This window comes from Bufo bufo, chromosome 1 (genome assembly GCF_905171765.1).
Source record: "Bufo bufo chromosome 1, aBufBuf1.1, whole genome shotgun sequence".
In the NCBI taxonomy this organism is placed as follows: domain Eukaryota; kingdom Metazoa; phylum Chordata; class Amphibia; order Anura; family Bufonidae; genus Bufo; species Bufo bufo.
Genome location: NC_053389.1, coordinates 2,620,002 through 2,764,180, shown reverse-complemented (window position 1 = coordinate 2,764,180; position 144,179 = coordinate 2,620,002). Strand labels below are relative to the sequence as shown.

General features: G+C 45.2%; 1 protein-coding gene across 1 annotated transcript; it reads right to left on the bottom strand.

Annotated features, from left to right (window-relative positions):
• Nucleotides 1-23,443: 23,443 nt before the first annotated feature.
• On the bottom strand, nucleotides 23,444-107,631 carry LOC120986771 (carcinoembryonic antigen-related cell adhesion molecule 1-like). Its single transcript, XM_040415478.1, has 6 exons — nucleotides 107,147-107,631; nucleotides 29,313-29,609; nucleotides 28,629-28,868; nucleotides 27,086-27,388; nucleotides 25,223-25,333; nucleotides 23,444-23,556 (listed from the first exon to the last, which is right to left on the bottom strand). Exons 1-6 carry the CDS (start codon nucleotides 107,448-107,450, stop codon nucleotides 23,444-23,446), a joined length of 1,368 nt encoding a protein of 455 aa, XP_040271412.1. The 5' UTR covers nucleotides 107,451-107,631.
• Between the last annotated feature and the right edge of the window lie 36,548 nt (nucleotides 107,632-144,179).

Genomic DNA, 144,179 nt, shown 5'->3' with positions numbered 1-144,179 from the left:
CTTGTACTCAAGTCAAGTGCAATGATTCTTTGTTTTCTTTTTTTTTATTTGTCCCAATATTATGGGGGCTACCTACCCCAATAAAAAAAACACATTGTTGGCTGCCTCCTCCTCCTCCATTGCTGCCTCCACCTACAACACCTCCTTTTCTGAGTTGCAGGTTAATAATTTGTAATTTTTAGTTATTTTATTTCATTTTAAGTTATTTCCCTATCCACATTTGTTTGCAGAGCAGTTGCCAGGCTCTTAAGCACATTTTACTGCCTTTTACATCCCTCTAGCCTTTTCAAGGACTATTTTAGAGCCTTTTTAATTAAAAAAAAGTGCCAATTTTAGTGCCCTAAATTGAAAAAATTCTTATTTTCAATTGTCGGGTGACATTTTACCATTTTGGGCATGGAGGCAGGGCAGAGTGCTGGATGTAGTGTGCGATCACATTTGCATTTTCCGTTTGTATATGTATTTCGCCATAGTGATGTGCACCTGTATACGGGTTGTGCGGACTCAACCCCCCACATTTTACAATTTTTGGCATATACAAACCCCTGCTGTGCCTGGGTGACAGGGGCCTACATCTCTCAAAATCCTCTGTTGTATTGCTGGGTGACATGAACCCCCTTTTGCCGTGAATGAACCCCTGCTCTGCATGACGCCAGCCAGAACCGCAGGGGCCACACGTGAGGTGCACGGTGGGCCGATGAGGGGCTCAGTAATAACACACAGTTCATCAGTTTACTCACGGTTAGCAGAGAGCCTCCCTGGGCCGGCAGCACAGTGTTGGGGTGGACAGCACGAAATCCTCCGGGGCACGCTCTGTGGTAGGAAGCATCAGCCAAGATGGAGGTTGAGGTGCCCTTGATGTTAGGGGTGCTTAGGGTGCTTGTTGCGGCTGAGTCCCTTGATGGTTTTTGTCTTGACTCCAGTACCGTTAATGGTGGTACAACCAATAGCGGTAATAATGAGGTAGACAGTGGTAAGATGCAACTCACAACTTTTACTTTAGATGTCTTTGGTTGCAGCAGTACAACAATGCAGTTTCTTGATGATACAGAGTTGATTCTGCAAATCCATTGTTTCTAGGCTTTTCAGGTTTTTAGTTTTGGGAGCAGTGGTTTTTTTTCAGCATTAGTGCAATTTCGGTGAGGTTGCCGGAGGCTATGGTATCCTTCACCTGAATATCCCAAAGGTCCTTTATGCCTGGTTTGCGGCTTTTATCCTTTGGATGTATATAAGTCTGTTCTTTTGTCCCTTGCTGGACTAAAACTTTTCCTCAGAGCTGAAGTGCTGGATCTGCACCTTTTCACTCTCTCAGCATCAGTCTTCTAATCACTGATCTCCACACTGACCTGTCTCTGTCCCCACTGAACTAATCTCAACTGATCTGATCTGAACTGCCTCCCTAGGCCTGTCCTAGGTATATATAAGACCTAATCTATATCCCCATCTAGTGGTGGGATGTATAAATTACACCTAATCTGCCTGGTAACAGGGATTTTGCAGATACATTAATACAAAATCATGGTTGTACAACATAGTACTGTTGACAAGGTAAAAAGTGCTTTTAAGCAGTGCCCACACACACGTAGTGGGACGCTGCATACCCCCATGGTAAAATGTAAGTCGACCTCGACACATTCTTGACTTGATGTTGTATCTTCCTGTAAGATATAAAAAGGGAAAAGCATGCATGCATAGGAAAATAATGCCATAACTCACATTCTTGTACTTCTTGTATCTATAAATAAAATGGGTTAGGCAAGCATATCTCAGGCAACAACGAAATGTGACAAATGGGGTAACACATTATTTCTCTCTGAATACTGCTGATGTACTGGAAACCAAAATAGTCCATAATGATGAGGAAAACAAAAATAAACATCTCAGGAGGCTCATAGGCTATAAGTCCGTTCCCTGGGCACAAATAAATGTGGAATAGCGCGGAGGCTCAGGTACGTGAAAGTCTATTTCCGGGTGCGGATTTGAACATTGCAAAACAGACAAATAGTCCCTTAAAAAGTCCTTTAAGGCAAATGGAACAAGATAACTGTAGATTAGTCCTTTTTCTGGGTCTGTAGAACTCCAAACAAATTAAGGGTGTCCTCAATGTTGAATTAACATGGCTGGAAATTAACTTCTCGGCTGCTGGAGCAGGAAATCTCCGTAACGGACTGGTGGTTGTCCTCTGGTACTCTTTTCAGATTTACGAAGTGGCTGAGACTCTTCAGACCTTGCTTCAAGGGAACTTGAGGCTTCCTGAGTAGCAATAACTTCAGCTTCAGGTTGAAGTGTTGGGGTGTTGGTTTCTGCAGGCACTAAGATGTTGAGCCATGGGGTTAAGAACAATTGCAAAGGGTCAGAAGCTAACAATGTTTTTCCCAAGGACTGTATTGATCCCTCTGGCTCAGTTGGTTTTTCCAATTCTGGCTCAATGGGTTGAATGTCTTCCGGAACAGCTTCGTCTTGAGAAGTTTCTACTTGTGGCAAACCTAGCCACTTACAGAATGTCTTTGTATATATCTTGCTCTTACTGTAATGTTATTGCCTGTATGGTCTGTGTAGCAGAATGGATACTCTGGCTACATTGTTATTTCCCTTTTGTTAGGCTGTCTGTACGGCTCAGTGTGTTTACTGTTCACTATGTTAAATGCAGTGCTGTTCTGTACCTCTTCTCCTTCCCCTTTTTCCTGTCCCATTGTTTCCCCATCAGGGTGTTGTCTCAGGGACAATGGGAGACCAGTTTAAACCAGCTGCTCTGTCCCTCCTCCATCTCCCATCAGCCCTTGCTATTGTCTGGCCCCACCCTTCCTCGTACCATAGTCATCTATGTATTGTATGTAAATGAGGCTGTTGGGGGGTTTAAAGTAGGTGTGCTATGTCTAAATAAAGTTAGTTGACTCCCAAGCTATGTGTCGTCTAGTTCTTGGGAATAAGGGATTTTTGTAAGGCTACCTGGATTATTGTATGCTGTTCCTGTCTACCAGCGGAGTTATTGTGGATTATACGGCCTCTCCGCTACAATTGGTGGCAAGAGACGGGATTCAAACCGCACAGCAAAGCAGCAGTTCGTTGAAACAGCCATTCGGATATACTGGAGTTCAAGAATATGTGCAGTTATACGAACGAACGGTGAATGGAGACGGGTTATGCAACATTGAAATAAACTACGTTAAAGGAATTATTGGAAGCAAGGGGAAGAATAGCCAGCAACAAAACCAAAGCTACCCTTGTGGCCGAACTCATGGAGGGGGACAGAGCGACCACTGCGGCAACTCCACAGGAGACAGAGCCAACAGAATTTACAAGAGAGCTCAATAGCAGGTTAGCTTTTTACCCAAACACCCCCTCCGTGGAGACACTATAAAGACTGATAGCAGATGTACACGAGTACATTGTAGCGAAGCAAAACGTTATTCAGCGAGTCGGGGAAGGAGCCCCAGCGCCCACCAGCACTACCCAGGGAAAAGCTAAGATTCCCTACCAAGCTTTTAAAAATTACACAGAAGGAGAAAGTGATATTGACGAATACCTACAGGATTTCGAAAGGTTGTGCCAGCTACACGACATCAGCCCAGCCGACCAAGTACCCCTGCTGGCAGGTAGATTGTCAGGCCGCGCCGCAGAGGCATACCGGACCGTCCCAGACGAAGACATCAGGAATTATCCCAAAGTCAAACCTCTGAGGCATACCGACTCAAATTCCGGGACATCAAGAAACAAACAAAAGACTCACACACTGAATGGGCACACCGACTACAACGAGCCGCCAACGGGTGGATGGAAGCGACCAGGGTCACCACTATGGAAGAGATGTTCCAGTTAGCCACAATGCTCTTTAAAAGTACTGCCCCCAATCCAAACATAGAAGCGTCTGAGCCTCAGAGTGATTGGAAGGAGCCGTGGTGCGTTCAGGAGGTGGCCACACTGTATTTATTACATGTGAGATTCAGGGGTCTCTAGGACCGAAGTGTGGCTTTTTGACACCTCACTGACTGGTTAGTTTTATAAAACATACATTTTATTAATTGCTCTTAAAAAGTATCTTTGAACTCTTAACTACTAAGATTAAAATTCCTCAGAATTTAGAGAGGTGGGAATTTTTGATTTCCATTATATCAATTTTCCGGATATACGTTTTCCCTAGCGGGGTGCCTGATAGCTTCTCAGGACATTCCCCCTTTCCTTTTATCTCTGATTGATCTGATCTATACACCAGCTGTATATTTAGCTGTGTATTGTTTCCTCTGCTGGGGTTCCCTCCTCTCTAAGTCTGAACTAAAATGTTAAGTCTGTATCCCTACATGTTTCGCCGTATGACCGGCGTCTTCAGGGGATGGCGTGCAGATAACCTTGTGCAGCATAGGAGCCCCCGACACGTTGTGCAGCTGAGGAGCCCCCGACACGTTGTGCAGCTGAGGAGCCCCCGACACGTTGTGCAGCTGATGCAGCTGAGGAGCCCCCGAGACTGTATGCAGCTGAGGAGCCCACGAGACGGTGTGCAGCTGATGCAGCTGAGGAGCCCCCGAGACTGTGTGCAGCTGAGGAGCCCCCGAGACGGTGTGCAGCTGATGCAGCTGAGGAGCCCCCGAGACTGTGTGTAGCTGATGCAGCTGAGGAGCCCCCGAGACTGTATGCAGCTGAGGAGCCCCCGAGACGTTGTGCAGCTGAGGAGCCTCCAAGACTGTGTGCAGCTGAGGAGCCCCCGACACGTTGTGCAGCTGAGGAGCCTCCGAGACTGTGTGCAGCTGAGGAGCCCCCGACACGTTGTGCAGCTGAGGAGCCCCCGAGACGGTGTGCAGCTGAGGAGCCCCCGAGACTGTGTGCAGCTGAGGAGCCCCGGAGACGTTGTGCAGCTGAGGAGCCTCCGAGACTGTGTGCAGCTGAGGAGCCCCCGAGACGGTGTGCAGCTGATGCAGCTGAGGAGCCCCCGAGACTGTGTGCAGCTGAGGAGCCCCCGAGACGGTGTGCAGCTGATGCAGCTGAGGAGCCCCCGAGACTGTGTGCAGCTGAGGAGCCCCCGAGACTGTGTGCAGCTGAGGAGCCCCCGACACGTTGTGCAGCTGAGGAGCCTCCGAGACTGTGTGCAGCTGAGGAGCCCCCGACACGTTGTGCAGCTGAGGAGCCCCGGAGACGGTGTGCAGCTGAGGAGCCCCCGAGACTGTGTGCAGCTGATGCAGCTGAGGAGCCCCCGAGACTGTGTGCAGCTGAGGAGCCCCCGACACGTTGTGCAGCTGAGGAGTCCCCGACACGTTGTGCAGCTGAGGAGCCCCCGAGACTGTATGCAGCTGAGGAGCCCCCGAGACGGTGTGCAGCTGATGCACCTGAGGAGCCCCCGAGACTGTGTGCAGCTGAGGAGCCCCCGACACGTTGTGCAGCTGAGGAGCCCCCGAGACTGTGTGCAGCTGAGGAGCCCCCGAGACTGTGTGCAGCTGAGGAGCCCCCGAGACTGTGTGCAGCTGAGGAGCCCACGAGACTGTGTGCAGCTGAGGAGCCCACGAGACTGTGTGCAGCTGAGGAGCCCACGAGACTGTGTGCAGCTGAGGAGCCCACGAGACTGTGTGCAGCTGAGGAGCCCACGAGACTGTGTGCAGCTGAGGAGCCCCCGACACGTTGTGCAGCTGAGGACCCCCCGACACGTTGTGCAGCTGAGGAGCCCACGAGACTGTGTGCAGCTGAGGAGCCCACGAGACTGTGTGCAGCTGAGGAGCCCACGAGACTGTGTGCAGCTGAGGAGCCCACGAGACTGTGTGCAGCTGAGGAGCCCACGAGACTGTGTGCAGCTGAGGAGCCCACGAGACTGTGTGCAGCTGAGGAGCCCACGAGACTGTGTGCAGCTGAGGAGCCCCCAAGACTGTGTGCAGCTGAGGAGCCCCCGAGATGGTGTGCAGATGAAGAACCCTTGTGCAACTGAAAAAGGTCAACACATGTTTAAGGCTGCTAATCTTTACAGCTCTGGTGAGGGTTTTTCTGGCTTCTGGCCGCCCTTTCCCACATGTTGGCATCTTGGAATGCTGCTCTTGTAATCTGCACCTCATGATCCGGTCTTGCAGAAGAAATTTGGATTTAGGTGCACCCTCAGTGGGAATTTACATGTAAGGCCCCTTTCACACTTGCGTATTTAATTCTGGCAGGCAGTTCCATTGCTTACGCAATCCGTACGCAAACGGATTGAATACATTGAAATTCCGGATCCGTCTCTCCGGTGTCATCTGGAAAAATGGATCCGGTATTTATTTTATTCACATTCTTAAAGGTCTGCGAATGCAGTAATTTTAATGCTGGATCCGGCGCTAATACATTTCAATGGAAGTTAATGCCGGATCCAGCATTCTGGCAAGTGTTTCGGAATTTTGGCCGGAGAAAATACCGACCAAATACCGTCCTGATGCATACTGAACCGATTGCTTCCCATTCATAAGGCATTAGGACCAAACTGATCTATTTTTTTTTCCGGTATTGAGCCCCTATGACGGAACTCAATACCGAAAAATTTTAACACTAGTTTGAAAGTGCCCTTAGGAATTGCATCTCAGAGGACCTTGGAGATAATCCATGCTTAAGCCAGAACTTGTCTAAACGTTTTTCCTAAAATGTTTTCCTCCATAATGTGTAGAAGTGCTTGCATCCTGCAACAGTTGTAAAGACTGTACGTTACCTTGTTCCACTGCACCTCTCTGGTCTCCTGTCTCTCTTCTGCACCTCCTCATCATTGGCACCGCACCTTGCATCAGTCAGGATACCCTATCCAGTTTGTGCCCTGCTATCCATGGCATTAGGGTTGCCACCCGTACGGGAATGACCCGGAGAGTCCGGGTTTGTAATCCTGTGCCCGGGTACAAGCCATTCTCAGACCCGGGCACAGGATTCATTTCAAACTGCAGTGCAGACTGTCTGACTTGCTCGCTCACGGTGCTGACAGCTGGCGGTGAGTGAGCGGCGGCGAGCTGTGAGCGGCCGGCACTCCAGGACCGGCTCGAACCTGAAGAGGTCGAGGCCACCGGTCAGGATGGATTGGAAGCCGGAGAGCTGGGGGCTGCGGGTGGTCAGGAGCACGAAGACGCTGCTGAAGGAGATCAGCAAACCCTCGCCCCACAGCATGGCGGCCGCGCCGGGACTGAGCTGCTCTCACTCCTAGATCAGGCCGGATAACAATGAGACGAGCTACGGGCCTGCGCTCCTTCCGTCCCCGGCTCTTCTTCTGCGCTCCTTTCCTATCACCTCCCCTCTCCCCCGGTCTCTGTTACCGAGCCGAGGAAATCTGCCGGACCCTCACACAACACTCTACAATCAGTGTGCCGGCCCCGAGTGACTGTTCCCGGGGGACGAGAGCCACATTACTCTAACTGGGGGTCACTAATGGGGGCATTATTCTTAATGGGTGGCACTAATGGGGGCATTACTCTTACTGGCGGCATTATTCTTACTGGGGGGCACTAATAGGGCAATTACTCTTACTGGGGCACACTAATGGGGGCATTACTATTACTGAGGGGGCACTAATGGGGCATTAATATTACTGGGTGCATTACTATTACTGGGGGCGCTAATGGGGGCTTTAATATTCCTGGGGAGCCACAGTATGACAGAGACTTCACACCCCGTGTTAAGCCACGCCCCCACAACCACACCCCCTTTGGGTGTGGCTTATCTTGCCAGGTATTTTTTGTTGGGAAAGGTGGCAACCCTACATGGCACTCACTGTGCCAGCCCTGGGAGTGAGACTAAAGACCCCATCACCGTATGTTTTGTGACTACAGAGACTATTCTCTCGGCTTTTCTTGGAAACCCTTCTGAATTCTGATGATCGGAGACCAACACACTCTTTTGGTGCCCATTGGTGTAATGGGGGCCTACAAGTCTATTTAGGATGCCATGGGGACAGAGCCTTGTGGAGAAGATCTTATGATGGATTCTAGACTTCTAATCATACAGAGGGCAGGGTAATCGCAGCGTCCTCCTCAGAGGTGGCTCCAGGGAAGGTGATGGTGTGGAGATCCTGCACACCCTGAACTCTCTAACATCCCAATGCTGTTGTACAGTGGAGAGCACAAGAAGACAGACACGCGCCATGCTGGATGTTAGAGGTCTGGTGAAAGAACAGCCAGCCTCCAGGATTTAATAGGACACAGAACAGGAGGACATCACACTTTAGTCACTATGGAGCCGGCCCATAACAAGCTGAGGTCTTTGACACCTGCAGGCCATCGATTAGCAGCTGCTTTGTAGCCTCAGAGGTCAATGATTAGTTGCACTTTTCAGTAGCATGACTGTCTCAGAAGAGAGTGCAGCGCGCCATCAGGTGGGGGCTGCAGCGATGAACAGTTGTGTTTTGCTGGAGATCTTCTTTAAGGTGTTCAAAAACTACAAAAAAGGAAAAATACTGGGATTGAATTTTTGCCGCATTCGTCAGCGATTAGGAGGTGGATTCTCCAGTTACATCACATTACACAGGGATCGGCATCACACACATTACACTGTAGAACATGCAGGGACTGACAGCAGAGTTATTACCGCACTCATCGTCGGGGGCCGGGCAGCACATTGTGGTACACTGCTTCATTGTGAGGGATGGATTCCTGTTTAGGGCCAAAGAGAAGCGGTAAGGAGAGGGAAGCAGAAGTCAGACATTTATATGACGCTCTCATCAGCCCCGCTGTAATGACCAATAATAGGTGAGTAAATCTGGATTCTGCTCCAGGGACTCCGCCTTCTGCCATAAATTTAAAAGGGGCTATCTGCCCAAAATTACTCAGAAAAGCCTCAGAATGGTGGAAAAATAAATAGAATAAAAATCTCACCTGACTAGTCCTCCCGCCACCCAGGGTCCAACACTTCCCAGTCCGCCTGCAACATGTGGAGGGTGCGCAGAGATGAATCTGAGACCAGTGCATCCCACCGCACATGCACAGGATGCTGCCGCAGCTGGCTGGTGAGCAGGTTCCCCGGCCTGAGGAGCATCAGTCACACCAGGAGGGGCATTGTCTGCAGGACTATTCACTTGAGTGGCTGCGTCCAGATGACCATTAGAGATGTCCCCAACTATTTGCCGGCGAACAGTTCCCGGTGAACATCGCTTATTCGCGTTCGCCGCGGCAGGCAAACATATGCGATGTTCGGTCCGCCCCCTATACATCATCATTGAGTAAACTTTGACCCTGTACCTCACAGTCAGCAGACACATTCCAGCAGCAGACCCTCCCTCCCAGACCCTCCCACCTCCTGGACAGCATCCATCTTAGATTCATTCGGAAGCTGCAGTGTCACAAATTTGACTAAGTTGTAATCGCAATGTGAATAATACAGGTTATATTAATCGCATTGCGAATTCAACTTAGAGCTGGGTTCCTAATGGTCGGCGTTGCTATGGCTGGTGTCACCCGGTGCGGTAGAAAATGGTGTCATCCCTGCCCCCCCCCCCTCATCTCCAATCAGATATCTGCACGGACCCGGAGTCTCGCTCTATGTGCAGACATCTGATTGGAGCCGACTTCTTATTTTCTCTTTTGCACATAAACGTTTGAACTATAATCCTTAGTAAAAATGACCCGTCCACACCATGTGGGTCTATATTTATGGGGCCCCTGAGCAAAGATTAGTAAATGTGGCCGGGTGGCCCCAGCCCACAGCTCAACCCAACCCCTTATGTCTCCTGGCCTGGGGCCGTCTCTACAATAATCCACAGTAATGTATGAATGGGGTTAGGTTATTAACTTATTATTATTGGGGTATTATTAAAATAATTTGGTCTATAAAGTCAGAGCCGCTCTACCTACCACCAGAGACTCCTGCAGGGCAGCGGCCGCGGCGCCCACCGCTCACCAGGCTGCAGTGAGTCACACCCCCGCCCCCCTTTACCACGTGACGGCGCGACGTGCTTGCTTGCGAAGTTTAGAAGTTGACCTTGTGAGTGAGAACTCCTGCGCTGGCGGGCCGCGGGTGACACCCCATCAGACTGGTGTCTCCCGGTGCAGCCCGTACCCACCGCATCCCCCTCGCAACGCCACTGGATCTAAGTTGTAATCTCAATGTGAATAATACAGGTTATATTAATCGCATTGCGAATTCAACTTGGAGCTGGGTTCCTAATGGTTGTATTGCTAGGATATAACGAAGATTGAGAATATAGCGCTATATCCGTTATATCCGTCAATTCTAGCAATACAACCATTAGGAACTCAGATCTAAGTTGTAATCGCAATACGATTAATGCAGGTTATATTAATCGCATTGCGAATTTAACTTACCAGACTCTGCGTCAACTACGTAATTTTCCATGGGAGTTTCGCCATGGATCCCCCTCCGGCATGCCACAGTCCAGGTGTTAGTCCCCTTGAAACAACTTTTCCATCACTATTGTGGCCGAAAGAGTCCCTGTGGGTTTTAAAGTTCGCCTGCCTATTGAAGTCTATGGTGGTTCGCCCGGTTCGCCCGTTCGCGAACATTTGCGGAAATTCGTGTTCGCCGTTCGCGAACAGAAAAATTTATGTTCGCGACATCTCTAATGGCCATCACTGGTAATTGCCGCACAGAGCACGCTATAAAAGGACCTTCTCTACATAAAGCTATTCAACAATTTAGACAGCACTCCAATGTTGATTAATTGATTTTTATTAGCCAGACATAGTGGTCCTTTTTAGAACTGAAACAACATTTTGGGCAAAAGCATGCCCTTCATCAGGCTGGTTACGTGCTCATAGGGGTGAATTAACGGAACCAGGGATTCCCAACCAGCCTCCCAAGCTGGTGCTTGCCAAGCCTTAAGCAGTTTAGCTTCTGCGATCTGACGAGTGCAGGTACATTCAGCTTAGAATAACCATTAACCGTATTCACCCCTATGAGCACGTAACCAGCCTGATGAAGGGCATGCTTTTTGCCCGAAACATTGTTTCAGTTCTAAAAAGGACCACTATGTCCGGCTAATAAAAATCAATTCATCAACATTGGAGTGCTGTCTAAATTGTTGAATACTTACCTGTTCCAAGAGGTGGAGCAAGGAACGCACCGAGACGCACACCCAAAACCAGTCAGTACAAGATAGAGTGCCGTGATCAATACGTAATTCCCTCTACATAAAGCTAGGCTGGACACAATATACAGAGGCATACTGATGCAATAGTGCTTTAGAAGAGGAAAATCAGGCAAGAGTTTCCCTTTAAATGAAGAGATTAATCGGTTACCTGATAATTAGATTCTTCCTTCCTCTGTGTTGCTGGGTTGACCTGTCAAAACAAGAAGAAGGTTTCTGTGTAAAGTAATTTGGGACAAAGATCAGATTCTGATAATAATGATGACTGGGGGAGAAGGTGGACATAAACATGGACTATTCTGCAGGATAAGGTGGGCACATACATGGACTATTCTGGAGGAGAAGGTGGGCACATACATGGACTATTCTGGAGGAGAAGGTGGGCATGTACATGGACTATTCTGGAGGAAAAGGTTGGCACATACATGGACTATTCTGGAGGAAAAGGTTGGCACATACATGGACTATTCTGGAGGAGAAGGTGGGCACATACATGGACTATTCTGGAGGAGAAGGTGGGCACGTACATGGACTATTCTGGAGGAGAAGGTCGGCACATACATGGACTATTCTGGGGAGAAGGTCGGCACATATATGGACCACTCTAGAGAAGAAGGTGGACACATACATGGACTATTCTGGAGGAGAAGGTGGGCACATACATGGACTATTCTGGAGGAGAAGGTGGGCACATACATGGACTATTCTGGAGGAGAAGGTCGGCACATACATGGACTATTCTGGGGAGAAGGTCGGCACATATATGGACCACTCTAGAGAAGAAGGTAGACACATACATGGACTATTCTGGAGGAGAAGGTGGACACATACATGGACTATTCTGGAGGAGAGGTGGGCACATACATGGTCTATTCTGGGGGAGAAGGTATGGGCTTGTGAATAAGAGGAGTTAAAGAACCAGAGTTAAAGTCAAGGAGCTAAAGACAAGCCACAGAGAGCCTGTAAGTAATCTCCATTTTTCATCTTTAGTTTTTTTATAACTGAGATCATGGCTAGCAACATTGGAGGTTTCCTTCAGTGCACAGTCTGACATATGGATGCACGGCCGGAGCGGGTGTTCCAGGTTGAGCATGTCGCCCATCTGTAAGCTTGTGTTAGAGATCTGGAAGAGCAAAATACAACACTGACAGCAACTGACAATCTTGAGAAGAGCATGTGGCTCACTGAGCAAGCAGTTAGTGGGGTAGATATGGAAGATGGAGATCAGGTGGTGGATCAACAGGAACAAGCAAGTAGCTTGGTTAATGTGTTTAGAGGGAGTAGAAAGGGATCCCAGAAGAGGAAGGCCAATCCTATTTCTCTGCTTCCAAGCAAAATTGCCAACTTGGGTGATGATACAAAGGTGTCAGTTTCATAAATGGCAGCCCTAGCAGATACAGTGGTCCATAATAGTTGGGAGAACAGCCCAGCTAGTAGTCGGGGGGATGGTCGTGCAGGTAGACCTAGACAGTTAGTGGTTATAGGGGATTCTATATTCAGGAAGACGGATAGAATCAAGACCACTTAAACAGAATGTTTTGCTGTCTCCCTGGTGCCAGGGTTAAGCATGTGGTGGAACGGATGTGTAAGGAAACCAAGTATATTTAAACCACATTCGGTAGTTTCCTCCCGAACCGCCCGCGCCTGGTGAATATAGCGCTCCATTTGGCAGTTGAAGTAGACGAATTCCATACGAAATGCCAATAACTTTTTAAGATGATTCCCTTAATAAAGCATGCGGATCCCCAAACATCAGCCGAAGTCCAGAAGAAGGGTACAAATAGAACACGCTTTAATTAACACACACAGGCTTTTATGCAAGTCCCCATGCAAGGGGACATCCCACAGGGAGGGACACAGTATAGCCAATCAAGTACAATGGAAACATAAAACCCTTCCAGCATAAACATACAATGCCTTCCCCTAGTCCTGGAGATAATCAAGTCTGATAAAGTAACAACTTGATTATCTCTAGGCAGAAAAGTCACAGTTTTCCCCAATATCTGGAACACCCCTTTATACATGAGGTATCCCCACAAATCATATGTCCCCTGATAGCCCTGATCTGGGTGATCAACATATTCAAATTTCACCCAGATCGGTTTAGGGGTTCTCAAAGAAACATGGAAGTCTTCTGTGACCGGTTCACCCTGGGTGGGCTGCCCAAAATAGTTCCATAAGTTTGGGTGTTTTTGACGGTCACTTTAGTAAAAGGGAAAAACAAATAAAGTACCGCATGGATTCCACTGGCTCCTAGCAGCGATTGTTCCCCTCCTTTGTATGCACAAAAGTACCGAATAGCGCTCTTCTAGCTATTCGGTACATATAGATCCAGCGTTCGTTTGTTTGAAACCGGTGTTCGGGGAGTCCGATTTTAGTTCCAGACACTCGACGACCAAGTCCCGCTGCCTTTGTTCGGCTGAAAGAAAGATGGCCGTGGTCTCCTCAGCCACGTGGCGTTCGGTAGTGGCCGCACACGAAGAGGGCTTAATTGAAGCGGGTTTTCAGGTTTAACGAGCCAGGGGGGGTGGTCTTCGTTCGGTAGTTACACCTACCGAATTGGCTAGGAAGAAATATTGAAAAAAAAGGGGGATTTCTTCACAGGGTGGATAAACTACTGGGAGGGGTTGGGGTTGACCCAGCTGTCGTGGTCCATGTTGGTATCAATGACAAAATAAATGGTAGGTGGAAGGTCCTTAAGAATAATTTTAAAGAATTAGGCTCCAAACTGAAGGGAAGGACCTCCAAGGTAGTGTTCTCTAGAATCCTGCCGGTGCCATACGCTACACAGGGCCGTCAGCTGGAGCTTAGGGAGTTAAATGCATGGCTCAAATCTTGGTGTAGAGCAGAAGGGTTTGGGTTCCTAGACCACTGGGCTGACTTTTCACTGGGGTACAAACTGTTTTCCGCAGATAATTCGCACCTCAATGTTAGGGGAGCTGCTGTGTTGGGGGAAAGAATTCTGGCTGGGGTGACAATGCATTTAAACTAGGGACGAGGAAGAGGAGGATATGGATATAAATATGGAGCTAGACAAGTTAGAGAGGTTCAGAATATATTGTTGGGGGGAGGATTACAAAAGTGGATAAGGAAATCCGTCAGCTACAAACTTACTCTGAAGAAGGAAAAAAAATGATCATAAAAAATAAATTTCCTAAAAGTGTAAAATTTGATGACAACTTAAAATGTATGTTCACAAATTGCAGAAGTCTAGCAAGCAAAATGCATTGCAGGATACAAATTACCAGGAAAGATTAAAGGACCTTAACATGTAGAGCTTGGAAGAAAGACGAGACAGAGGGGAGATGAGAGAAACTGCTAAATACATAAAGGGAATCAACAAGGGAAAAGAGGAGAGAAGATTTACAAGAAGAAAAACTACCACAAGAGGACACAGTTTTAAATTAGAGGGGCAAAGGTTTAAAAGTAATATCAGGAAGTATTACTTTACTGAGAGAGTAGTGGATGCATGGAATAGCCTTCCTGCAGAAGTGGCAGCTGCAAATACAGTGGAGGAGTTTAAGCATGCATGGGATAGGCATAAGGCCATCCTTCATATAAGATAGGGCCGGGGCTATCTATAGTACTCAGTATATTGGGCAGACTAGATGGGCCAAATGGTTCAATAGAGTAGGTGTAATGTCCAATAGAGCTGTCCGCAGAGATAATGGTGTATGTCCGATAGACCTGTCCCCAGAGGTGGTGGTCAATGTCCGATAGGGATGACCGCAGAGGTGGTGGTGTATGTCCAATAGAGCTGGCCGCAGAGATGGTGGTGTATGTCCGATAGACCTGTCCCCAGAGGTGGTGGTGTATGTCCAATAGAGCTGGCCGCAGAGATGGTGGTGTATGTCCGATAGACCTGTCCCCAGAGGTGGTGGCCAATGTCCGATAGGGATGACCGCAGAGGTGGTGGTGTATGTCCAATAGAGATGGCCGCAGAGATGGTGGTGTATGTCCGATAGACCTGTCCCCAGAGGTGGTGGTCAATGTCCGATAGGGATGACCGCAGAGGTGGTGGTGTATGTCCAATAGAGCTGGCCGCAGAGATGGTGGTGTATGTCCGATAGACCTGTCCCCAGAGGTGGTGGTCAATGTCCGATAGGGATGACCGCAGAGGTGGTGGTGTATGTCTGTATGCTGCGAGTGATATGAATATACTGTAAGTGTGATGGAAACAATTGTGGATGAAGGTTGTGAGGATGTTGAAACCTTGTGGGTGGAATTACAGAGGGAAGAAAATAATGACAATAATTCTTGGTGGGATCTATAGACCCCCCAATATAACTGAGGAGATAGAAGATCAACTGTAATCGCAAATGGAGCGGGTGGCGCAGGCGGCACAGAGCTGATAATGGGAGATTTTAACTTTTAACAAACAATTAAAAAATTGGGAACATGGTTCTGCCTCTGTTGCAAAAGCGAGAAAATGTCTCAGCTTTCTGTAGGATAATTTTATGGGACAGTTTATAGAAGATCCTCCTAGAGGCGATGCTCTTCTGGATCTAGTAATTTCTAACAATGCAGAGCTTGAGGGCAATGTCACTGTCCATGAAAACCTCGGTGACAGTGACTACAATATGATTATATTCCAACCAAACTGTAAAAAACAAACTGGGGTCGGTAGGTCAAAAACACTTAGAAGGGCATTTATCAAACTGGTGTAGAGTAGAACTGGCTTAGTCGCCCATAGCAACCAATCAGATTCCTCCTTTCATTAAGGAGCTTCCAAAATAAAAGGTGGAATCTGATTGGTTGCTATGGGCAACTACGCCAGTTCTCCTTTACACCAGTTTGATAAATGACCCCCTTAATTTTAAAAAGGCAAATTTACCCGGGTTGAGTGCTGCACTTCAGGACATAGACCAGGAGCAGCGATTGTCACATAATGACATTGATACTAAATGGGAGTGCTGCCTTACATCTACACTTGGGGGGTAACAATCTGCTTGCAGCATATGTCCTGGGGGAGTAACACTGGGAGAGTCACTGGCTGAGAAGGATCTGGGTGTATTAGTAGATCATAGACTAAATAGCAGCATGCAATGCCAGTCATCTGCCTCGAAGGCCAACTGAATTTTGTCTTGTATTAAAAGAGGTATGGACTCGTGGACAGGGATGTAATATTGCCGCTATACAAAGCATTGATGCGGCCTCATCTGGAATATGCGGTGTGAAGGACTTTTATGCAATTGCCTATATGCTTCAGTTTGATTCTCTCCCTGCTATTTTGAGGACTATATTGTTCGGTTCCAAATGTCAAGAATGAATGTATTCGTGTACCGGACAATGATGTTGAGATTATGTTTGTAGGTGGGATAGAAAGTACTTGTCTGAAATTGTTAAGAATTGTAAATGTTCTGGCCAGCAGATAATTGAGCTGTGTGTATTGGTAAAACTCAATTATCTAGCCTGGCCCAGAGGAGGAGTTTTAGGATAATTGAGCTGTGTGTATTGTTAAACCTCCATTATCTAGTCTGGCCCAGAGGAGGAGTTTTAGGATAATTGAGCTGTGTGTATTGTCAGAACTCAATTATCTAGTCTGGCCCAGAGGAGGAGTTTTATGCTGCATAACTTGTGAGTTCTGTGTACCAGTAAATCAGTCTTGTTCCAGCATTAAGTTGACTCATGTGTGGATTATTCGGCGATTCCAGGGATATTCCTACTGGTGGAATATTGGGTGATTTTCTTTTATGAGAAGAAGGGAATGCTTGACGAGGATATTTTCTACTACCCTCACAACTGGTTGGCAGCAGCGGGATTTTCCCTTCTACTTTCCTTTACACCAGGATTCCAAGCAGACACTGGGAACAGTGAATGGAAGGCTGGTACACCCCGCTTAAAAGAAATACACTGAAAGAACTACTGGAAGTCCGTGGAAGGATTGCTAGCAACAAAACCAAGCGGGTCATTATAGCAGAATTAATGGAGCTAGACCAGGAGAACTTGGTTGCAGCAACGCCAGCAGTACAAGAGATGGAGACACCAGTGATTCAGGAGGAGGAATCACCAGCCAACAACGCAATGAGAGAGAAGCTAGCATGGTTCGGTCCGAACCCAACGGCGGATGTGGTGCTGAAAGTGATGAACCTGTTAGCGGAGGAGGCTAAACAAATAAGAGACGCAGAGCTACAGTTAAAACTGGCAGCAGTCCAACGAGCAGCCGCACATTCTCCAAACAGTGAGTACAGCACAGCAGACACAAGGAAGATTCCGTTTAGCGCTTTTAAAGCTTTTGATGAAAAAGACTGTGACATTGATAATTACCTGGCAGATTTTGAGCGACAATGTAACCTGCACCGAATAGATAGAGGAGAGTGGGTCTCAATATTGTCAGGCAAACTGTCAGGCAAAGCTTCTGATGCTTTCCGGACCGTGCCAGAGCAGGAGATCCATAGCTACGCCAGGGTTAAAGAAGTGCTCCTGGCTCGTTATGCAGTAACCCCAGAGTCCTACCGACAAAAGTTCAGGGACTCACGCAAAACCACGAAAGACTCTTATGTGGAATGGGCATGCCAGTTATCCCTGTCGGCCTCTAACTGGGTCAACAGCAGCCAGGCCACCACCGCAGAGGACATTTTACAACTAATGCTCCTGGAACAATTTTACGATCACATCCAGAATGATGTCAAAGACTGGGTGAGAGATCGCAGGCCCATGACTCTACCAGAGGCCACTAAGTTGGCGGATGAATATGCGGATACTCGCAAGACGAACCCGGTCACACCACGGGTACAACCTCCACGACCAACGGTGCCCTCACACCCACCAGCCGCTAGATACCAACCTCCTAACAGACCGGTGACATCTAGCCCTCGCTATCCACGCCAGGAGGACAATGAACAACGCTGCTTCCGGTGCAAACAGCTGGGTCACTACAAGCAGAATTGCCCTATGGACAACAACACCAGGTCAAATTGGTCTCGACCTGGGTACCGCCCACCAGCAGCAGCCCATTGTGTAGACTCGGCTTGGGATCCCCAGGAACTGGGTCAGGAAGAACCATTGGGCACCCTTTACGAAGCCCTCATGGTACAATCTGTTATTACGGACAACAGGAAACACCATTGTCAGCTGGTCATGGTTAACGGAAAAACCGCCCGGGGATTAAGAGACAGTGGGGCAACCATCACGTTGGTACAAAGACACCTTATTAAGGCATCAGAGAAACCGGGGAAATCAATTGCTGTGAGAGTGGCAGGGGGGGCAGTATACCGTATTCCTACTGCACAGGTACACCTAGACTGGGGTGCGGGAGCTGGCAATGTTCATGTGGGCGTCATGAAAGACTTACCTTCTGAAGTCATCCTGGGCAACGACATTGGCCCCCTGACTTCGGCGTTCGCCTCTACCCCCGCTCAGGAGCCCCACGCAGTAACCACCAGAGCACAAAGTCGCGCTGCCGAGAGCCATCCGCTTCCTACTGAGACCCAGGTAAGCCAACCCAACCTACCCTTGACTGTAGAACCCCTACCCTGGGACACCCCAGAGGACTTTGGGCGGGAGGTGACCGGAGACCCTTCCCTCAGAAAGTATCGAGAGAAAGCCAGGAGGGGCCAAGGGGGGTTAGAGAAGGAGCAATTTATCTGGGAGGAAGGCCGCTTGTACAGGCTCACCGAGACCCGGGGTAATACACCAGGGCCTAGGCAAAAACGCCAGCTGGTAGTTCCCCGGAAATACCGCCAGGAGTTATTGAGGATTGGGCATGACGTACCCTTGGCAGGCCATTTGGGAATACGCAAGACAGGGTATCGGATAACTCAGAACTTCTTCTGGCCTGGGGTGTCCGACGACGTCAGGGCGTATTGTCAAACGTGCGAGGTATGCCAACGTATAGGTAAAAAGGGAGACCACCCAAAGGCTAAACTAGTTTCCATGCCCATTATTGAAGTACCGTTCACAAGGGTAGCCGTGGACATTATAGGGCCCCTGGCCCAACCTAGCCGTTCCGGCAAGCGGTATATACTCACCATAGTAGACTACGCCACCCGTTCCCCCGAAGCGGTAGCTCTCTCTAACATACAGGCTGAGACCGTAGCAGAGGCCCTAGTTAAAGTATTTTCCCGAGTAGGCTTTCCCAAGGAAGTTCTGTCCGACCAAGGTACCCAATTCACGGCCGAGGTAACCCAGCAGATATGGAAAACCTGTGGAGTTAAATCCCTGACTAGCTCCCCATACCATCCCCAGACTAACGGCCTGTGCGAGCGCTTCAACGGAACGCTAAAGCAAATGTTGAAGTCGTTCACGGGGGCATACAAGGATTGGGAGCGATTCCTGCCACACCTTCTCTTTGCCTACCGAGAGGTGCCGCAGGAATCGACCGGATTCTCACCCTTCGAACTTCTCTATGGGAGGCGGGTGAGGGGGCCCTTAGATCTCATCAAGGATCACTGGGAGGGGCAGACAGAGATTGAGGGGACCCCGGTTGTACCTTATGTCCTGGAGCTGAGGGACCGCATGGAGGAATTAGCCCAGACAGTGCTAGAGAACATCCGGGCGGCCCAACAGCGCCAGAGGGTATGGTATGACCGACGGGCTAGGCACCGGAGCTTTCAGATAGGCCAAAAGTTCATGGTATTAAGGCCGGTTCGAACAGACAAGCTCCAGGCCGCCTGGCAGGGCCCCTATAAAGTTATAGGACAGATATGCGACACTACCTACACGATAGCCAGCTGCGAGGATGAAGATGTGAAACGAACCTTTCACATCAACATGCTCAAGGCCTATCAGGAACGGGCAGAGGAGGTAGCCGCTATCTGTGCACCAGCAGGAGAAGACACAGAGACCCTACCCCTTCCCGACCTATTGGGCAGTAACGAAGGGATGACCCAGATAAAGAAAGTCCAGCTAGGTGAACAGCTGGAGCCACAAGAGCGGGCTCAAGCTGTCCGCTTACTAGAAACAAAACAGGCCACATTCTCTCAGGAGCCTGGATACACACTCCTAGCCATACACAAGGTAGAGACTCCAGGACAGGCACCCCTGAGACAGCCTCCCTACCGTATCCCCGAAGCAGTCCGGGAAGGGATGCGGAAGGAAATAGATGAGATGCTTCGGCTAGACGTAATCGAACCCTCAGAAAGTCCTTGGGCCTCGCCGGTAGTCTTAGTGCCAAAGAAGGATCGGACAACCCGCTTCTGTGTAGATTACCGGCGCCTCAACGACAAGACAGTTACGGACGCCTATCCGATGCCACGGATGGACGAGCTGCTTGACCGTATCTCTGCAGGGAAGTATCTGACCACCATAGACCTATGCAAGGGATATTGGCAGATTCCCCTAGCAGAAGATGCCATACCCAGGTCGGCCTTCATCACCCCGTTCGGCCTATACCAATTCCGGGTTATGCCGTTCGGGATGAAGAACGCCCCGGCCACCTTCCAACGGATGGTGGATCAGTTACTTAGGGGTCTCCAGAGCTTTGCATGCGCTTACCTGGATGACATCGCCATCCACAGCGATACCTGGGAAGCGCACCTAGAGCACGTAGGGGTAGTATTAGATAGGATCAGGGGGGCCGGGCTGACCCTGAAACCCGACAAATGTCACTTGGGTATGGCGGAGGTACAATATTTGGGCCACTGAGTAGGATGTGGTAAGCAACGGCCGGAGCCGGCTAAGATCGAGGCCGTTGCCAATTGGCCCACTCCCCACACCAAGACACAAGTCATGGCTTTCTTAGGCACAGCCGGCTATTACAGACGCTTTGTACCCGACTATAGCGCCCTGGCCAAACCCCTGACCGACTTGACCAAAAAGAAGCTACCCCGACAAGTCCTGTGGTCCCCGGAATGCGAGGTGGCTTTCCAAGCACTAAAGACTGCTCTGGCTAATGCTCCGGTGTTGGTTACCCCAGATCCTAACAAAAGATTTATTGTCCATACAGACGGTTCAATGTTTGGACTGGGGGCAGTACTAAGCCAGATCGGGGAGGATGGAGGAGAGCACCCGGTGGCATACCTGAGTCGGAAGCTGTTGCCAAGGGAGGTCAGTTATGCCACCATTGAAAAAGAGTTTTTGGCCTTGGTATGGGCACTCAAAAAGCTCACACCTTACCTTTATGGCCGGGCGTTCACTCTCATCACCGATCACAACCCCTTGGTGTGGCTTAACCGGGTTTCAGGGGACAACGCCCGTTTGCTACGCTGGAGCTTGGACTTACAGCCCTATGACTTTACGATTCATTATCGCCCAGGCAAGCAAAACGGGAATGCCGATGGATTGTCACGCCAAACGGATTTAACCTCGGACTAAAAGCTCTGAACCCGTCAACCCTACTGGACCAGGAAAGGTCCAACCGAGTTGCCGGAGCAGGGAGAAAAAGGGGGGCCATTGTGAAGGACTTTTATGCAATTGCCTATATGCTTCAGTTTGATTCTCTCCCTGCTATTTTGAGGACTATATTGTTCGGTTCCAAATGTCAAGAATGAATGTATTCGTGTACCGGACAATGATGTTGAGATTATGTTTGTAGGTGGGATAGAAAGTACTTGTCTGAAATTGTTAAGAATTGTAAATGTTCTGGCCAGCAGATAATTGAGCTGTGTGTATTGGTAAAACTCAATTGTCTAGCCTGGCCCAGAGGAGGAGTTTTAGGATAATTGAGCTGTGTCTATTCTTAAAACTCAATTATCTAGTCTGGCCCAGAGGAGGAGTTTTTTGCTGCATAAATTGTGAGTTCTGTGTACCAGTAAATCAGTCTTGTTCCAGCATTAAGTTGACTCATGTGTGGATTATTCGGTGATTCCAGGGATATTCCTACTCGTGGAATATTGGGTGATTTTCTTTTATGGGAAGAAGGGAATGCTTGACGAGGATATTTTCTACTACCGTCACATGCGGTTCAGTTCTGGGCACCAGCCCATAAAAAGGAAGCCCCGGTGTTAGAAAAAGTGCAAAAGAGAGCGACTAAACTGATAAAGGGCCTGGAAGATCTCAGCTCGGATCAAAGAGTAAAAGAACGGAATTTTATATAGCCTTGAAAAAAGACCATACATAAAATATCGAGAGAAGCTATTCTGTGTTAAACCCCCTCAAAGAACAAGGGGCTGCTCCCTACGCCTGTATAAAAATTGATTCAGTCATAAGAGGCGACAAACATTCTTTACAGTAAGAGCGGTGAATCTCTGGAATAGCCGCAGGAGCCGCTCACAGCAAATACAGGAGATGCTTCAGTAAAGGTTTGGATGACTTTATATCTCACAATAACATTGGTGCTTCTGACAACGTGTAGAAACCTTGTGCCACACATCCTTTGCCTTTGGCCCCACCCCATTTTAAAAGGAAGATGGACATTGATCCAGGGAATTGTTCCGTGGATTGATATAGCAGAATTACAGGCTGGACTTGATGGACTTTTGTCTTTTTCCAACCTTAAGAATTATGTAACTGTAATATGGACTGTTCTGAAGGAGAAGGTGAACGCATACATGTACTATTCTGGAGGAGAAGGTGGACACATACGTGGACTATTCCAGAGGAAAAGGTGGACACATATATGGACCATTCTAGAGAATAAGGTGGACACATACATGGACTATTCCAGAGGAAAAGGTGGAGACATATATGGACTATTCTGGAGGACAAGATGGACACATATATGGACTATTCTGGAGGAGAAGTTGCACATACATGGACTATTCTAGAGCAGAAGGTGGACACATGTATGGACTATTCTGAAGGAGAGGTTACATAAGAGGCCTTATATAACTATAAGCATAAGACCTCTTTCACACGTCATTGTAGCACATGAATGTCACCACAGATGTGTGAAAGAGGCCTCAGGAAAGCAGGGTTGGGAGCAGAGTAGTCAGTAGATCCTGGAGGATAAGGACAAAAGAAAAGCCTATCCAACAGCACCAGACACATTGCATAAATTCTTGACCCAATTAATTTCCATTGCCCACTGATGACCAAGTATGCCCAGGTTTTTTGGGCATAACAACAAGACAACTTCAGTGAGAAACTCCGACACAAACCACACATTTCATAACTGTAATCCTGTGTGGATGTTTTTGGCTCGACTCTGCTCTTATAACTAATTGCCAGGACTTCAACCTCTGTAATCTCTGGTTTCTCCCTTCAAAACCTCAGCAGGTGACTCTGTGTAGCTTCTGTGCTGTTCCAGTGTCATCCTGATCGTAGGACAGGTTTCCATATTTGGGGCTTTGGAAGCCAAAGCAGGGAAAGGGTCATAAATAGAAAACATAAAAAAGAAAGACTGAGACTTCTCTTCGTTATGAATCCTCTCCTGAATGTGGAAAAAAAGCCTGTGGAGAAGATGAATCCTCTTTCAGGTAGATCACCGTGGATCTTTCTCCTAAAGCCAAAGAAGAACTGCTGATATCACTAGGGAAGTGAGAGGCCACCATGTATTTCCCCTGAATGACAACCATATAATAAAAGGACAGGAAAGTCATCTCAGCAGGGTGCAAGTCTTACCATCGATCCCGGCAGTTTAGTTTCGTAGGTGAGGTCTGGTCTAAAATCTGCATTTTCATAAATGTTTAGTGCAGCATCACCAGTATGCGACCCTAAATAAGAAAATAACTAAAAATGTATAGAGATGTATATAGAGTTTATATGGATCTACGAAGAATGGGGAGCTGTATACAGAGTGTATATGGATCTACCAGGAATGAGGAGATGTATTCAGAGTGTATATGGATCTACCAGGAATGAGGAGCTGTATACAGAGTGTATATGGATCTACCAGGAATGAGGAGCTGTATACAGAGTGTATATGGATCTACGAGGAATGAGGAGCTGTATACAGAGTGTATATGGATCTACCAGGAATGGGGAGCTGTATACAGAGAGTATATGGATCTACCAGGAATGAGGAGCTGTATACAGAGTGTATATGGATCTACGAGGAATGAGGAGCTGTATACAGAGTGTATATGGATCTACCAGGAATGGGGAGCTGTATACAGAGTGTATATGGATCTACCAGGAATGAGGAGATGTATACAGACTGTATATGGATCTACCAGGAATGAGGAGCTGTATACAGACTGTATATGGATCTACGAGGAATGAGGAGATGTATACAGAGTATATATGGATCTACCAGGAATGAGGAGTGGTATACAGAGTGTATATGGATCTACGAGGAATGAGGAGATGTATTCAGAGTGTATATGGATCTACCAGGAATGAGGAGCTGTATACAGAGTGTATATGGATCTATGAGGAATGAGGAGCTGTATACAGAGTGTATATGGATCTACCAGGAATGAGGAGCTGTATACAGAGTGTATATGGATCTACGAGGAATGAGGAGCTGTATACAGAGTGTATATGGATCTACCAGGAATGAGGAGATGTATACAGACTGTATATGGATCTACGAGGAATGAGGAGATGTATTCAGACTGTATATGGATCTACGAGGAATGAGGAGCTGTATACAGAGTGTATATGGATCTACCAGGAATGAGGAGCTGTATACAGAGTGTATATGGATCTACCAGGAATGAGGAGCTGTATACAGAGTGTATATGGATCTACCAGGAATGAGGAGCTGTATACAGAGTGTATATGGATCTACGAGGAATGAGGAGCTGTATACAGAGTGTATATGGATCTACCAGGAATGAGGAGCTGTATACAGAGTGTATATGGATCTACGAAGAATGGGGAGCTGTATACAGAGTGTATATGGCTCTACCAGGAATGGGGAGCTGTATACAGACTGTATATGGATCTACGAGGAATGAGGAGCTGTATACAGAGTGTATATGGATCTACGAGGAATGAGGAGGTGTATACAGAGTGTATAGGGATCTACGAGGAATGAGGAGCTGTATACAGAGTGTATATGGATCTACCAGGAATGAGAAGCGGTATACAGAGTGTATATGGATCTACCAGGAATGAGGAGCTGTATACAGAGTGTATAGGGATCTACGAGGAATGAGGAGCTGTATACAGAGTGTATAGGGATCTACCAGGAATGAGGAGCGGTATACAGAGTATATATGGATCTATCAGGAATGAGGAGATGTATACAGAGTGTATATGGATCTACCAGGAATAAGGAGCTGTATACAGAGTGTATATGGATCTACCAGGAATGAGGAGCAGTATACAGAGTATATATGGATATATCAGGAATGAGGAGATGTATACAGAGTGTATATGGATCTACCAGCTGTATACACGGACAAGGACAGACAGAACATACAAATACCGTACTTTTCTTCACAATGAAGAAGACGATGATCCCAATAATGGTCAGCCCAGCGAGGACGCCGATGACGATGCCGGCGATTTCACCACCACTAAGGCCATTTTTAGGACGAACGGCTGGAAATGTCAGAGGTCAACATCGTTATTTCGGGAGCCCGTAAAGGACCACAACCTATGGTATTAGGAGAAGTACTCACAGCAGGTTCATCAGTACATTAACCCTTTCTGTCTCCACCAGACTGGGCTCACGTTCTGGTAACCGTGTGGCACAGAAGCTGAGCTTCACAACGGATCATTGCCCCAAGTTTAAGGGAATTCTTCCTTGCACCTCAAAATCTACCGCCACCAAGGGAACCCTGAACCACTATCAGGCAGGAGAATTGGCAAATCTAGGGAGCTGCCCTTAAGGGAAGAAAGATGCACCCTTCACATCACTGCACGGTCCAAGGGAGTACCAGAGTGAGTAACTATGACCTCCATTATTGCTACTAATACTGTTCCTATCATCTCCCCTCCTCTTGGCACGCAGTGTTTTGGAGGGGGCTGTTTGCCAGCCTCCTGCCCCAGGATTATGGCCCATACTAACTTTGATGGAGAAGACAGACCGGCCGCACAGCTTAAATCTGTGGAACTGTTTTGGGCAGGAAAGCCATGCTTGCGGCCGGCCAAATGTGACTTCCATGGAATTCGGGAACCCCTGCTCGAATCTGAGTGATTTTTGGATACGTTGTTCACCCAGATCAGAGCTATCCATGGATGTATACATTATGGGGATGTGTGGGGTTTTGGGGTGTTTTCTGTGTTTTGGGGAAAAATGTGTGTTTTCTGTATGTGAGTGATTAAGTTAGCCCATTACGTTTGGTAATTGTATTTTGTGGATTGCGTCTCAGACAATGCCAGTGTGTTAGTTAATTGCGTCACAGACAATGCTCATTGTATTTTGTTGATTGCGTTACAGACAGAGGGAAGGGGATTTTGTGTACAATTGCTGGGAAGGTTTCAATACTGTAAATGCATGTGATTGGCTAAAATATAAACTGTCACAGTCTTTTACAAGGGCTCAGGGGGAGTGTCCCTTGCTAGGAGACCTGCATAAAAGGCTGAAAAATAACCCATTAAAGAGTTCTGCTTAACCTTCAAGTGAAGTGTCGTCTCGTTATTGGGGGAATTGGATTGTATGCTGATTGCCAGGAGTGTAAGCCGATTGTATGCTTTTCCTGTTCAGCTGTTTCCAGTGTTCGTGTGTTTCCTGTTCCGGAGTTGAAGGATTCGGGTAGTTTGCAGTTCGGCAGACTGGTGCTTGCAGTAGCTGCCTGTGCATTGAAAAGGGGGATATCGTCTGAACGGAGTTGTGTGCTGAACGGTCCGTTACACGCAGCATGTACAAATCAATAAACAGTCCAAAGTCAGGGTGTGCAGCAGAGGGTTAATACAAGGAACAGGCAGCAAAGGGTGAAATCTGTTAACAGGGAAGGATAGGTACACGGGTGGGCCTCAATATGTGACCATGTGCTCCAAAATTCCAGTAAATTTTTGATGCAAAGTTGTCAAACCAATAGGTGTAAACATAGGCCTAAAATGCTCCAACTTTACCATCGAGTGACTGTGATAAACCTGACAGACCTGTAGACCACCTACCGGAGTTAACACGGTCTAGATCAGGGATGAGCAACCTTTGGCACTCCAGCTGCTGCGAAACTACAACTCCCAGCATGCAAACATGCTTGGCTGTTCTCACAACTCCTATTGAAGTGTATGAAGCACTCTGGGAGTTGTAGTTTCAGAACATCTGGAGTGCCGGAGTTTGCTGATCCCTGGTCTAGGTACTGGCCTCACACGTTCCCCAGAGACACATGGAGCAGAACTTACCTTTTGCAGTTACGTTGACATTGAAGATGAAGGTCTCGCTTCCGATCACATTTCTGGCGGTACATTCATATCTTCCAGAATTCGCCTTCGTCACCTCGGAGATGTGGAGGTTGGATGAATCATTTGTGGAGGTGACGCCGCTCTTTATTTCCGTCTTGTCCATATACCAGGTGAAGGTCGCCGGGAGGATCTTAGAAGATATACGGTAAGTAGGTCTTGCCGTTACATATACCGTCAGGGTGATACTACCTCCTTCTGGTACTACTTCTATTGTATTATTATGTACTGGAGAATATGGAGGCTCTGAGGAAAGAAATCGTACAGTAAGGAGACATGCTACAGAGAGGGGAAGGATGACTATGGTGATACTAGAGGGGTAAGGATGGGAATGGGGACAGTGCTGCTATTAGAGGGGGAAGGATGGGAATGGGAACAGTGCTGCTACTAGAGGGGGAAGGATGGGAATGGGGACAGTGCTGCTACTTGATGGGGAAGTATGGGAATGGGAACAGTCCTGCTACTAGAGGGGGAGAATGGAAATGGGGACAGTGCTGCTACTAGATGGGGAATTATGGGAATGGGGACAGTGCTGCTACTAGAGGGGGAAGGATGGGAATGGGGTCAGTGCTGCTACTAGAGGGGGAAGGATGGGAATGAGGACAGTGCTGCTGCTAGAGGATGGGTCTGGGAAAGAGGAAAATGTTGCTGCTAGTAGGGGGCTAGGGAGGAAAACAATGCTAGCCAATGGGGGGGCTGGGGAAGAGGACAATGCTGCTGCCAGTGTATTTTTATATATCTCATATATTATGAAGAAGACGGCACTGTAATTGATATTCTTAAGAAGACACAAGAGGAAGATTTGGTGTTCAGTAGTGGAAAAACACAAATGTCTTATTGCTCCTAATAAGAAGCCAAATTATCGCCCTGCAGACAGGAGGTCGGCAGCTTCCTGAGGTCTCTCCACCAGGCACGGTACCTAGAGGTATAAGCACATACAGTACATACACATAGATGCCTATGTATACAGTACACACAGAATACGGGGACAGCATTGGGCCACACATCTTAACAATTTGATGATGTATATACCTTAGGATATTATTATTATTTTTTTTGGGTTGGGTGGCAAACTGCATTTAAAAAAAAAGTATTTTGTTTTTAAACTTGTCAAACTATAGCTCCTTATTCTTTAAATATGCAAATTGACACCAACATAAATGATTAAAATGTGTCCCCTATTTTGTGTCGATTGTTGTGATATATAAAATATATTGTTTTATGTGTACGGGGCGACTATGGTGACGGTTTTGGCTGCCGTGGGCATTTTTTTTTGTTTTATTTGTAATTTCTTTATATTTTTGGCACATAATATGTCTCCATGATAGCATTAACCACCATTTTGGGACCATTTTGGTTTATGCATTTTTGTTTTTTTCTTCCTTACGTTCCACTAGCCATAACTTTTATTTTCCGTTGATATGGCCAAAGGGGACACAGTTATAGACTTTTAAATGTAAATACTGATGCCATATTTGTGACTCACCCAGGATCTTCAGACAGATTGACGTCTTCCCCAGCTGATCACCCCTGCAGTTGAGGACTGAGCCCCAGATCAGAGTCTTGGAGGACACATTCCTGGTCACGATGTTTGGATTCATCCCTGTTGTGCCGTTAAATGTCATCGTCACATTGGCGGGAGGTCGACCATTTTCCCAAGAGCAGACAAGGCTCAAAATATCGCCATTAGAAGTTACTGGACATGACATTTCTCCACCCGGGCGCCCTGTGAGAAGACAACGTACAGTAGTGATGGGTCCAGAAACGGCACCTGGTAACCATAAGAGGACAGGCGGTCATTGCGCCTTTATACATGCTCTGGCTGTGGATCTAGGGTGTGAACACGTGTCTACAGATGATTCCTGTATACCTGAAGACACAGAAGAGCTCATGCTGGAGCCTCCACAGCCTGTGCCTCCCACACTAGAACATGGTATGGGCAGTGGTAGAGCCAGTGAGATGACCATATGGCGGTATGCATAATCTTCCCGTTGTATTCTAGGCCGTTCTTCCTAACCCAGTTGATAGATGATTGAGGGGATGGAGGATTGTGTTGTATATACTCATATATTCAGTATAAATCCCATAGGTGACCCCGTGCAGCTGACATGGGCCAGTGAGAGGGCAGCACGCATACAAGACACTACATGTGCGGAACTATTCTACTCACAGTTGAGACTGAAGCTGAGCTCATTGCTGGTGGAGCTATTCAGCAGGTTGGACGCTGTACAGGTGAAGGGTCCACCGTCGTTCCTGGAGATCGGGCTGATGGTCAGATTGGAGTACGGAGGAGAATTGCTCTCAGTAATGTAATATGGAGGCTTTGAGGACACTGGTTTTCCATCCAGGCTCCATGTGAAGGTGATGGCTGAACCCTGAGCTGAGCAATGGAGAGACACTGAGTCCTGTCCTTCCCAGAGCTCTGCGGAGGATGCGTTACTGCTCAGAGTCACTGCTGAGACCGGGGCTGTAATGAGGAATTACAATGTCAGGTAACACCTATATACAGATAACACAATAGTGATAGCTTGTCTGCTACCTCTCTGTACAGTGACTTCTGCACAGGCCACCGAGCATGCCTACAATACTCTTCCATAGACGTCAGAAGACATTGTTCACAGCTCCCCTCCTCCCCTCCCCGCACAATGGCCTTTGCACAGGTCACAGAGCATGCTCACTGCACTCTACCATAGAAGTCAATGAGTCATCTCCAGTCTGTCTATGGTCATGTGGCTGCAGTAAAGCACATTTCTGAGTGCTGTAAAGAGCAGCTCTGACAAGATGGCCGCCCACATAATCATGTGCAGAAAATAGAATAAAAAGTCTGCAATCAAAAAGAGGAACGTGTGTCGCTACCTGGTTCTGAGCACTAATACTACAAGTGTTACTATGGTAAACTCCAGGAGCGGATGGGGGAGTGCCCTGGAGTAGGGGTACTCGGAAGTCTGGACATTTTAGGGGTACTCAGAAGTCTGCACATTTTAGGGGTACTCGGAAGTCTGCACATTTTAGGGGTACTCGGAAGTCTAGACATTTGCCCGTTTCCTCTACACAAAGTGATCAACTCCTTACTTTATTTCACTTTAAAGGGTTAACTTGCACAGATTTATACTGTTTAACCCCTTCTACCCCGGGCCAGTTTTCACTCTTCTGCACAGGACATTTTTTGCAAACCTGATGTGTGAGACTTTATGTGGTAATAACTTTGGAAAGCTTTTACTTATCCGAGCCGTTCTGTTTTCTGGTGACACATTGTACTTCATGACGGTGGTGAACTTGAGTCGATAGATTTCATCTTTATTATAAAATCCCAAATTTACCAAATGTTTGGAAAAATTCACAATTTTCTAAATTTGAATTTCTCTACATTTAAGACAGATACTAATGCCTCATAAATAGTTATCATTCAGCATTCCCCAGATGTCTACTTTATGTCGGCATCATTTTATAAATGTCATTTTATTTTTTTAGGATGTTAGAGGCTTCGAAGTTTAGAAGACATTTTAAAAATTTTCAACAAAATTTCCAAAACCATTTTTTTAAGCACCGATTCAGTTACAAAGTGATTTTGAGGGGCTTACCTAATGGAAACCACTCATAAATGACCGCATTCTAGAAACCACACCCCTCAAATTTTTCAAAACTGATGTCACAAACTTTGTTAACCCTTGAGGTGTTCCACAAGAATTAAAGGAAAATGGAGGTGAAATTTCAAAAATGTAAAAAAAAATTGTAGATTTTATGTTTATCAATTTTTTTCTTCTAAAACAGCAAGGGTTAACAGCAAAATAAACCTAAATATACATTACACTGATTCTGCAGTTTACAGAAATACCCCATATATGGCGGTAAACTGCTCTATGGGCACGTGGCAGTGGTCAGAAGGAAAGGAGCGCCATATGGATTTTGGAGGCAGATTTTGCTAGAATGCTTTTTGGGCACCATTTTGAATTTGAAGAGACCCTGAGGTACCCCTACAGTGGAAACCCATAAAAGTTGACCCCATTTTGGAAACTACACCCACCAAAGAATATATTGAGTGTGGCAAACATCGCCACTTATAGAATGTCTTTGTATATATCTTGCTCTTACTGTAATGTTTACTATGTTATATGCAGTGCTTTTCTGTGCCTCTTCCCCCCCTTTTCCTGTCCCATTGTTTCCCCAGCAGGGTGTTGTTTCAGGGACACTGGGAGACCAGTTTAAACCAGCTGCTCTGTCCCCCCTCCATCTCCCATCAGCCCTTGCTATTATCTGGCCCCACCCTTCCTTGTACCATAGTCATCTATGTACCCTATTGTATGTAAATGAGGCTGTTGGGGGGTTTAAAGTAGGTGTGCTAGGCCTAAATAAAGATAGTTGACTCCCAGAACTGTGTTTCGTCCGGTTACTGGGGGGATATGGGAATATTGCCTATTTTCAGCGCTCGGTGTGGATTACCTTGCTTTATCAGCGGAGATATTGGGATTTAATATTGCAGCTCCGCTACAATTGGTGGCAGCAGTGGGATCCAACCTTCCAGCCGAAAAGCGCCGTTCATGCAATTGGAACTGCCGAATGGAAAAGTGAATGGCAATTCGTAGGCAGCAAAGAAACGAGCATAGAGGCGAATAGAGACAGATTACAACATATTGAAACGGCAAACGTTAAAGGAACTGTTGGAAGCCAGGGGTAAGATAGCCAGCAATAAGTCTAAAGCGGTACTTATTGCCGAACTGATGGAGGGAGACAGAGCTCGCAGTGCTACACCCCCAACAAGCATGGAGGAGACCCTATTCCAAAGAGAAGTGAGAACCAGGCTGGAATTCTTACCCAGTCCAGTACCTTTGGAATTAATGACCGCAATTTTTGTAGATGTGCAGGAGTATGTGATGGCACACAGACAGCAGGAATTCTCACCCAGAGCAGAATCTATGAAGTTTTTCACTACTAGCCAGGTAAAACCCCAAATACCCCACCATGCTATTAAAACCTTTTGCAAAGACAAAGATGAGATCGATGGTTATTTACAGGATTTTGAAAGGCTGTGTGACCTGCATGATTTGGAGCAGGCCGTGTGGGTACCCTTACTTGCAGGCAAATTATCCGGTCGTACTGCCGAAGCATACCGGACTGTGCCCAGAGAGTACAGAAAAGATTATGCCCGGGTAAAGCAAGCGCTACTGGAGAGATATGCTATTACCCCGGAGGCGTACCGGCGCAAGATCAGAGGATTTCGCAAAGCAGACAAGGACTCCCACGCAGAATGGGCACACAAGCTGGATCAAGCTTCCCAGGGGTGGATACAAGCCAGCCAAGCTACCACCATGGAGGAGTTACACCAGCTGTTATTATTAGAGCAGTTCTTCAATGGCCTAACACCGGAGACACAAGAATGGGTAAGGGACAGAAAACCCCTCACCCTCACAGAGGCGGCACGATTGGCAGACCAGCACTACGACGCTAGGAGGCATCATGGGAACTTTAACCGAGGGTATGCCCGACCCAGCACCCATCCTGGTCCAGTCACTACTACCGCTCCTACAACAACCCCATTGAGACCAACACCTGTGGGACACAACTCCCAGTCTCGTTATAATGGCAGGGCCAACATCCAGTGCCATTCCTGCAAGCAATGGTGCCACATGGCAAGAGAGTGCACCCAGAACCGGAGCCGGCAAGCCTGGAATCAAGCCCGTCAAAATCTGGCACCCCGGGCAGCCACTCACCACTACCAAGCAGAACCAGCAACCCAAGAAGTGGTGTTCAACCTTACCGATGAGCCATTGGGGATACTACATGATGTGATGTCAGTACACGCTACAGATAATCGACAGCCACGTTGCCAGACAGTAACCCTGGAGGGGAGAGAAGTACAAGGGCTCTGTGACTGGGGGGCCACTTTGGAAATATTTTCATTTGGTCGATAAGACCACAAATGTCTCTTGGTTTATACGTGCTACTAAATGTATTGGTTATTTGCATATAAAATTTAACTTTTATTTCATACGTTTAAAATAGATGCCTTGAACTCACACATTAAAACTATCAGTGGTGCCTGCCCTATTACAATGTATCTTATATTGTATCCTAAGATAATATGCTTATTGACCACTGGGGGGCCCTTTAGGTTCTCTAAGCTAATTCCTGCTGTCTCAATGCAGCATTAATTCGCCGTTATTACAGGTGCACTGTTAATGGCACAGTGTACTCTTCTAGAAACGGGCATGTTCCCTAATTACTAGTTGGTATCTGCGCACTGTTTTTCACAACGCGCTCGCTGAGCTACGGGCTTTTTCCCAGTGTGCTAATAGTGACTATTAAGTAATACTCCTACTGCTTGGCATCGCACTCACTGCCTAAAATAACATCCAACACACTCTGCCCCCCGACATGTTTCGCCAAGCTCTCTTGGCGTCTTCAGGGGATCGGGCAGTGTTTGTGTTGGGGGCGGAACCTGGCTTTTAACACCTCCTATTCACGGTCATGATCATATTACCCTATGTGTGTCCCTCTTGCTACACTCCGTTCGAGTTTTAACCAATCCCTACTAACGTTAGATATGTTACTGTGAGGAGAACCTCCCACTCCTTTCTCCTCCAATCGGCATTAAACTGCGCCGCTCATCTATGCGCACAAACTTGGCGTGGGCTGCTGGGTCTGCTTGTCAGCTTCTTGTGCGCATGCCCGGGCACTTAGATTTTACCTTCATAGTCTGATTTTGGTAAGGCGCCTGCGCCGGAACTTAGTGCCAGGCATCGATGCTGCGTCCTGTTTGCGCATGCTCCTGAACTTAGTAATCGGTACCGCTTTACTTCATCGCGGTTTCAATGTGCATATGTCCGGACTTGCTGCTGCACATACTTACCTAGTACTGACTGGGCATGCTCGGGCTGATGGTACTGATTTCGGATATACTATTGTACACAGGATGTGGTGGTCTTACTAATCTATGGGGTCTAGTTGAAAAAGCTAATTCATATATACCATCATCTACCTTAATTCTTTCCTATGTCATTCTATTAAATATGTATACTATTGGGGGGAGGGGGGGGGAGGAGGAAGGGAGGGGGGCAGGGGGGGGGGGAGGGGGGAGAGGGGGAGGAAAAGGAATGGGGGGGGAGGGGGGGGAGGGGGGGCTGCCCTCTGTTGTTGTTGGCTGTATCTCTCTTTGCATATAGAGGATCTATGTGCTCTTTGTTTATAATATTACTTCGTAGGTCGTCTACTACATCCACTTATCATATTTATATGTTAATTATTTATTATATATTCTAGTATTTTTTATTTTTTAATATTTTTTATTTTTTGGAATGTTTTTCATGGTTTTTTGTACTTTTTTTATTTTTTATATATAGGTGTCACATGCTTCCACCTTTCGTGATGGTAACTACAAACTGGTGAATGTAAAGAACGTGTAAGTATACTTATTATTAGTGATTTCATTTTGATACGCATTTTTATTATAATATATTTTTTATTTATTGGAATGTTTTTCATGGTTTTTTTTATATACATTTTTTATATTTTTTATATATAGGTGTCACATGCTTCCGCCCTTCGTGATGGTGACTACAGACTGGTGAATATAAAGAACGTGTAAGTATACTTATTATTAGTGATTTCATTTTGATACACATTTTTTATATTATTTTATTTCATTTCATTTTTGTTTTTTATTATTATTGTTGGTGTTATAGTTTAATTTTTATTTTTTTCCATATTTTAGAGAGCTGATTTTTGATATTTATAGATTTCGGAAGGAATTTTCAATGGATGTTTGGACTAAGTTAATAGGTGTATTGATATTCTTTATTGGTATTTTGATATTCTTTATGATGATATTCCACGTTCGCTAGATTTCTGCGAGCATCTGAGGCCAGTACCCTCTGTCGGTGCGTCCCTCCCTACTGGTGTATGTTCTATTGTTAGAATATCCTTTCCTTATTAACAATTTAATTTTTATATGTATATTTTTATACCATTTTTTCCACCAAAAGGAAATTGTTATTTTTGATTTTTCTCGAATTTTTTATTTAAATGTTTGATGATATTTGAATTAGATATTAATGCTCGATTGGTGAATGGTGGTACTGGTGCTTTTGTAGAGATCCTCTTATAATAATAATTTATTGGTTGCAGTATGGGGAGGCATTTTAGAGTTACTTTATATTTGTATTTTTATTTTTTATGGGGCACCTGGTTCCTTCCCTCTTGTATCTCTTTAATGAGGTTCTATAGTGGTCTAAATTTTACAGTATTCATTATTACAGTTGTTCGTTGGAATCTCTTTTATAAGAATGATGTATACGTAAATCCCTCGTTGAGGCCTTGTGGGGTGAGGCTATTGAGGCGGTAAATCCACCGAGCCTCCTCCTGCTGTAGTCGTATATCCAGGTTGCCCATCCTCGGGCCTAGTTTCAATTTTTGGATTCCCCACACTATTAGACTCTGAGTACTTCCATTATGTATATTTTGCACATGTCTAGCAAGTGGTGTATCGCTGAGCGTATTGATGGTACTCAAATGTTTAGAAATGCGTCTAAGCTCCTGTGTTGTTTTCCCCACGTACAGTTTTGGACAGCCACACTGTATGGCATAGATGACTCCCATTGATTTGCAATTTATGTATTCTTTAATCTGGTATTTTTTGTTATCAGCTGGATTGTGAAATTCTTTTTTCGGTACCATTCTTCCACAGAAACTACAGTCACCACAGGGATAGGATCCTACAGTATGGAGCCAGGTTGGTTTCTCTTGTTTTTTGTCTTGCATGAAATGACTATGCACCAACTTTTCTCTTAGGTTTTGCCCTCTCCTATACGTGATAGCTGGTCTGGGGGTCAAAATTCCTTGTAGTTCATCATCTGAGAGCAATATATGCCAGTGTCGTCCCAGAATGTTGTTTATTTTTTTATACTGTCCGTCATAATTTCCTATGCATCGTATCACTGCGCTTTTTTGGCTAGCTTGTTGTTCGCCCTTATGAAGTAAGATGGTACGGTCACTTCTTTTCGCCTTGTTGTACGCATAGTGTAGGGTTTTCTTCGGGTATCCCCTTGCCAAAAATCTACTATATAGGAGCTTGCTTTCATTCTCAAAACTCTCTATTGTAGAGCAGTTTCGTTTAGCCCGTAAGTATTGCCCTATCGGGATACCCTTTTTGAGTGAAGTAGGGTGGTAACTTTGCCAATGCAGAAGACTGTTAGTGGAAGTCGGCTTCCTATATATTGTAGTCTTGACGCTGCCATCATTTTCCAAGGTGATGGTCAGATCTAAAAAATTGATGGTTCTTTGATCTATTTCCGCTGTGAACTTTAGGCCTAGGAGATTATCGTTCAATTCCCTGACAAATTCAAGGAAGAGTGTGCTCGTGCTGTCCCATAGTATTAGAATGTCGTCAATATATCGACCCCAGTATAATATGTGTTTAGTGAAGTGGTGATTCTCATCTGTGAATACAGTGCGCTCCTCCCACCACCCTAAAAATAAATTTGCAAAGCTGGGGGCACAGATCGTCCCCATAGCTGTCCCAGTGATCTGTAAATAAAACTTCCCGTTGAACATAAAATAATTGTGTGTTAACAGAAATTGTAACAGTGATAAAACAAAAGTGCTGTGCTCGTGATATTGTATCCCTTTCGTATTTAAATAATAACGAATTGCTTCTAGGCCTAAGTCATGTTGTATGCTGGTGTAGAGTGCTTCTACATCCAGACTCGCTATCAGCGTGGTTTTATTAACTTGGACATCCTGTAGCTTGGTCAGTGTGTCTTTTGTGTCCTTCAAGTATGAGGACAAACTGGGTACAAATGGGGATATCGTCTGGTCCACATAGCCGCTGATCCCCTCACACAGGCTTTGGTTCCCCGACACTATTGGCCTACCTGGTATGGGCTCACGTTTTTTGTGCACTTTTGGGATTGCATAGAAGGTGGCTATCATTGGATGAAAATTATATAATACTTTCATCTCTTCCTTGGTGATCAGATCTTTCAGTTTTGCTTGGTCTAAAATGGCTTTTAGTTCTAATTTATACTTCTCTGTGGGATTTTCTTTCAGCAGTTGATATGTATTCTTGTCCTCTAGAAGGGCCATCACTATGCGTACATAGTCGTCCTTTTTGAGGAGCACTATGTTTCCACCTTTGTCAGAGGGTTTAATCTCTATATTCTTATTTTCCATCAAATTGTCTAACGCCATTTTTTCTTGATGACTAAGATTGGATCCCAATTGTGACTTGTTGGCCTTTATTTTCTGAAGATCTTTAGTAACTAGGTCCACAAAGGCCTCGATTTTACCGTACTTTGTGAATGGGGGGGTAAATTTGGATTGTGGAGTCAGAGTACTATGTGGTGCCCTCAGTGGTACTATTTCTCCCCTATGTTCTTTTTCCAGGTCTTCTAAGATTTGTATTGCCTTAACTTCTTTTGCATTAAATTTGGTGGGGTCTCTCTCTAAGTTTTTATGTTCTTTATGTAGGGCTAGCTTCCTAGCGAACAAATTGATGTCTTTTACCCACCCGAAACAATCAAAATACGGTAAAGGTGTAAACGATAGGCCCTTCTTCAGTACGTTTTCATGTTCTAATGTTAGTGTCAGGTCAGTAAGATTGATAATTTGCATTCCTAGGTTAGGTGTGGCAGTGGCTATGTCCCCTGACGATATCCCCACTTGTCTCGATCCCTGAGTTGTACCCCAGGCACTAAAAAATGGGGCATGAATGTTTGTGTTGTGGTCCCTGCTTGGATAGAAGCTCCTGCTGGGCCACCTCCCGACGCTTGAGGTAACAATGGATAGGAGGATGACTGTGCTGAGGATGACTGTCCTTCTCCTCCACTTATTGTACCACTTGTATTTATTGGCACCGGATTGGGACATCTTGAAGGATTCTGAGGATTCCCTTGATACCTAGTTTGATTGTAATTGGATCTATTATTACCTCTACGTTTATATCTAGGCCTATAGCCTGTTCTGTATATAGGGGTATTACCCTCAGGTTCAGAATTGTCTGACTCAGAGATGTCAGTGTATTCGCTACGGTTGTAGTTGCTACGATAGTTGGTTTGGCTATTTTTAGTTATATAAATTTTTCCTGTTTCAAAATCTTTTTTGTCCCTATTGTATTTACGGTGCTTCCTTTCTTTGACTTCGCTTTGTAAATATTCAATGTTTTTTTGGAGTTTTATTTCAAGGTTAGTAAAATCAGTCTGAGAGCGGAATACCTGAATATCATTAATTTCTTTTTCAAGTTGTAGCGCAATTTTACTCAGTGTCTTTTTTTCATATTCTAACAGGTATGCCTGCATCCGCAGGGAGCTCTCTGTTAGCAGGGCTTCCCAGCCTTTCTGAAATTCTGGGTCGTCCTGATATGAGTTGGGTCTTATATTGATTCTGATACCTCTAAACACAATATTCTGTTGGAGGTAAGTCTCCAGGCTAGTTACCTCCCATATTGATCTAATGTATTGTTTGTACGTTTTATTGAGTTCCTTAAAGGCGAAGTTGATGTCTAAAGCATTTACAGGGAGATCTTGTGTGGAAAACACTCTACTAGCTTCAGATAGAAATACTGAGGTTGTAGGTTGGTTGGATAGGAAGCTTGCCATCCTCTTTGATACACCTTATATACTTGCTAATTAGATTCCTTTGGAAGTGGGCCACACTAACGGGGTTTTCCCCCTTATTACATACAGTGGGGGAAATAATTATTTGACCCCTCACTGATTTTGTAAGTTTGTCCAATGACAAAGAAATGAAAAGTCTCAGAACAGTATCATTTCAATGGTAGGTTTATTGTAACAGTGGCAGATAGCACATCAAAAGGAAAATCGAAAAAATAACTTTAAATAAAAGATAGCAACTGATTTGCATTTCATTGAGTGAAATAAGTATTTGAACCCTCTAACAAAAAAAGACTTAATACTTGGTGGAAAAACCCTTGTTTGCAAGCACAGAGGTCAAACGTTTCTTGTAATTGATGACCAAGTTTGCGCACATTTTAGGAGGAATGTTGGTCCACTCCTCTTTGCAGATCATCTCTAAATCCCTAAGGTTTCGAGGCTGTCTCTGTGCAACTCTGAGCTTGAGCTCCCTCCATAGGTTTTCGATTGGATTAAGGTCCGGAGACTGACTAGGCCACTCCATGACCTTAATGTGCTTCTTCTTGAGCCACTCCTTTGTTGCCTTTGCTGTATGTTTTGGGTCATTGTCGTGCTGGAACACCCATCCACGACCCATTTTCAGTTTCCTGGCAGAGGGAAGGAGGTTGTCGCTCAGGATTTCACGATACATGGCTCCGTCCATTTTCCCGTTTATGCAAATAAGTTGTCCTGTGCCCTTAGCAGAAAAACACCCCCAAAGCAAAATGTTTCCACCCCCATGCTTGACGGTGGGGACGGTGTTTTGGGGGTCATAGGCAGCATTTTTCTTCCTCCAAACACAGCGAGTTGAGTTAATGCCAAAGAGCTCTATTTTGGTCTCATCAGACCACAGCACCTTCTCCCAGTCACTCTCTGAATCATTCAGGTGTTCATTGGCAAACTTCAGACGGGCCTGCACATGTGCCTTCCTGAGCAGGGGGACCTTGCGAGCCCTGCAGGATTTTAATCCATTGCGGTGTAATGTGTTTCCAATGGTTTTCTTGGTGACTGTGGTCCCTGCTAATTTGAGGTCATTAACTAACTCCTCCCGTGTAGTTCTAGGATGCTTTTTCACCTTTCTCAGAACCATTGACACCCCACGAGGTGAGATCTTGCGTGGAGCCCAGAGCGAGGTCGATTGATGGTCATTTTGTGCTCCTTCCATTTTCGAACAATCGCACCAACAGTTGTCACCTTCTCTCCCAGCTTCTTGCTAATGGTTTTGTAGCCCATTCCAGCCTTGTGCAGGTCTACAATTTTGTCTCTGACATCCTTGGACAGCTCTTTGGTCTTTCCCATGTTGGAGAGTTTGGAGTCTGCTTGATTGATTGATTCTGTGGACAGGTGTCTTTTATACAGGTGACTAGTTAAGACAGGTGTCCTTAATGAGGGTGACTAATTGAGTAGAAGTGTCTAACCACTCTGTGGGAGCCAGAACTCTTAATGGTTGGTAGGGGTTCAAATACTTATTTCACTCAATGAAATGCAAATCAGTTGCTATCTTTTATTTAAAGTTATTTTTTCGATTTTCCTTTTGATGTGCTATCTGCCACTGTTACAATAAACCTACCATTGAAATGATACTGTTCTGAGACTTTTCATTTCTTTGTCATTGGACAAACTTACAAAATCAGTGAGGGGTCAAATAATTATTTCCCCCACTGTACATGAAAATTACATACGACCCATTAGCACGTATTGAGACTCTATATATGGAAATATTTTCATTTGGTCGATAAGACCACAAATGTCTCTTGGTTTATACGTGCTACTAAATGTATTGGTTATTTGCATATAAAATTTAACGTTTATTTCATACGTTTAAAATAGATGCCTTGAACTCACACATTAAAACTATCAGTGGTGCCTGCCCTATTACAATGTATCTTATATTGTATCCTAAGATAATATGCTTATTGACCACTGGGGGGCCCTTTAGGTTCTCTAAGCTAATTCCTGCTGTCTCAATGCAGCATTAATTCGCCGTTATTACAGGTGCACTGTTAATGGCACAGTGTACTCTTCTAGAAACGGGCATGTTCCCTAATTACTAGTTGGTATCTGCGCACTGTTTTTCACAACGCGCTCGCTGAGCTACGGGCTTTTTCCCAGTGTGCTAATAGTGACTATTAAGTAATACTCCTACTGCTTGGCATCGCACTCACTGCCTAAAATAACATCCAACACACTCTGCCCCCCGACATGTTTCGCCAAGCTCTCTTGGCGTCTTCAGGGGATCGGGCAGTGTTTGTGTTGGGGGCGGAACCTGGCTTTTAACACCTCCTATTCACGGTCATGATCATATTACCCTATGTGTGTCCCTCTTGCTACACTCCGTTCGAGTTTTAACCAATCCCTACTAACGTTAGATATGTTACTGTGAGGAGAACCTCCCACTCCTTTCTCCTCCAATCGGCATTAAACTGCGCTGCTCATCTATGCGCACAAACTTGGCGTGGGCTGCTGGGTCTGCTTGTCAGCTTCTTGTGCGCATGCCCGGGCACAAATCTAAGTGCCCGGGCATGCGCACAAGAAGCTGACAAGCAGACCCAGCAGCCCACGCCAAGTTTGTGCGCATAGATGAGCGGCGCAGTTTAATGCCGATTGGAGGAGAAAGGAGTGGGAGGTTCTCCTCACAGTAACATATCTAACGTTAGTAGGGATTGGTTAAAACTCGAACGGAGTGTAGCAAGAGGGACACACATAGGGTAATATGATCATGACCGTGAATAGGAGGTGTTAAAAGCCAGGTTCCGCCCCCAACACAAACACTGCCCGATCCCCTGAAGACGCCAAGAGAGCTTGGCGAAACATGTCGGGGGGCAGAGTGTGTTGGATGTTATTTTAGGCAGTGAGTGCGATGCCAAGCAGTAGGAGTATTACTTAATAGTCACTATTAGCACACTGGGAAAAAGCCCGTAGCTCAGCGAGCGCGTTGTGAAAAACAGTGCGCAGATACCAACTAGTAATTAGGGAACATGCCCGTTTCTAGAAGAGTACACTGTGCCATTAACAGTGCACCTGTAATAACGGCGAATTAATGCTGCATTGAGACAGCAGGAATTAGCTTAGAGAACCTAAAGGGCCCCCCAGTGGTCAATAAGCATATTATCTTAGGATACAATATAAGATACATTGTAATAGGGCAGGCACCACTGATAGTTTTAATGTGTGAGTTCAAGGCATCTATTTTAAACGTATGAAATAAACGTTAAATTTTATATGCAAATAACCAATACATTTAGTAGCACGTATAAACCAAGAGACATTTGTGGTCTTATCGACCAAATGAAAATATTTCCATATATAGAGTCTCAATACGTGCTAATGGGTCGTATGTAATTTTCATGTATGTAATAAGGGGGAAAACCCCGTTAGTGTGGCCCACTTCCAAAGGAATCTAATTAGCAAGTATATAAGGTGTATCAAAGAGGATGGCAAGCTTCCTATCCAACCAACCTACAACCTCAGTATTTCTATCTGAAGCTAGTAGAGTGTTTTCCACACAAGATCTCCCTGTAAATGCTTTAGACATCAACTTCGCCTTTAAGGAACTCAATAAAACGTACAAACAATACATTAGATCAATATGGGAGGTAACTAGCCTGGAGACTTACCTCCAACAGAATATTGTGTTTAGAGGTATCAGAATCAATATAAGACCCAACTCATATCAGGACGACCCAGAATTTCAGAAAGGCTGGGAAGCCCTGCTAACAGAGAGCTCCCTGCGGATGCAGGCATACCTGTTAGAATATGAAAAAAAGACACTGAGTAAAATTGCGCTACAACTTGAAAAAGAAATTAATGATATTCAGGTATTCCGCTCTCAGACTGATTTTACTAACCTTGAAATAAAACTCCAAAAAAACATTGAATATTTACAAAGCGAAGTCAAAGAAAGGAAGCACCGTAAATACAATAGGGACAAAAAAGATTTTGAAACAGGAAAAATTTATATAACTAAAAATAGCCAAACCAACTATCGTAGCAACTACAACCGTAGCGAATACACTGACATCTCTGAGTCAGACAATTCTGAACCTGAGGGTAATACCCCTATATACAGAACAGGCTATAGGCCTAGATATAAACGTAGAGGTAATAATAGATCCAATTACAATCAAACTAGGTATCAAGGGAATCCTCAGAATCCTTCAAGATGTCCCAATCCGGTGCCAATAAATACAAGTGGTACAATAAGTGGAGGAGAAGGACAGTCATCCTCAGCACAGTCATCCTCCTATCCATTGTTACCTCAAGCGTCGGGAGGTGGCCCAGCAGGAGCTTCTATCCAAGCAGGGACCACAACACAAACATTCATGCCCCATTTTTTAGTGCCTGGGGTACAACTCAGGGATCGAGACAAGTGGGGATATCGTCAGGGGACATAGCCACTGCCACACCTAACCTAGGAATGCAAATTATCAATCTTACTGACCTGACACTAACATTAGAACATGAAAACGTACTGAAGAAGGGCCTATCGTTTACACCTTTACCGTATTTTGATTGTTTCGGGTGGGTAAAAGACATCAATTTGTTCGCTAGGAAGCTAGCCCTACATAAAGAACATAAAAACTTAGAGAGAGACCCCACCAAATTTAATGCAAAAGAAGTTAAGGCAATACAAATCTTAGAAGACCTGGAAAAAGAACATAGGGGAGAAATAGTACCACTGAGGGCACCACATAGTACTCTGACTCCACAATCCAAATTTACCCCCCCATTCACAAAGTACGGTAAAATCGAGGCCTTTGTGGACCTAGTTACTAAAGATCTTCAGAAAATAAAGGCCAACAAGTCACAATTGGGATCCAATCTTAGTCATCAAGAAAAAATGGCGTTAGACAATTTGATGGAAAATAAGAATATAGAGATTAAACCCTCTGACAAAGGTGGAAACATAGTGCTCCTCAAAAAGGACGACTATGTACGCATAGTGATGGCCCTTCTAGAGGACAAGAATACATATCAACTGCTGAAAGAAAATCCCACAGAGAAGTATAAATTAGAACTAAAAGCCATTTTAGACCAAGCAAAACTGAAAGATCTGATCACCAAGGAAGAGATGAAAGTATTATATAATTTTCATCCAATGATAGCCACCTTCTATGCAATCCCAAAAGTGCACAAAAAATGTGAGCCCATACCAGGTAGGCCAATAGTGTCGGGGAACCAAAGCCTGTGTGAGGGGATCAGCGGCTATGTGGACCAGACGATATCCCCATTTGTACCCAGTTTGTCCTCATACTTGAAGGACACAAAAGACACACTGACCAAGCTACAGGATGTCCAAGTTAATAAAACCACGCTGATAGCGAGTCTGGATGTAGAAGCACTCTACACCAGCATACAACATGACTTAGGCCTAGAAGCAATTCGTTATTATTTAAATACGAAAGGGATACAATATCACGAGCACAGCACTTTTGTTTTATCACTGTTACAATTTCTGTTAACACACAATTATTTTATGTTCAACGGGAAGTTTTATTTACAGATCACTGGGACAGCTATGGGGACGATCTGTGCCCCCAGCTTTGCAAATTTATTTTTAGGGTGGTGGGAGGAGCGCACTGTATTCACAGATGAGAATCACCACTTCACTAAACACATATTATACTGGGGTCGATATATTGACGACATTCTAATACTATGGGACAGCACGAGCACACTCTTCCTTGAATTTGTCAGGGAATTGAACGATAATCTCCTAGGCCTAAAGTTCACAGCGGAAATAGATCAAAGAACCATCAATTTTTTAGATCTGACCATCACCTTGGAAAATGATGGCAGCGTCAAGACTACAATATATAGGAAGCCGACTTCCACTAACAGTCTTCTGCATTGGCAAAGTTACCACCCTACTTCACTCAAAAAGGGTATCCCGATAGGGCAATACTTACGGGCTAAACGAAACTGCTCTACAATAGAGAGTTTTGAGAATGAGAGCAAGCTCCTATATAGTAGATTTTTGGCAAGGGGATACCCGAAGAAAACCCTACACTATGCGTACAACAAGGCGAAAAGAAGTGACCGTACCATCTTACTTCATAAGGGCGAACAACAAGCTAGCCAAAAAAGCGCAGTGATACGATGCATAGGAAATTATGACGGACAGTATAAAAAAATAAACAACATTCTGGGACGACACTGGCATATATTGCTCTCAGATGATGAACTACAAGGAATTTTGACCCCCAGACCAGCTATCACGTATAGGAGAGGGCAAAACCTAAGAGAAAAGTTGGTGCATAGTCATTTCATGCAAGACAAAAAACAAGAGAAACCAACCTGGCTCCATACTGTAGGATCCTATCCCTGTGGTGACTGTAGTTTCTGTGGAAGAATGGTACCGAAAAAAGAATTTCACAATCCAGCTGATAACAAAAAATACCAGATTAAAGAATACATAAATTGCAAATCAATGGGAGTCATCTATGCCATACAGTGTGGCTGTCCAAAACTGTACGTGGGGAAAACAACACAGGAGCTTAGACGCATTTCTAAACATTTGAGTACCATCAATACGCTCAGCGATACACCACTTGCTAGACATGTGCAAAATATACATAATGGAAGTACTCAGAGTCTAATAGTGTGGGGAATCCAAAAATTGAAACTAGGCCCGAGGATGGGCAACCTGGATATACGACTACAGCAGGAGGAGGCTCGGTGGATTTACCGCCTCAATAGCCTCACCCCACAAGGCCTCAACGAGGGATTTACGTATACATCATTCTTATAAAAGAGATTCCAACGAACAACTGTAATAATGAATACTGTAAAATTTAGACCACTATAGAACCTCATTAAAGAGATACAAGAGGGAAGGAACCAGGTGCCCCATAAAAAATAAAAATACAAATATAAAGTAACTCTAAAATGCCTCCCCATACTGCAACCAATAAATTATTATTATAAGAGGATCTCTACAAAAGCACCAGTACCACCATTCACCAATCGAGCATTAATATCTAATTCAAATATCATCAAACATTTAAATAAAAAATTCGAGAAAAATCAAAAATAACAATTTCCTTTTGGTGGAAAAAATGGTATAAAAATATACATATAAAAATTAAATTGTTAATAAGGAAAGGATATTCTAACAATAGAACATACACCAGTAGGGAGGGACGCACCGACAGAGGGTACTGGCCTCAGATGCTCGCAGAAATCTAGCGAACGTGGAATATCATCATAAAGAATATCAAAATACCAATAAAGAATATCAATACACCTATTAACTTAGTCCAAACATCCATTGAAAATTCCTTCCGAAATCTATAAATATCAAAAATCAGCTCTCTAAAATATGGAAAAAAATAAAAATTAAACTATAACACCAACAATAATAATAAAAAACAAAAATGAAATGAAATAAAATAATATAAAAAATGTGTATCAAAATGAAATCACTAATAATAAGTATACTTACACGTTCTTTATATTCACCAGTCTGTAGTCACCATCACGAAGGGCGGAAGCATGTGACACCTATATATAAAAAATATAAAAAATGTATATAAAAAAAACCATGAAAAACATTCCAATAAATAAAAAATATATTATAATAAAAATGCGTATCAAAATGAAATCACTAATAATAAGTATACTTACACGTTCTTTACATTCACCAGTTTGTAGTTACCATCACGAAAGGTGGAAGCATGTGACACCTATATATAAAAAATAAAAAAAGTACAAAAAACCATGAAAAACATTCCAAAAAATAAAAAATATTAAAAAATAAAAAATACTAGAATATATAATAAATAATTAACATATAAATATGATAAGTGGATGTAGTAGACGACCTACGAAGTAATATTATAAACAAAGAGCACATAGATCCTCTATATGCAAAGAGAGATACAGCCAACAACAACAGAGGGCAGCCCCCCCCCCCCCCCCCTCCCCCCCCCATTCCTTTTCCTCCCCCTCTCCCCCCTCCCCCCCCCCCCCTGCCCCCCTCCCTTCCTCCCCCCCCCCCTCCCCCCAATAGTATACATATTTAATAGAATGACATAGGAAAGAATTAAGGTAGATGATGGTATATATGAATTAGCTTTTTCAACTAGACCCCATAGATTAGTAAGACCACCACATCCTGTGTACAATAGTATATCCGAAATCAGTACCATCAGCCCGAGCATGCCCAGTCAGTACTAGGTAAGTATGTGCAGCAGCAAGTCCGGACATATGCACATTGAAACCGCGATGAAGTAAAGCGGTACCGATTACTAAGTTCAGGAGCATGCGCAAACAGGACGCAGCATCGATGCCTGGCACTAAGTTCCGGCGCAGGCGCCTTACCAAAATCAGACTATGAAGGTAAAATCTAAGTGCCCGGGCATGCGCACAAGAAGCTGACAAGCAGACCCAGCAGCCCACGCCAAGTTTGTGCGCATAGATGAGCGGCGCAGTTTAATGCCGATTGGAGGAGAAAGGAGTGGGAGGTTCTCCTCACAGTAACATATCTAACGTTAGTAGGGATTGGTTAAAACTCGAACGGAGTGTAGCAAGAGGGACGCACATAGCGTAATATGATCATGACCGTGAATAGGAGGTGTTAAAAGCCAGGTTCCGCCCCCAACACAAACACTGCCCGATCCCCTGAAGACGCCAAGAGAGCTTGGCGAAACATGTCGGGGGGCAGAGTGTGTTGGATGTTATTTTAGGCAGTGAGTGCGATGCCAAGCAGTAGGAGTATTACTTAATAGTCACTATTAGCACACTGGGAAAAAGCCCGTAGCTCAGCGAGCGCGTTGTGAAAAACAGTGCGCAGATACCAACTAGTAATTAGGGAACATGCCCGTTTCTAGAAGAGTACACTGTGCCATTAACAGTGCACCTGTAATAACGGCGAATTAATGCTGCATTGAGACAGCAGGAATTAGCTTAGAGAACCTAAAGGGCCCCCCAGTGGTCAATAAGCATATTATCTTAGGATACAATATAAGATACATTGTAATAGGGCAGGCACCACTGATAGTTTTAATGTGTGAGTTCAAGGCATCTATTTTAAACGTATGAAATAAACGTTAAATTTTATATGCAAATAACCAATACATTTAGTAGCACGTATAAACCAAGAGACATTTGTGGTCTTATCGACCAAATGAAAATATTTCCATATATAGAGTCTCAATACGTGCTAATGGGTCGTATGTAATTTTCATGGGGGGCCACTTTGACTCTGGTAGCCCCCCATCTGGTTCCAGGTTCAGCACATACAGGCGGATCCGTAGCAGTCCGGGTAGCAGGGGGAGCAATGTACCGATTGCCCACCGCCAAAGTACATTTGAATTGGGGTGTGGGGGAAGGTATGGTGGAGGTGGGTTTTAAGCATAAACTTCCGGCAGATGTGGTTTTGGGAAACGTTTGCGGCAAAATGACTTCCGCTTTTGTGCCCCTAGCCCCTCTCACCGAGGCATATCCGGTAACCACTCGGCAACAGGCTCGCACCACAGCTCCTTCCACGCACACTGAGGCTCAGGTAAGAGACAATGTACCCATTTTGACCTGTGTTCCCTGGGATACCCCGACTGACTTTGGGGCAGAGGTTAAAGTAGACCCGACATTGCAGGTGTATAGAGATAGAGTGACCTCAGATCAGGCAGGATTAGAGGGGGAGCAGTATGCCTGGGAAAAAGGGTTACTGTACCGTATTGCTGAAAGAGTGGTAGGGGGGTCTGTGAACGTCACGACTAGACAGCTGGTAGTACCCCAGAAATACTGACAGGAACTCTTTAGAATTGCGCACGCTATTCCGTTATTTGGCCACCTAGGGATGACTCAAACTAGGTACCGATTGACCCATGCATTCTTCTGGCCAGGTATCTCTAAAGATGTGCGGCAGTACTGTCAGACCTGTGACATCTGTCAGAGGGTAGGGAAGAGGGGTGACCGACACAAAGCCAAACTATGCCCCCTTCCCATTATTGAAGAACCGTTTAGCAGAGTGGCGGTAGATATAGTAGGACCTCTGTCAAAACCCATACCTTTTCGGCAAGAAATACATTTTGACCATTGTAGATTACGCCACCAGGTACCCCGAGGCAGTGGCCCTCACTAATATCCACGCTGAAACTGTGGCCGAGGCCCTGATGAAAGTATTTTCCCATATGGGGTTCCCTCAGGAGATAATCTCCGATAGAGGGACACAGTTTACAGCCGAAGTGACCCACCAACTGTGGAAAATATGTGGCATTAAGCCGATTGTATACTCTGCTTATCACCCACAGTCCAATGGGTTATGTGAAAGATTTAATGGAACGTTGAAACAGATGCTCCGTATATTTGGAGAGTCCCATAAGGACTGGGAAAGGTTCTTACCCCATTTGCTTTTTGCGTACCGAGAGGTTCCCCAAGAGTCTACCGGGTTTTCTCCCTTTGAACTGTTGTTTGGGAGAAGGGTGAGGGGGCCCCTAGATTTAATTAGAGAGCATTGGGAGGGGGAGAGCAGTGCAGATGGAGTCCCCATTGTGCCATATGTACTGGAGTTCCGGGACCGCTTGGAGGCATTAACCCAGACCGTACGGGTGAACCTCCGGACGGCCCAGCAGCGCCAGCACCGATGGTACGATAGGGGAGCCAGGGACCGTAGCTTTCAAGTAGGACAGAAAGTTATGATTTTAAAACCTGTCCGCACTGACAAGCTACAGGCTACCTGGCAGGGCCCATACCAAGTGGTGTAACAGAGATGTGACACCACTTATGTGATCGGCCCCTGCTCGGGGGTAGGAAAGTGTGGCGAAACCAACCTCGCCACTGGGTTTTGGAGGGGCCTGGCTACCAGACTCTTGCCCCAGGATTATGGGCCCTCTCATCAGCCAGGCTTCCTTTGTTCACAAAGGACTTGTACTAACTTGAACCCCTGGTCTAATTCGTGCCATTTTGGGATGTTAAATGACTATGTGTATTGAAAAGGGTGGGACATTGTATACGATGAGTAGTGAGGTCTGTTCCATTGTCTCTCTGTGTGTATTGGCAATGTCCTTTGTCCTGAGAGATAATTGAATTACGTCTCGGTTGTCGCCAGGACAGAGGACATTGTGTATTGCATCAACCCAGAGCGAGGTAATTGTGTCACAGACAGAGGGGAGGATTTTGTGTGGGAATGTCTGAGTGTATTTTACGTGGGTATTGGCTGTTTTTACAAAACCCTGTGGGTGGTAACCTTGTTGAAAACTGTGTATAAATCAAGGCTTGTGTGTTAAAATAAAGAGTTCCTGTTTTACCCTTTACGATGTTGAGGCTGGTGCTTGGGTAACTGATCGACACTGGGAGATTTCTATACGCTGAAGATTTGCTATACTCCCCAGGCATAACTACTAGCTCTTGTAAGAGCTGTTCCTGCTCTCGGGATTTGGGAGAGGTTCACCCACTGGAGCCTGGAGCCTTGTCGTAGGTCCAGGGTGGGAAGGAGACGGTGAGACCTCAACCAAGCTTCGGCGGTTCGTGGGGTCTGCAGCGCTTACGGTGTCAAGTGGAGTGCTTGGGGAACTCTGGAAGCACTAGGAGCACCTATCAACGGGGGTACCCAGTCGGGGTGCTAGGAGATCCGTTACAGGAAGCGACGCATGCTTCATGTGAATATGCTCAAACCCTACCACGAGAGAATAGAGGACATAGCAGCTATCTGTGCCCCGGCCTCGGAAGATTATGAAAATCTTCCACTGCCTGATTTATTAGAGAAGGAGGATCAGGCAGAGAATCCTACAGGTTTACAGCTGGGGGAGCGGTTAAGTCCCCAGGAGCGTGCCCAGGTACAGGAGTTGATTGCGGCAAAGGGGGCCACGTTCTCCAATTTACCAGGGTACACTCCGTTAGCTACACACCGGGTAAAGACTCCAGGGCAGCTACCTATGAGGCAGACTCCATATCGTATCCCTGAAGCAGTCAGGGAACATATGATGAAGGAGATTAAAGAGATGTTGCAGCTAGGGGTTATTGAGCATTCCGATAGCCCCTGGGCATTGCCGGTAGTGCTAGTACCCAAGAAGGATGGCACGACACGCTTCTGTGTCGACTACCGGAGGCTAAATGACAAAACAGTGTCTGATGCCTATCTTATGCCCCGAATAGACGAGCTGCTAGATAAGATGGCCAGGGGCCAGTATCTCACTACTATTAATTTGTGCAAGGGATACTGGCAGATTCCACTAGCCGAGGATGCCATCCCGAAGTCGGCGTTTGTCACTGTAACGGATCACCTGGCACCTCGACTGAGTACCTCCGTTGACGGATGCTCCTAGCGTTTCCTGAGGTTTCCAAGCACTCTGGCAGACACCACAATCACCGAACCGAAGAAGCATATAAATCCTCTTCAAGCATATGAATGCTGTAGACAGTTGAATAGGAAACCATACGAATAGGTTTACACTCCTAGCAGTCAAACTGGGACATCATGCAATAAATCCTCCCCCAAGAATGAGACGACACTTCACCTTGAGGGTTAAAACAGGAACTGAACTTTATTTAGACACAGCACACCTACTTTAAACTCCCCAACAGCCTCATTTACATACAATAGGGTACCTAGAGGACTCTGGTACAAGGGGGGGGGGGGGGGGGAGACAATAGCAAGGGCTAGATATATACAGTCCACAACACACAGCAATACAATTTAACCGAACCCATAATAACACACATAATATTTAAGACAGCCTGAATGCAATCTGCTACACAGTCTTAAAGGGGCATTGTTCCTAAAAGTCATAATATGTCCACGGATGGCCATTAAAGGGCCAGTAGCAGCAATATAAAATACCACATGCCCAAATATTGCATTCAAACGTACCAATTTACCAGGGGCCATAGTCAGCAGGTAGGAGGCGGGCAGCTAGGCCTCTCCAATTCCCAGTGGCGAGGCGGCTTCCGCCACATTTCTCCCCTTTCCCATTGAGACTATCCAGACTCCAGACCTCCAGGCGGTCTGGGGCTCTGATAGTCAGCCGGCTTTTCTCAAAGGGTGTAGTTGTCCCTATGGCCCCCTGCCACTTGTGCCTAGTTGTAGATCCATGGCTTGGGGGGAAGGTAACCAGGGTGCCCTCTCCCCTGGTGGAACAAAGCTGTTGCTGGGGGGAAGGGGTAACAGGCTCCTCTCTCTGCGACACCCTCCCTTCTTGTAGGGGAAAACAGACTGCCTCTCCTTCCAATACATTGTCCTGTTGTTGTGGACCAGGACAGACTGTCATATCTCCAGTGGTGCAGGTACAGAGACTGCGGTCCCATCTGCACTGTTGTGGGGCTTACTGTCTCCCCTTGGTGTGCTAGGCTGCCGCTGGAGAGAGGGGGTAACAAACTCCTCTCTCTTACACACTTTCAGCCGCTGGGGAGAGGGGGTAACAGCCAGTCCTGTAACAAGGGGGTCGGTGGAGCAGAGGCCAGCGGCGCTCTGCCCGGATGCCAGCTCTTCTGCTGGGAGGGGGCCAGAGGGGGCTAACGACTCCTCTACTGACGCCAGTACCTGGTTTGGAGTTGGCTGTGGAGGGGAGGGGTTGCTTACCTCCTTCTCCTGGTACTGCTGCTGTTGGGGAGAGAGACCGACTGTCTCTCCTCCCTGTAAGGCACACTGCCGCTGTGGAGTGAGACCGGCTGTCTCCACTCCCTGTAGTTCACACTGCCGCTGGGGAGTGAAACCGTCTGTCTCCCCTCCCTGTAAAGCACTCTGCCGCTGGGAAGAAAGGACGACACACTTCTCTACCTGTATTACCCCCATCTGGAGTTGGAGATCTGGGCCTGCTGCCCAGTATCCCTGTAGGGCCAGTAGAGAGATCTCGGTCCCATCTCCACCTGCCATCTGTGGGTCTTCCCAGGACCAGTCGATAAGGTCCCTCATATCTGGGGCTGGTTGGGGAGTAGGAGGTACCGAATGCAGGTCTCCTGATGATGGGCTTAGTTGTTGTGGATGGGGAACGAAACTTAACGCTCCCAATGGTGTACAGTCCATAAGCCCCATCAGGTTAGAGACAGGCGGTGTCACTTGATCACATAAGTCCGCATAATTCCGTTCGATCTCCCACTGCTCTGGTGGTACTTGCAGGGTATAGGGTGACTGACTGGAGCTGACCAGGTGCTGGTAATCCTGCTCCAGTTCCCATTCCTGGACAGCCAGTTCAATCAGGTCTGGCCTTAGGTCTTCGGCCATAGGGAGATCCAGCACAGCCTCTCTGTAGTCAAATATGTCCCAAAGCCGTGACTCTGCTGCACTCCAAAATTCCGGTTCTGCAAAGGCCCCCCATAATAAGCCAGGGCCATTATAATCCTTGCCCTCGGGTTTGTCAAATTTGGCCATTCCGGGAACCCGCTGAACCGCGTACCAACGTAGTGCTTGGTATGCATCATCGAGACCCAGTTCCCTCCATGCAAGTGAATTAAGTTGCATCACCAATTCCTCTTGGGCCTGTTCTCCTAGCATAGGTATCCGTAGGGCCACTCTGGCTTGTAACCGCTGCTCCTTGCTGGGAAGACGCTCACCTCGCCAACGCTGGACACCTTCTAGGGTTTCTTCCCACATCTCTTGTCGGGCACTCTCTCTGCAGTCCAACCTGGTTGCCTCTCCTATTGGCTTGACCAGTGGTGCCAAGAGGTTCTGTAACCTCCGGTTACATTAATTTTCTGCCTAGAGCGTTGTCCAGGGACTCGCTGGTTCTATGCCGCTCCATAATAATTCCTGTGTCTCCAGGGTGTTGTTCCTCTCACACCAGGACGCCATCCCACTGCTTGCCACCAATGTAACGGATCACCTGGCACCACTAAACTGAGTACCTCCATTGACGGATGCTCCTAGCGTTTTCCTGAGGTTTCCAAGCACTCTGGCAGACACCACAATCACCGAACCGAAGCAGCATATAAATCCTCTTCAAGCATATGAATGCTGTAGGCAGTTGAATATGAAACCATACGAATAGGTTTACACTCCTAGCAGTCAAACTGGGACAGCATGCAATAAATCCTCCCCCAAGAATGAGACGACACTTCACCTTGAGGGTTAAAACAGGAACTGAACTTTATTTAGACACAGCACACCTACTTTAAACCCCCCAACAGCCTCATTTACATACAATAGGGCACCTAGGACTATGGTACAAGGAAGGGTGGGGCCAGACAATAGCAAGGGCTGATGGGAGATTGAGGAGGGACAGAGCAGCTGGTTTAAACTGGTGTCCATGCGACAACACATTGCTGGGGAAACAATGGGACAGGAAAAAGGGGGAGGAGAAGAGGCACAGAACAGCAATGCCTGTAACATAGCAACCATTACAGTAAGAGCACGATATATACAGTCCACAACACACAGCAATACAATCCAACCAAACCCCCCACAATAACATACATAATATCCAAGACAGCCTGAATGCAATCCGCCACACAGTCTTAAAGGGCATTGTTCCCAAAAGTCATAACATGTCCACGGATGGCCATTAAAGGGCCAGTAGCAGCAATATAAAATGCCACATGCCCAAATATTGCATTCAAACGTACCAATTTACCAGGGGCCATAGTCAGCAGGTAGGAGGCGGGCAGCCAGGCCTCTCCAATGCCTTGTGGCGAGGCGGGTTCTGCCACAGTGAGAAAGGTTATGTTTGGGTGACACTGAAGCTTACCCATATTATGGTACAGACCCCCAGTGGGACATGCAGTATATGAAGTCAAGAAGGGAAAATTGCCTTACTTATGCACCATACTGGTATGTTTGACCAAATAAATAGGTTCACAAGCAGAAGGCAGGGAACCAGGAGGGATATTGTAACGGACCGTTTCCGCAGACAAGGGGTTAAAATCAGTTTAGGCGATAAGCCCCTTTCTGAGAGACAGGCACAGCTACTTGCAGAACACCCACTCCCGAACTGGATACAAAATAGCACTCCAAACTGGAACCTCACGAATAGCTGCTAGCAGACGAACAGGAAAAGCATACAATCCTGGCAATCGGTCTTCTAACAGCATATAGTGAATCCCCCCAATAACGAGACAAGGCTCCGTGTTGAGGGTCAAACAGTGGTCTGACTGTACTTCACGTACAGCCTCTTTTATTCATAAACCACAAACATAGTACTGCCCACAGGGGTTTGAAATACAACCAATCAGTAATTTACAACACATATAATGTAACTACAGCAACCAATCGTTCACGCCCCCAGAGGACCAGAATGAAGACTGTGACATAGGACAACATATCCCCACAATGCATCATGGTTTCCTCCTCTCTGTCCAGACAACCTGAAGAGCAATCCAATTATCTCTGAGGACAAAGGGAGATCGCCAATACACATGTGAGGACAACAGAACAGACATCACCATTTAAACACACAATGGGACAATGGCACAATAGAAACACACCCAGCATTTCCTCCCAAGCTGACAAGTTACACTTATTATAAATTGTTGCAACTTTGTGAGTTTACATTGGCCATACATATAACTTACATTAATTCAAACAGTATAACGTGGGGACAAACCTATCCAAAATTCACTTGAATCGGTTCATGGGTTTAAAAGTTAGTATATGGCCCATAATCCTGGGGCAAGAGGCCAGCAGCCAGTCCTCTCCAAAACCCAGTGGCGAGGTCGGTTTCGCCACACATCTCCCCCCCCAGGGAAGACTAACCAGATACCTGACCTCACGCCGGTCGGTACCTGAGTTAGTCTGGCAGCCCACCCACAACCAAATACTGGACATGTTGACTTCAGTAGCCTGTCTCTGTCCAGTGAGTCCACCAAGGTTATGTTGGAAGCTGGTACTCCCGGTCTCTGTGTTGCTCCCTGGCTTGGAGTGGAGGTTGCTTTGTGGGCAGGTATCAGCGGTACTCTGCCCTGGTGCCAGCGCTACCACGGAAGAAGTCTGGTTGGCGCCTGGTTGTTGGAGGGGGAGACCGACTGTCTCTACCCCCTGTGCTGTAAGTGCAGAGACAACGGTCCCATCTGTACTGTTGTGGGGCTTACTGTCTCCCCCTGGTGCGTTAAGCTGCCGCTGGGGAGAGGGGGTAACGAGCTCCTCTCCCATACATACTTCCAGCCGCTGGGGAGGGCGACCGACCGTCTCCGCTCCCAATACAGTGTCCTGCTGCTGGGGAAAGGAGACTGGGCTCTCTATTCCCTGATGGACACTCTGCCGCTGGGGGACAGGACCGACTGTCTCTGCCCCCTGTAACTCCGCCTGCCGCTAGGGAATGGAGACTGGGCTCCCAATACCCCAAAAATCACTCTGCTGCTGGGGGGCAGGAACAACTACCTCTGCCCCCTGTAACTCAGCCTGCCGCTGGGGAGGGAGGACGCTGCTCTCCTCTCCCTGCATTTCACACTGCCTTCCTGGCATATCACTCTGCTGCTGGGGGGCAGGAACAACTACCTCTGCCCCCTGTAACTCAGCCTGCCGCTGGGGAGGGAGGACGCTGCTCTCCTCTCCCTGCACTTCACACTGCCGCTGGGGAATGGAGACTGGGCTCCCAATTCCCTGCAGGACCGGCGGAGAGACCTCGGTCCCATCTCTACCGGCCACCTGGGGTCCTTCCCAGGAACACTCTACAATATCTGCCCAGCTGAATGGGTCTGGATCTGGGTCTGTCACCTTACCGTCCTGCTGAGCCTTCTCAATGGAGTGGAAGAGATCTCGGTAGTCCTGCTCCAGTTCCCACTCCAGGGTTGCTAGGTGAGCCAGGTCTTGCTCTACTTCATGGGGGTCATCCCACTCATGCCTAGCCTCCCTCTCATAAAAAATGTCCTGAAGTCTGGACTGTGCAGGGCTCCCGAAGTCAGGCTCTGCAAAGGACTCCCATAACAAGCCAGGACCATAAAACTCCTCTCCCTCTGGCTTGTCATGTTCGGCTGTCCAGGGTATATACTGTGCCATATACCACCAGAGCGCCTGGTAGGCATCCTCCAGCCATAGCTCCTGCCATACCCAGTGCTCTAGTTCCTTCACCCATTCCTCCAGGGGCTGCTCTCCCAGGAAGGGCATCCGCAGGGCTACTTGCTTCTGCAACCGCTGCTCTTCACTGGGGAGACTCTCACCCCGCTGGTATTGTAGATTATCCAGGGCCTGGTACCAGATGCCTTTCCTTAATGCATCACGGCCATCCAGGTCCTCCTCCTCGTATAACACTGCTGGTTCCATCCTGGTGCTTTTAGGGTCGCTGTACTGGGACATGCGTTGTCCTTAAATTGTAGAATCCACAGAAATGGTGTCTCCTGTAGCTGTCCTTCTGGCTGTAGGAACGATCCCGCTGCTTGCCACCAATGTAACGGACCGTTTCCGCAGACAAGGGGTTAAAATACGTTTAGGCGATAAGCCCCTTTCTGAGAGACAGGCACAGCTACTTGCAGAACACCCACTCCCGAACTGGATACAAAATAGCACTCCAAACTGGAACCTCACGAATAGCTGCTAGCAGACGAACAGGAAAAGCATACAATCCTGGCAATCGGTCTTCTAACAGCATACAGTGAATCCCCCCAATAACGAGACAAGGCTCCGTGTTGAGGGTCAAACAGTTGTCTGACTGTACTTCACGTACAGCCTCTTTTATTCATAAACCACAAACATAGTACTGCCCACAGGGGTTTGAAATACAACCAATCAGTAATTTACAACACATATAATGTAACTACAGCAACCAATCGTTCACGCCCCCAGAGGACCAGAATGAAGACTGTGACATAGGACAACATATCCCCACAATGCATCATGGTTTCCTCCTCTCTGTCCAGACAACCTGAAGAGCAATCCAATTATCTCTGAGGACAAAGGGAGATCGCCAATACACATGTGAGGACAACAGGACAGACATCACCATTTAAACACACAATGGGACAATGGCACAATAGAAACACACCCAGCATTTCCTCCCAAGCTGACAAGTTACACTTATTATAAATTGTTACAACTTTGTGAGTTTACATTGGCCATACATATAACTTACATCAATTTAAACAGTATAACTTGGGGACAAACCTATCCAAAATTCACTTGAATCGGTTCAGGGGTTTAAAAGTTAGTATATGGCCCATAATCCTGGGGCAAGAGGCCAGCAGCCAGTCCTCTCCAAAACCCAGTGGCGAGGTCGGTTTCGCCACAGATATATTTAAAAAGAAACATGAGTTAGAAAAATAATTGACAAGGGGTTCACTCCAGTAGCCCCCTCCTCCCTATTTAGGAAATATCCCACAGATATATCATTCCCTTCCAAAAGACGACTTAGATTAAAAAGTACTTTGAGGCTCAGGTATTATTAAATTGGCTCAAAGGGGAAGAAGATAGGAGGAGAAGAGCTGACACTCTAGAGTCCTTTCACAGTGCACACTTCTTCTTCAAAGCATCTGTTGGGAGATAGTTCAGACGCTGCCCACAGCACAGCTCCCTGCCCCCCTTCTCCTCATGTCCATTACATACACAAGGCTTTGAGTGACAGCAGTAAAGGGAGGGGGGGTGGCTCCTGAGCTAAAAATGCAGTTTCTGACAGTTTGGGATTGACCAGTTGTTGTCCTGGAGATACGAGAACATGTAGAATACAATTCACACATTTCTAACACTAGAGATGTCATATCTCCCATGCGCCTTAGATCACAATTTTTTTTCCCCCAAACCTGAACATATACCTCATCATGATGTGGACAGTGACATTGAGGAACAGTTCACTTTTATGTCTGTAGGGGTCACCTTGTTAAAGGAACCTATTGAAGTAGATGATATTAATAAGATTGTTATTATACACATAGCCCCTGTGGTTCCAGACATACCATCTCTGCTATCAGCTATTTCTGCCCATACAGAGTTTTTCTCTGTTATTGATTTGATGAATGCATTTTTTTCTGTCCCAGTTGACAAGGAGACACGGACACTTTTTGCTTTTACATTACTTGGTGTAGAATGCCTCAGGGTTATGTAGACTCCCCAGTAGTCTACTCCATTGTCCTCCAAGTTACACTGCGCCCTTGGACTGCCCCTCATGGTTCTGTCCTTCAACAATATGTGGACGATCTCCTCATATGTAGTTCTACTCGGGAGGCCTGCCAGGCAGACTGTGTTAGTTTACTACTGTGGTTATGTGAACATGGTCACAAAGTTTCTAGGAAGAAATTACAATGGTGTATGGAAAGAGTTGAGTATTTGGGCTTTGTTCTCAGTAAAGGTGAGAGGACAATCAGCCATGCCAGAATTACCGCCGTACTGGGTCTGCCCCGCCCACAAACCAAGAAGGACATGTTGACCTTTCTTGGCATGATTGGTTACTGCCGCCAATGGATTGCTGATTGTTCCTACTATGATAATATTCTGAGACAAGCCACTGATACTGATATGCCGGACTTCATTAAATGGTCTGATGACATGTTACAAGCTTTTAGTCATTTGAAATGTGCAATGGTTTCCAGTCCTGGTTTGGGCCTACCCGACTATGGCGTGATGTTTCACTTATTTGCCAGGGACAATTGTAAAACCATGGCAGGAGTCCTGGCGCAGGATCATGGAGGTAAATACCGCCCTGTTGCTTTTTTCTCAAAAGTGGTTCCCGTACAGGTTTAGGGCATGCCTGTGTGTCTCCGGAGTTTGGCAGCCTGTGCTATGGTCGCTGAGATGGCCACGCCGATCACCCTAGGTCATCCCACCACTCTGCATACCTCACACAATGTTCAGGCCCTATTGAGGAACATACATACACAAGATATGTCAGCACAAAGACTGAGTGGATATGAAGTTTTGTTGCTATCTAATCCTCAACTTCATATCATACACTCAGCAGCCACGTTCGGCCCAAGCTGCTGAACTGATTGCCCTCACAAGAGCTTGTTGTCTTTTTCAGGGGAAGGATGTAAATGTATACACCGATTCCAAGTATGCCTTTGGGGTTGCACACAATCATGGGGTAATCTGGCAGAGGAGAGGCTTCATAGCTGCAGATGGGAAACGAATTTCACATTCCACCCTAGTACATGATCTACTGGCCGCCATCCAATTATCAAGCGAAGTTGCTATTATCCATTGTAAGGCACATACTGGTCTCCAAACACACATAGCTAAAGGGAATGTCCTAGCTGATCAGGCAGCAAAAGAGGCTGCTATTAGAAAGGCAGCAACAGTTCAAATGCCTTCCCTAGTTCCAGTCATTACCCTTACTGACAATCTATTGCTCAGCCTCCAGGATTTGGCTACCAGTAGTGACAAAATGGAATGGCAGTCGGAAGGTGCAGTACAAGACCCTAATACGGGTCTTCTCTGCAAAGAGGGGAAGCCATGTATCCCAGTTGCAAGCGCCCCGATTTTAATTGCACAGTATCATGGTCTTGGCCATAGGGGAGCACAGGCAACCACTGACCTCATTCAGAGAGATTTTTTTATACTAGGTCTTAGATCAAAGGTACAATCTTATGTTTCAAGGTGTATTATATGTCTCAGAAATTAGGATGCAGCCTAATAAGAATACTGGTTATTCACCATTTGAGGTCCTAATGGAAAGACCTTCCCCAACCCTTGGGGTCCAAAGGCCCCTGTGATAGAAAAAGGGGATCTAGAAGTAGTACATGCAGAATATGTGAGGAAACTTGTATAAATCTTAGATCAATTTGAACGAGAAATTGCTTGTGTCTCTCCTTTCTCTCCACAGGAACCTACGCATCCTTTCCAACCAGAAGACGTGGTGATAGTCCAGCGCCTGGCAAAAGGACGAACACAGACTGAGTTCCCGTTTGGACCACCCACCCGAGTGGTAGCAGTCACCAGAACAGCGATTCTCACAGAAGAGGCTCCAATCTGGATTCACGCTAGCAGAGTGAAAAGGGTCCCTGAGGCTTCTTCTCCGGTGACGGACAAAGACAAAGAGGGTGAAGCAGGTGTGAAATCCCTGAACAAAGAGGGGAACTCAGAAGAAGTTTCCCTGAAAAGTGCCTTGCCACAGGCTGAAGATGATGACCCCACAATATTCTGGGAGATTTGTTTGTCTTCTGATAATTATTAATCTTTGTGTTTTCTTGCCAGTCTGGCTTATTACATGTATTTATCAGGAGATGAGTTTCTTCTGCGGTGCACCAAATAATCAGCCAGTATATAAAAGAGATCAGGAGCAAGATCCCTTGGCTCCCGTCCCCTTTTATTCTGAACAGAATAGTATAGACAGGATGGCAAATGCCCTAAATGTTAGTTCATTGTGCCTTGAAGACTTACAGAGCCCACAGGATCTTATACAAACATGTGTTATTGCTGTGCCTACACCCGATGAATCCCTCCTTGAAGTCTGGTCGAAGGCTAACAATACACAATCTTTTATTCCCTTGTATGACTTCTGTGGGGAGTGTCAGAAATTAGGAAATAGCCGGGATAATATTAGAATAATTACTATTAACGTGACTGCAGCAGAAACTTGTTTTACCTTTTCCCAGGATATGACTTTATATTGTGATAGTAGAGACATAAAAAGTGGATTACCTAAGAATAGTGTATATGAGTATATTGACGACACCTGTAAAAAGAATAGTAGGCTTGCTAGCTCCCTGGATAATTCCATGAGTTGTAATAAGACCATTGTGACTCCCAGTTTTATCTATAATATAATGCTCCCTAAAGGATGGTTATTGTCTTGTGGTAACAGCACTTACAATTACATTCCTGCTAATGTTATTGGAGGTCCCTGTGCATTATCCAGGCTGAATTTGGCCCTTCCCAGTCAACCCCCTATCAGGAGAGCTTACAGATCGGTTACCAAGACTTTATCAGAAGACTGTGACTCTACTTTACCCCTTCTCAGCCGTGCAGAATATACGAGTTTGGGCGCCTCTATATTAGGAGTGCCTGGACTGGCTATATATAATACTCGTACTATAAATGATATTGCATGTGACTTGGCTAAATCTCTGAATCATACCTCTATCGCCTTATCAGACATGCTTTTAGATCTACAAGGCGTACGAGGAGCAGTGCTAGAAACTAGATTTACTGTAGATTTTCTGGTACTGAAACATAATATAGGATGTCAAGATTTTAAAGAAATGTGTTGCTTTAATTTATCTGATCATTCCAGATCAATCCAGTCCCATATTCAAGCGTTACATGAAATTGCTAATAATATCAGGAAAGATGTTGATTCATCCTCCTGGTGGGACTGGTTATTGAGCTGGCTGCCGGATTTGAGTTGGTTAAGAACATTATTGATTAGTATTATAATTATTATTGCTTCCTTGATTGTCATATGTTGATGTATCCAATGTATCCCTTCCCTCATACAGATGTTTTTTGTAATGTGTCCAAAACCCACAGATCCTGGACAATCATATGCTACTTACCTCTCTATGAGAAAAAGAAGATAAGTCATATTCATGACTTAAGAGGGATTGAAGGGTTAAATAAAATTAGCTGTATGATCTGTATGAAGGACAGGAGGTTGGGTGACATCATATTGAAGGGTGACTATATTTACATGTACCTCCTGTCTCTATAAGGAAATGTTTCTAGTCAGCAGTATTATAACAAGAGCTGTCCGTCTGTAGAAGGAACTGCTATTATTGTAATGAGAGCTGCAGCTATTCTTGTATGTATGCATGGATGTATATAAGGCCCAGTATGACAAGCAATAAATAGAACTGTTACTGACATCATACTGCATTTTTCACTGACATGTTCTCCAGACGTCTGTCTTCGGGGACAAAGGAAGGAATCAAGGTGCATTGATAAGGAACATTACCCTTTCAGTGTGCATTAACCACAATGATCTAGTGGGAAGGCATCAGGACTCCACAAGCCATTCCCGCCAAGGTGTGACACCGACAGAGCTGGAGCAAGAGGTCAGAGAATGTCCCAGCGGCCATGCCTCTGAGATCAGGGGAACACCAGCGGAATATTCCCCTTGTCAAGGGGGTATGGATACATGGAAACGGGTGTGCCTCAAAATCGGTTCAGGGGTTTAAAAGTTAGTATATGGCCCATAATCCTGGGACAAGAGGCCAGCAGCCAGTCCTCTCCAAAACCCAGTGGCGAGGTCGGTTTCGCCACAGATATATTTAAAAAGAAACATGAGTTAGAAAAATAATTGACAAGGGGTTCACTCCAGTAGCCCCCTCCTCCCTATTTAGGAAATATCCCACAGATATATCATTCCCTTCCAAAAGATGACTTAGATTAAAAAGTACTTTGAGGCTCAGGTATTATTAAATTGGCTCAAAGGGGAAGAAGATAGGAGGAGAAGAGCTGACACTCTAGAGTCCTTTCACAGTGCACACTTCTTCTTCAAAGCATCTGTTGGGAGATAGTTCAGACGCTGCCCACAGCACAGCTCCCTGCCCCCCTTCTCCTCATGTCCATTACATACACAAGGCTTTGAGTGACAGCAGTAAAGGGAGGGGGGGGTGGCTCCTGAGCTAAAAATGCAGTTTCTGACAGTTTGGGATTGACCAGTTGTTGTCCTGGAGATACGAGAACATGTAGAATACAATTCACACATTTCTAACACTAGAGATGTCATATCTCCCATGCGCCTTAGATCACAATTTTTTTCCCCCAAACCTGAACATATACCTCATCATGATGTGGACAGTGACATTGAGGAACAGTTCACTTTTATGTCTGTAGGGGTCACCTTGTTAAAGGAACCTATTGAAGTAGATGATATTAATAAGATTGTTATTATACCCATAGCCCCTGTGGTTCCAGACGTACCATCTCTGCTATCAGCTATTTCTGCCCATACAGAGTTTTTCTCTGTTACTGATTTGATGAATGCATTTTTTTCTGTCCCAGTTGACAAGGAGACACGGACACTTTTTGCTTTTACATTACTTGGTGTAGAATGCCTCAGGGTTATGTAGACTCCCCAGTAGTCTACTCCATTGTCCTCCAAGTTACACTGCGCCCTTGGACTGCCCCTCATGGTTCTGTCCTTCAACAATATGTGGACGATCTCCTCATATGTAGTTCTACTCGGGAGGCCTGCCAGGCAGACTGTGTTAGTTTACTACTGTGGTTATGTGAACATGGTCACAAAGTTTCTAGGAAGAAATTACAATGGTGTATGGAAAGAGTTGAGTATTTGGGCTTTGTTCTCAGTAAAGGTGAGAGGACAATCAGCCATGCCAGAATTACCGCCGTACTGGGTCTGCCCCGCCCACAAACCAAGAAGGACATGTTGACCTTTCTTGGCATGATTGGTTACTGCCGCCAATGGATTGCTGATTGTTCCTACTATGATAATATTCTGAGACAAGCCACTGATACTGATATGCCGGACTTCATTAAATGGTCTGATGACATGTTACAAGCTTTTAGTCATTTGAAATGTGCAATGGTTTCCAGTCCTGGTTTGGGCCTACCCGACTATGGCGTGATGTTTCACTTATTTGCCAGGGACAATTGTAAAACCATGGCAGGAGTCCTGGCGCAGGATCATGGAGGTAAATACCGCCCTGTTGCTTTTTTCTCAAAAGTGGTTCCCGTACAGGTTTAGGGCATGCCTGCGTGTCTCCGGAGTTTGGCAGCCTGTGCTATGGTCGCTGAGATGGCCACGCCGATCACCCTAGGTCATCCCACCACTCTGCATACCTCACACAATGTTCAGGCCCTATTGAGGAACATACATACACAAGATATGTCAGCACAAAGACTGAGTGGATATGAAGTTTTGTTGCTATCTAATCCTCAACTTCATATCATACACTCAGCAGCCACGTTCGGCCCAAGCTGCTGAACTGATTGCCCTCACTAGAGCTTGTTGTCTTTTTCAGGGGAAGGATGTAAATGTATACACCGATTCCAAGTATGCCTTTGGGGTTGCACACAATCATGGGGTAATCTGGCAGAGGAGAGGCTTCATAGCTTCAGATGGGAAACGAATTTCACATTCCACCCTAGTACATGATCTACTGGCCGCCATCCAATTATCAAGCGAAGTTGCTATTATCCATTGTAAGGCACATACTGGTCTCCAAACACACATAGCTAAAGGGAATGTCCTAGCTGATCAGGCAGCAAAAGAGGCTGCTATTAGAACGGCAGAAACAGTTCAAATGCCTTCCCTAGTTCCAGTCATTACCCTTACTGACAATCTATTGCTCAGCCTCCAGGATTTGGCTACCAGTAGTGACAAAATGGAATGGCAGTCGGAAGGTGCAGTACAAGACCCTAATACGGGTCTTCTCTGCAAAGAGGGGAAGCCATGTATCCCAGTTGCAAGCGCCCCGATTTTAATTGCACAGTATCATGGTCTTGGCCATAGGGGAGCACAGGCAACCACTGACCTCATTCAGAGAGATTTTTTTATACTAGGTCTTAGATCAAAGGTACAATCTTATGTTTCAAGGTGTATTATATGTCTCAGAAATTAGGATGCAGCCTAATAAGAATACTGGTTATTCACCATTTGAGGTCCTAATGGAAAGACCTTCCCCAACCCTTGGGGTCCAAAGGCCCCTGTGATAGAAAAAGGGGATCTAGAAGTAGTACATGCAGAGTATGTGAGGAAACTTGTATAAATCTTAGATCAATTTGAACGAGAAATTGCTTGTGTCTCTCCTTTCTCTCCACAGGAACCTACGCATCCTTTCCAACCAGGAGACGTGGTGATAGTCCAGCGCCTGGCAAAAGGACGAACACAGACTGAGTTCCCGTTTGGACCACCCACCCGAGTGGTAGCAGTCACCAGAACAGCGATTCTCACAGAAGAGGCTCCAATCTGGATTCACGCTAGCAGAGTGAAAAGGGTCCCTGAGGCTTCTTCTCCGGTGACGGACAAAGACAAAGAGGGTGAAGCAGGTGTGAAATCCCTGAACAAAGAGGGGAACTCAGAAGAAGTTTCCCTGAAAAGTGCCTTGCCACAGGCTGAAGATGATGACCCCACAATATTCTGGGAGATTTGTTTGTCTTCTGATAATTATTAATCTTTGTGTTTTCTTGCCAGTCTGGCTTATTACATGTATTTATCAGGAGATGAGTTTCTTCTGCGGTGCACCAAATAATCAGCCAGTATATAAAAGAGATCAGGAGCAAGATCCCTTGGCTCCCGTCCCCTTTTATTCTGAACAGAATAGTATAGACAGGATGGCAAATGCCCTAAATGTTAGTTCATTGTGCCTTGAAGACTTACAGAGCCCACGGGATCTTATACAAACATGTGTTATTGCTGTGCCTACACCCGATGAATCCCTCCTTGAAGTCTGGTCGAAGGCTAACAATACACAATCTTTTATTCCCTTGTATGACTTCTGTGGGGAGTGTCAGAAATTAGGAAATAGCCGGGATAATATTAGAATAATTACTATTAACGTGACTGCAGCAGAAACTTGTTTTACCTTTTCCCAGGATATGACTTTATATTGTGATAGTAGAGACATAAAAAGTGGATTACCTAAGAATAGTGTATATGAGTATATTGACGACACCTGTAAAAAGAATAGTAGGCTTGCTAGCTCCCTGGATAATTCCATGAGTTGTAATAAGACCATTGTGACTCCCAGTTTTATCTATAATATAATGCTCCCTAAAGGATGGTTATTGTCTTGTGGTAACAGCACTTACAATTACATTCCTGCTAATGTTATTGGAGGTCCCTGTGCATTATCCAGGCTGAATTTGGCCCTTCCCAGTCAACCCCCTATCAGGAGAGCTTACAGATCGGTTACCAAGACTTTATCAGAAGACTGTGACTCTACTTTACCCCTTCTCAGCCGTGCAGAATATACGAGTTTGGGCGCCTCTATATTAGGAGTGCCTGGACTGGCTATATATAATACTCGTACTATAAATGATATTGCATGTGACTTGGCTAAATCTCTGAATCATACCTCTATCGCCTTATCAGACATGCTTTTAGATCTACAAGGCGTACGAGGAGCAGTGCTAGAAACTAGATTTACTGTAGATTTTCTGGTACTGAAACATAATATAGGATGTCAAGATTTTAAAGAAATGTGTTGCTTTAATTTATCTGATCATTCCAGATCAATCCAGTCCCATATTCAAGCGTTACATGAAATTGCTAATAATATCAGGAAAGATGTTGATTCATCCTCCTGGTGGGACTGGTTATTGAGCTGGCTGCCGGATTTGAGTTGGTTAAGAACATTATTGATTAGTATTATAATTATTATTGCTTCCTTGATTGTCATATGTTGATGTATCCAATGTATCCCTTCCCTCATACAGATGTTTTGTGTAATGTGTCCAAAACCCACAGATCCTGGACAATCATATGCTACTTACCTCTCTATGAGAAAAAGAAGATAAGTCATATTCATGACTTAAGAGGGATTGAAGGGTTAAATAAAATTAGCTGTATGATCTGTATGAAGGACAGGAGGTTGGGTGACATCATATTGAAGGGTGACTATATTTACATGTACCTCCTGCCTCTATAAGGAAATGTTTCTAGTCAGCAGTATTATAACAAGAGCTGCCCGTCTGTAGAAGGAACTGCTATTATTGTAATGAGAGCTGCAGCTATTCTTGTATGTATGCATGGATGTATATAAGGCCCAGTATGACAAGCAATAAATAGAACTGTTACTGACATCATACTGCATTTGTCACTGACATGTTCTCCAGACGTCTGTCTTCGGGGACAAAGGAAGGAATCAAGGTGCATTGATAAGGAACATTACCCTTTCAGTGTGCATTAACCACAATGATCTAGTGGGAAGGCATCAGGACTCCACAAGCCATTCCCGCCAAGGTGTGACACCGACAGAGCTGGAGCAAGAGGTCAGAGAATGTCCCAGCGGCCATGCCTCTGAGATCAGGGGAACACCAGCGGAATATTCCCCTTGTCAAGGGGGTATGGATACATGGAAACGGGTGTGCCTCAATATGTGGCCATGTGCTACAAAATTCCAGTAAATTTTTGATGCAAAGTTGTCAAACCAATTGGCGGTGTAAACATAGGCCTAAAATGCTCCAACTTTACCATCCAGTGACTGTGATAAACCTGACAGACTGTAGACCACCTACAGGAGTTAACACGGTCTAGATCAGGGATGAGCAACCTTTGGCACTCCAGCTGCTGTGAAACTACAACTCCCAGCATGCAAACATGCTTGGCTGTTCTCACAACTCCCATTGAAGTGTATGAAGCACTCTGGGAGTTGTAGTTTCAGAACATCTGGAGTGCCGGAGATTGCTGATCCCTGATCTAGGTACTGGCCTCACACGTTCCCCAGAGACACATGGAGCAGAACTTACCTTTTGCAGTCACGTTGACATTGAAGATGAAGGTCTCGCTCCCGATCACATTTCTGGTGGTACATTCATATCTTCCAGAATTTGCCTTCATCACCTCGGAGATGTGGAGGTTGGATGAATAATATGTGGAGGCAACGCCGCTCTTTATTTCAGTCTTGTTCATATACCAGGTGAAGGTCGCCGGGAGGATCTTAGAAGATATACGGTAAGTAGGTCTCGCAGTTACATATACCGTCAGGGTGATACTACCTCCTTCTGGTACTACTTCTATTGTATTATTATGTACTGGAGAATATGGAGGCTCTGAGGAAAGAAATCGTTCAGTAAGGAGACATGCTACAGAGGGGGGAAGGATGACTATGGTGATACTAAAAGGGTAAGGATGTGAATGGAGATAGTGCTGCTATTAGAGAGGGAAGGATGGGAATGGGAACAGTGCTGCTACTAGAGGGGGAAGGATGGGAATGGGGACAGTGCTGCTACTAGATGGGGAAGGATGAGAATGGGAACAGTACTGCTACTAGAGGGGGAGGATGGGAATGGGGACAGTGCTGCTACTAGATGGGGAAGGATGTGAATGGGAACAGTGCTGCTACTAGAGGGGGAAAGATGGGAATGAGGACAGTGCTGCAACTAGAGGGGGAAGGATGGGAATTGGGGACAGTGCTGCTACTAGATGGGAAAGGATGGGAATGGGAACAGTGCTGCTACTAGAGGGGGAAAGATCGGAATGGGAACAGTGCTGCTACTAGAGGGGGAAAGATGGGAATTGGAACAGTGCTGCTACTAGAGGGGGAAGGATGGGAATGGGGACAGTGCTGCTACTAGAGGGGGAAGGATGGAATGGGGACAGTGCTGCAGCTAGAGGATGAGTCTGGGAAAGAGGAAAATGTTGCTGCTAGTAGGGGGGCTAGGGCGGAGAACAATGCTAGCCAGTGGGGGTGGGGGGCTGGGGAGGGGGACAATGCTGCTGCCAGTGGATTTTTATATATCTCATATATTATGAAGAAGACGGCACTGTGATTGATATTCTTAAGAAGACACAAGAGGAAGATTCGGTGTTCAGTAGTGGAAAAACACAATTGTCTTATTGCTCCTAATAAGAAGCCAAACCATCGCCCTGCAGACAGGAGGCCGGCAGCTTCCTGAGGTCTCTCCACCAGGCACGGTACCTAGAGGTATAAGCACATACAGTACATACACATAGATGCCTATGTATACAGTACACACAGAATACGGGGACTGCATTGGGCCACACATCTTAACAGTTTGATGATGTATATTCCTTAGGAGATTTTGTTTTTCTTTTTTGGGGGGGGGGGGGGGGGGGGTGGCAAACTGCCTTAAAAAAAAGTAATTTGTTTTTAAACTTGTCAAACTATAGCTCATTATTCTTTAAATATGCAAATTGACACCAACATAAATGATTAAAATGTGTCCCCTATTTTATCTCAATGTTTTGATATATAAAATATATGGTTTTACGTGCACGGGGCGACTATGGTGACGGTTTTGGCTGCCGTGGGCATTTTTTTTTGTTTTATTTGTAATTTCTTTATATTTTTGGCACATAATATGTCTCCATGATAGCATTAACCACTTAAGTACTGGGACCATTTTGGTTTTTTGCATTTTAGTTTTTTTCTTCCTCACGTTCCACTAGTCATAACTTTTATTTTCCGTTGATATGGCCAGAGGGGACACAGTTATAAACTTTTCAGTGTAATTACTGACGCCATATTTGTGACTCACCCAGGACCTTCTCACAGATTGACGTCTTCCCCAGCTGATCACCCCTGCAGTTGAGGACTGAGCCCCAGATCAGAGTCTTGGAGGACACATTTCTGGTCACGATGTTTGGATTTATCCCTGTTGTGCCGTTAAATGTCATCGTCACATTGGCGGGAGGTCGACCATTTTCCCAAGAGCAGACAAGGCTCAAAATATCGCCATTAGAAGTTACTGGACATGACATTTCTCCATCCGGGCGCCCTGTGAGAAGACAACGTACAGTAGTGATGGCTCCAGAAACGCTGGGTAAGTGATGTGGGTGCACACGGTAACCATAAGAGGACAGGCGGTCATTGTGCCTTCATACATGCTCTGGCTGTGGATCTAGGGTGTGAACCCATGTCTACAGATGATTCCTGTATACCTGAAGACACAGAAGAGCTCATGCTGGAGCCTCCAGAGCCTGTGCCTCCAACGCTAGAACATGGTATGGGCAGTGGTAGAGCCAGTGAGATGACCATGTGGCGGTATGCATAATCTTCCCGTTGTATTCTAGGCCATTCTTCCTAACCCAGTTGATAGATGATTGAGGGGATGGAGGATTGTGTTGTATAGACTCATATATTCAGTATAAATCCCATAGGTGACTCCGTGCAGCTGACATGGGCCAGTGAGAGGGCAGCACGCATACAAGACACTACATGTGCGGAATTATTCTACTCACAGTTGAGACTGAAGCTGAGCTCATTGCTGGTCTCGTTATTCAGCAGGTTGGACGCTGTACAGGTGAAGGGTCCACCGTCGTTCCTGGAGACCGGGCTGATGGTCAGATTGGAGTACGGAGGAGACTTGCTCTCAGTAATGTAATATGGAGGCTTTGAGGACACTGGTTTTCCATCCAGGCTCCATGTGAAGGTGATGGCTGAACCCTGAGCTGAGCAATGGAGAGACACCGAGTCCTGTCCTGCCCAGAGCTCTGCGGAGGATGCGTTACTGCTCAGAGTCACTGCTGAGACTGGGGGTGTAATGAGGAATTACAATGTCAGGTAACACCTATATACAGATAACACAATAGTGATAGCTTGTCTGCTACCTCTCTGTACAGTGACTTCTGCACAGGCCACCGAGCATGCCCACAATACTCTTCCATAGACGCCAAAAGACAATGTTCACAGCTCCCCTCCTCCCCTCCCCGCACAATGGCCTTTGCACAGGTCACAGAGCATGCTCACTGCACTCTACCATAGAAGTCAATGAGTCATCTCCAGTCTGTCTATGGTCATGTGGCTGCAGTAAAGCACATTTCTGAGTGCTGTAAAGAGCAGCTCTGACAAGATGGCCGCCCACATGATCATGTGCAGAAAATAGAATAAAAAGTCTGCAATCAAAAAGAGGAACGTGTGTCGCTACCTGGTTCTGAGCACTAATACTACAGGTGACACTATGGTAAACTCCAGGAGCGGATGGGGGAGTGCCCTGGAGTAGGGGTACTCGGAAGTCTGGACATTTTAGGGGTACTCTGAAGTCTGGACAGTTTCCCCTACACAAAGTGATCAACTCCTTACTTTATTTCACTTTAAAGGGTTAACTTGCACAGATTTATACTGTTTAACCCCTTCTACCCCGGGCCAGTTTTCACTCTTCTGCACAGGACATTTTTTGCAAACCTGATGTGTGAGACTTTATGTGGTAATAACATTGGAAAGCTTTTACTTATCCCGGCCGTTCTGTTTTCTGGTGACGCATTGTACTTCATGACGGTGGTGAACTTGAGTCGATAGATTTCATCTTTATTATAAAATCCCAAATTTACCAAAAGTTTGAAAATTCATAATTTTCTAAATTTGAGTTTCTCTACATTTAAGACAGATACTAATGCCTCATGAATAGTTATCATTCAGCATTCCCCAGATGTCTACTTTATGTCGGCATCATTTTATAAATGTCATTTTTTTTTTTAGGATGTTAGAAGCATTGAAGTTTAGAAGACATTTTTTAAATTTTCAACAAAATTTCCAAAACCATTTTTTAAACACCGATTTAGTTACAAAGTGATTTTGAGGGGCTTACCTAATGGAAACCACACCCCTAAAATTATTCAAAACTGATGTCACAAACTTTGTTAACCCTTGTGGTGTTCCACAAGAATTAAAGGAAAATGGAGCTGAAATTTCAAAAATGTAATTTTATGTTGTTGTAGATTTTATGTTAATAATTTTTTTTCTTCTAAAACAGCAAGGGTTAACAGCAAAATAAACCTAAATATACATTACGCTGATTCTGCAGTTTACAGAAATACCCCATATATGGCGGTAAACTGCTCTATGGGCACGTGGCAGTGGTCAGACGGAAAGGAGCGCCATATGGATTTTGGAGGCAGATTTTGCTAGAATGTTTTTTGGGCACCATTTTGAATTTGAAGAGACCCTGACGTACCCCTACAGCAGAAACCCAAAAAAATTGACCCCATTTTGGAAACTACACCCCCAAAAGAATATACTGAGCACTTTGACTCCATAAGCGTTTTACGGAATTTAGAAACACTTGGCTGTGAAAATAAAATGTTTTTCTTCCAAAATGTTGCTTTAGCCCCAAATTTTTCATTTTCACAAGGGGTAACAGGAGAAAAATCACCCCATAATTTGCTACCCATTTTCTCCTGAATACGGCAACACCCCATATGTGGTGGTGAACTGCTGTGGGGGCACATGGCAGGACTGAAGGGAAGGAGCGCCATATGACTTTTGCAGTGCAGATATTGATAGATTGGTTTATGGGTTTCTATTGGTTTTTATTTTTTGAGCGATTGTCTTATGTGGGGGTTAATTTTCTGCGAGATGAGGTAACAGTTTCAATGGTACCATTTTGGGGTACATATGATGGCTATTTTGACACAGTTTTTATTTTTTTACAGCGTTCACCTGATGGGGTAGATAATGTGATATTTATATACAGACGCGGCGATACCCAATGTGTCTTTTTTTTTATATTTTTTTGTTAAGTTTTACACAGTAAAAGCATTTTTGAAAAGAAAAAAATCTTGTTTTTGTGTTGCCATTTTTCTGACTTTTTTTTTTTGAGCGATTATGGTATGTAGGTTTTCATTTTTTGTGGGATGAGATGACGTTTTGATTGATACCATTTTAGGGTACATACAACTTTTTGATCACAATGTATTAACCCATTAGTGACCAGCCTGCTTTGGGCCTTACTGACAAAGCGTTTTCTTCCTTTTTTCATCGTCGCGTTCCAAGAGCTCTAACTTTTATATTTTTCTGTCTATATAGCTTTATGAGGGCTTGTTTTTTGTGGGACAAGTTGTAGTTTTTAATATCGCCATTTTGGGGCACAAATAACTTTCTGATTAACATTTATTAACTCTTTCTGAGAGAGAGATGGGAAAAACAGCAATACTGACACTGCGTTTTTACGTTATACATTTTACGGCGTCAATTTTTTGGTATAAATAACATAATATCTTTATTCTCTGGGTCAGTACAAATATAGTGATACCAAATACATATAGTTTGTTTACTATTTTTTTGCATTGCCAATTTCCAAGACCCATAACATTTTTATTTTTATTTATATGGAGTTGTGTGAGTGCTGATTTTTGGGGGACGACTTAAGTTTTTCATTAGTATCATTTTGGAGTAAATGGCGCTTTTTGATCGCTTGTTATTACATTTTCTTTGGTGGCAACTAGGAATAAATTAGCAATTCAGTTTTTGTTTTTTTTCGGTTTTTTTTTACGGCGTTCACAGCAGGGGTTAATTTACGTCATATTTATGTAGTCCGGGTCATTAAGGACGCAGCAATACTAAACATATGGAGAAGATTTTTTTTGCAATTTTTTTCATTGAAAAGTGTATTTTTTATGGAAAAAAAAAGTGTAATTTTTTTATGGGATTTTTTTATTGAATAAATGAGTTTTTTTAAATGAGTTTTCTTTTCTTACCACTTGATAGTCCCACAAGGGGACTATAACAGACAGCTTTTTGATTGCTTTTAAAATGCAATGCATTATTAGGTTCCTGGAGAACTGGGCCGCCTTCTCTGTACAGGCTCTATTGTAGGGACGGGCTGCACCTCAATGGGGAAGGGGCGGCTGTGCTGGGGAGAAGATGGCTAGAAGGTTGGAGGAGGGTTTAAACTAGGGACTGGAGGGAGGTAATTACATTATAGGGGAAAGATAGGGCAGATAGAGCCCGGGGGCAAGGTAGTGGGACTGGGGGGGGGAATGGAAGGAGGGACTAGAACAGTTCAGAAGGAAAGGTGTAGGGTAAAAAATATACATAAACCTCTTAAAGTGGTATTTCCATCTTAATGATCACTGTTAAATCTGTTAATGATTTAACAGTGATCATTTTTCTAAATGTATTTAATTAACTAATTCCCACCCCTTAGAAGAAAATGAACATATACTTACCTGACTGTTGTCTTCCGTCTCCCCTGGATACAGCCACCGCTCTTCTCCGGAATCGCGGTGGCTGCCCTTGCGCAGACAACTTCTTCTTTTCTCCCGGCCGGCCGCACGCAGTCCCGAAAGCAAACGCCGAGGCCGCGCATGCGCTATGGTGATTTCTTCCTGCACAGTATATAGTATACCTGCCAGGAAGAAGTCACCAGGGCGTATGCGCGGCGGCGTGCGCGTTTAGTCCAGCATGTGGCCCGGCCGGGAGAAGACTTCAATCAAGATGGAGCCCGCCCCCTGCCGAAACCAGGAAGTGGACAGCGTGCCGGGAGCAGGTAAGTATAAAACAGCATGATGGGAATACCCCTTTAATTGTATGTATACTAATGCCAGAAGCCTGACTAATAAAACTGGGGAACTGGAATTAGTGATGTGTGAGGAGAACTATGAGATGGAGTTCATTATAAACCACCTAATATAGCAGAGTCCACAGAAAATCTACTACTAAACGAGATAGACGAAGCGGCAAATCATAATGAGGTGGTTATTATGGGGGAACTCCGCAGATATAGACTGGGAAACTGAGACCTGTACATCTCATAAAGGAAACAGGTTCTTGGCAATAACCAAAGATAATTACCTTTCCCAACTGGTTCAGGACCCGACTAGAGGGACGGCCATACTGGACTTAGTATTAACCAATAGACCTGACAGAACAACAGATGTGCAGGTCGGGGGACACCTGAGAAATAGTGACCAGAAAGTAATAACCTTCCAATTGTCATTCAAAAGAGGGTTTCTTCAGGGAAAAAAAAAATGCCAAAATTCAAAAAAGCTAAATTTAGCCAATTAAGAGAGGCCATCGGCCTAACTAACTGGGACAAAGTCCTCAAAAATAAAAATACTGCCACAAAATGGGATATTTTTAAAAGCATCCTAAAATCTAATTGTGAGAGGTACATACCTTATAGGAATAAAAGGTTAAGGAACAAGAAGAAACCAATGTGGATAAATAGAACTGTAAAGAAAGCAATAAATGATGAAAAGAAAGCATTTAAATCACTAAAACAGGAGGGGAGCGACGAAGCACTGAAAAACTAAGGAAAAAAATAAAATATGTAAATAACAAATAAAAGCGGCCAAACTAGAGACTGAGAGATTAATTGCCAAAGAGAGTAAAACTAACCCTAAAATGTTCAATTATATAAATGGTAAAAAGTATAAATCTGAAGGTGTCTGCCCTCTACAGAGCAATGAGGGGGGAGTCGCAGAGAGCGATGAGGAGAAAGCAAAGCTATTAAATATTTTCTTTTCCACTGTATTCACTGAGGAAAATAAACTGTCAGATGAAATGCAGAATGTGAAAGTCAATTCCCCATTAAAAGTGCCCTGTCTGACCCAGGAAGAAGTACAGCGGCGTCTTATAGTGATTAAAATAGACAAATCACCAGGACCAGATGGCATACACCCCCGTATCCTAGGAGGATTAAGTAATGTCATAGCCAGACCCTTGTTTCTGATATTTAAGGACTCTATAATGACAGGGAGCGTTCCATAGCAAATGTGGTGCCAATATTCAAAAAGGGTCCAAAAACAGAGCCCGGAAACTATAGGTCGGTAAGTTTAACATCTGTCGTGGGTAAACTGTTTGTAGTTTTTTTAAGAGATGCTTTCTTGGAGGACCTCAATGAAAATAAGCAAATACCTCCATATCAGCATGGCTTCATGAGGTTTCAGTCATGTCAGACTAATTTAATCAGTTTCTATGAGGAGGTAAGTTCTAGACTTGACAGCGGCGAATCAATGGATGTCGTATATCTGGTCTTCTCCAAAGCATTTGACACTGTACCACATAAAAGGTTAGTATATAAAATGAGAATGCTCGAACTGGAAGAAAATGTCTGTATGTGGGTAAGTAACTGGCTGAGGGATAGAAAACAGAGGGTGGGTATTAGTGGTACACACTTAGATTGGGTCACTGTCACTAGTGGAGTACCTCAGGGGTCAGTACTGGAGGGGTCACTGTCACTAGTGGGGTACCACAGGGGTCAGTACTGGAGGGGTCACTGTCACTAGTGGAGTACCACAATTCTTATCAATATACAGTCGTGGCCAAAAGTTTTGAGAATGACAAAAATATTAGTTTTCACAAAGTTTGCTGCTAAACTGCTTTTAGATCTTTGTTTCAGTTGTTTCTGTGATGTAGTGAAATATAATTACACGCACTTCATACCTTTCAAAGGCTTTTATCGACAATTACATGACATTTAAGCAAAGAGTCAGTATTTGCAGTGTTGACCCTTCTTTTTCAGGACCTCTGCAATCCGACTGGGCATGCTCTCAATTAACTTCTGGGCCAATTCCTGACTGATAGCAACCCATTCTTTCATAATCACTTCTTGGAGTTTGTCAGAATTAGTGGGTTTTTGTTTGTCCACCCGCCTCTTGAGGATTGACCACAAGTTCTCAATGGGATTAAGATCTGGGGAGTTTCCAGGCCATGGACCCAAAATGTCAACGTTTTGGTCCCCGAGCCACTTAGTTATCACTTTTGCCTTATGGCACGGTGCTCCATCGTGCTGGAAAATGCATTGTTCTTCACCAAACTGTTGTTGGATTGTTGGAAGAAGTTGCTGTTGGAGGGTGTTTTGGTGCCATTCTTTATTCATGGCTGTGTTTTTTAGGCAAAATTGTGAGTGAGCCCACTCCCTTGGATGAGAAGCAACCCCGCACATGAATGGTCTCAGGATGCTTTACTGTTGGCATGACACAGGACAGATGGTAGCGCTCACATTTTCTTCTCCAGACAAGCCTTTTTCCAGATGCCCCAAACAATCGGAAAGAGGCTTGATCGGAGAATATGACTTTGCCCCAGTCCTCAGCAGTCCATTCACCAGACTTTCTGCAGAAGATCAATCTGACCCTGATGTTTTTTTTAGAGAGAAATGGCTTCTTTGCTGCCCTTCTTGACACCAGGCCATCTTCCAAAAGTCTTGGCCTCCCTGTGTGTGCAGATGCGCTCACACCTGCCTGCTGCCATTCCTGAGCAAGCTCTGCACTGGTGGCACTCCGATCCCGCAGCTGAATCCTCTTTAGGAGACAATCCTGGCGCTTGCTGGACTTTCTTGGACTCTCTGAAGCCTTCTTAACAAGAATTCAACCTCTTTCCTTGAAGTTCTTGATGATCCTATAAATTGTTGATTGAGGTGCAATCTTAATAGCCACAATATCCTTGCCTGTGAAGCCATTTTTATGCAACGCAATGATGGCTGCACGCGTTTCTTTGCAGGTCACCATGGTTAACAATGGAAGAACAATGATTTCAAGCATCACCCTCCTTTTAACATGTCTAGTCTGCCATTTTACCCCAATCAGCCTGACATAATGATCTCCAGCCTTGTGCTCATCAACATTCTCACCTGAGTTAACAAGACGATTACTGAAATGATCTCAGCAGGTCCTTTAATGACAGCAATGAAATGCAGTGGAAAGGTTTTTTTGGGATCAAGTTAATTTTCATGGCAAAGAAGGACTATGCAATTCATCTGATCACTCTTCATAACATTCTGGAGTATATGCAAATTGCTATTATAAAAACTTAAGCAGCAACTTTTCCAATTTCCAATATTTATGTAATTCTCAAAACTTTTGGCCACGACTGTATTTATTAATGATCTTGTAGAAGGCTTGCATAGTAAACTATCAATTTATGCAGATGACACTAAACTGTAAATGAATTAACACAGAAGAGGACAGTATATTGTATATATACTACAGAGGACAGTATACTATATATATATATATATATATATATATAATACAGAGGAGAGTATACTGTATATACAGTATGTACTACAGAGGACAGTATACAGTATATATACACTACAGAGGACAGTATACTGTATATACAGTCCTGATCAAAAGTTTAAGACCACTTGAAAAATGGCAAAAAATCCTATTTAGCTACTCATTTCCCGTTCCTCGTCCTCACTGATGTCATTGACGGTCTGTTCTTCCCCCCAGCCACGTACAACACCACGGGTCCCAGATAGGTGACAACAACGAGCACCCTGGGATGCCTGCTGTGGTTGGTCTTCCTCCTCCTCAAAGCCACATTCCTCCTCTGACTCTTCTTCCTCAGACTCCTCTTCCAGCGTTGCCGCAGGTCCGGCAAGCGATGATGACAAGGCTGTTTCTGGTGGTGATGGTGACCACAACTCTTCCTCTTCCTCCTCACGCTCATCTACAGCCTGATCCAGCACTCTTCGCAGGGCACACTCCAGGAAGAAAACAAATAGGATGAGGTCGCTGATGGTGCCTTCGGTGCGACTGACTAGGTTTGTCACCTCCTCAAAAGGACGCATGAGCCTACAGGCATTGCGCATGAGCGTCCAGTAACGTGGCAAAAAAATTCCAAGCTCCGCAGAGGCTGTCCTAGCACCCCGGTCATACAAATACTCGTTGACGGCTTTTTCTTGTTGGAGCAGGCGGTCGAACATTAGGAGTGTTGAATTTCAATGTGTCGGGCTGTCGCTAATCAAGCGCCTCATTGGCATGTTGTTTCGCCGCTGGATATCTGAAAAGTGCGCCATGGCCGTGTAGGAACGCCTGAAATGGCCACACACCTTCCTGGCCTGCTTGAGGACGTCCTGTAAGCCTGGGTACTTAGACACAAAGCGTTGTACGATGAGATTCAACACGTGTGCCATGCACGGCACATGTGACAACTTGCCCAAATTCAATGCCACCAACAAATTACTTTCATTGTCACACATCACTTTGCCGATCTCCAGTTGGTGCGGGGTTAGCCACTGATCCACCTGTGCGTTCAGGGCGGACAGGAGTGCTGGTCCGGTGTGGCTCTCTGCTTTCAGGCAAGTCAACCCCAAGACAGCGTGACACTGTCGTATCCAGGATGTGGAATAGCCCCTTGGGAGCTGGGGGGGGGGTGCAGTTGATGTGGAGCAAGACGCCGCAGCAGAAGAGGACTCAGCCAAGGAGGTTATCAAAGAGGATGGAGTAGGAGGAGTAGAGGAGATGGCAGTAGGCCTGCCTGCAAGTCGTGGCGGTGTCACCAACTCCTCTGCAGAGCCACGCATTCCATGCTTGTCAGCCGTCAGCAGGTTGACCCAATGCGCAGTGTAGGTGATACACAAAAATGTAATTAGAAATTGGTATACATTTTTCAAACCCCCCTATTCTTCCCCCCCCTTGATACCCCCCCCCCCCCCCGAGCCTGATGCGTGCACCCCCGCCTCCCCATCCAGCCCCCCTTGAATAAATAAGGAGAAGGGAGGAGAGAAAAGGGGGCAAAAAATAAATAAAAATAAATAAATTATAATAATAACAATTAGAATAAATTACAGTTGTACAGTCCTATCAGAGTTACCAACCGTCCCATATCTTAACCCATTTCTCAATTCCACCCCTCTGCTTATAGAGAATCCGCTCATAATGTTTCACCTTATTCACCAGATTTATCCATTTATTTACTTCTGGGGCCTGTCGTGCAAACCAGCTCCGACTGATCAGGACCCTGGCCAATAGTAATATTCTGCATATATCAGAATCTTTTGGGGTTTATGACTAGTTAGTATCGAGAGATCGTTCAGTAAAAACAATTGTGGCTCAAGAGGAATCTGTGTTTTAGTTTGTATATAAGAACCTTGTTAATGCCCCTCCAGTAGGCCCCGAGTTCTGGGCATGCCCAGATCATATGTATGTAATCCGCACCGGCAGTATCACATCGAAGGCAGTTGGAGGAATCTCTTAATCCACACCTATTAAGCCAAGTAGGGGTAACGTATAATCTGTGATAAATATTGAACTGTATTAGGACGTGATTGAAGTTGTGGGATAATACATCTGGTTTAGTAAAAATATTCCCCACACCCTACACTTTGTATATTTGGGCAATCCCTCACCCAAGCCTTTTGCCCTGGTGCTTGTGTCTCAGAAAACCGTGAATTAATTAATAATCTATACAGTATATATTGGAAATCTTCATTCTTACTGGTGCCTTCTCAAACCTCTCAGTAAGCGGAGAGGAATTATCTATTTCTAACAGTGATTTATCATCTAAACTAAAAAGTGCAGAAAGAAGCTGAAAATACCTAAACCATGACAGATTCTCTACACTATGTGATAATTCCACAAACGGCATAATTTCTCCATTATTAACAACCTGTGCCAGGGAAAGAATCCCATTCTTTTGCCAGAATTGATCCTCTGCTATACCATCTAATATCTGTAGGTGAATGTTGTGCCAAAGACGCGTGAATATGAGTGATCCTTTTACCCCCAACCATTCTCTAGTAACAGCCCATATTTTCATTAATAGTTTATTAGTCCCTTTATGCCCCCGGTCCCTATTAGTCAACAACCCCGATTCCAAAAGTGTAAATATATTATTATGTGGAGAGCTTCTTAGGCTACTTTCACACTTGCGGCAGGACGGATCCGACATGCTGTTCACCATGTCGGATCCGTCCTGCGGCTATTTCGCCGTGCCCCCGGGCCGCCGCTCCGTCCCCATTGACTATAATGGGGACGGGGGCGGAGCTCCGGCGGTGCACGGCGAAAGGCCGCCGGACTAAAAAACCTGACATTCAGTAATTTTAGTCCGACGGCTTTCGCCCTGCACCGCCGTGCTGCGCCGGAGCTCCGTCCTGTCCCCATTATAGTCAATGGGGACGGAGCGGCGGCCCGGGGGCACGTCGAAATAGCCGCAGGACAGATCCGACATGGTGAACAGCATGTCGGATCCGTCCTGCCGCAAGTGTGAAAGTAGCCTTACTAGGCTACTTAAGAAAGTGTTATTTGGCCACTCACTGCACGTCCATAACTGGGCGGCAATGAAATAGCCTTTGAAACATGGGAGGTTTAGACCCCCATGGTCCAAAGGCTTATAAAAGTATTCCAATTTGAGTCTCACACGTTTTCTTCCCCAAATTAAATCGTTGATTAATCTTTCCATTAATTTGAAATATTTTTTCTCTATCCAAATAGGTAAATTCCTAAGAACATAGAGGAATTGGGGTAGAATTACCATTTTAACCAGTGAAACTCGATCCGCTCTGGATAAGGGAAGTCTTAGCCAAATCCCTATTTTTGCTCTTATTTTGGTTATCAATGGGGTCAGGTTAAGATGTACCGAGTCTTCCACCTTGGGAGATATCGTCATACCCAGGTATTGAAAGGTGTCAACCCTATCTAGCTGGGTTATCAAGGATTCCTCTTGAGGCACTGAGTCTATTGGCATCAGAATAGTCTTTGACCAGTTTATATCTAGGCCTGATACCCCACCAAATAGTTTAACATTATGAATAATTCTTGGGACGGATATCTCTGTGTTATCTGCAAAAAAAAGAACATCGTCTGCATATAAGGAAATGCGATCTTCCTCTCCCAGTATTCCAAAGCCTTTAATTTGAGGATCCTGCCTAACAGCCAGAGCCAAGGGCTCAATGTAGATATAGAATAGGAGTGGAGATAATGTGCAACCCTGACGGGTACCTCTGTTTAGATCAAAGCTCGAAGTAAGACTCCCATTGAGACTCAGCCTGGCCGTAGGGGACCTATAAAGTGTCTTAATCATATCTATAAATCTCTCCCCGAAGCCCATCCTCACCAAAACCTTCCAGAGAAACCACCACTCCACCCTGTCGAAGGTCTTTGAGGCATCTAGAGACAGGATGGAATGAGCAAACCCACTGGGGACCTGTATATTGGCAAAAAGCCGGTTGAGATTATGATGGGTACCTTTGTTTGGAATGAAACCGTTCTGGTCCGGGTGGACAACAGAGGCGATCACCCCAGAAAGCCTTGTGGCCAGAATCCTCGCCAGGAGCTTTACATCGGCGTTCAACAGAGAGATCGGTCTGTAGGATCCCATATCTACGGGGTCCTTACCTTTTTTGGGAATTAATATTATTACCGCTTCCATCATTGAACCCGGCAGGTTCCCCTCCTCCACCGACTCAGCAAGGTCCTCCAACAATCTAGGAAAAACATCCTCTTTATATCGAACGTAGAATTCGTATGGAAGTCCGTCCGAGCAGGGGGTGGAGTTACCCGCACATAATTCAATTGCGCCCTCCAGCTCCTGGATAGAGAGATCAGCCTCAAGTACCTTCCTTTGTGCTAAAGTAATAGTGGGAAAAGCTATACCATCAAGATAGGAGTCCATCAATTCATCCATGATCTCACAATAGGCTCTATAAAGGTTTGAGAAGTAATCGAGGAAGGCCCTCTCTATGGAATCATGTCACCTAACCATCCTCCCATGGGTCAGTCGTATATTATCTATATTTTTTGGGGATTCCTGACTAGAGATCACCCTAGATAAAAGTTTCCCTAGGCGGCCTGTTTCAGTAAAGTATTTTTGCCCTTTGAAGAATAGGCTCTGTTGGGCCTTATCCAACAAGAGGTCGGAGTATGCTTGTACACTCTTCTGCATATTTTCCCTATTTTCCTCTGTCCTATTTAAAAAAAAAGATTGCGTAGCTGAGGACACTTGTTCTTTTAATTTTTTCTCGTTTTTCCCATACTCCTTTCTCAAGTTTGCAATATGATTGACCATTATTCCCCTCATATAGGCCTTAAAAGTGTCCCATACCACTTGGATTCTAGCTGACCCATAATTAGCTAGCCAAAATTGGTTTATTTCCTTTTGTATTATTTCATGGTACTTTATTAATGAAATCCAATAGGGATTTAGTCTAAAAGGAGACCTCCCTATTTGTTTATCCTGGGCCAGGCAAAATTCAAGGAGTATCGGTAGATGATCCGAGAGTGACCTAGACTCATACTTCATTCGTGTTACGTGTCGTACATATTTTTTATCGATCAGTGCATGGTCTATTCTAGACATAGATTGTAACGGTCGCGTACACACACACACACACAGGGGGAAGGGAAGTGACCACTGCGCTCCACCCTTACCCCTGGCCCTGCCTACTTGCCTCACGAGTCCTAATGACAGGGGACAACTGGACGGCAATCCCTAACTTGGAATAAGTGCAGGGATGACAGACAGACAAACAACAGGATGTGAACGGACCGAGTCAATACCAGGAAAGCTACAAAGTACAAAGGGAGCAAGCAGAGAATTGTCAGGAGAAGCCGGGGTCATAAATACCAGGAGAGCAGCAAAGTACAGAAGGAGCAGGCAGAGGATCGTCAGGAATTCAGCAGGAGGTAAGTATGCCAGGAAAGACCAAATCACAGGTGGAACCTAAATTAACAGGCAACCTGTGGCCAGCAGGCTGCCTGTATTTATAGTGGGGAGTGAGGGTCATGTGACGTGGCCAGCGTCACATGACCGACAGACCAACCAGTCGAGCACCGAGTGATCAGCTCGGCGCTCAAGGCAGACTAGGAGCAGGGAGCCACCCAGCTAGTAAAGCCGCCCTGGGAATGAGGTCAAACACAGATCCTCATTCCCAAAGCTAAGCAACAGGTCTGCGGGTAATAGGGGGCCGAGTGCACCCTCAGAACCCCGTTACAGTACCCCCCCTTTTACGAGGGGCCACCGGACCCAAGACTTCAGGCGATGGCTTTTCAGGGTGTTCTAAATGAAATTTTCGAACAAGTCTAGGAGCATGAACCTCCCTGGCAGGTACCCAAGATCTCTCTTCAGGTCCATACCCCTTCCAGTGAATCAGGTACTGCAAGGAATTACGCACCTTCCTGACATCCACTATTTTAGACACCACATACTCGACAGCATCATTAACAAGAACCGGCGGAGGCGAGGCTTTCGATGGTACTACCGGTTCAAAATATTTTTTAAGAAGAGATTTATGGAACACATTATGAATGTGGAATGACTCGGGCAGCTCCAACCTAAAAGATACCGGGTTAATCACTTCCGTGATCTTATATGGTCCAATAAAACGAGGAGCAAACTTTTTAGAATCTACCTTAAGAGAGAGATTTTTGGAGGACAACCATACCTTATCCCCAACCTGAAAATTCACCCCCCTTGAACGTCTCCTATCGGCCTTGAGTTTCTGAGACCTTTGAGCCTTTTCTAAGTTCGATTGAACCCGGGGCCCAAACTGTGCACAGTTCAGAGGAGAGCCTATCCGCCTCAGGGTTAGAGGAGGAGACGGATGACCCAGAATGAAAACGGGGATGGAAACCATGGTTACAAAAGAAAGGTGAAACCCCAGCAGAAGAATTGACACGGTTATTCAAAGCAAATTCAGCCAATGGAAGATATTTCACCCATAATTGCTGGTCATCAGAAACATACGACCTCAAGAATTGTTCGACAGACTGATTAAGGCGTTCAGTCTGCCCATTACTCTCAGGGTGGTAGGCAGAGGAAAAAGACAATGAAATTTGACATTTTTGACAGAAGGCCCTCCAGAATTTCGACACAAACTGCACACCCCTGTCAGAAACAATATTTTCTGGGATACCATGCAATCGAACAATTTCTTTCACAAAAATAGACGCCAAGGTTTTGGCATTCGGGAGTTTAGACAGGGGAATGAAATGGACCATCTTGTTAAACCTATTGACCACTATCCAAACTACAGTCTTACCCTCCGCCGGCGGTAGGTCAGTTATAAAGTCCATCGAGATATGGGACCAGGGTCTACTGGGAATGGGTAGGGGTCGTAGGTTACCAGCAGGGCGAGTCCTATGTGTCTTGGACCTGGCACAAACCTCACAGGCTGACACGTAGGACTTGACATCCCTAGTTAGAGTGGGCCACCAATAAGATCTAGAAACCAGATCCTTAGTGCCCTCAACACCCGGATGTCCACAAAAGGCAGAATCGTGACACTCACCCAACAGCTGGAGACGAAATTGTACGGGAACAAACAACTTATCTGTTGGGGTGGATACCGGTGCCAGATGTTGTTCAGACCTAATGCGAGCCGAGATATCCTGGGTAAGAGCTGCTAAGAAGATTTTTGCTGGCAGGATGGATTCAGGTGGTACCTCAGTAGACAATTCACAGTATTGGTTTAAGATAAATATGTTGTAGGAACAATTAAACTGAATCACTGATTTGTTATCCTACTTAAAACTTAACTTTTATCAGATAATATATATAAAAAATATGTCCCACAATAATAGTAGTGATGACTGCATGGAGAAAAAAACACAAACCTTGATCAGGCATATAGATAGGCAAAAATTACTAGGCACTACGTATATGTATAAACCACATCAAATTACACATACACATACGTAGTCCTGTAGCATAGATAATAACACTATGGTTTGACCACTTAGTATGATCACCACTCACGGTTTGTTGCATGGAAGATACGTGATCACGGTATTCAGGCAGCTTGGGTGGGTCCGTGGTGGTCCCCTTGGTCTGCTGAAACAGATGTGGTTCCAAGTGATGTTAGATTGCTAAGTCGTTTGAGGCAGTAGGTCAGACAGGTAGGAGAATGTCCCTGATGAGCTATTATTCTCCTGCCTAAAAGCGGAGAGGTCTCCCGCCTATATGCGGGAGAATCACCCCCTGCGGAGCGACCCCACTTCTCGGTGGCTATCCCTGTTATTCTGGCCCTGTTGTTGTCTCCTAGTGCTGGCCTGTTCAGGTGTTTCTTTCAAAAGTCGTTCCCGACGCGTTTCCTCTGACAGGTGATGCTGCCAGATTCATCAGGGGTAAAGTGGATGATGTGGATACGGTATAATAACCGTCAGCTCAATCGCTTTTTTGGTGGTGTCCCAGCTAGATTGCAGTCCAGACTAATGTCTGAAACTGCCCCCTTATATATACCATCATATAGGGTGTAATTAGTATGTCAATTGCTCACTTACTCTTTTTTCGCGGCGTGCGTTCCATTGGATTGGAAAGGGATCCGGAACTACGTCACTCTGCGCATGCGCATTGATTATCAACGAGCCCCGTGGAACGCATCGCGTCAGCATCGTGCGTCTATTCACCTAGTCCTTTTACCTATGACGCCGCGCGTTAGTGTGGAACGCATCGGCGTCATTAGCCGCACTTAGTGATGACCCGTGCTGCTGTGGAACGCATAGACGTCATATTCATGCGTCAAGGTGATCGGAATGGAATGCTATGTACATTACTTCTTTTATCAAGTATACAGAGAGGCAGGCAAAACGTGTTTATTTATTCATGTACATTGGTACAGTATTATAGGAAGTCCAGATACAGATGGTCTGGTCTATTATGATATTGGTTATATATCACACAGTTGTCCTGCATCTCAATCCAATTGCATTCCTTAGTATCGTCTTTTTTCTATAAATATATAAATATGACCTCAGGTATATTATTTTAGGGGTATACTGGTGCATACATGGGGGACTATTTTGGAGTGGGAGGGAAGTTAGTCCTAGATTTTATACATTATATAAAAAAATTCATGATATTCCCAGGGCGTTTGTTGACTCCCAACCCCTCCTGCCTTTTTGATAATTATGACTATAACCTATCTCGGTAGATGTAGTATGATCCTATTTCGTCCATATATTTTGTTATTATCTTTACACTTGTCAAGTGGATTCGAGTATTCAGGACGCATCGGGCCTAAATGAAACACCCAAAAGATAGTATCTCATTTAGGCCGAGTGGGCTCACTGTCTTTAACCTATGGGTCCACTCTGCCTCTTTCTGTAGTATTTTTCTATTGAGGTCACCGCCTCTGGGGGATGGACGTATCACTTCGATGATGCAGAATTTCAGTAACCTAGAGTCTCCATTGTGACAGATCTGTATGTGTCTTGCAATTGGGGTATCTCGTTGGTGTCTGATGTCTCCCAAATGATGTCCAATCCTCCTCCTGAGTTCTCTTTTGGTCTTGCCCACGTATTGAAGATTACAGGTACATGTGCATAGGTATACAACCCCTGTGGTTTTGCAATTTGCAAAATCCCTAATGGTATATATTTTCTTGGTGACGTTACTAGTGAAGGTTTTTGTCTTGATGATATGTGGACAGGCTATGCATGTACCTCAGTAGGTTGAAAAGCCTGGAAGCTCCGAGATAATGCGTCCGCCTTCACATTTCTACTTCCCGGCCTGAACGTAATGGAAAAATCAAAACGAGTAAAAAACAGAGCCCATCTGGCTTGACGGGGATTCAACCTCTTAGCAGACTCGAGAAACATAAGGTTTTTATGGTCAGTGACAACAGTTACACAATGCCTTGCCCCCTCCAGAAAATGCCTCCACTCCTCAAATGCCCATTTAATGGCCAGAAGCTCCCTATTCCCTATGTCGTAGTTTCTCTCCGTGGGAGAGAATTTCCTGGAGAAGAAGGCACATGGTCTCAGATTAGTGAGGCTAGCAGGACCTTGTGAAAGCACTGCTCCTGCGCCGTCCTCGGACGCATCCACCTCCACAATAAAAGGTTTCTCCTGATCAGGCTGGATCAGAATGGGAGCGCTACTAAATGCCTTTTTTAATTTTTCAAATGAAGAAATGGCCTCAGTAAGGTCGGTCAACGGTTTAGCAATTACGGAAAAATTCATAATAAATTTACGATAGTAATTGGCGAAACCTAAGAACCGTTGTAAGGCCTTTAAGGATGAAGGTCTTACCCATTCCTTAATTGCTAGTACCTTACCAGGATCCATCTTGAAGGCGTGAGGAGTCAGAACATGCCCTAGAAACAGAATCTCCTGTACACCAAAGACCCATTTCTCTTGTTTAGCGGATAGCTGATTCTCCCTCAACACCTCTAATACTTGTTTAACATGAGACACATGGGATTCGAAGTCAGGAGAGAATATCAAAATGTCGTCAAGATAGACAATAATAAATTTACCTAAGAACTCCCTAAGAATGTCATTCATGAATTTTTTGGAACACAGCTGGGGCATTGCTGAGTCCAAAAGGCATCACTTGATATTCAAAGTGTCCTACCGGAGTATTGAACGCCGTCTTCCATTCGTCTCCCTCCTTGATTCGGATTAGATTGTATGCCCCTTTCAGATCAATTTTGGAAAACCAGGTTGCCCCCAGAACCTGGTTAAATAAATCCGGAATCAATGGGAGGGAGTATCTATTCTGGACAGTGATTTTATTTAATCTCCGGTAATCGATACATGGCCTAAGACCACCATCTTTTTTCTTAACGAAGAAAAACCCCGCCCCCATGGGAGAGACAGAAGGTCTAATATGCCCTTTACCAAGGCTCTCCTTAATATAATCTTCCATGGCATTGCGTTCGGGCATAGAAAGATTATAAATTCGTCCTTTAGGAAACTTGGCCCCCTCTACTAGCTCTATGGTACAATCATAAGGTCTATGGGGGGGTAGAACCTCCGGGGTTGGTGATGAGAATACATCAGAATATTCTTTAACAACAGTGGGTAAAGTTTCAGACTTTACTGAGACCCCAGCCTGTACCACGGACAAGCACGAGTCACACTTAGGCCCCCATCTCACCAACTCCCCATTGGACCAATCTATAGTGGGGTTATGTAGTCGGAGCCAAGGCAACCCTAGTACCACCTCAGCCGGTCGGTTCTCCAGGACAAAAAGCGAACATCTCTCTGAGTGGCACACACCCACGGTTAGAGAAATCTCTGAGGTACATAAGCTCACCGTACCACCAATAAGAGGAGTAGCATCAATAGCCATGACATGGATAGGAGTTGGTAAGGCAAACATAGGAATACCCAATCTAACAGCATACTCAGAGTCAATAAAGCTAGCCGCTGAGCCAGAATCAATAAAGGCCTTACCCGGCCATTTATCTACTCCCAGAGAAATCGTAATGGGTACCGAAAGCTTACATTTAGAAAATTCAGGGTGTACCTGGTCTTTAGGTTGCCTTGCCTTTGGAGACTTGACAGAGAGGACATTCTTAGGACACTGGTTGATCCAATGGTCAGGATCTCCACAGTAAAAGCATTCTCCACGTCTGCGGCGAAGATTCCCTCGGGTCATGCCAACCTGCATGGGTTCCTCGGTGGAGACCTCAGCATTGTCTCTGGGATAGGCCTCTGACTGGACCACCATCTGGGAAGAGAACTGTTGTTCCTGTCGTCTCTCTCTAACCCGTCGGTCAAGTCGGACAACAAGGGTCATCATCTCCTCTAAGGTCTCTGGAAGTTGATAACTGACCAGAAGATCCTTTAATTTATCAGACAGACCTGACCTGAACTGACTCTTCAGGGCCGGTTCGTTCCATCCTGAGGGGACACACCACCTTCTAAATTGGGTGCAATAATCCTCAGCTGGTAGATTGCCCTGAACCAGTGCCTTTAGAGCCGTCTCGGCTACTAGAGCCCTGTCTGGTTCATCATAGAGGGTACCCAGGGCCTGAAAGAACCCCTCCACAGAATATAAACAACTGGCGCCAGCAGGTAAAGAGAACGCCCAGTCCTGGGGATCACCCTGTAATCGGGAAATGATAATGCCCACGCGTTGACTCTCGGGGCCAGAGGACACGGGGCGCAAACGGAAGTAAAGTTTACAATTCTCCTTAAAAGAGAGAAACTTCTTCCGGTCTCCAGAAAAGGGTTCTGGGAGCTTAATCTGGGGCTCAAAATGCGGACTGGAGGCCTGAGGAGTGGAAGAACCTTGCCCTAACTCAAAAGAACAGAGTTTTTCCCCTAACTCCTGCACCCTCTGCGTCAGATTAGAGACATGGTCAGTCAGGGTCACCAGAGGATTCATAATACAGTGGTTATTGGGCCTGTTAATCTGTAACGGTCGCGTACACACACACACAGGGGGAAGGGAAGTGACCACTGCGCTCCACCCTTATCCCTGGCCCTGCCTACTTGCCTCACGAGTCCAAATGACAGGGGACAACTGGACGGCAATCCCTAACTTAGAATAAGTGCAGGGATGACAGACAGACAAACAACAGGATGTGAACGGACCGAGTCAATACCAGGAAAGCTACAAAGTACAAAGGGAGCAAGCAGAGAATTGTCAGGAGAAGCCGGGGTCATAAATACCAGGAGAGCAGCAAAGTACACAAGGAGCAGGCAGAGGATGGTCAGGAATTCATCAGGAGGTAAGTACGCCAGGAAAGACCAAATCACAGGTGGAACCTAAATTAACATGCAACCTGTGGCCAGCAGGCTGCCTATATTTATAGTGGGAGTGAGGGTCATGTGACGTGGCCAGCATCACATGACCGACAGACCAACCAGTCGAGCACCGAGTGATCAGCTCGGCGCTCAAGGCAGACTAGGAGCAGGGAGCCACCCAGCTAGTAAAGCCGCCCTGGGAATGAGGTCAAACACAGATCCTCATTCCCAAAGCTAAGCAACAGGTCTGCGGGCAATGGGGGACCGAGTGCACCCTCGGAACCCCGTTACATAGATCTACCTGATTTACTAATACATGAAAAGACCCTTCTCCCTTGGCCCAGACCTTCCCAAACATCCTCACACCCGGCCTCAAAGCAGAAGCGAGCCAGAGGGGACCCCTGAACCGGGACATCTCCCTCCACGCCCAAAACGACCCTGTCTACTATCGGATTCATAACACAATTGAAATCCCCAATAATCAATGTGGGGCATTCTGGCCATTTGTCAATAAATGTTAACAGAGAGTTCAACACTGAAAACGAGAATGGAGGTGGAATATAAACAAATGCCAGAATGCACATCCTTCCGGCCAACTTGCAGTATAGAAAAACAAATCTTCCCTTGTTGTCAACAGAGGACGCCTCACAAAGAAATTCAATTGCTTTATGAATAAACACTGTCACTCCCCTGGAATGACTAGAGAGGGTTGAATGGTACGTGTGCGCCGCCCATCCCCTGGTGACCATCCTCGAGTTCTCCCCAGTAAGGTGTGTTTCTATCAAGCATACAATTGCTGGAAGATGTGTACGCATCATGTCGAAAACCGCCTGTCTCTTTCTTTTGTCCCCCAGACCCCTAACATTCCAGGTTAAAATTCTGATGGACATTGTCAACTATAGTAAGAAAAAAAACCAAAAAAAAAACGCATCAGAGCCCGTCCCCCACCCCCCCCCCCCCCCATACTAGTAATCCACCAGCACAAATTGCAGCAGATTTCTCAACTGTGGACCTCCCTCCCAACCTCCCCCCCTGCTCGGACCTCCCTACTAGGATAGGAAAGAGAAACTATAAACTAACTCTAATAATTATTATTCATCCCAGCCACTCCCTCTATATTTAGATCGCTTTTTCCGAGGTGTCAAAAAACAGAGTGGTATCTTTAAAAATAATCCAGAGTTTTGCTGGAAAAATAAGTAATTATTTAATGTCCTTTTCTCTTAGCCTCTTTTTAACAGCCATAAACGAACGTCTCTTTTCCTGAATATCCTTTGAGAAATCAGGAAAGAAAGCCAGTCTATTCCCATCATATAGAACGGGGGAGCATTCCCGCGCCCTTCTTAGTACCATATCTCTGTCCCTTGAGACGAGCATCTTAGCAAGGAGTGTTCGCAGTTGTTGCCCAGGGATTGGTTTCCCACCCGGAACGCAATGGGCTCTTTCCACCATAAACATTGGATAAAAAAAGTCCTTTCCAAAGTTCTCCAAAATCAAGGACTGTATAAATTGAATGGGGTTCTTATCTTCCGCACCTTCTGGGACCCCCAATATTCTCATTGTATCTTTGTGACCGATCTTCAAGATCGGCTACCTTTCTTTTAAGAAGGTTGATATCTATCTTCAGGGTGGAAACCTCAGTGTTTATTTTTTGGGATTCATTTTGCATTGTTACCAGAGAGCTCTCCACATTAGTAACTCTATCACAGATTTTTTTCAGATCGTCTCTAATCAGTCCCACCTCGGCATGGATTGACCCGAGTTGAGTTGTAATGCCTTGTATTAAGTCCCCATTCTGTTTCACTGCCATTAATATTTCTTTTAGTGAAATAGGATCACCCTTAATCGTGTCTTCTCCCTCTGCCACCCCTTCCCCTTGGGGGTACCCAGAGGGTTTTTATGGTTCTGCCTCCATTACCTCAGTGTTGTCAGTCCTTTTCGAACTAATGTCCTTTTGACCACCTCTGGTATTGACCCTTGGGGACTTTAGAAATTGGTCTATTTTTATCCCTTCAAAGGGTTTAGTGGCCGGTTTCTGAGCAGAGAGGTCTGTCGACCACCTGCTAGTTTTTGGAGCCATTCCGTATGCCTCTTTTTCTTGCCTGCTTCCCTCTTCCCTCTTCTTTTAAATTTTTTTTAATTCATTTTCCCCCATTTTTGTTCCCCCCCTCTCCTTTATCTCCTTTCTCCCCTCCCCCTTTCCTTCTATTAATTTCTCGTTTATTCTTTTAATTTTATTCTTCAGATTTTTCTTGCTTCTTTCATTTTTTTCTTTTTTATTATTTTTATTTTTTTCCCCCCTCTTTTTCTTTCCCCTCTCTTTTCTTTTTTTATCTTTAGATCCTTATCTTCTCTTAGTACTGCTCCATATAGGATATAACTTGGGAGTTCGTTGGTGCCATTTCGGTTAGCTTTTAATTGCCTTATTAGCCTTTTTAGCTGCCAGCAGAGAGGGAGACCAACCGTGTACAACAAACAGGGGGGAAAAAAGGAACCATCTTACCCGTTTCCACGTGGGGTCAGGAAATCACGGATGCCAGGAGAGGAGCCAGGGGCCGAAGGGAGCCACCAGGAAGCCGGCCAGCCACTCCGGGGACGCCAGCCGAGGATCCCGCCACAGGAAAGTGGAACCGGAAACCCAAGACACAGCCGGAGCAGACCCCACCACAGAGAACAGAGCCGGAGACAGCGGACTCAGCCGGAGCAGACCGCAAGGAGAGAGAACCAGTCCAAGCAGCAGCGGAGCCCGCAGGCAACCCAGACGCAGGGTACAGAGAAGATCCAACGAAAGGAGCGCTGCATCGGCAGAAGAGAAACGCTCGGAGCGAGCCAATGCCGGAGTCCAGTAGAAGATCCAGGCGGGGGACAAACTTTGAGAGGAGGAGGCTAGAGGTCCGCAACTTACGTGGGGTAAGTGGAGAGGGAGAGGAGGGAGCAGGCTTTGAGGCAGGGGCAGAGGTGAAGTATCAGCGGGGATCGGGCTACGAAGCGGGCTCCCCAGGTCTTAGGTGGAGAGAAGCCGCGGACCGCAGAAACCCTCAGGGAGAGCGGAGGAGGCCAAGCCCCGGGAGGAGGACGGGAGAGCGTGACGTCCTACTCCTACGTCATCACGCCCGTGTGCATCTACTGGGATTGCCTTTTTTGAAAAAAAATTTCGTCCGGGTACCTTCCACTGTGGTGTCCCAATAGCGACAAATTTTTTGAAGGCCTCAGAGTCCACCAGCTGGTATGGTAAAAGCTGGCGGGCTAGGAGTTCCGTCAAGCCAGCTGTCAGACGCCGGGCAAGGGGGTGACTTTGTGACATTAGCTTCTTACGCTCAAACATGTCCTTGACAGACACCTGACTGTGGGCAGATGAGCAGGAATTGCTCAATGCGAGAGACGGAGTGGCGGATGGTTGAGAGGGGGCAAGGAGGACAGCAGTGGTTGACGTGGCTGAAAATGCTGGACCAGGAGGAGGATGGCGGCTTTGAGTTTGTGTGCTGCTTGTACTCATGTGTTGATCCCATAGGCGTTTGTGATGTGCGATCATGTGCCTTTGCAAAGCAGTTGTACCAAGGTAGGTGTTGGACTTCCCACGACTCAGTTTCTTTTGGCACAGGTTGCAAATGGCATCGCTGCTATCAGAGGCAGACACACAAAAAAATGACACACTGCTGAGCTCTGCAATGACGGCATTCTGGTGGTGGCAGCAGCATGTGTTGATTGGCGTGCTGTCTGGCTGACCCCGGGTGCCGATACATGCTGTCTGACTGTGCCACTAGCTCCTTGCGACGACCTCCCCCTGCTTCCAACTCGTCTCCTCCTCCTCTGTCTCCCCTTCTGAACTTTCCCCCTCTTCTTCTTCTTCTCTTCGAGCAGGCACCCACATGGCATCCACGGACACATCGTCATCATCAACCGCTTCACTTGTATCTGACACCTCAGCAAAGGAAGCAGCAGCGGGTACAACATCATCATCATCACACCGTACGTCCATGTGTGTAATGCTGCCTGACTGAGACATATCCCTGTTATCTACATCCTCTGTCTCCCCTTCTGAACTTTCCCCCTCTTCTTCTTCTCTTCGAGCAGGCACCCACATGGCATCCACGGACACATCGTCATCATCAACCACTTCACTTGTATCTGACACCTCAGCAAAGGAAGCAGCAGCGGGTACAACATCATCATCATCATCACACTGTACGTCCATGTGTGTAATGCTGCCTGACTGAGACATATCCCTGTTATCTTCATCCTCTGGCAATAATGGTTGCGCATCACTAATTTCTTCCAACTGATGTGTAAATAACTCCTCTGAGGGACCAAGTGAAGCAGCTGTGGTAGCTGTGGTGGTGGCGGCGGGCGGGAGAGCGGTAACTTGAGAGCAGGTGACCAAAGCTGAGCTGGAGGAGGATGGTGCGTCAAGGTTCTTAGCGGAAGCTGTTGAAGATTGGCTTACACAGGACACCCAGTCAACTATTTTCTCCAAATTTTTCGGGTTCAGGGTACGTGGCCTCGGAACACTGGGCAATATTCCAGGGCCAGTGGAAATCACAGCACCACGACGGCCCCTGCGGCGTGGCCTGCCTCTGCCTGTCATTTTTTTTTTAGATAAGTGGTACTATGTGTGCAAGGTACTGTGCCACCCTATATAAGTGGTGGGCAGTGGGCACAGTACAGTCTGTGGGCCTGACACACACTGGCTTGCAACTGCGATTATATCACAGAGAAAAAATAAATTGGCTTTTTTTTATCTGCCAGGTATTGTAAGTGAGTGACACCCTGTAACGGTATGAGTGGTGGCCTGGCCAGTGGCCACAGTACAGTCTGTGGGCCAGACACTCACTGTCTGGCAACTGCGATTATATAAAAAAAAAATAATAATAATTTTTTATCTGCAAGGTACTGTCTGTAACACCCTGTATGAATGGTGTGCACACAGTACAGTCTGTGACTGAGCCTGCAGCCTCTCACACACGGGCAGGCAACTGCAATATATGTATATATACACACACACACACACAGTACAGACCAAAAGTTTGGACACACCTTCTCATTCAAAGAGTTTTCTTTATTTTCATGACTATGAAAATTGTAGATTCACACTGAAGGCATCAAAACTATGAATTAACACATGTGGAATTATATACATAACAAACAAGTGTGAAAAAACTGAAAATATGTCATATTCTAGGTTCTTCAAAGTAGCCAAATTTTGCTTTGATTACTGCTTTGCACACTCTTGGCATTCTCTTGATGAGCTTCAAGAGGTAGTCCCCTGAAATGGTCTTCACTTCACAGGTGTGCCCTGTCAGGTTTAATAAGTGGGATTTCTTGCCTTATAAATGGGGTTGGGACTAGAGATGAGCGAACCCGAACTGTATAGTTCGGGTTCGTACCGAATTTTGGGGTGTCCGTGACACGGACCCGAACCCGAACATTTTCATAAAAGTCTGGGTTCGAGTTCGGTGTTCGGCGCTTTCTTGGCGCTTTTTGAAAGGCTGCAAAGCAGCCAATCAACAAGCGTCATACTACTTGCCCCAAGAGGCCATCACAGCCTTGCCTACTATTGGCATGGCTGTGATTGGCCAGTGCAGCATGTGACCCAGCCTCTATATAAGCTTGGGTCACGTAGCGCCGCCCGTCACTCTGCTGATACAAGCGTAGGGAGAGGTTGCAGCTGCGACGTTAGGGCGAGATTAGGCAGTGATTAACTCCTCCAAAAGACTTCATTCTGTGATCGATCTACAGCTGTGGATCATTGAAGTGCTGATATTCAATTGCTCAGTGTTTTTAGACTGCCCAGAGCGTTTTTCAGTCACTTTTTTCTGGGGTGATCGGCGGCCATTTTGTGTCTTGTGGTGCGCCAGCACAAGCTACCACCAAGTACATTTAACCATCAATAGTGTGGTTATTTTGTGCTATATCCTACATCAGGTGCAGGCTGAGCCTGTGTCACCAAGTGCATTTAACCATCAATAGTGTGGATATTTTTTGCTATATCCTACATCAGGGTCAAGCTTTGATCAAGTGCAATTAACCATCAATAGTCTGGTTATTTTTTGGCCATATACTACATCAGGGGCAAGTTGAGCCTGTGTCACCCAAGTGCCTAAAAAATAGGCCTCACATTTATATTCATCCAAATCTGTCATTACTGTTTTAGCTGGTCAAGTTATTTTTAGTGTCCGTCAAAGCACAGTTTTTGTTCTGGGTTGAAAAACAATTCCCAATTTTGCAATTCTCAAAATTAGTGGTTTCTGCTATATCAGGCCTACTTTAAATCTATCCCTAAAAGGGTAGATTAGATTCAAGGTGCTGATAGGGTCATTCTCAAGAACTTCACACACACGCTACAGTGCAGATACAAGTCTAATTTTGTGATTAAACGTATACCTGTCACCCAGCGCCTAAATAATAGGCCTCAAATTTATATTCAGCTAAATCTGTCATTACTGCTGTGCCGGTATTAGTGTAATACGGTACCTAAATAGATAGCCAGATAGTGTTAGGTGTCTGTAAAAAAAGGCCTGAATTTGAATTCAATACATTGGCCCGAATAATATTTTTCTTATTGTGGTGAACGGTAACAATGAGGAAAACATCTAGTAAGGGACGCGGACGTGGACATGGTCGTGGTGGTGTTAGTGGACCCTCTGGTGCTAGGAGAGGAAGTGGCCGTTCTGCCACAGCCACACGTCCTAGTGTACCAACTACCTCAGGTCCCAGTAGCCGCCAGAATGTACAGCGATATTTGGTGGGGCCCAATGCCGTTCTAAGGATGGTAAGGCCTGAGCAGGTACAGGCATTAGTCAATTGGGTGGTCGACAGTGCATCCAGCACGTTCACATTATCTCCCACCCAGTCTTCTGCAGAAAGCGCACAGATGGCGCATGAAAACCAAGCCCATCGGTCTGTCACATCTGAACCTTAGCACAACCTGCATGACCAGGCACCTGCATGCAAAGCATGAACTGCAGTGGAGTAAACACCTTAAAAACAAAGAAGTCACTCAGGCTCCCCCTGCTGCCTCTTCTGCTGCTGCCGCCTCAGCCTCTTCTGCTGCTGCCGCCGCCTCAACCTCTTCTGCTGCTGCCGCCGCCTCGGCCTCTTCCTCCGCCTCTGGAGGAACGTTGGCACCTGCCGCCCAGCAAACATGGGATGTACCACCAACACCACCACCTCCGTCACCAAGCATCTCCACCATGTCACACGGTAGCGTTCAGCTCTCCATCTCACAAACATTTGAGAGAAAGCGTAAAGTCCCACCTAGCCACCCTCGATCCCTGGCCCTGAATGCCAGCATTTCTAAACTACTGGCCTATGAAATGCTGTCATTCAGGCTGGTGGACACAGACAGCTTCAAACAGCTCATGTCGCTTGCTATCCCACAGTATGTTGTTCCCAGCCGGCACTACTTCTCCAAGAGAGCCGTGCCTTCCCTGCACAAACAAGTGTCCGATAAAAACAAGTGTGCACTGCGCAACGCCATCTGTGGCAAGGTCCACCTAACCACAGATACGTGGACCAGTAAGCACGGCCAGGGACGCTATATTTCCCTAACTGCACACTGGGTAAATGTAGTGGCGGCTGGGCCCCAGGCAGAGAGCTGTTTGGTGGACGTCCTTCCGCCGCCAAGGATCGCAGGGCAACATTCTTTGCCTCCTGTCTCCTCCTCCTCCTACGCAGCTTCCTCCTCCTCTTCTTCCACCTGTTCATCCAGTCAGCCACACACCTTCACCACCAACTTCAGCACAGCCCGGGGTAAACGTCAGCAGGCCATTCTGAAACTCATATGTTTGGGGGCCAGGCCCCACACCGCACAGGAGTTGTGGCGGGGTATAGAACAACAGACCGACGAGTGGTTACTGCCGGTGAGCCTCAAGCCCGGCCTGGTGGTGTGCGATAATGGGCGAAATCTCGTTGCAGCTCTGGGACTTGCCTGGCGCATGTGCTGATTTCGGTGGTGCAGAAGTTCATTCACAACTACCCCGACATGTCAGAGCTGCAGCATAAAGTGCGGGCCGTCTGTTCGCGCTTCCGGCGTTCACATCCTGTTGCTGCTCGCCTGTCTGCGCTACAGCGTAACTTCGGCCTTCCCGCTCACCGCCTCATATGCGACGTGCCCACCAGGTGGAACTCCACCTTGCACATGCTGGACAGACTGTGCGAGCAGCAGCAGGCCATAGTGGAGTTTCAGCTGCAGCACGCACGGGTCAGTCGCACTGCGGATCAGCCCCACTTACTTGCATTGGAGCGTGATAGTAAGATGCGTGAGTACAAGCGCACGTTGGTAGACGCGCTACTGAAACCATTCCCAAATGTCACAGGGGAACCAGTGGAAGCCCAAGGCGAAGGCAGAGGAGGAGCAAGAGGTCGCCAACGCAGCTGTGTCACGGCCAGCTCCTCTGAGGGCAGGGTTAGCATAGCAGAGATGTGGAAAAGTTTTGTCACCACGCCACAGCTAACTGCACCACCACCTGATACGGAACGTGTTAGCAGGAGGCAACATTTCACTAACATGGTGGAACAGTACCTGTGCACACCCCTCCACGTACTGACTGATGGTTCGGCCCCATTCAACTTCTGGGTCTCCAAATTGTCCACGTGGCCAGAGCTAGCCTTTTATGCCTTGGAGGTGCTGGCCTGCCCGGCGGCCAGCGTTTTGTCTGAACGTGTATTCAGCACAGCAGGGGGCGTCATTACAGACAAACGCAGCCGCCTGTCTACAGCCAATGTGGACAAGCTGACGTTCATAAAAATGTACCAGGCATGGATCCCACAGGACCTGTCCATCCCTTGTGCAGATTAGACATTAACTACCTCCCCTTAACAATATATTATTCTACTCCAGGGCACTTCCTCATTCAATCCTATTTTTATTTTCATTTTACCATTATATTGCGGGGCAACCCAAAGTTGAATGAACCTCTCCTCTGTCTTGGTGTCGGGGCCTAAAAATATCTGACAGTGGCCTGTTCCAGTGGTGGGTGACATGAAGCCTGATTCTCTGCTATGACATGAAGACTGATTCTCTGCTGACATGAAGCCTGAATCTCTGTTACGGGACCTCTCCCCTCTGCCTGGGTGCCTGGGCCTAAATATGTGACAGTGGCCTGTTCCAGTGGTGGGTGACGTGAAGCCTGATTCTCTGCTATGACATGAAGACTGATTCTGTGCTGACATGAAGCCAGATTCTCTGTTACGGGACCTCTCTCCTCTGCCTGGGTGCCTGGGCCTAAATATGTGAGAGTGGCCTGTTCCAGTGGTGGGTGACGTGAAGCCTGATTCTCTGCTATGACATGAAGACAGATTCTGCGCTGACATAAGGCCAGATTCTCTGTTACGGGACCTCTCTCCTCTGTCTGGGTGCCTGGGCCTAAATGTGTGACAGTGGCCTGTTCCAGTGGTGGGTGACGTGAAGCCTGATCCTCTGCTATGACATGAAGACTGATTCTGCGCTGACATAAGGCCAGATTCTCTGTTACGGGACCTCTCTCCTCTGCCTGGGTGCCTGGGCCTAAATATGTGACAGTGGCCTGTTCCAGTGGTGGGTGACGTGAAGCCTGATTCTCTGCTATGACATGAAGACTGATTCTGTGCTGACATGAAGCCAGATTCTCTGTTACGGGACCGCTCTCCTCTGTCTGGGTGCCGGGGCCTAAATGTGTGACAGTGGCCTGTTCCAGTGGTGGGTGACGTGAAGCCTGATTCTCTGCTATGACATGAATACAGATTCTGCGCTGACATAAGGCCAGATTCTCTGTTACGGGACCTCTCTCCTCTGCCTGGGTGCCTGGGCCTAAATATGTGACAGTGGCCTGTTCCAGTGGTGGGTGACATGAAGCCTGATTCTCTGCTATGACATGAAGACTGATTCTGTGCTGACATGAAGCCAGATTCTCTGTTACGGGACCTCTCTCCTCTGTCTGGGTGCCGGGGCCTAAATGTGTGACAGTGGCCTGTTCCAGTGGTGGGTGACGTGAAGCCTGATTCTCTGCTATGACATGAATACAGATTCTGCGCTGACATAAGGCCAGATTCTCTGTTACGGGACCTCTCTCCTCTGCCTGGGTGCCTGGGCCTAAATATGTGACAGTGGCCTGTTCCAGTGGTGGGTGACGTCAAGCCTGATTCTCTGCTATGACATGAAACCTGAATCTCTGTTATGGGACCTCTCTCCTCTGTCTGGGTGTCGGGGCCTAAAAATATCTGACAGTGGCCTGTTCCAGTGGTGGGTGACGTGAAGCCTGATTTTATAACAAGACACGGAGGCTTCGTATTGCATAACTCTTTCTTTACTAAATTCCTCAGCAGCAAAGAATTAACATAAAAAATGAAGGACAAACCCCCAAATAACCCCTCCCATAAACCAGTCCATAAATAGGTCTTCCCTCTACATATCTTCCTCTTTCTTTGCTGCTCCCCAGCAGATAAGTGCCTCTTATTTGAATTGTGATATTATTATTTTATTGTATTAAGATTAGAGGGTTTTAGATCTTAGGGCTTTTGATATAATTCCCTTGGTCTTTTACCTTTGGTCTTAATTATACAGTGTATATTATATCCTGTTTTTTGTTTTTTATCATTTTCTTTTGCCTAGGTCAAATTGTCCTTCCTGGTTGAGCGCATCTCTTCTGTTCAATTCCGCTTGTCTCTATCATCTGTCCTTGCCTTATTTCCGTCGCCATTGCTCCTTCTATCTGTTCGGCGTTCACGCTTCTTGCCTTTCAGCGTTCGCGCTTCTTGCCGTCCGAAATCTCGTGATATCCAGGATTTCGGCGACATTCACTTTTGAGGGGCGGGGCGCGCCGAGCCCGAGATTCTTGGCCATCTTATTACACCTGAGGTGTAGGGGGCGTTTCCTTCCTCCACCTCCACCCTCTGTTTCTGTTTCCGGTTCGCCGTCCCTGCACGTCCGCATCGGCACCTGCGATTGTCCTGCTCTCTGAGTCGGCTGTTATTGTCTTGTTTGTCTGTTCTTCTCCAGGAGTGACTAACTCCTTATCATGTCTCTGCCCAGTGACACCCCCTTGTCTCTGGTGAATCCTACCACCAGCTCCATTGCGCCCCCTGCTGGTTCTAACCTCAGGCAAGCTGGATCCCATGTACTGGATTTACAACAATCCATTTCTTCAGCTATTGCCAACGCCATGGGTAATATGTCCACTATTATCTCACAATCAGTTTCTCAAGCGCTTAGAGCGCAAAACCCAGTCGCCACCCCCACTGTTTACCCGGCTCCTGTTACCTCCAGAATTGATGATGTAGATGGCTTAGTTCCATCAAAAGACAACGTGCCAAGGTCACGTAAGAGAGCCTGCCTGCGCCAGGCGGAAAAAGCGTGCCTCTGGAAGTCCGCTCGGGCTCGTCCCGAGTCTAGTTCTGACTCTGATATTGAGTCTAATGAGGAGGTTTTGAGTGAGGATCATTATTCCTCTGATATGGACCTTGAGGGGGTCTGGGTGGCTGACGAGTTTTCTTGTTTCTCCCCCCCTCTCCCACCCCCTTCTGGCGCAGGTCCAGAAGCTGGTACCTCGGGTCCTGACTCCCTTGTTGATCCGCAGGGTGTTCCCCTGTTTGACCCCGACAGCCTTCACCATCCTAGGTCGGCTGAATGGTTACCCATCCCTCACGTCACCCACTATTTGGAGAATAGGGTGAGAAAGCCGCTCTCCAAGGAGACCCGGAATAAGTTAAAGGCAGAATGCCCCCGTCCCCTAATACCAAATAAGGTGTGCGAAACAACAAATGTGGATCCCAAAATGATCCAATTCCTTTCAAAATCGGGCTTTAATCCCTGCAAAGGCCTTGATTCCGCTCTCCGAGCTTGTCAGGACAAGCTCCTAGACAGTCTAGGGACCCTGACAAAAATATTTGAAATGGCTGAAACTGCCAGATCTGAGGGTATGGCCATAGACCCAGAAGAACCAAGTGGCTGGGCGCAGCGCGCCATTTGTTTGATTGGGAATGTTAATTCCTCTCTCTCCATTGAACGGAGAAAAGCTCTTCTTATGAAGATTGAGCCCAAATTGTCCAATATGGCACTGACTGAGACGGGCAAGGAGGCTCAGGGGCTCCTCTTTGGGATAGCTTCATCAAAGATTTAGGAAAGTTTGTGGGAGCGTTTACTGCCCTTGATAAAGCGCAAAGCTCCATGAGCAGGGTTTTTCATGGGCGTGTCTCTAGCAGGGCCGGCAGCTTCAGGGGCCGACTGTCCGGCCGTGTCCACTTCCAGACGCGTGGAAACGCTCGAGGCCCCTATCATCAACGTGCTTCGTTCCAGGACCAGAGACAATAGTCCTCCTTCTTCCCTTCCAGGGGTCAATCGTACCGTCCCAGAGGATTCAAAGGCTCTGTTGGTTCAAGACGTCCACTCGGTAAGTCCTCAAAATCTATGGTTTTCTTCCAGCCATTGTATCGGGGGCAGACTCCGACATTTTTTACCCGCTTGGAGCCGTGTCACCTCCGATCCGTGGGTGCTGGCCACGGTTCAAGGGTTCTAGATAGATCTGGTAGTTGCTCAGTTGTCACTTCCGGAACCTCATCCGCTGGTCTTAGCCGAATCGGCTCGGTCTCTCATGGACCTAGAACTCCATTCCCTTATGGTCAAAGGAGCAATAGAGGGGGCTCCCCCCCATACGGTCGGAATAATCAGCACTATCTTTTTAGTAGAAAAGAAGGGAGGCCAATTCTGTCAAGTAATAAATTTACGGAGTCTGAACAGGTTTGTATGTTACCGCCATTTCAAAATGGAAGGGATTCATCTACTCAGGGACCTTCTTCTTCCAGGTGACTGGATGGCGAAGTTAGATCTGAAGGATGCCTACCTGACGGTGCCTGTTTCCCCCCAGTCCAGACTACTCCTTCAATTTCGCTGGCACAACCTTCTCTGGCAATTCACGTGCCTACCGTTTGGCCTCTCGTCAGCCCCTTGGTGTTTTACCAAGTTAATGAGACCGGTAGTGGCTTGGCTTCGCAGTCAGGGTATTCATCTTGTGATATATCTGGACGACATCCTCTTCATGGCTCAATCCCCATCAGAGCTCCTTTCTCATCTGCACTCTGCGATGTCCCTCATTACAGATCTTGGTTTTGTCATCAACACCGAGAAATCCTGAGATGAAAATTGCGGCACTCAGATACTGGATTATTGCGTGTAAAACTTTTTTATTTTTTCATTTTGTCAAGCATTTAGCAGTGATTCATCCAAAACAGCCCAATTTTAGATCCTTGGTACAAACAGTGGATTTGAGACCAGACGTTTCGGTCGTGACAGACCTTCATCAGTGGTCACATATTTTATCTGTTCTTGTAGGGTCCGGACATCTGGGCTTGGATGCACCGAGAAATCCTGTCTGCAGCCTTCCAGGTCGATAGAGTTTCTGGGTTTTGTCGTGAACTCCAGCGAGCTATCCCTTTTCCTGCCGAGAACCAAGGTCAAGTCCATACGGAAGTAACTTCGTCACGCTCTGAGACTTCCTCAGTTGTCGCTTCGTCACTTAGCTCACATTATCGGTCTCCTCTCCTCCTCCATCCAGGCGATTTTCCCGACTCCTCTTCACTACCGAGCGTTACAACGGCTCAAGATCGCCCACTTACAAGCGGGGGCTTCCTATGCGGATCTGGTGACTCTGGATCGTGAAACGAGGGACGAACTTGCGTGGTGGATATCCAACCTAGACGCGTGGAATGGCAAGGCCATCGTGGGACCCCAACCCGACCTAATTGTGGAATCAGATGCCAGTCTTCTCAGCTGGGGTGCATACTGCAATGGGGTCTCCACCGGAGGTCCCTGGTCAGGCAACGAAACTCACCTTCATATAAACGCTCTGGAGCTATTGGCAGGTTCCTTTGCCATACGCAGCTTCACCAACGACAGGATATCGGCGTGCATCAGGCTCAGGATGGACAATGTGTCTGCGGTACGTTATGTCAATGCCATGGGGGGCACCCATTCTTCAATCCTGACCCATTTAGCAAAGGAGTTTTGGACCTTTTTCCTCGACAAGGGCTTCACGGTAATCGCGGATTATATTCCAGGACTCAGCAATACCTTCGCGGACTGGAGCTCTTGCCACTCATCGGATTTCAGCGACTGGAGATTAGATCCAGCGGTATTCTCCTCCATCATGTCGATTTGGGGACCCCTATCTATAGATCTTTTTGCTTCTCGGTGGAACGCTCAGCTACCGCGCTTCTACAGTTGGAGACCAGACCCTCTGTCGGAAGCTGTGGATGCCCTTCTTCAGGATTGGTCAGATCATCGAGCTTACGCTTTTCCTCCGTTTGCTCTCATTCCACGGGTGCTGTCACAAGTTCGTCGTCATCAGGCGGACTTGGTGCTGGTGGTGCCCTTTTGGCAAGCCCAATCGTGGTTTCCTCAACTCCTGGAACTTCTAGTGGAAGACCCCCGACTTCTCCCATCATTGCCGGATCTCCTTAGCGGACCCCTGGATCAACGTCATCCGCTTGTGACAGACAGCTCTCTCACTCTCCTCACGTGCAGAGTTTCAGGGAACAGTGGAATGTCTCGGGCTTATCGAGAACAACTCGTATCCTTTTGGAGAGCGCATGGGCTCCCGGCACCAGACGGGCTTATCAATCAGCCTGGAGTCGCTGGTCTGGTTGGTGCGTGGGGCGGAGTTTGGATCCCATTTCAGCACCTGTGACGGACATGCTCGATTTCCTGTCGTCTCTTTTTGATGAAGGTAAAGCCTATAGGTCCATTAACCTCTTCCGCTTTGCCATCTCTTCTCGCCACCAGGGTTTTGCGGGCTGCCCTGCGGGTCAGCATCCCTTGGTGTGTCGACTTCTTAAAGGATCTCGCTTATCTCGTCCACCCAGACCACGTTTCACTAACTCCTGGGATGTTATGCTGGTCCTTCGTTTTTTCGCGGCCTGGCCCCTCAATTCGGATTTAACCCTTCGCCAAATTTCGGCAAAGCTGGTCACCCTTCTGTGCTTAATTTCCTGCAAAAGGGTCTCGGACGTGCGAGCCTTGGATTTTGATGCCTTATCTTTTACTCCTAGCGGGGTTTCCTTTAACATATCTCGCCGCACCAAAACTAATATCCGGTCGGTTTCCTATCCGGCCTTTCCGGATAACGTTTCCCTTTGTCCGATGCAATGTTTGCAGGAATATTTAGGACGCACGTCTTCCTTACGTAATCCATTTCTCCGCAACTATTCATTTCTTTCCGCAGACCTTTTCTTCTGGTCACTAGTGTGACCCTTTCCCGTTGGGTTAAGTGGATTTTCTCTCAGGCCGGAGTTGATACGTCTATTTTCACGGCTCATTCGATTAGAGGAGCCTCTGCTACCTCCATGACTGTTGCCGGAGCCCGTTTAGAGGATGTCCTACGGTTGGCGGATTGGTCTAGGGCTTCTACGTTTAGGGAGTTTTACTTCAGACCACCTCCTCATGCTTTTTCTACTGTAATGTCATCACTTTAAACTTGCAATACGAAGCCTCCGTGTCTTGTTATAAAATTGCATGATTTTCCTATTTTATGACGTAAAGTCATGATTTTATTAAAGACACGGAGGCGAGTATTGCCCACCCTACTTTCCCCCCCTCTTATATTTTAGGTTCTGATGTTCATATTACCGTATTATATTTATGTTTTATATTTGATGTATATTATATTTATATTTTATATAGATTTTTTATCGCCACATGATTGGATACGATTCCAGATTCTATGTATTACCTTCTTCTATTTCTGTTGTCTCCTTAGGCTGACTTCTGGTTTTCACCACGTGATGGTTCCAAGAAATTCTTAGTTCTGGTTGACCGCTGTTCCGGTTGAGTTCTGGTGTTCAGGTTCTAGTTCCACGGATCCCAGTTAGAGTTCGGTTGGAAGAGTATTGGTTCGGTTTCGTGTATGGATCGGCTAGTCACATCAAAGAAAGAGGAAGATATGTAGAGGGAAGACCTATTTATGGACTGGTTTATGGGAGGGGTTATTTGGGGGTTTGTCCTTCATTTTTTATGTTAATTCTTTGCTGCTGAGGAATTTAGTAAAGAAAGAGTTATGCAATACTCGCCTCCGTGTCTTTAATAAAATCATGACATTACGTGATAAAATAGGAAAATCATGCAATTCTCTGCTATGACATGAAGCCAGATTCTCTGTTACGGGACCTCTCTCCTCTGCCTGGGTTCCGGGGCCTAAATATCTGACAATGGACTGTTACAGTGGTGGGTGACGTGAAGCCTGATTCTTTGCTATGACATGAAGACTGATTCTCTGCTGACGTGAAGCCAGATTCTCTGCTATGGGACCTCTGTCCAATTGATATTGGTTAATTTTTATTTATTTTATTTTTATTTTTATTCATTTCCCTATTCACATTTGTTTGCAGGGGATTTACCTACATGTTGCTGCCTTTTGCAGCCCTCTAGCTCTTTCCTGGGCTGTTTTACAGCCTTTTTAGTGCCGAAAAGTTCAGGTCCCCATTGACTTCAATGGGGTTCGGGTTCGGGACGAAGTTCGGGTCGGGTTCGGATCCCGAACCCGAACATTTCCGGGAAGTTCAGTCGAACTTCACGAACCCGAACATCCAGGTGTTCGCTCAACTCTACTAGCAACCATGCGTGAAAATCGCACCGCATCCGCACTTGCTTGCAGGTGCTTGCGTTTTTTTACGCAGCCCCATTCACTTCTATGTGAAAAACGCACAATGAAGAGCTTGCTGCAATTTTCATGCAACGCACAAGTGATGCGTGAAAATCACTGCTCATGTGCACAGCCCCATAGAAATGAATGGGTCCGGATTCAGTGCGGGTGCAATGCGTTCACCTCCCGCATTGCACCCGCGCGGAAAACTCGCCCGTGTGAAGGGGCCTAACAATCCAGGTTCGCTCATCCCTACCCCCGAGCAGACCACGGCCGCTGTATCGCTGATCTGCAGAATGGCTTTAGCATCGTGTTCACACAGGACATTTTTTGCACATGTACATATGTACTGTACAGGAGAAGAGCCGCAGGAAGCCTACACTCACCTTCCCCTCAGAAGATGAGGTGGTGTGAGGTAAGTCCCTGAGAAGCAGGACATATGAGGACATGTAATGAGGAGTCGTGGTCGGGGTTACTCACAGCCGAGGTGGAGGAGGACTTCGGGGCTGGTCAGGTTGTTTATACTGTTCGCGGCTGTACAGGTGAAGGATCCATTATCCTTAGAAGACACCGGGCTGATGGTGAGAACGCTTCTATCTGCACTTAGCACGTAATGTGGCTCCGCAGGCAGGGCCGCCCCGTCCAGGCTCCAGGAGTAGCTGACATTTGTACCGCGGGCCGAACAGCGCAGAGACACCGAGTCTAATCCCGGCCAAACCAGTGCCGATGTGTTCACCGTCAGTGATATATCCGATATACGAACTGCAAATACAGAGGAAAGCATTAAAATGTGCGGCAGTGTATGGAGGATGTACGGCAGTGTATGGAGGACGTACGGCAGTGTATGGAGGACGTGCGGCAGTGAATGGAGGACGTACGGCAGTGTATGGAGGCTGTACGGCAGTGTATGGAGGACGTACGGCAGTGTATGGAGGCTGTACGGCAGTGTATGGAGGACGTATGGCAGTGTATGGAGGACGTACGGCAGTGTATGGAGGACGTATGGCAGTGTATGGAGGACGTATGGCAGTGTATAAAGTATGAATTGCAGTGTATGGAGTGTATATGGAGTCTGTATGGCAGTGTATGTAGTGTATATGGCAGTGTATGGACTGTATATGGCAGTGTATGAAGCCTGTATGTAGTGTATATGACAGTGTGTGGAGTGTATATGGCAGTGTATGAAGCCAGTATATCAGTGTGTGGAGTGTATATAGCAGTGTATAAAGCCAGTATAGCAGTGTGTGGAGTGTAAATGGCAGTGTATGGACTGTATATGGCAGTGTGTGGAGTGTATATGGCAGTGTGTGGAGTGAATATGGCAGTGTGTGGAGTGAATATGGCAGTGTATGGACTGTATATGGCAGTGTGTGGAGTGTATATGGCAGTGTGTGGAGTGAATATGGCAGTGTATGGACTGTATATGACAGTGTATGGACTGCATATGGCAGTGTATGAAGCCAGTATAGCAGTGTATGGAGTGTATATGGCAGTGTAAGGAGTGTATATGGCAGTGCAAAAAGTCAGTATAGCAGTGTGTGGAGTGTTTATGGCAGTGTATGAAGCCTGTATGTCAGTGTATATACTGTATATGGCAGTGTATGAAGCCTGTATGTAGTGTATATGGCAGTGTATGGACTGTATATGGCAGTGTATAAAGCCAGTATAGCAGTGTGTGGAGTGTATATGGCAGTGTATGATGCCTGTATGACAGTGTGTGGAGTGTATATGGCAGTGTATGTAGTGTATGGACTGTATATGACAGTGTGTGGAGTGTATATGGCAGTGTATAAAGCCAGTATAGCAGTGTGTGGACTGTATATGGCAGTGTATGAAGCCAGTATAGCAGTGTGTGGAGTGTATATGGCAGTGTATGACGCCAGTATAGCAGTGTGTGGACTGTATATGAAGCCAGTATAGCAGTGTGTGGACTGTATATGGCAGTGTATGAAGCCAGTATAGCAGTGTGTGGAGTGTATATGGCAGTGTATAAAGCCAGTATAGCAGTGTGTGGAGTGTATATGGCAGTGTATGAAGCCAGTATAGCAGTGGTGTGGAGTGTATATGGCAGTGTATAAAGCCAGTATAGCAGTGTGTGGAGTGTATATGGCAGTGTATGATGCCTGTATGACAGTGTGTGGACTGTATATGGCAGTGTATGAAGCCAGTTTAGCAGTGTGTGGGGTGTATATGGCTGCTGTTGATTCCATGTGTATGGCGTCTCCCCTAGGACTGATGCTTCCTCATACCTCCGCACATACAGCACAGGGTGGAGCACGCCATGGTTGCTCTTTGTATGGAACGAGGACAGACGTCTGCACCGCGAGGGTCTGATGGGATAAGGGGAACATGAGCTTACAGGAGTGCGCATAAGCGCCTACAATACTCCTACACAGATCTTACTCCTCTCTCATACCCGCACCTGCAGTAGACACCGAATCCAAATTTCCTCACGCTTCATGGTAACGAATCACATTTTTCCTAAAATGGCTGCTGCACGTGTGAGGACATGGAGCAAGGAATTCTGGGAAGGTGGGATCACCCATAATGCCATGTGTAACGGATCTCCTGGCACCCCGACTGGGTACCTCCGTTGATGGATGCTCCTGGTGCTTCCCGAGGACACTGTAACCACCACAGGAACCAGGAACAGCTCTTACAAGAGCTAGGGATTATAGCCAGGGGAGTATACAGCGTATAGAAATCCCCAGTGTTGATCAGTTACACCAGCCTCAACATGATGAAGGGTAAAACAGGAACTCTATATTGCACACACAAGTATTGACTTATATACACATTTTCCAACAAGGGTACCACCCCCGTGGACCTGGTTGGGAACTGAGGACATAACATAGCAGCCAATCCTTTACAGTTTTACAGTTTAAACACAAAAACTATACATTCAACAAACACACTGGCATTGTCTGTGACGTAATCAACAAAATACAATTACCAAAACACAATCGGCTCTGCCTGTGATACAATTACCAAACATAATGGGCTAACTTAATCACTCACAGGCAGAAAACACACATTTTTTCCAAAACACAGAAACCACATCAAAACCCCACATAAACCACCTTAAAACCCTGATCTGGGTGAACAACATATCCAAAAATCACCCAGATCCTAGCAGGGGTTCCCGAATTCTATGGAAGTCACATTTGGCCGGCCGCAAGCATGGCTTTCCACAGATTTAAGCTGTGCGGCCGGTCTGTCTTCTCCTTCAAAGTTAGTATATGGGCCATAATTGAGGATTTTACTAAGTCATAACGTAAAGTCATGATTTTATGAAAGACACGGAGGCGAGTATTTGCTTAACTCTTTCTTTACTGAAAATTTAGCAGCAAAGACAATTAAAGAAAAAAAAAACATAAGAGTAACCATGGAAACAATTCCACCCCTTCAGTCCCTATATAAAGGAGCATCACTGGCCGGACACTTCCTCTTTCTTTGCGGTCTTCAAACGGCGAAACCTGAAATGGACAACAGCAGCCGGAACCTCAGCCGCGGAACAACCAAAACGGAACCTCTGGTAGGTGAGAATCCTTTGACAGTTGGGAAATCAACCTGGAAGGGAGAAAAAACAACACATCATGGTAGTAAATTACCCAAAACAGTTTTGTTTTCTCGGACAATTACAACAGCCTAACTAACCCCCCGTGCATAACGAACCAACAGATAAATAATATCATACATTAAACATATGAGAGACAAGAACACCCCAGACCAGATGGGAGGGCGAATAAATGTAACGGGTGGGAAATACTCGCCTCCGTGTCTTTCATAAAATCATGACTTTACGTCATGACTTATTAAAATCCTCAATTTTATATCAAGACACGGAGGCTCATATTTGCAAGTTTAAAGCTGAGCAATGACAGAGGTAAAAATGTGAGGATCAGGTCTGAAATAGAATTCCCGAAAGGTAGAGACTCGGGACCAATCTGCCAACTTCATGACATCCTCCAAGCGGGCCCCGGCCACTGACATTGAGGTAGCCGCTGCCCCACGCACCGAATGCACAGTGAATATGGAAGTGTCAATACCAGAGAGAGAAAGAATCCACTTAACCCACCGGGAAAGCGTAACGCTGGTTACCGGAGCAAAGGGGCGCCGAAAGGAAATGAACAATTGAGGGGAATCACCAGAGCGAAAAGATAGGGTGCGAGATTCGTATTCCCTTAAGCAAGCAACGGGGCACAGTTGCAGAGAAGAAGGAAAAGACGGATAAGTAACCGACTTAATACCAGTTTTCGTGCGACGAGAGATGTTGAACATAACCCCTTGCGGTGTAAAATAACGCGCGTCAATGTCCAAAGCCCGGACGTCCGAGACGCGCTTACAAGACACCAAACAAAGAAGTTGCCGAAGAGACAGCAAAGAATTGAGGGGCCAACCCTCCAGAAATCGGAGAACTTTCGCGACATCCCAAGTGGTAGAGAAACGAGGTCTAGGAGGGCGCGACAAGCGAGACCCACGTAACAATCTACAAACCAAAGGGTGCTGGCCGGTGGGGCAACCGTCAAAACCGGAATGTCTAGAGGAAATAGCGGAGCGGTACACGTTTAAGGTACGGTAAGCCTTACCCGCCTCAAAGAGTGAAGTGAGGAACTGAAGAATAGCGGCTACAGGGGCTTGCAGGGGATCCAAGTCCCGTGAATCGCACCAACGAACCCAGACGTCCCAAGCAGACTGATAGGCTCTTCTAGTGCCTGGAGCCCAAGCTGACTCCAACAGCTGCCTGGTTGCTGCCGAAAAATCCGAGGAGTCCCAGGGACCCCTGAAACTCGGCACGCTAGAAGCTGCAGAGATCCGTCTAGCAGAAGCGGATGTTGGCGACCATAAGGGTCGCGCAAAAGCTATGAAAAAGACGGTAGAAGCCGAGGTACCTCAGTGAGAAGATTCAGTAACTGTGGAAACCACGATTGTGTTTGCCAGAAGGGTACCAACAGTACTAACTGCGCCTGTTGGCGACGAACCTGAGCGAGTACACGAGGAATGAGTGCGAATGGGGGAAAGGCATAGTGGAGAGAGTCGCTCCAGTTCTGGAGGAAGGCATCTACGGCCTCCGCTTGCGGGTCCGGCCGCCAACTGAAGTACCTGGGTAGTTGCGCGTTCAGGCGTGTCGCGACAAATCGATGCAACACGGGCCCCAAAGAGATAAAATATCTCGGAAGACCCTAGGATCCAACCTCCAGTCGCTGGAGTCCGAAATGCAACGAGAACTCCAGTCGGCTAACGTGTTGTGGAGGCCTGGAATGTATTCCGCCACCACCGAAATTCCGTTGGAAAGACAAAACTCCCAAAAGTCTTTGGCTAGACAAGACAAAACCCTGGACCGAGTTCCCCCTAGGCAGTTCACGTACCGGACAGCAGAGACATTGTCCATACGTAGGCGAATACACGCCCGAACCGAACCCTGAGCGGAGCTGCGGATCGCGAAAGAACCCGCTAAAAGCTCGAGGGCATTGATGTGTAGATGAGATTCTTCTGGAGACCATGCTCCACCCATGGAGATTCCCTGACAGTGCGCTCCCCACCCAATCAGACTGGCATCGAACGCGATAACCAGATCCGGGTGCGGGCCGAATATAGCACTGCCGTTCCATACCGACAAATTGTGTATCCACCAAACCAATTCGTCTCTGGTCTCCGTATCTAAGACCAGAGTGTCTGAGTATGAGGCTCCCGCTCTCAGGTGAGCAATTTTTAGTCTCTGCAGAGCACGATAATGGAGGGGATCTGGGAATATCGCCTGAATGGAAGAAGTGAGAAGACCGATCAGGCGAGCCAGGTGTCGGAGAGATAATTGTGGGAGCAATAACGCATGACGAATCTCCTTGCGGATCGTTTTGACTTTGGTTAAGGGGAGACTGAGAGATTGATCCAAAGAGTTTATGGCAAAACCTAGGAACTCTACGGTGGTGGCTGGTACGAGGCACGACTTCTCCAAGTTGAGAATAAAACCTTACCCCTGAAGAAGGGATTTGGCCATCTCCAAGTGATCTAACAGAAGGGGAGGATTCTGAGCCAAGCCACTACCGGTTTCATGAGTTTTGTAAAACACCACGGGGCGGAGGATAGGCCAAATGGCAGGCAAGTAAACAGCCATGTCTGGCCGTTCCATAAAAACTGAAGGAGATTTTGAGACGAAAGTGCTACCGGGACCGTAAGGTACGCATCCTTCAGATCCAACTTGACGAACCAGTCTCTTGGAAGTAGCATATCTCTCAGAAGATGGATGCTGTGGCGAAACCAACCTCGCCACTGGGTTTTGGAGAGGACTGGCTGCTGGCCTCTTGCCCCTGGATTATGGGCCATATACTAACTTTTAAACCCCTGAACCTATTCAAGTGTATTTTTGATGGGGACAAACCTAAGTTATACTGTTTAAATTTATATAAGTTATATGTATGGCCAATGTAAACTCACAAAGTTGTAACAATTTATAATAAGTGTAACTTGTCAGCTTGGGAGGAATATGCGGGTGTGTTTCTATTGTGCCATTGTCCCATTGTGTGTTTAAATGGTGATGTCTGTCCTGTTGTATCTACATGTGTATTGGCGATCTCCCTTTGTCCTAAGAGATAATTGGATTGCTCCTCAGGTTGTCTCCGGGACAGAGAGGAGGGAACCATGATGCATTGTGGGGATATGTTGTCCTATGTCACAGTCTTCATTCTGGTCCTCTGGGGGTGTGAACGATTGGTTGCTGTAGTTACATTGTATGTGTTGTAAATTACTGATTGGTTGTATTTCAAACCCCTGTGGGCAGTACTATGTTTGTGGTTTATGAATAAAAGAGGCTGTACGTGAAGTACAGTCAGACCACTGCTTGACCCTCAACACGGAGCCTTGTCTCGTTATTGGGGGGATTCACTGTATGCTGTTAGAAGACCGATTGCCAGAAGTGTAAGCTGATCCCTGTTCGTCTGCTAGCAGCTATTCGTGAGGTTCCAGTTTGGAGTGCTACTTTGTATCCAGTTCGGGACTTTGGTGTTCTGCAGTAGCTGCGCCTGTCTCTCAGAAAGGGGCTTATCGCCTAAAACGGATTTTAACCCCTTGTCTGCTGAAACGGTTCGTTACAGATGCCCTCCATTTTGAAATAACGAACGAAGACATTCAAATGTTTGAGATTTATGACTGGTCGGAACTGGCCACCTTTCTTCTGTACCAGGAAGATACTGCTCAGTACCCCCGAGTGAGGATCGGGAGACAACTCTATGGCCCCTTTGAATAGAAGGGATGAAAGTTCTGAATGTAAGAGCGTTTGGTCTGAAACCGGACCCCATAGAATAGTGGGAAGGTCCTTTGGGGTGGATACCAGTTCGATGGTAAAGCCCCGGACCTTAGAGAGAACCCACTGGTCTGAGGTGATCCTTGACCACACATGGGAAAAGAGACGGAGTCTTCCCCCAACCCGCTGGGAAATCAGAGACGACACACAAAGACGACTTACCATATGGGCGTCTTGACCCAGGAGCGCCTCGGAAACCTCTGAAGCGAGAAGGACCTCCGCGGGACGGGAAGAAGGTAGGTTAGTACCTGGAGTCCTGCAGCGACTGGCGGTAATTAGAGGAGCCACGGCCCGTGCCTCTGGGCTGGAAATTGGTTCGGCCAAACAGTCGGCCCCTAAGATTGCCGGCCCTGGAGGGAAAACACGTCTGGAAAACGCGGCGCATGAAGCTTTGCGCCTTATCAAGGGCCGTAAAGGCACCAACATACTTCCCCAATTCTTTTATGAACGGGTCTCCAAAGAGGAGGCCTTGCGCCTCTTTACCAGATTCTGACAGGGATAAATTGGCCAATTTGGGCTCAATCTTCATTAGTATGGCCTTTCTCCTTTCGATGGCAATTGAAGTGTTCACATTGCCCGCCATACAAATAGCCCTTTGGGCCCAACCACTGAGGGCCTCAGGGTCAACTTGTGTGCCCGCTGCTTTAGCAGATTCAGCGAAATCAAAGACTAGTGGCCCGGTCAAATCAAGCAGCTTGTCTTGGCAAGCTTTCAATGCTGAGTCCAACCCCTTGCGCGGGTTGAACCCCGTTTTAGCAAGAAACTAAACCACCTTAGGGTCCACGCTGGGGGTTTCACATATCCTGTGGGGAATCAGGGGTCGCGGGCATTCCGCCCGTAGCTTGCTGCGAGCCTCTTTGGAGAGGGGAGTACGGATACTTGCTTCCAGATACTGAGCCACGTGAGTGGCGGGAAGCCATTCTGAGGATCTCGGGTGGTGCAATTGGTTAGGATTGAACAGAGGGTCACCCATGGGATCCAGGATTGTGTCTTTGTCAGACTCCTGAGGGTCTAAACCGGTCCCCGTTGCATTAGACGGGTCATCCTCAATAGCAGGATCAACTGCCACATCAATCAAATCATCCTCCCCAGACTGGTGGGAGTAATCATCATAAGCCTCCTCAACAGACTCTGCGTCTGAATCAGAAACCGGCTCCGGTAAGGACCGGGCGGTTTTCCATGATCGCACCCTTTCTGCCGGGCGCGGGTTAGCTCTTTTATGCGACTTGATCGCGCATTCATTGGATGGGACAGAGCCCACATTTACATGTGTTCTGGAGGCAGGAGGGGGCATGTCAGTATTAGATTGAGCCCTCAGGGCCTGTGAGATAGACTGTGATAAGGACACTGACACAGAGCCCATAGCAGCTACTATAGCTTCAGAAATAGACTGCTGTAGGCTAGCAGCCTGTACCTCCTGTGCAGAGGCTTCATTAACCCTATGAGGGGGGGATGGTGAAACATGACCAGAGTGTCTCACCTGAACAGAGCTGGCCGGGGACACAGGGACGTTAGACATGTTGGAAGAAATACCTGGAGGAGTAAGTCACCCCAACAGATAGAAAACACTGGCGCAGAAGAACTACTGTGTACTGTGTTATCGGATCCGGAGAAACGAACTGAGAGACGGAGCGAGAGCGAGGAGAGAGCAGAGACAAGACTCCTCCCCTTCACCAGAAGCCTCCAATAAGGTGACGGGGAAAATAAAGATGGCGCCTGAGAATCTCGCTCAGTAGCGCGAGATCTCGGCGCCTGAAGAGATCTGAGACGCAGAAGCCCGGGAAAACGGAGCGGGAACTAGGACAAGGTAATGAAGAAGGAAGGGGGGGGTAAGGGAGCAAGGTAAAATGGCCGAGAGACCCCTCAGGGAAAGCAACCGAGATCGGGTCACCGGAACGAGAGGGTACTTAACCATGCGCCGACGGCGCGATCGGACAGAAAAATATATAAAGGCTAAGTGATTAACCCCGCAGGTGGGGAAAAAATAAAGAACAAAAGAGAAGAGAGGGAAAACTTTAGAAAGATAGAGAGAAAACCTCTAAGCAAGGGACTAGGGCAGAAATACAGCACAAATAAGGAATATCAATAAAATTCCCCCCCAGAAAATTACAAAAGATACAATCCTAAGCAAGTGAAACAGCATGTAAAATTAACTACTTATCTGAGTTGGAGCAGCAAAGAAAGAGGAGGTGTCCGGCCAGTGATGCTCCTTATATAGGGACTGAAAGGGTGGAATTGTTTCCATGGTTACTCTTATGTTTTTTTTTTCTTCAATTGTCTTTGCTGCTAAATTTTCAGTAAAGAAAGAGTTAAGCAAATATGAGCCTCCGTGTCTTGATATAAAATTCTGAGGCAAGAGGCTGGCAAACAGGCCTCTCCAAAACCCAGTGGTGAGGTTAGTTTTGCCACACCATGCATGCAGCCAATCAGCAGCCAGCCAGCCCGCCCTGTGATGTTACAGCCCTATAAATAGCCTAGCCATCTTGGATTCTGCCATTTTCCAGTGTACTTAGTGCAGGGAGAGACGTCAGCAGGTGCTAGGGACAGTGCTAGGAAAGACTTTAAAACTTTTATTTTGCTGTGTAGCGGTCAGAGGAGGGAGAGACCGCAAAGCAGGATTCAAGTACAGTACAGTACAGCGGACAAGGAGACTGAAGCAAAAACCGGCTTTATTAAAGAAGCAGATGTAACTGCCGGAAAATCAGATTAACGGTATAAACAGGTTTACACAGATTACATGAACACGAGTAAGAATAAATGCGTTCTGCAGCAAACACATCAGAGTCCAGGCTACACTCAGCTAGTATACTCCTATCTAGCCCTGCTGCCCAGGGGACGCTTCTACAGCGCACTGACTAAGTCCCTGACTCTATAACCTATCACAGCTTGGCACCGGTACCACTCACAGTTCTGCAGATTCTCCTGGATCCAATAAGATGCAGTCTGGCTCCAGGTCCAGTCGCTTGCTTGTCTGTCTTTCTCTCTTTGGTTACAGCAGATGCAGATCTTCTTCAGCTCTGGCAGGAAGTATCCAGCTTGTACTGGTCTCTGACACACGGTCCCACTCCTCTGGAACACACTGTGCAGTCTCTCTCTCTGGGTCACAGCTGCAGCACTTCAGTTCAGAGTCTATCTTGGCCTGTCTCCAGCACAGCCAGCTTCTCAGGACTCCATTAGTCAGGCTCCATGTCCCATCACTAGCCTTTACTTGGCTCCTAACATGGCAGCCATCCTCTCCCAGCTCTCAGGGCCCTCCCACCTCTAGCCAGGACTCCAACCCCGGGAACTTCTGGCTCCTCCTACCTCTTGTGTATCTCAGAAACAGTTCAGATTCCTCTTTCTCAGAGCCACAGTGGCCTCTAGTGGCTGAAATAAGTCATAACAGTCTATGTAGCACAATATCGCAGATATCTGTGAAAAACAGTATTCTAGGGGCTGACCCTTACAGCTGTATAGAAGTTCAGGGAAAGGACAGGGAGGAATCATTCCACAGCATTTCTGTAGAACAGGGTTCAGTCGGGGAGGTTACAGCCTGGGAAATAGGAACAATCCTATTACACCTTGCTGCACTGACTGCGGATCCACATTACCAGTATACAGCTCTGTAATTCCAGCAAACCATTCTTATTAGGATGCAAGTTCTGTGTGATACCGGCATTAACAGGGGTTATTACAGGGAATATTTCTACATCTTATTTGCCCTTGTGCGGCACAGTTATATGTTCTACAGCAGTTTTTGGCTTTTATGAGAAGTGCCCGGCCCTGCACAGGGGAGGGGCAGAGGCCTAAATATTTCTGGCGCAGGCAGAGGTCGCAGCAGAGTAAGGGGCCGTGGCAGCAGGGGGCGCAGCAAGATGCCTGAGCTCCCGGTGTCATCTAGCGGTCGTGTCGTCACCAGCAACCCAGCAGTGCTTGAATGGTTGACTCGGTCATCTCTGTTTTGGATCCACTCCTGTTTTTTTGGCCATAGCAATACTGATGGATTACTGACCAAATGCTGACCTAATGAAGGCGGATGCTCCACAGACAGGATCCGTTTTTGGGGGTTATTGTTCTGACGGATCAGAGGAAGGGCAAAATAATCAGTGACGTCACCACAAACTTACTGCTGACCCCCTCTCCACTCTGTCGAGGGCTCTACTTGTATAAGGGGTTATTAAAACAGGTTCTGTAGAAACATAGAAACATAGAATGTGTCGGCAGATAAGAACCATTTGGCCCATCTAGTCTGCCCAATATATCTGAATCCTATGAATAGTCCCTGGCCCTATCTTATATGAAGGATAGCCTTTTGCCTATCCCATGCATGCTTAAACTCCTTCACTGTAATTGCAGCTACCACTTCTGCAGGAAGGCTATTCCATGCATCCACTACTCTCTCAGTAAAGTAATACTTCCTTATATTACTTTTAAACCTTTGCCCCTCTAATTTAAAACTGTGTCCTCTTGTGGTAGTTTTTCTTCTTTTAAATATGCTCTCCTCCTTTACCGAGTTGATTCCCTTTATGTATTTAAAAGTTTCTATCATATCCCCTCTGTCTCTTCTTTCTTCCAAGCTCTACATGTTAAGGTCCTTTAACCTTTCCTGGTAAGTTTTATCCTGCAATCCATGTACTAGTTTAGTAGCTCTTCTCTGAACTCTCTCTAGAGTATCTATATCCTTCTGGAGATATGGCCTCCAGTACTGCGCACAATACTCCAAGTGAGGTCTCACCAGTGTTCTGTACAGCGGCATAAGCACTTCACTCTTTCTACTGCTTATACCTCTCCCTATACATCCAAGCATTCTGCTGGCATTTCGTGCTGCTCTATTACATTGTCTTCCCACCTTTAAGTCTTCTGAAATAATTACTCCTAAATCCCTTTCCTCAGATACTGAGGTCAGGACTGTGTCAAATATTCTATATTCTGCCCTTGGGTTTTTACGCCCCAGGTGCATTATCTTGCACTTATCCACATTAAATTTCAGTTGCCAGAGTTCTGACCATTCTTCTAGTTTTCCTAAATCCTTTTCCATTTGGCGTTTCCCTCCAGGAACATCAACCCTGTTACATATCTTTGTGTCATCAGCAAAAAGACAAACCTTACCATCGAGGCCTTTTGCAATATCACTTATGAAGATATTAAACAAAATTGGTCCCAGTACAGATCCCTGTGGAACCCCACTGGTAACATGACCTTGTTTTGAATGTTCTCCATTGACCACAACCCTCTGTTGTCTGTTACTCAGCCACTGCCTAATCCACTCAACAATATGGGAGTCCATGCTCAATGACTGCAGTTTATTGATAAGTCTTCTATGTGGGACAGTGTCAAAAGCCTTACTAAAATCTAGATATGCGATGTCTACTGCACCTCCACCGTCTATTATTTTAGTCACCCAGTCAAAAAAATCTATAAGATTTGTTTGACATGATCTCCCTGAAGTAAACCCATGTTGTTTTTCATCTTGCAATCCATGGGATTTTAGATGTTCCACAATCCTATCCTTTAATAGGGTTTCCATTAATTTGCCTACTATTGATGTCAGACTCACTGGTCTATAGTTGCTCGATTCCTCCCTACTACCTTTCTTGTGAATGGGCACGACATTTGCCAATTTCCAATCTTCCGGGACGACTCCTGTTACTAATGATTGGTTAAATAAATCTGTTAGCGGTTTTGCCAGCTCACCACTAAGCTCTTTTAATAATTTTGGGTGTATCTCATCAGGCCCCTGTGACTTATTTGTCTTCACTTTAGACAGCAAACTTAGAACATCTTCCCCTATAAAGACACATGCATCAAACGATTTATTAGTCATCCTTTCTAGTGGAGGTCCTTCTCCTTCTTTTTCTTTTGTAAAAACTGAACAGAAGTATTCATTAAGGCAGTCGGCTAGCCCTTTATTTTCTTCTACATACCTTCCGTCCTTTGTTTTTAATTTAGTTATTCCTTGTTTTAATTTCCTTTTTTCATTTATATATCTGAAGAATGTCTTATCCCCTTTTTTCATAGACTGAGCTAGTTTTTCTTCTGCCTGCGCTTTAGAAGTTCTTATAACTTGCTTGGCCTCTTTCTGCCTAATCTTGTAGATTTCCTTATCTTCATTGCTCTGGGTTTTTATATAATTACAAAATGCTAGCTTTTTATTTTTAATGATTTGGGCCACTTCTGCTGAGTACCACAGTGGTCTCCTCCTTTTTTTGCTTTTACTGACAAGTCTAATGCAATTTTCTGTTGCCTTCAATAATGCACCTTTTAAGTAGTCCCATTTCTCCTGGACTCCATGTAATCCGTTCCAGTCTGATAAGGACTCATTTATGACTAATTTCATTTTTGAAAAGTCAGTTTTTCTAAAATCTAAAACTTTTGTTTTTGTGTGGTGGGACTCTTTCACAGTTCTTATATTAAACCACACTGACTGGTGATCACTAGATCCCAAGGTTTCGCCTACAATGACATCATATACCGAATCCCCATTTGTGAATACCAAATCCAAAATGGCCTCCCTCCGGGTTGGCTCCTCAACCACTTGTTGTAGAGATAACCCCAGTAGGGAATTTAGAATATCTGTACTCCTGGTAGAACTTGATATTTTGGTTTTCCAGTTTATATCTGGAAGATTGAAATCTCCCATAATGATAACTTCTCCTTTCATTGTCATTTTAGCTATTTCTTCAACTAGTAGATCATCTAGTTCTTTAACTTGACCAGGTGGTCTATATATCACACCTACACGAGTTACTGCATGGTTAGCAAACTGCAACGTAACCCAAACTGACTCTATGTTGGCCTCACCAACTTGTATTAGGTTAGATTTAATGCTATCTTTCACATACAGGGCCACTCCTCCTCCTTTCTTGCCTTCTCTGTCTCTTCTATATAAAGAGTACCCTGGTATGGTTATGTCCCAGTCATTTCTTTCATTAAACCATGTCTCCGTAACAGCCACTAAATAAACATTCTCAGATGCCATTATTGACCAAAGTTCATTGATTTTTTTTACCTAAACTGCGAGCATTTGTAGACAGGACTCTGAGCTTATCATTTCTTAACCTTTGTGCTTCTGACCTGTTCTGGCATTGTTTCGGGGGGCAATTGGACTCTTTTATTTTCACTCTTTTGCCCCCCCTTCCTAGACATCTATGTGGAATCAGCTGACGATGGTGTAAAAGGAGCGCGCTTCTTCTTGGCGCTAACATCGACCTGTAAGGCTGAGTTCACACTTGAGTTATTTGGTCATTTTTGGCCCCGTGAAGTGAAGTGTGCAGTGATTCTAGAGCGACGCCTGTCATCTGCATGTCATACGGACTCACAGTATTATTTCACTATCACAGCAGACTCCCTATGTGTGTTACTGCAAGGCACAGTGCTCTACATCGCTATACAGGCACAGTGTTCTACACCACTATACAGGCACAGTGTTCTACACCGCTATACAGGCACAGTGTTCTACACCGCTATACAGGCACAGTGTTCTACACCGCTATACAGGCACAGTGTTCTACACCGCTATACAGGCACAGTGCTCTACATCGCTATACAGGCACAGTGTTCTACACCACTATACAGGCACAGTGTTCTACACCACTATACAGGCACAGTGTTCTACACCACTATACAGGCACAGTGTTCTACATCGCTATACAGGCACAGTGTTCTACACCGCTATACAGGCACAGTGTTCTACACCGCTATACAGGCACAGTGTTCTACACCGCTATACAGGCACAGTGTTCTACACCGCTATACAGGCACAGTGTTCTACACCACTATACAGGCACAGTGCTCTACACCCCTATACAGGCACAGTGTTCTACACCGCTATACAGGCACAGTGTTCTACACCACTATACAGGCACAGTGTTCTACACCGCTATACAGGCACAGTGCTCTACACCCCTATACAGGCACAGTGTTCTACACCGCTATACAGGCACAGTGTTCTACACCGCTATACAGGCACAGTGTTCTACACCGCTATACAGGCACAGTGTTCTACACCGCTATACAGGCACAGTGTTCTACACCACTATACAGGCACAGTGTTCTTTACCACTATATAGGCACAGTGTTCTACACCGCTATACAGGCACAGTGTTCTACACCGCTATACAGGCACAGTGCTCTACACCCCTATACAGGCACAGTGTTCTACACCACTATACAGGCACAGTGTTCTACACCACTATACAGGCACAGTGTTCTACACCGCTATACAGGCACAGTGTTCTACACCACTATACAGGCACAGTGTTCTACACCACTATACAGGCACAGTGTTCTACACCACTATACAGGCACAGTGTTCTACACCGCTATACAGGCACAGTGTTCTACACCGCTATACAGGCACAGTGTTCTACACCGCTATACAGGCACAGTGTTCTGATCACCCTGATCACCCCATATAGACTCCCTGATCACCCCCCTGTCATTGATCACCCCCCTGTCATTGATCACCCCCCTGTCAGGCTCCATTCAAATGTCCGTATGTTTTTTACGGATCCACGGATACATGGATCAGATCCGCAAAACACATACGGACATCTGAATGGAGCCTTATAGGGGGGTGATCAATGACAGGGGGGTGATCAATGACAGGGGGGTGATCAGGGAGTCTATATGGGGTGATCACCCCCCTGTCATTGATCACCCCATATAGACTCCCTGATCACCCCCCTGTCATTGATCACCCCATATAGACTCCTTGATCACCCCCCTGTCATTGATCACCACCCCTGTCATTGATCACCCCCCTGTCATTGATCACACCCCTGTAAGGCTCTATTCAGACATTTTTTTGGCCCAAGTTAGCGGAATTTTTTTTTTTTTTCTTACAAAGTCTCATATTCCACTAACTTGTGTCAAAAAATAAAATCTCACATGAACTCACCATACCCCTCACGGAATCCAAATGCGTAAAAATTTTTAGACATTTATATTCCAGACTTCTTCTCACGCTTTAGGGCCCCTAGAATGCCAGGGCAGTATAAATACCCCACATGTGACCCAATTTCAGAAAGAAGACACCCCAAGGTATTCCGTGAGGGGCATATTGAGTCCATGAAAGATTGAAATTTTTGTCCCAAGTTAGCGGAAAGGGAGACTTTGTGAGAAAAAAACAAAAAAAAAAATTTCCGCTAACTTGTGGCAAAAAAAAAACTTTATATGAACTCGCCATGCCCCTCATTGAATACCTTGGGGTGTCTTCTTTCCAAAATGGGGTCACATGTGGGGTATTTATACTGCCCTGGCATTTTAGGGGCCCTAAAGAGTGAGAAGAAGTCTGGGATCCAAATGTCAAAAAATGCCCTCCTAAAAGGAATGTGGGCCCCTTTGCGCATCTAGGCTGCAAAAAAGTGTCACACATGTGGTATCGCCGTACTCAGGAGAAGTTGGGGAATGTGTTTTGGGGTGTCATTTTACATATACCCATGCTGGGTGAGAGAAATATCTTGGTCAAATGCCAACTTTGTATAAAAAAATTGGAAAAGTTGTCTTTTGCCGAGATATTTATCTCACCCAGCATGGGTATATGTAAAATGACACCCCAAAACACATTCCCCAACTTCTCCTGAGTACGGCAATACCACATGTGTGGCACTTTTTTGCAGCCTAGGTGGGCAAAGGGGCCCACATTCCAAAGAGCACCTTTCGGATTTCACCAGCCATTTTTTACAGATTTTGATTTCAAACTACTTCTCACACATTTGGGCCCCTAGAATGCCAGGGCAGTATAACTACCCCACAAGTGACCCCATTTTGGAAAGAAGACACCCCAAGGTATTTCGTGATGGGCATAGTGAGTTCATAGAAGTTTTTATTTTTTGTCACAAGTTAGTGGAATATGAGACTTTGTAAGAAAAAAAAGTCATCATTTTCCGCTAACTTGTGACAAAAAATAAAAAGTTCTATGAACTCCCTATGCCCATCAGCGAATACCTTAGGGTGTCTACTTTCCGAAATGGGGTCATTTGTGGGGTGTTTGTACTGTCTGGCCATTGTAGAACCTCAGGAAACATGACAGGTGCTCAGAAAGTCAGAGCTGCTTCAAAAAGCGGAAATTCACATTTTTTATTTTCCCAAACATTTTTTTTTAATCAAAAACTTGGAGAACAATAAATTTAGAGAAAAATTTATATATGGATGTCGTTTTTTTTGCAAAATTTTACAACTGAAAGTGAAAAATGTAATTTTTTTGCAAAAAAATCGTTAAATTTCGATTAATAGCAAAAAAAGTAAAAATGTCAGCAGCAATGAAATACCACCAAATGAAAGCTCTATTAGTGAGAAGAAAAGGAGGTAAAATTCATTTGGGTGGTAAGTTGCATGACCGAGCAATAAATGGTGAAAGTAGTGTAGGTCAGAAGTGTAAAAAGTGGCCTGGTCATTAAGGGTGTTTAAGCACTGGGGGCTGAAGTGGTTAAGAATTTCTCCCATATTTCAACTCTATAATTTTAAATTTAAAAATGAATCCTCCCTTGGATGTGGTCTCTCTTTCTCACGCTCCCTCTCCGGCCTGGAACCCTGATTCGCCGCCACCCGTGATCACCATGGTAGGCGCAGAAAAGAACATGGAAAGTTGATAGAGCAGATATCCAAATGGATGGTGGACATCACGGGGACGGGCAACATGGTGGAGCAGTAAGTGTGCACACGCCTACATGAACTGACTGACAGGGGTCAGCCCCTGCAACTTCTTGGTCTCCAAATTGGGCACATGGCCTGAGCGTGCCCTTTACCCCTTGGAGGTGCTGGCCTGCCCTGCAGCCGGTGTATTGTCTGAACGTGTGTTTAGCACGGCTGGAGGGGGTTATCACAGGTTATATTTCCCAATGTTTTGGGGTGTACCCTAATTTTAAAAATAAAATTTAAAACCAAAAACCAGTGTAGGCTACCTCCTCCTCCTCCTCCACCTACACCGCCACATCCACCGCCTCCTCAACCTCCTACTCCATATGGACCTCGTCCTCCAAAATCAAGATTATTATTTTTTATTTTTACGTATTGTATGTTATTTGTAGTCATTTCCCTATCCACATTTGTTTGCAGCGCACTTGCCATGCTCTTAACCACATGTTGATGCCATTTGCAGCCCTCCAGCCCTTTCCTTGGCATTTTTACAGCCATTTTAGTGCTCAAAAGTTCGGATCCCCATCGACTTCAATGGGGTTCGGGGTCAAGTTCGAGTCACGAACTCGAACTTTTTTCTGAAGTTCGGCCGAACCCGTCGAACCCGAACATCCAGGTGTCCGCTCAACTCTAGAGAAAACACTTCCGAGATGATACAATTATGTTTATAGATAACGACATGAGATAATTGGGGATTTTGTGAGGGGACCCGCGGTTGGACTTCGGAGTGTTGGCAAAGTTCTCTCATATAGGGAACCATCATATGATGTATGACAGGTTTGATGGACACCGGACGGTGGGGAGGACGTCTCTGACTGCACAGACTTTGATGGAGGGGGTGCCATGGGGTTTGAGAAAATAAACACCTTCCCCTAGCCACTGAGGAAGGAGTGAAGTCCCCGATACGCGTCTGGCGTTATATCCCTGCTTTGATAAGGAATCCGGACATGATTGGGACGATCTAAACTATTTGCAAACTTGGAGCGCTCCATTTTCTGCTGTTGTGAGTATAATCTCACTTGAATACCAAATCTCGCGATATCTCTGGAGAGATCACGTGACACATACCAGAGAGCGAGGACGCCGGGAAGCAGTTACAGCCGTGCGATGGAGAGAGGAGAGCTGGACAACGGGACTGCCGGGCACCAATATATACCGGTAAGCGACATCTCCCCCCAGCACCGACCACCAGGTGACATTGCTGCTATTATCACCATAATCTGAAAGAGGCGCTCTGCTCCACATGGACCAGACCGCGATTTAATGTGGACATTAAAAAAGGTAAATGAGGCGCACAGGAACACACAAGGACCAAGCAGAGGTGCGCTCAGTAAAGTGGACTCACCCAGTCCACTAAAATAACGTGAAACTTGTGAAAAATGTCCACTACCCAACAGACAGTAGGGAACATGAACAGATGTTTAATTATATTTTATTTTATAAAAAAAAAAAAAAAAATGGTGTGTGCAAAACCGCATGAAAAACGCACCAAAACCGCATGGGTGCAGATGCGTTTTTTGGTGCAATACAACCAGCAGAGAGAGATAAGTCACTGGTATGAATATTTTTTAAAACTGATATTGCTTTGATGTGTTTCTAATAGTTTTTGTATAAACATGATGTAGGTTATTGAATACTATTATTTATTAACCCAATATGCTGGAAGCATGAAAGAAACAAAGCTCCATGTGTCCTAGGAGCAAACATCAGCTCCAGTAAACTGTGGGTCCCGATTCCGGTCAGGATCCATGCCGGGTTTTGAAGAAGTAGTCCAGGACGATAAAAGGAAGCATTTTTAGGGGGACTGGTAGCTACTGAGGAAGGGGCAATCTTAAGCCCCGAAACGCGTCTAGCTCTAACAGGACCCCAAATTTTTAAGGAGTGAGGACCAACAGATAGTGCCGGAACCTCGCACCATACTGCTCAACACCACGATAAGGTTCAAGTGTAAGGAATCCGTGGCAGCCTACAGCAGAGACCGGGCTGCACATGCCAAACTTTTTCCTACTTGGGATTTCAACAACCTGACCGCTCAAAAAAGTCTGGAGGGAATAAAAAACACGACCCAGCAGAGCGACGGTGCGCAGCGAAGTGGTGAGGAGAACCTGTCCGCTAAGACTATCTTTTTCATCAAATATTTGCTGACAGGAGATTTAACAAGACTTAATGCTATTAGCCCAGTGGGACGCTACTGGTTGAATATAGAGCGGGACGCCGCTACACCTGTTTGTTGTGGGACTATCACGTCACGGTGCCTCTAACTGTCACCTTGGAGCTTCAGAACTTTATCAGTGAGTTGGGGAACAACTCGCATTGTAGTTTTCCCAGTGAACATTCAGCATCTGCGATATGTATGCGTTTTAACTGTGCGATTTTTATTGTGTGAATAATCTCTGATGTGCCTTTTTAATGTTGTTTTATTGGAGGAATATGCCATGTGCAGGTTATAATACCCTTCTAGATTCAGAGTGCCAGCTCCAGTGAGCACGTGCTGTGTTACACAGCTTTCCTACAGGAGGGCCACATTCTCTCTTTTATTGCCTTCTATATTAATAAATATCTGTGTGATCCCTGCATCCTGAGAGCGCCCACTTCATTTATCACAAGTTAATGTGGACATTGTATCTCAAATAGACGGACTCCTGGGAGCTTTTACCGTCTGGATGCATATTACATCTAATATCTAAAGGAACATTGTCCAAACGTAAATACGGTACTTGCTGACCACATAAAAGCGGGATTTGGGCAGCACAAGCATACCCAGCTGAAAGGGTTTTATACATAGAGGATCCTACCCCATATATAGGACTTTATTACCAGTGGATTGCATATTTTACACATACTGTTATGGGACATTTTACGTGATTATATTATAGATACCATTCCGGATATTGTGATGTTTTATTAGTGTGATATATATTTTTTTACAGTGATTAGAATTCAATTTTGCTGTTTCATTTTATTGAGATTAAATGCTGTGGATGTGACCTGCATAGCGAGTGCCAGCCGTGAATTTATCCATTTAACATTACATATTCTGACTGGGTGATCAGTTTTAGATTCGAGCACCTTTGCCATACAGAGAAGGGTGGCGAGCTATCCACGTTAATTTACCATCATGTGATGTATGACAGGTTTGATGGACACCAGACGGTTGGGGAGGACGTCGCTGACTGCACAGACTTTGATGGAGGGGCTGCCATGGGGTTTGGGAAAATAAACCCCTTCCCCTTTTTTCCTGGAAACCTATGCATCCCGCAGGGGTGATTTATGGTATGGGAAGTCGGGAGCTTGCCCAGGAGACCAGGGTTAGTCCCCACCCGCCTTGGGTTGGCTAACATGGTTGCTTCTTTTCCCCTCCCATCTAGGAAGGGTTAAATAATGAGGCATTACCGGGGTGCGGCCTCTTTCCCCGCTGCCTGTCAGGGACGTCCCTCCCTCCTCCCTACATTTCTTTTTGCTTAATTGGTTGACGTTTTTTGCAAGAGTTCTTCTGTAGATTATTATAAAATGGTTGGATTTGGGTGAACTGAAGGTGGACTTGGCAAATGGGAGCCGGGTGGTCGGCGTGCTGCCCCCTAACGAGAGGTGTGGGGACCGACTCCCATCCAACAAATGTTCAGTGTCCTCCGCCAGCAGAGGACGGAGAGGAGTGAGGAGGATGAGGGTCTGATCTCTGCGGTCAGTACATCAGACGGCGGGGATTACATCATGAGTCACTTATATTGCGGGAGTCTACTTACCGTACACCCGGAGCCGGTATTCTGTAATGTTAGATGTTGTAGAACCTGAAGCTCGTACAGTCAGAAAATAATTCCCTTCATTAGCGGAGGAGACGCTGTCGATTCTCAGGGATCCGTTCACATATAACTGACATCTTCCTATCAACTGATCGTAACAAACAGGAGGAGGAGGAAGATTCTGAGCCACAATCTGGTTTTTAAAAGTCCAGGATATAAGAGAATTTTCTGGGGGTGGAGGATTCACTTCTAATAGAACCGATCTCCAATTGATTCCTGCCACATCGACGACAGCGTCCACATCACCTGTAAGTAATATACAGAGCGTGAGATACTGACCTGATATAACGGTATACACATCACCTGTATGTAATATACAATGTACACTGAGGAGATATAACGGTATACACATCTCCTGTATGTAATATACAATGTACACTGAGGAGATATAACGGTATACACATCTCCTGTATGTAATATACAATGTACACTGAGGAGATATAACGGTATACACATCACCTGTATGTAATATACAATGTACACTGAGGAGATATAACGGTATACACATCTCCTGTATGTAATATACAATGTACAGACACTGAGGAGATATAACGGTATACACATCTCCTGTATGTAATATACAATGTACACTGAGGAGATATAACGGTATACACATCTCCTGTATGTAATATACAATGTACACTGAGGAGATATAACGGTATACACATCTCCTGTATGTAATATACAATGTACACTGAGGAGATATAACGGTATACACGTCACCTGTATGTAATATACAATGTACAGACACTGAGGAGATATAACGGTATACACATCTCCTGTATGTAATATACAATGTACACTGAGGAGATATAACGGTATACACGTCTCCTGTATGTAATATACAATGTACACTGAGAAGATATAACGGTATACACATCACCTGTATGTAATATATAATGTACACTGAGGAGATATAACAGTATACACATCTCCTGTATGTAATATACAATGTACACTGAGGAGATATAACGGTATACACATCTCCTGTATGTAATATACAATGTACACTGAGGAGATATAATGGTATACACATCTCCTGTATGTAATATACAATGTACACTGAGGAGATATAACGGTATACACATCTCCTGTATGTAATATACAATGTACACTGAGGAGATATAACGGTATACACATCTCCTGTATGTAATATACAATGTACACTGAGGAGATATAACGGTATACACATCACTGTATGTAATATACAATGTACACTGAGGAGATATAACGGTATACACATCTCCTGTATGTAATATACAATGTACACTGAGGAGATATAACGGTATACACATCTCCTGTATGTAATATATAATGTACACTGAGGAGATATAACGGTATACACATCACTGTATGTAATATACAATGTACACTGAGGAGATATAACGGTATACACATCTCCTGTATGTAATATACAATGTACACTGAGGAGATATAACGGTATACACATCACCTGTATGTAATATACAATGTACACTGAGGAGATATAACGGTATACACATCTCCTGTATGTAATATACAATGTACACTGAGGAGATATAACGGTATACACATCATCTGTATGTAATATACAATGTACACTGAGGAGATATAACGGTATACACATCACCTGTATGTAATATATAATGTACACTGAGGTGATATAACGGTATACACATCTCCTGTATGTAATATACAATGTACACTGAGGAGATATAACGGTATACACATCTCCTGTATGTAATATACAATGTACACTGAGGAGATATAACGGTATACACATCACCTGTATGTAATATACAATGTACACTGAGGAGATATAACGGTATACACATCTCCTGTATGTAATATACAATGTACACTGAGGAGATATAACGGTATACACATCTCCTGTATGTAATATACAATGTACACTGAGGAGATATAACGGTATACACATCACCTGTATGTAATATACAATGTACACTGAGGAGATATAACGGTATACACATCTCCTGTATGTAATATACAATGTACACTGAGGAGATATAACGGTATACACATCACTGTATGTAATATACAATGTACACTGAGGAGATATAACGGTATACACATCTCCTGTATGTAATATACAATGTACACTGAGGAGATATAACGGTATACACATCATCTGTATGTAATATACAATGTACACTGAGGAGATATAACGGTATACACATCACCTGTATGTAATATATAATGTACACTGAGGTGATATAACGGTATACACATCTCCTGTATGTAATATACAATGTACACTGAGGAGATATAACGGTATACACATCTCCTGTATGTAATATACAATGTACACTGAGGAGATATAACGGTATACACATCACCTGTATGTAATATACAATGTACACTGAGGAGATATAACGGTATACACATCTCCTGTATGTAATATACAATGTACACTGAGGAGATATAACGGTATACACATCTCCTGTATGTAATATACAATGTACACTGAGGAGATATAACGGTATACACATCACCTGTATGTAATATACAATGTACACTGAGGAGATATAACGGTATACACATCACCTGTATGTAATATACAATGTACACTGAGGAGATATAACGGTATACACATCTCCTGTATGTAATATACAATGTACACTGAGGAGATATAACGGTATACACATCTCATGTATGTAATATACAATGTACACTGAGGAGATATAACGGTATACACATCACCTGTATGTAATATACAATGTACACTGAGGAGATATAACGGTATACACATCACCTGTATGTAATATACAATGTACACTGAGGAGATATAATGGTATACACATCACCTGTATGTAATATACAATGTACACTGAGGAGATATAACGGTATACACATCACCTGTATGTAATATACAATGTACACTGAGGAGATATAACGGTATACACATCTCCTCTATGTAATATACAATGTACACTGAGGAGATATAACGGTATACACATCACCTGTATGTAATATACAATGTACACTGAGGAGATATAACGGTATACACATCACCTGTATGTAATATACAATGTACACTGAGGAGATATAACGGTATACACATCTCCTGTATGTAATATACAATGTACACTGAGGAGATATAACGGTATACACATCACCTGTATGTAATATACAATGTACACTGAGGAGATATAACGGTATACACATCTACTGTATGTAATATACAGAGCGCGAGATACTGACCTGATATAACGGTATATACATCTCCTGTATGTAATATACAATGTACACTGAGGAGATATAACGGTATACACATCTCCTGTATGTAATATACAATGTACACTGAGGAGATATAACGGTATACACATCACCTGTATGTAATATACAATGTACACTGAGGAGATATAACGGTATACACATCTCCTGTATGTAATATACAATGTACACTGAGGAGATATAACGGTATACACATCTCATGTATGTAATATACAATGTACACTGAGGAGATATAACGGTATACACATCACCTGTATGTAATATACAATGTACACTGAGGAGATATAACGGTATACACATCTCCTGTATGTAATATACAATGTACAGACACTGAGGAGATATAACGGTATACACATCTCCTGTATGTAATATACAATGTACACTGAGGAGATATAACGGTATACACATCTCCTGTATGTAATATACAATGTACACTGAGGAGATATAACGGTATACACATCTCCTGTATGTAATATACAATGTACACTGAGGAGATATAACGGTATACACATCACCTGTATGTAATATACAATGTACACTAAGGAGATATAACGGTATACACATCTCCTGTATGTAATATACAATGTACACTGAGGAGATATAACGGTATACACATCTCATGTATGTAATATACAATGTACACTGAGGAGATATAACGGTATACACATCTCCTGTATGTAATATACAATGTACACTGAGGAGATATAACGGTATACACATCACCTGTATGTAATATACAATGTACACTGAGGAGATATAACGGTATACACATCACCTGTATGTAATATACAATGTACACTGAGGAGATATAACGGTATACACATCTCCTGTATGTAATATACAATGTACACTGAGGAGATATAACGGTATACACATCACCTGTATGTAATATACAATGTACACTGAGGAGATATAACGGTATACACATCTAGTGTATGTAATATACAGAGCGCGAGATACTGACCTGATATAACGGTATATACATCTCCTGTATGTAATATACAATGTACACTGAGGAGATATAACGGTATACACATCTCCTGTATGTAATATACAATGTACACTGAGGAGATATAACGGTATACACATCACCTGTATGTAATATACAATGTACACTGAGGAGATATAACGGTATACACATCTCCTGTATGTAATATACAATGTACACTGAGGAGATATAACGGTATACACATCACCTGTATGTAATATACAATGTACACTGAGGAGATATAACGGTATACACATCTCCTGTATGTAATATACAATGTACAGACACTGAGGAGATATAACGGTATACACATCTCCTGTATGTAATATACAATGTACACTGAGGAGATATAACGGTATACACATCTCCTGTATGTAATATACAATGTACACTGAGGAGATATAACGGTATACACATCACCTGTATGTAATATACAATGTACACTGAGGAGATATAACGGTATACACATCTCCTGTATGTAATATACAATGTACACTGAGGAGATATAACGGTATACACATCACCTGTATGTAATATACAATGTACACTGAGGAGATATAACGGTATACACATCTCCTGTATGTAATATACAGAGCGCGAGATACTGACCTGATATAACGGTATATACATCTCCTGTATGTAATATACAATGTACACTGAGGAGATATAACGGTATACACATCTCCTGTATGTAATATACAATGTACACTGAGGAGATATAACGGTATACACATCACCTGTATGTAATATACAATGTACACTGAGGAGATATAACGGTATACACATCTCCTGTATGTAATATACAATGTACACTGAGGAGATATAACGGTATACACATCTCATGTATGTAATATACAATGTACACTGAGGAGATATAACGGTATACACATCACCTGTATGTAATATACAATGTACACTGAGGAGATATAACGGTATACACATCTCCTGTATGTAATATACAATGTACACTGAGGAGATATAACGGTATATACATCTCCTGTATGTAATATACAATGTACACTGAGGAGATATAACGGTATACACATCACCTGTATGTAATATACAGAGCGCGAGATACTGACCTGATATAACGGTATATACATCTCCTGTATGTAATATACAATGTACACTGAGGAGATATAACGGTATACACATCTCCTGTATGTAATATACAATGTACACTGAGGAGATATAACGGTATACACATCACCTGTATGTAATATACAATGTACACTGAGGAGATATAACGGTATACACATCTCCTGTATGTAATATACAATGTACACTGAGGAGATATAACGGTATACACATCACCTGAAAGTAATATACAATGTACACTGAGGAGATCTAACGGTATACACATCTCCTGTATGTAATATACAATGTACACTGAGGAGATATAACGGTATACACATCTCCTGTATGTAATATACAATGTACAGACACTGAGGAGATATAACGGTATACACATCTCCTGTATGTAATATATAATGTACACTGAGGAGATATAACGGTATACACATCACCTGTATGTAATATACAATGTACACTGAGGAGATATAACGGTATACACATCTCCTGTATGTAATATACAATGTACACTGATGAGATATAACGGTATACACATCTCCTATATGTAATATACAATGTACACTGAGGAGATATAACGGTATACACATCTCCTGTATGTAATATACAATGTACACTGAGGAGATCTAACGGTATACACATCTCCTGTATGTAATATACAATGTACACTGAGGAGATATAACGGTATACACATCTCCTGTATGTAATATACAATGTACAGACACTGAGGAGATATAACGGTATACACATCTCCTGTATGTAATATACAATGTACACTGAGGAGATATAACGGTATACACATCACCTGTATGTAATATACAATGTACACTGAGGAGATATAACGGTATACACATCACCTGTATGTAATATACAATGTACACTGAGGAGATATAACGGTATACACATCACCTGTATGTAATATACAATGTACAGACACTGAGGAGATATAACGGTATACACATCTTCTGTATGTAATATACAATGTACACTGAGGAGATATAACGGTATACACATCACCTGTATGTAATATACAATGTACACTGAGGAGATATAACGGTATACACATCACCTGTATGTAATATACAATGTACACTGAGGAGATATAACGGTATACACATCTCCTGTATGTAATATACAATGTACACTGAGGAGATATAACGGTATACACATCTCCTGTATGTAATATACAATGTACACTGAGGAGATATAACGGTATACACATCTCCTGTATGTAATATACAATGTACACTGAGGAGATATAACGGTATACACATCTCCTGTATGTAATATACAATATACACTGAGGAGATATAACGGTATACACATCACCTGAAAGTAATATACAATGTACACTGAGGAGATCTAACGGTATACACATCTCCTGTATGTAATATACAATGTACACTGAGGAGATATAACGGTATACACATCACCTGTATGTAATATACAATGTACAGACACTGAGGAGATATAACGGTATACACATCTCCTGTATGTAATATACAATGTACACTGAGGATATATAACGGTATACACATCACCTGTATGTAATATACAATGTACACTGAGGAGATATAACGGTATACACATCACCTGTATGTAATATACAATGTACACTGAGGAGATATAACGGTATACACATCTCCTGTATGTAATATACAATGTACACTGAGGAGATATAACGGTATACACATCTCCTGTATGTAATATACAATGTACACTGAGGAGATATAACGGTATACACATCTCCTGTATGTAATATACAATGTACACTGAGGAGATATAACGGTATACACATCTCCTGTATGTAATATACAATATACACTGAGGAGATATAACGGTATACACATCACCTGAAAGTAATATACAATGTACACTGAGGAGATCTAACGGTATACACATCTCCTGTATGTAATATACAATGTACACTGAGGAGATATAACGGTATACACATCACCTGTATGTAATATACAATGTACAGACACTGAGGAGATATAACGGTATACACATCTCCTGTATGTAATATACAATGTACACTGAGGAGATATAACGGTATACACATCACCTGTATGTAATATACAATGTACACTGAGGAGATATAACGGTATACACATCACCTGTATGTAATATACAATGTACACTGAGGAGATATAACGGTATACACATCACCTGTATGTAATATACAATGTACACTGAGGAGATATAACGGTATACACATCTCCTGTATGTAATATACAATGTACACTGAGGAGATATAACGGTATACACATCTCCTGTATGTAATATACAATGTACACTGAGGAGATATAACGGTATACACATCTCCTGTATGTAATATACAATGTACACTGAGGAGATATAACGGTATACACATCTCCTGTATGTAATATACAATATACACTGAGGAGATATAACGGTATACACATCACCTGAAAGTAATATACAATGTACACTGAGGAGATCTAACGGTATACACATCTCCTGTATGTAATATACAATGTACACTGAGGAGATATAACGGTATACACATCACCTGTATGTAATATACAATGTACAGACACTGAGGAGATATAACGGTATACACATCTCCTGTATGTAATATACAATGTACACTGAGGAGATATAACGGTATACACATCACCTGTATGTAATATACAATGTACACTGAGGAGATATAACGGTACACACATCACCTGTATGTAATATACAATGTACACTGAGGAGATATAACGGTATACACATCACCTGTATGTAATATACAATGTACAGACACTGAGGAGATATAACGGTATACACATCTCCTGTATGTAATATACAATGTACACTGAGGAGATATAACGGTATACACATCTCCTGTATGTAATATACAATGTACACTGAGGAGATATAACGGTATACACATCTCCTGTATGTAATATACAATGTACACTGAGGAGATATAACGGTATACACATCACCTGTATGTAATATACAATGTACACTGAGGAGATATAACGGTATACAAATCTCCTGTATGTAATATACAATGTACACTGAGGATATATAACGGTATACACATCTCCTGTATGTAATATACAATGTACACTGAGGAGATATAACGGTATACACATCTCCTGTATGTAATATATAATGTACACTGAGGAGATATAACGGTATACACATCACCTGTATGTAATATACAATGTACACTGAGGAGATATAACGGTATACACATCTCCTGTATGTAATATACAATGTACACTGAGGAGATATAACGGTATACACATCACCTGTATGTATTATACAATGTACAGACACTGAGGAGATATAACGGTATACACATCTTCTGTATGTAATATACAATGTACACTGAGGAGATATAACGGTATACACATCTCCTGTATGTAATATACAATGTACACTGAGGAGATATAACGGTATACACATCTCCTGTATGTAATATACAATGTACACTGAGGAGATATAACGGTATACACATCACCTGTATGTAATATACAATGTACACTGAGGAGATATAACGGTATACACATCTCCTGTATGTAATATACAATGTACACTGAGGAGATATAACGGTATACACATCTCCTGTATGTAATATACAATGTACACTGAGGAGATATAACGGTATACACATCACCTGAAAGTAATATACAATGTACACTGAGGAGATATAACGGTATACACGTCTCCTGTATGTAATATACAATGTACAGACACTGAGGATATATAACGGTATACACATCACCTGTATGTAATATACAATGTACACTGAGGAGATATAACGGTATACACATCTCCTGTATGTAATATACAATGTACACTGAGGAGATATAACGGTATACACATCACCTGTATGTAATATACAATGTACACTGAGGAGAAATAACGGTATACACATCACCTGTATGTAATATACAATGTACACTGAGGAGATATAACGGTATACACATCACCTGTATGTAATATACAATGTACACTGAGGAGATATAACGGTATACACATCTCCTGTATGTAATATACAATGTACACTGAGGAGATATAACGGTATACACGTCTCCTGTATGTAATATACAATGTACACTGAGGAGATATAACGGTATACACATCTCCTGTATGTAATATACAATGTACACTGAGGAGATATAACGGTATACACATCACCTGTATGTAATATACAATGTACACTGAGGAGATATAACGGTATACACATCTCCTGTATGTAATATACAATGTACACTGAGGAGATATAATAGTATACACATCACCTGTATGTAATATACAATGTACACTGAGGAGATATAACGGTATACACATCACCTGTATGTAATATACAATGTAAACTGAGGAGATATAACGGTATACACATCACCTGTATGTAATATACAATGTACACTGAGGAGATATAACGGTATACACATCTCCTGTATGTAATATACAATGTACACTGAGGAGATATAACGGTATACACATCACCTGTATGTAATATACAATGTAAACTGAGGAGATATAACGGTATACACATCACCTGTATGTAATATACAATGTACACTGAGGAGATATAACGGTATACACATCACCTGTATGTAATATACAATGTACACTGAGGAGATATAACGGTATACACATCACCTGTATGTAATATACAATGTACAGACACTGAGGTGATATAACGGTATACACATATCCTGTATGTAATATACAATGTACACTGAGGAGATATAACGGTATACACATCTCCTGTATGTAATATACAATGTACACTGAGATATAACGGTATACACATCACCTGTATGTAATATACAATGTAAACTGAGGAGATATAACGGTATACACATCACCTGTATGTAATATACAATGTAAACTGAGGAGATATAACGGTATACACATCACCTGTATGTAATATACAATGTACAGACACTGAGGAGATATAACGGTATACAAATCTCCTGTATGTAATATACAATGTACACTGAGGAGATATAACGGTATACACATCACCTGTATGTAATATACAATGTACACTGAGGAGATATAACGGTATACACATCTACTGTATGTAATATACAATGTACACTGAGGAGATATAACGGTATACACATCTCCTGTATGTAATATTCAATGTACACTGAGGAGATATAACGGTATACACATCACCTGTATGTAATATACAATGTACACTGAGGAGATATAACGGTATACACATCTCCTGTATGTAATATACAATGTACACTGAGGAGATATAACGGTATACACATCACCTGTATGTAATATACAATGTACACTGAGGAGATATAACGGTATACACATCTCCTGTATGTAATATACAATGTACACTGAGGAGATATAACGGTATACACATCACCTGTATGTAATATACAATGTACACTGAGGAGATATAACGGTATACACATCATCTGTATGTAATATACAATGTACACTGAGGAGATATAACGGTATACACATCACCTGTATGTAATATACAATGTACACTGAGGAGATATAACGGTATACACATCACCTGTATGTAATATACAATGTACACTGAGGAGATATAACTGTATACACATCACCTGTATGTAATATACAATGTACACTGAGGAGATATAACGGTATACACATCACCTGTATGTAATATACAATGTACACTGAGGAGATATAACGGTATACACATCTCCTGTATGTAATATACAATGTACACTGAGGAGATATAACGGTATACACATCTCCTGTATGTAATATACAATGTACACTGAGGAGATATAACGGTATACACATCTCCTGTATGTAATATACAATGTACACTGAGGTGATATAACGGTATACACATCTCCTGTATGTAATATACAATGTACACTGAGGAGATATAACGGTATACAAATCTCCTGTATGTAATATACAATGTACACTGAGGAGATATAACGGTATACACATCTCCTGTGTGTAATATACAATGTACACTGAGGAGATATAACGGTATACACATCTCCTGTATGTAATATACAATGTACACTGAGGAGATATAACGGTATACACATCTCCTGTATGTAATATACAATGTACACTGAGGAGATATAACGGTATACACATCTCCTGTATGTAATATACAATGTACACTGAGGTGATATAACGGTATACACATCTCCTGTATGTAATATACAATGTACACTGAGGAGATATAACGGTATACACATCTCCTGTGTGTAATATACAATGTACACTGAGGAGATATAACGGTATACACTTCTCCTGTATGTAATATACAATGTACACTGAGGTGATATAACGGTATACACATCTCCTGTATGTAATATACAATGTACACTGAGGAGATATAACGGTATACACATCTCCTGTATGTAATATACAATGTACACTGAGGAGATATAACGGTATACACATCTCCTGTATGTAATATACAATGTACACTGAGGAGATATAACGGTATACACATCTCCTGTATGTAATGCGGCTCCACATTGCAGGGCTCAGTGTGCCGCCATATGGTGCCCCAGCAGGTGCAGTATGTGGGGGGTGCGCAGTGATTGATGGCTGCAGTGTCCGTGTGTCTGGGGGGCTGATGAATCCGTAGCTCGCAGTCCGGTGTACACTGCATGTACTGTATATCCACCGGATCCTGATATCCCACAGAACGAGCTCTGCATTCAGGACAGAATCCAGGAGGAGCGTGCACTGCCCTGACACCCCGTGCACCGACGGGAGCGGGGGCTCCGACACCCCAGGAGGGCGGCCATCCCATGTGGCCTCCATTTAACTCTTTGCACTTCATTCATGAAAGATGCAGAAGATAAATCTCAGACTGGTCCTGGCCGTCCGCGGAGAGGCCGGGGGTCTATTCCTCTGCTACAGACGCTAAGTTGTATCCGTTATCTGACACCTTATTATGGACACCTTCTGTGTGGTGTCAGTGACGGGTTGTAGTATAAGTTCTATACAATATATAAGGAGGAAAGTCCCCCCGTCCGTGACACATGGAGGACCTCATGTCCAGCCTGTAGCGGTGGCTTTACCTGTCAGTCCCAGCAGCAGGATGAGGGCCAGGATGGGCTGGTACCGGTCCATTCTGCGGCTCCTGTGCGCTCCGTGCTGCCAGCTCTCCTCTCACTTCTGCTCTGACTTCTTCTCCTGCAGACTTTGTCCTTTCTTCTTCCTGGTTTGCTGCTTTCTGAATCGCTGGTGACATCGGATTGTCACAGTCACAGGGAAGTGAGTGAAATATTAACCACATCTGTAACGCCCCAGAACGGCATTACCACTTCTGCACCCCGCTACTGTCTGTAATGGTTAACCCAACGTCATCCATGGGTTTATTTCCAGGTCCTAAACAGTGTGCATTTCCTATTGTGAAACTGTTTATGTTATAATGTAATGTGCCTGGATCAACAGCAGGTGGCAGCATAAATGGCAGAGCTGAAGGGACAGAGAGTGGAGCCTTCCATTCTATTCTAACCCCCTCTGTGGTGTGGACGGCGTTTCCCACTTGCTGCAGGGAGGGAGCAGTTTTAGTTTAGAGTTAGTTCAGCTTAACCCTCTGCCAAGGGAGGGTGTGCAGCAGGTGTGGTCAGAACATCTACTGAAGCAGCATTTACCCAGCCCCTGCCATTAACCAGGAGGTAGTGGTAACCAGAGGACCCCCACACCCATCCACAGTGCCTGCCTCAGACCCCCATACACACATCACCCCCAGTATACAGAGGTGACCAGAGGACCCCCACACCCATCCAAAGTGCCTGCCTCAGACCCCCATACACACATCACCCCCAGTATACAGAGGAGACCAGAGGACCCCCACACCCATCCAAAGTGCCTGCCTCAGACCCCCATACACACATCACCCCCAGTATACAGAGGAGACCAGAGGACCCCCACACCCATCCACAGTGCCTGCCTCAGACCCCCATACACACATCACCCCCCAGTATACAGAGGAGACCAGAGGACCCCACACCCATCCACAGTGCCTGCCTCAGACCCCCATACACACATCACCCCCCAGTATACAGAGGAGACCAGAGGACCCCCACACCCATCCACAGTGCCTGCCTCAGACCCCCATACACACATCACCCCCCAGTATACAGAGGAGACCAGAGGACCCCCACACCCATCCACAGTGCCTGCCTCAGACCCCCATACACACATCACCCCCAGTATACAGAGGAGACCAGAGGACCCCCACACCCATCCACAGTGCCTGCCTCAGACCCCCATACACACATCACCCCCCAGTATACTGGAAAGCGCCTGACTATATAGGGAGGGTGCTTAGGGACTGATGGTCCTCCCCCCCCCTTTTCCCCTTAGGGGCATTTAGGAATCTGGCCCCGTCTCAGTAATGGTTAAGTAGGTTGCAGATTAGGGTCATTGAGGGTTAATCACTGGGGAACCTCCTTAGACAGGATGAGGGCGGTGCAGGAAATCCTGAAGGTCACATATACATCATCTCTGTCCTGGTCACTTCCTCTTGCAAGTGGAAGCAGATTGGTATGGACATACCCCTTTGCTCTGTCCATACCAGGAGTCCACAGGTGGTTCTGCCCTTTTGAGCTGCTCCCTGGTGAGTTACATGAGGAGGGGAGGGTTAGCTGTGCTCTGTTAGAGCAGCTTGAGCTCTGCCCTGCCATCCTCCTCCCCTGTGCCTGCTTCTGGGGCTTTGTGCAGCTGCTGCTGCGGTATACATGCAGCTCCAGCGCTTCAGCGAAGGTCCGGCGATCTGCTCGCCGTTCCTCCTAACCCCCCCCGACTTTTATTATCCCCCAGCATCCCGCGTGTGTGCGCCGTTTCTTTCGACCCATCCTGTGGTGCTGCGCTGTGTTACCGCCCCCCCCCCCCCCCTTCCTAGCTTCTGTTCCATGGCGTTAGGGCTAAGCAAGCCGGGCGGGATTGTTGGTCTCCCCGGTAATGTAGGGCAATATGGGGTCCTCACCCCCCCCCCCTGCTGCTTTGGACGGCCTCCTTTAGCTCCCATGGCGCAAGCTAGATCGCTTCGCCTAACCCCCGCCCCTCTTCCCCTGAAGCGTTTACCGGGTCCCGTACTGGGCACCGCTGGGCAGGCGAGTTTTCATATGTGGTGCTTGTTTTAGCTTCCCCCAGTCTCCTGTCCAGTATTATAGATTAACCTCTCGTGCTTGCCATGTCCGATTGCGGTGCACCTGTGCCTATGGCTTCTAAGGGGTATTCCTACTGTCCAAGCTTTGCGATCAGAGCCCCTTCCGTACCATGAGGCTCTCTGGGTCTTATTTGCAGCCATTATGGCGACACCCCCCCCCTCCTTCCTCCCCTTCACGCAGGCACAGGTGCGGTTTTTTCTTCCCTTAGGTTGCCTGGAGGCATGGCCGTAATGGATTCCACATGCGCCAGTCCTGTTGCCGTTCCTGGGTTTCAGGGAGAAATGGGCGCTCCAGATCCTCAGGTGGCGCTTATCATCGTCTTTAGGACGGATGTCAGGCGCATCGGAGGAGTCTGGTTATACAATCACCGTATCGAGGCTGTTGCCTGACCGTCACTCCAGGGCTCGGCCTGGTCGCTGCAGCCCGTACCCGCTCCTTTGGAGGTTCCGTCCCTCTCTGTGACTGGTGAGTACTGCGGGGAGGATGGTTCTTGTGCAGAGTTAGAATCACGGGTAGAGGCGGTGTCCCTGCCTTAATAAATGAAAAATTTAAAATACAAAAAAAAAACAATCTCAATGGTCGTTTAATGGCTTCAGGGTGGATTTACAGAGCCTGTAGGTTACCCGCACATATTTTCCTGGAAATTGGGCAACTCAGGTGCAGCCCCGAGCAATGGGATATCATTAGCATATATGGAGGTTTTTTCTGGCTATACGTTTTTAAAAAAAAAAAATAATTACTAACCGAATTAATATATTATAGGCATTAAAATATATAAATGAATAACAAAGGGTATTATAAAAAAAAAAAAATAATAATAATGGAACTGAGTATATATATATATATCTAGGTATTAAAAAAAAAAAAAAAAAAAAAAAAAAAATTAAAATAAAACGTGATTAAAAAGAATGAAATGATACTAATAATAAATGATTTAACAATGTAATTTTATGGATAAAAAAAAAAAAAAAAAAAAAAAAAAAAAATGGAATATACATATTACGATAAAGGTATAAAAAAAAAAAAAAAAAAAAAGAATAAATACATATATAAATAACTAAACAGGTTTGATGGATGTATATATTTATTATGTATGTTTATATTCTCCTGCATGAGAAAACTTGCTTCTATCTTGTGTTTTGTTTATTGGCTTTTCAGCATGGAGTGTAGTATTTAAAAAATAAAATAAAATAAAAAGTAGTACTGCCTGTTATGCTCCTATCTGCGGGCACTAGGCCGTGTGTGTATAAAAAAAAAAAAAAAAAAAAAAAAAAAAAATAATATATATATATATAAGCGTTTTATTTGGCCTTTCAACAATGACATACAGGACATGGTTAGTACATATATACCGAGG

Bases quoted from the DNA above. Each gene is read 5' to 3' on its own strand.
- LOC120986771 (XM_040415478.1), bottom strand. From the start codon at position 107,450: ATGCTTTCCTCTGTATTTGCAGTTCGTATATCGGATATATCACTGACG. The intron at 29,610-107,146 runs GTGAGTAACCCC...TCCTCATTACAG, and splicing joins AGTCCTCCTCCACCTCGGCT to CCCCGGTCTCAGCAGTGACT. The intron at 23,557-25,222 runs GTACGGTATTTG...TTTCTTATTTAG, and splicing joins CTTCTTCATTGTGAAGAAAA to GGTCGCATACTGGTGATGCT.